This window comes from Siniperca chuatsi, linkage group LG21 (genome assembly GCF_020085105.1).
Source record: "Siniperca chuatsi isolate FFG_IHB_CAS linkage group LG21, ASM2008510v1, whole genome shotgun sequence".
Taxonomy (NCBI): domain Eukaryota; kingdom Metazoa; phylum Chordata; class Actinopteri; order Centrarchiformes; family Sinipercidae; genus Siniperca; species Siniperca chuatsi.
The window spans coordinates 8,707,737-8,851,915 of NC_058062.1; the positions used below are offsets into that span (position 1 = coordinate 8,707,737).

At 38.8% G+C, this 144,179-nt stretch overlaps 1 protein-coding gene across 1 annotated transcript; it reads right to left on the reverse strand.

Moving 5' to 3' along the window:
* Positions 1-32,529: 32,529 nt before the first annotated feature.
* Positions 32,530-109,588, reverse strand: hs3st4 (heparan sulfate (glucosamine) 3-O-sulfotransferase 4). The gene is made up of 2 exons (XM_044182248.1): positions 108,191-109,588; positions 32,530-33,436 (listed from the first exon to the last, which is right to left on the reverse strand). Exons 1-2 carry the CDS (start codon positions 108,784-108,786, stop codon positions 32,782-32,784), a joined length of 1,251 nt encoding a protein of 416 aa, XP_044038183.1. The 5' UTR covers positions 108,787-109,588; the 3' UTR covers positions 32,530-32,781.
* Between the last annotated feature and the right edge of the window lie 34,591 nt (positions 109,589-144,179).

Here is a 144,179-nt window from a genome sequence, read left to right on the forward strand (position 1 = left end):
AAAGATCGTGGTTTGGGTTAAAATAAGTTACATAAGTCATGTAAGTCAATTATGTAACGTTATTTAACCTAAAACTTTAAATAAGTCAACGTTGTCTTGGTTTCACACGGTACACGAACCCCGGTCTCCTGGATGAAGGTCCTGTGTTTGTTTGATTTTATTTGCTTTGGTCTACAAGCACAATCGGCACACATGCCATTTACTCAGTAACATCATTAATTAATCTGTGACGTGATGAAGTGTTTGATGGCCATCTTCTTTTACTGTCCTTTGCTCTTTTGGGGAAAAAATAAATTGTAAACTGATTTTTGTTTTGTTTTGTTTGACGTGCAAAATGCGACACAGCAGCTTTTAGGCATGGTGCCACTAGTTTTTTCAATTTGGCGCTGGCACTTTAACAGTGCTTGTTTTCACCAAAAAGGGGGTGTGGTCGTTCTGAAGACAGGAAAGTGACGTATGCCTCTTCTCATCTATAGGATTGTAAAATTCCTGGGTTGCAGTCGAATAGTCTATTTTGCTTAAGAAGGTTCCTAACTGAGTGAAATGACCCTGAAGTATCTAAGTGGCAGCCATGATAAGAGCTGTTCCAGTTCTCTAAATGCTAAGGAAAGGTGCTTCAGTGCTTCCTTTCATATCTCCTTTAGCATAGGATACACTGGACCATCATTTTACGAAAGGACAGGAGATAATGCCGTCCCACAACTCCTTGCAGCGGCAACATTTAAAGCGATGCATCATTCGGCCGTTCACGAGAAGCAGATTCGCAGCAGAGACAGAGGGAGCGCGTGAATATGGACAGAACTTTCTTTGATCATGAAGCCTGATGTTACTCTTCTGTGGTTTATCAGTGAAGTTAATGAATTACACTGTAGACTGGAGTCTCTGTTAACAGTAAACTGAGAGATAGATCCGCGTTATATCCGCTTGTCTCCTCTTTGAGATGTCTATATCCTCGCTGCGCTGTATTATTAAACTACGATGAACTGGTCGTGGGTCACTTCTCTCGCCCCGTCCAGGCACTGTCTCTCCCTCTTCATCTCCTTGCAATTCTCATGAAATAGTTCTGTGTTGTTGACTGTGTAGTTGCAGTGGCTGCTTTGACATACAGGTGTTCAGGTTTGCTGTCTGCTGTAGAGTAAAATGTTCTCAAACTAATGTAAATTGTTGTTAAAAACTATTAGATACAAGTTATCCTGGCCATTCAAATGAATAAAAAAAAAACATGAATTTCACGCGCCATTTAGTATGATGTCATTATATAGACTGACCTTCTCTCAGCACCCCCAACTGTGACTGACTTCCAGCATCCCTTTTTTTTATTTCCATTACAACCTTGTTAATGAAGTAATATTTTTCCCCGGGTTAAAGTAAAAAGTAACATTCAAGAAAGTCAGTGAAAGGTGATCTTTAAAATCTAAAAGAATTGACTAAATAACCCGCCTGCGTGTCACTGAGGATTGAGCACAATAATTAACCAATCTTCACAATTAAATTGTTATGGAAATTAAATCTGAGAGATCATTGGATCTCCATACAGCAGCTGTATTTTACTTATCAGAAAGATGTCAGGTAAACGTTTGTGATCTACAAACCCCCCCAAAAAACAATGATACAAATAAGACATTTTTAACAATGGATCCATAATGAGAATCTAGAGAACATTATTTAGTCTGTTTCATGTCAGTCATCAGAAAAGGTGCTAAGATATGTCATATTTACTGTATATATTTAATTTCTCCAGATCTAAGTTTTTATCAAGTGGGAGTGAGGCCTCCATGACAACATCACCATGAATAGTAAAACAGTTTTCACACCCTTGAATTATGTAAAACCTACAGTTTTAAGTTCCCCAGAATTCTATGAATAAGCTGTGGAGAAAAAAAAAGTAACTCATACTACAGCTTCAGATTTCCCCATCCCTCTAAAAGGGAATCTGCTGCCCTTAGGCAATTACAGTAGCTGTCAATGCAACAAACGGAACGGCTGATACCATTTATTTGGAGAGAAAGAATTGTAACTGAGAAGGATACAGAACCTCCCCAACATGTCTTCTTGCATACTGATAATTTATTGTTTATTGCCAATAATGCCTTAATTATTTGTTAAGCATTTGGCTACCTGACAGAAGCATAACACAGTGGTTGGTTACTGGCATTAAATCAACACGGTTGCCAGCAAACTTTTTACATTCACAAAAATCCTAATTAAAAAATATTACTGTTTACTTGGCTGTTTTGATATATGAATGTTTCCATGGTCATCAAGTAACTTGTTCAATCCTGCCTCTTTCACTTAAGATATAATGCTAAAATCAAATGTGCCGTTCCAGATGTTAAGCTGGTGGTTTATGATGAAAACTAAATGCAGGGATGAGTTTAAATGCAAGGACGAATATGGCGAAGCTGCTGCATGCATTTCTGAATTTCTGTCCTTTTAAAAATATGAAATCTCCGAGGTCCACTCGCCAGGGTCTGGTTGTCCTGAGGACAAGGTTATAACTCAAAGGGGATTGTGCATTTGCCATCTGTGCTCTAAAACTTTAGAACAACCTCTCCCTTGATATTAACCTGATTAAACATGTACATATGTTTGTCTTTTACTTTTACTGTTTTTGGTGAAGCACTTAGTATCCTTAACTTCGAAAAGTACTGAGATTTATTCACGTAAACAGGAGGTTCCATAAAGGTTATCGTTTGTTAAAAAAGGGCCAAGAAATGTGAGACACTACAGTACATATGGAGGCAGAAGATGTGATGAACTTTAAGTGTTTCCCATAGCAACTGTAGCAAGGACACAGAGTTGTTTAAGACAACAGAAATCTATCCAAGAATCCAAGGTTGTACTTCAGACAACCTCCTTTTGTACAGCTAAATGGTAAAAGAAAGAATAGACATTAACATATATGCACTGTATTGCATACTTAAAAACAGCTTTGCAATAGGGTAACAACTTAGAATGTCATGGAAAGTCCACTCATTTAACTCAAGAGCAGTACAGGTGTAGTGCTTAACAAGTAAACATCCCATATGTGTAAAAGTTCTTTCACAGAAGCGATATTTTTGCTCTGCTTCCTTTTCGATTGGGCATGAGTTTAATCTGTAGGCTAGCTCCTTGGTGTTGTTACACACGCCAGAATCATTGCAGTTCTTTTGTTGGAAAGAACATGGAGTTGTCATGGCCATGCAGCTTTGTGTCAGTAATGGGAAGTTGGTTCAGTTTGTATAAAAGGAAATCAGATGGAAGCCATTGCCACAGCTCCTGACTCAACCACGAGGTAAGTAGTTGAATGATGTTCTGATCATTCAAGGTGCATAGCAACACAAGTTTGAATGCGCTACTAAAGTGAAAGACTTACAGGCTTCAACCATTGTTTCATTGTTCTTCAACACTCTTAGTTATATACTGTAAATATAATGCATTTTATGCTGTCATTGACATGGAAAATAATATTCCACCTTCTGATTTTTCTTGAAAAAGTGAAACTAACGTGGAAATGATGGCTGGCTTCTTGCCAGTGTATCTGGCAGAGTTGACATGTTTTGCTGTCACTGTCAAAGATTGAGCAGCATTTGATTTGCCTGGTGGCTAGTGTTAATTTGCCACCCCATGCACTAACATGAAATACCGCTCTTCAAGTCAGGCAAAGTGACTAATTGCAAAGGACTTTGTCTTTTGCAATCAGCAACCAGGGTCAGCCTAATTTGTTTTGTTTCATAGACAACCACGCACATGAAAAGTGTCATAATGAAATAGAAATGAGGAAGACACGTCATTTAAAGAAATGTTGCAGAAAATACAAAGATTTTTTTTTTATCTTAGTTATTGGGTAATTATAATTCTTTGTGGTTATTTCTAAACCTATATTTCTTATTTTATTGTATTTTTTGCACAACATATCAGAAGTTTTGAAATTAGATAGTTCTTCTCAAACATAAAGAGCGACAGTAAATATGTTTCCCATAAAAAATTTTTACGGAACAGAACAACCCTGTCTTATAACTTCTAATTCATTTTAAACAAATGAGATTGATTTTAGCTCACATGCATCTGATACTGAGGCACTTAAAAAAAAGTTAAGTTTAAAGTTTTTTTCTTTTACCAACGTATACAATTAATAATTTCATTATATAGTAAAGACAGGAAGGTTACTCATTGTAACCCTAATTCTATGAGAAGAGGTGAATGCCTCAAATGGGTTTTTATTGCACTTTATTTAGCATAATACTGTTATAGACCAAATCAAGATAGTGACTCAGTGAGCAGCGTGGTGAAATGCTCCAACATGAGAACTAAAGTTACAATGCATAACCTTAAAGGTGGAATATACGATTCTGATCCAATACACATCTTTTTTGTCAAATTCAGCGAATATCTCCTCGCGATCCGCTAGCTGTCCGTTCAGTGTGCGCGCTGGAAAAAAAACATTCCGGTGTCTGGACACAGCCCTGCCTCTGTAAATGGGAAACAAACAAAGTGACTCGGACTGAGCCACACAGCACTATTCTAGCCATGATTTGTGTGTCAGGCAACGTTAAATGACTTGCCCATGGACATTCAGCTTACTTTCTGGTTTGCCAAGACATGCTCTTGCTGTGATGTTAGCTATAGTAGCAGGAGAGTTGTGAGTATCGCTGTCTGGAGCTGGTGTGCTGGCTCTGGGAAACTGTCGTCCTCTCTGGCTGTTAGCTTCGCAGCAGCAACTGTAGCGACAGTTTGCTAACCCACAACCTAGCTAATGTTAGTTATATTACTTGCTGTGTCGTTCACTCTATATCATGGTATTTGTCATGGTATTGGATTTCTCCAGAATCCCATACCCCACCTTTTAATTTTATTTCTTACAGTCTCTGCTGTAACACCAACATACCACGGGGCCATGACCTTGAGTCAGGCCAATGGTGTAGGCCTCTGCTGTAGCACCCCTCATCCTTTGTACTGAGACGTGTTCAGGTTTTGCAGAGTTTTCCCTTGTTATAAACCTACCTTTTTGGACAGAGATTTACTTACTGTTTTCTCATGTAAGTAAAATAAATACATAAGCCTGTAATTTATTTTGGACAGATGTCTCAAAATGGGTTCAACAATAGCAACTCAGATTTATCTTTAGATTAGCAGTCAGAGTTTTGCTCAGTATTTCCTTTTTAAATTCTGTCTTATCACAAACAAATCCTGGCAAGAGGTCTCTTTGGTGCATCATAATTGGACTTTTGGATTTACTGTGAATTTTGCATTACGGCCTCTGCAGAACAAGCTTTAGGCTCAGTATCGATACAAGCAGCTCAGCATATTCTCAGTCCTGAATTTAAAGCAAAAACCATTGCAGTGTATATGGGAAAAGATTAGGTCAGCACCTACAGTAGACACCATCTGGGTGTACTGTATGCCTGATGTTTTATTGACTTGACTTGCTATTAAGTGATTTGAGTGACATTTGAATCTTTTAAGAACCTCACTATATTTAGGATGAGAGGAACATATATTTTCTCCATCTCCATCCTCCTCACTGTCCTTTTCATTATTTGTTCACCTTAGGCATCACTCTACATTTTTTTTCTTTTCTGTACTACTGTTTTTGAAAAGTACTTTGTTTATTTACATTTTTGCAGAGCATGCAGTGTTTTAGACATACCTATCTATGACCAAATATCAAGTGAAAACCAAAGCTAAATTAATGCTACCTTAGTCATTACATGTCAGTGATTTTAAAAAATCTCCTATTCTATCATAGCTCATGTGCTCAATACGTAATTGTTATATACAGATGTAGCTTCACAGTTCATTTAAAAGTTGCTTGATATCCAAAACCCAGTGCAAAACTTGCCAAACTCATGCAACTCCAAATGGTTTGTTCACCAGTATCAGTGATTGCCAAAAACAGATCCATCTTTTTGCACACACCAACCTGGCCTGAAAAGGCCTAAAGAATGCCGGTAACAATTTACAGACAGGTGACAAAGAAAAAACTTGAGTGGAGACACATAATGATTGCAGATGCTTCAAGGCATGATGGGTCACTGCATGGTTTAATGAGTAAATTTTGTGAAATTATGTGAATCATGTATGATAATTCACTTTATGTAATGTGATTACTAGCATAAGGTTAGTATACTGTACTTTTTGCTGTTCCTTGAAAAACAGCATTATTACCTAATAGAAAAACACTGGTCAACAGTGTTTAACATCCTGGGCTAGCTGAGATAGCTGATCTCGAGCAGCTCCAGCTACAGAAATCACAATAACAAGTCAGCTGTGATAACAATAGGAAACTGCTAAATATAAATGAAAGATAGAATGAGAAAGGTTGGCCTTTTTTAACAAAGTGAGAACCTTCTTTGTTCATAATTTCTCTTAATTAGAGGGTAATGGAAGACATATATGCACCCATGTCACTTGAGAATTAAACTCAATGTCCACAGAAAAAAAGACATGCCAAAACACTAAACCATTTATCCTCATTATGAATTACCTCAAGCTATAAACTGCACAATTTATGTAGGAAAACAATAATCCTAGAGATAAAAACTGCCCATCAAATATTTTGTTTTGCTTTTTTTTTGTCGCTTTTGTAGAAACTATTTTGGCAAAGCCCTTTTCATTCAACCTACAGTTTTTTTTTTTTTTTTGGTTGTTGTTGTTTTTTTGCATATTCCAGTTTAAATAAGTAAAATCAATCAATCAATCTTCTTTATCCTCTCTGGAAGGAATAGCTTTTATCTCTGGCTACTGTGCTTCTATCCAATGTCTTCAAGTTTTATTTAATAAAGATCAGTAGTGCGAAGCTATGTGGAGAAACAACATCCCAGCTGTACTGACAGAAAGTCTTCTCCCACTCCCGTCAGCAGGGCAGTGGAGCAAACCCACAGGGCACGAGAAGAAGGAAAACTGGCCTCAGTAATACTAAATTAGTGATCAAAAGAGTAGAATATTCAACATAAAGCACAGGAGCAAGAAGCTCTCCCTTTGTCCCCTTTCTTTTGAAGCACAGTCTGGGCAGCAGGCAGACTGACTGTAGAACACAAACAATTCTGTTCTGTATTTGGTATATCTTTTTGTGTTGAACATATTTCTTCCACAATCATAGGTACATACTAATTAAGCATCCAAATAATACTGAAAAAATTAGTCGGAAAACACATTATTTGTGTTTTGTCAAATACTGTATATTTTTGCACTCATTTTCTTATGGAACATAAAATTAGTGGCAAGAATCAAAGAAAAGATCCGCACACTGTTCTAATAGCTCCCGTCAGTGTTTACTGAGCAACCATTTGACACAGATCTTTGTCAGGCATTGTCACATCACCAGACAATATATAGGCACAAACACATTCATCACACAGGTGATTGTGATTGGCATGATTGAGAGTCAATTTACTCATAAAATTTGTCACCAAAATATAACAGACAGAACCAGTTATACCAACATCACCTACTTCACCATTTAATCTTTACTTGTGTAGCTGTCATGCTTTATATCACAGCTGAATAGATTTTTTTTTTGTTTTATTCCATAAAAGGTTGAAGAATAAAAAAAACGAATGTACATCAACGTGATATTCATTTTGATTACACTTAACATTTAACAAAATTAGCAAACCTGATTAGTGAAGAATTTGTCTCTGTAAATGACAACATTTTAAGTTGAAAGATATGCATATGTCGTGATATCACACATACATGTTGACAACAGTATAGATTTAGTTAGGTCCAAATAGCATAAAAAACAATGAATGTGAGGGCAAACCTAATAATAACGTAAGCAACTGCTAACTGCTTCTCCAACTAATGTATCAGAGCATGTAAACACCAGACCGTATTAGATCACATCCATGTAAACAGTTGACCCGACATCTTCAGTCAGAACGACAAAACACTCGACTGCAGGCCTGTGCATGGATGTAACGCCATCATCAAGTTTGCAGACAATACTACGGTGATTGGTCTCATCAGCAACAACGATGAGACTGCCTACAGGGATGAGGTCCAGCACCACAGCCACATGGTGCTCAGGCAATAACTTGCTCCTTAACACCTCCAAGACAAAGGAGCTCATTGTGGACTTCAGGAAGGAGAGAGGAGGCACACGTGACCCCATCCACATTAACAAGATGGCTGTTGAGCGTGTCTCCAGCTTCAAGGTCTTGGGGACCCATATTTCGGAGAACCTGTCCTGGACAACCAACACCTCCTGCCTGGTCAAGAAGGCTCACCAGCACCTCTTCTTCCTGAGGACACTGAAGAAGAACCAACTGTCATTAGCTATCCTGGTGAACTCCTATCACTGCACAGTAGAGAGCATCCTGAACAAATGTGTCACAGTCTGGTATGGGAACTGCTCTGCTGCAGAGCGCAAGGCGCTGGAGTGGCTGGTGAAAACTGCCGGGCGCATCGCAGGGACTCCACTTCCAGCCATTGAGGACATCCAGAGGAAACGCTGTCTGCGTCGAGCCTGCAGCATTCTTAAGGACTCCTCTCACCCCACCCAGAGACTGTTTTCTCCCCTGCCTTCCGGCAGGCGCCTCAGGTGCCTCCAGACAAGGACCAGCAGACGAAACAGCTTTTTCCCCAGAGCAGTCTTCCTACTGAACTCTGCCCTCCGCTGATTCCACTGTCCCCTGTATACCTTAACTTAAATGCTGCTATATTGTTTTTGCTGCTGCTTTATTGTTTTTGCTACACGTACCACATGCTAATTTGCACTACCAGACTATTTTTATATATACTGCATCATTTGCACTCCGGTACTATGTACTGAATACTGCAATAACTCATCTACCGCACTGTTAACTAGTTCCATAAATTGCACTACTTAATATTCATTGCACTACTGTTCTGCCCAGTCCAATTCATTATTGTACATATCCATCAATATACTTCTGTTTATAGTAATGCCATCTGTACATAATGTCCATAGTACCACTTGTAAAATATTTTCAGAATATTGCTCTATCCTTTATGCACACACTGTATATCCTGCACTTGCTTATTGCACTTCTGGTTAGACCTAAACTGCATTTGGTTGCATATATTTGCATGTATTTGTGCATGTGTAATGACAATAAAGTTGAATCTAATCTAAAAAAAAAGTGTGCATGTAACTGCAGCTAATGACTATGATGTGTAAATTATCTGCTCTAGTCTTCAGGAAGTGCCAAGTTTAACATTTATTTTTATGTATTTATTTGTTTATTTAGTTTTTTTTTGTGTGTGTGACATGCGCAAAAGTGATGAATACTCATGCATCCTTCTTCCTCAAAGGCTACCTGGCATTTGTTTGATCAGCTCCCTGAAGATTGATATCTATCCTTTGATCAGCGCAGTATTTGCTGTTATCGTGTGTTGCTCTTAATCAAGCAACAGCATGGTAACAATGCATGCTTTTTTGGAGGTGGAGAAGCGTACGTCCACACGCATTTACGTCACGACGGAGGGCATGCGCAGAAAGAACACAGCCAGACAGTCATCAGGTTAATCGTTTACATGGTAAAAGAGAGAGAGAGAGAATTAATTAATTTCTTATAGTTCCTCACATAGCATCAAAGCCTGTCTCTTCCTCAGTGTGACTGGTTGGCTCCACATCACATAGGATTTTGCTACTTGAATCCAGGTACACAAGTCCAAGTGTCCTCCCTCCGTCTCACTCTTGATTACTTTTCATTGCTGTAAAAACAATTGCTGACGGGTGGTGAAGGTGCGAATACAGGTATTCTTGCAGTACATTCACAAACTGCATTTATTTTTTATCAGATATACTAGATAGATCATTATTGTAAACAGTGTTGATGATGTGAGGGTGCTATAACTTGAGAAAACAGCACAGGTTTCACATCTTGACTTCACCCACTTGCAAATAAATGCCAGCTTTCAAAAAGGGACATCATCTCAGTGCTAAAAACAATGAGCTTCCAAGGCCAACACACTGCCAACCTGTATGTCCTTGTGTAAACTCTGCAATCACCAATAAGGCCAGGGACAACACTTCAGGACTTTGGTTGAGATCCATTTTTCTGACGACTTAAACAAACCACATTCACTGTGAACGTAACTATTCCTTCAATACAGTGCAATAATTAGAAGCTACTTGGTCGCCTGTTTTATGGCTTGAATACAACATTTCTATCTGATGTCGATAAAAGGCTTGATGAAATTGTGTGACGTATTAAGGTTCTATGTTGATAGGATGACTCAAAAACCACAACTCCAAATATTACATATATTGCATACTGCAACACACACACACACACACACACACCAGCTTTTACTGGGTGCTCTCGTGTCCCTCCCCAGTTCTCGGATCTCCGTCCTGGCCACTGCGAGAATGAGTTCATTCTTTTCATGGAGGTCAATATTAAGACAATTTTAGCCAATGATATATCCTCAGTGGTGTAGCCCAGCATTTCTCAACTGTCATCACCATCCCGGCTCAATAACTTTGAAAGATTGTTCTGGACAAGGTCAGTCCTCAGTCACTGTGTCCCAGTAGTTTCCAGCCGATCTTACTGCAATCACAGGGAGCCGGAAGGAGCTAAGGAGGCTAAAATGCTCTAACACTTGGCATATTGTTATAGCAAGCAAACTAGATTTGGATAAACAGAGCAGTTCCCTGCAGCGTGTGGGGCAACAAAGACAATACACTCAGAGGGGGAAGAATAAGCAGAATACAATGTAAGACTTCTGATATATGACTCTGATTACAGCTTTTAATGGTTAACTATACAAATGTCCTCATTTTAAAAACCTACATTATTTATATTCAAGGTACATTAATGTGCTATAGTGTATGGTATTTTGATGTGACAAATGATCTTTGTGGAAAAATATGAAACTAATGATGTGCAGATACCTCTCCATAAAAACATTATTATCTTTTGAAAGCTCTGTTTGTATGGCCTGACAGGAAACTGTCAGCAAAGCTCCTGAAAAGGGATATGGGCTTGAATAAATGTCCTGATAAAATCCAACTGAAAAGAGTGATTCCTGCTGTGTGTACATGTACGTGTAGGACGTGGCAACTGCTAGTGATGGTATCAAACAGACAGACACATGGATAGAAACCACTGACGTGATTTTATATGTTTACATGTAGAAACAAGACTAAGAGTCTACAACCATGCTATGCTAACTTTAGCACAGCAGTGCTTTGAGCTAAATGCTAACATTAGCATGTTAACATGCTCACAGTGACGGCATACTGATGTTTTGCATGTATAACCATGTTCACCATCGAAGTTTAGTGTGTTAGTATTCTAACATTTTCTAATTAGCGCTAAACACAAAGTACAGTTGAGGCTGATGGGAATGCCATTAGTTGTGCAGGAATTTCATTAAAAAGCAAAGCATGGGACAAATTCAAATTTTGACCTGTTGATGGTGCTAGATGAAAAGTCAGGATCACCAAAATTCATCCTGAGAGGGATATAAATGTGTGTAACGTATTTCTGGGCAAACCACAGAGTAGCTGCTGACTTCACTCAAAAACACATGTGGTGGTGCTAGAGGAAAAGCCAGGGAATCTCCAAATACAAAGGATGTATTACCTGGGGACCTTGAATGTCTGTACAAAATTTCATGGCAATCAATTCAATAGTTGTTGAGATATTTTGGTCTGGACCAAAGTGACATTGACATTGCCATCCCTCGAGCCACGCTGCTAGCATGGCTAAAAGGGGCAGTAATTTATTTTTGTCATCTCATTTTGTTTTTTGTATTTTCAGAAAACATGTTCTAAAAGATCAGCTGATACATTTTCGATTTTGGTTTGCATTGCCACAATAACAGATGGTGAAAATGCCCTTCACACTACAGAAAAACAATTTCCACCACTGAGCTACAAACACCTCATGTACGTGCCCCTCAGCAACACAGGTTTGGACGATCTCTACCTTTTTTTTTTTGAAGACCAACCACAGTAACATAATTTACATTTTAAAAGATCATTGTGACATGTGACAGTGATTTTCTTCTGTACTGTAGGTAGTAATTCTGAGGATCTGGAGTTTGTGCTGTTGTATAACACTAGAAATCAAATTAAGTGTTTTCTGTTCTAAAATAAAATTAACCAGAAAAATATAAACAAACACACAAGCACACACATATACACATCTCTATATCTTTGTCTATAAACTGTCACTGAACCTCATTCTTGTGATAAGGAATGGTGGGCCTGTGATATTGGACACAGCTGTTTGATATATTATTGGAAAAGACTTGTAAAGAGACCGTAGCACAGACTAAAAAAGGACTGTGTTCTTATAAATCTTTAATATTCATCCTGGGTTTATGGTGTTGTCTTCTTTTTCTTGAAGTGATTTGAAGTTTACTTTTCAAATCTATATTACAGTGTGTGTTTCCCTTTATTTCTAATACTAATGTATTTATGTCAGATGGTTGTTAAAGATCGAGAAATGATTCACAAGAGTTGGATTTAATATAGTTTTTAGAAAAATTATTATTAATAAAACCTGGGAGTATATTTATGTTAGACACGAGAGCAGTGAGGATTTAGGATGTCTAATAAGTCCAGTGACCTGGACACTCAGATGACACGGCACTTAAAACTAAATATATTTGTCAATATACTTTTACTGTATTGTTCCTGCGTATATTGCTCTGGGTCCCTGCTGTACGAGTTCTGGCCACCCTTTAGCAATCTATTCATCCATACTTAATTGCTGCAATACAAAAATGGATTTTTTAAGATGAAAAATGTTTACTAGACCAATGCGTCATTACAATAGTGGTGTAGCAGCGCACTGTAAAATGCTGTTTTGACAGACAACTGCCCGGCTAAACGTATGAAAACACAAGCCTATCCAGCATATTGCAAGTCGTTTTTTTCCTGACATTGTGGGCAAAATGCAGGTGCATTCATTATCCTGTAATTACCCTGCTGTTAGTCTTCTGGTATATTATTCATTACATGCATTCTCCACACAGTGCTGTGACAGGAAAGGTAAAATGAATGAGCCTCATAGATAGGATCAAATTCACCAACCTGCACTCCCATCATTAATACTGTGCTACAGCCAGGAACTAACCTGCTCTCAAGGCCACTGCTAAGTGACCCTCTCTCTCTCTCTCTCTCTCTCTCTCTCTCTCTCTCTCTCTCTCTCTCTCTCTCTCTCTCACACTCACTCACACACACTCACACACACTCTCACTCACTCACTCACACTCACTCACACACACTCTCACTCACTCACTCACTCACTCACTCACACACACACACACACTAAACCTTGGCAATCTAATACTGAAAGCACATGAGGGCTTGTCCAATATTGTTCTGTGATAAAAACAAATCTCTAAAATCTTTTGTTCACCTCACGTTGAGAATACAAAATTCCAGTCCATTATTGTGGGTACAGGTGGCACTTCATTCTTGGAAGTTTTTCATTTCGGTGCAGGAAAGCGCCAACAGCTGGAAAATGTAATGTTTCCGTAAATGATGCTTCGCACTTGATGGTGAACACGATGCTTGCTGACTGATAATGTTTCAGGGGGTTGAAAGCAGGCCAACTTAGAAGGATTTGGGAGGATGTAGGAGCGAGACGGGACAGTGAATCACTCTGTAGGGATCACTGCACAAGAGGAGCAGCTCACATAAATGCAAGCAAGGCTGGGGGAGCTAGATCCCTGTGAATAAGGCAAGAATACATCCACATTTTATTGATCCACTAGTGATCCCTGTTGTGAAGAAAGTACACAACACCAAGAGAGGTCTCATGGAGATGTGACACATTATTATATAGAAAAAAGAAAGAAGAGATTCATTTCTTTATTTTAATTATTTTTTCTTTTTTCCACTTTCCAAACTTCACTAGCAATATTTTTCCTTAATACAGCGGGTAAAATAAGTATTGAACACATCACCATTTTTCACAGTAAATATATTTCTAAATGTGCTATTGAAATGAAATTTTCACCAAATGTTGATAACAACTCATGGAATTCACACATGCAAAGAAATCAAACCATAGATGTCCATAAATTAAGTTATGTGTTATAATGTTAAATGACACAGGGAAAAAGTATTGAACACATGAAGAAATGGAGGCGTAAAAAGGCATGGAAAGCCAAGACAATTAGTAATTAGAAAGCAATCCTGCCCCTTGTCAGTGCAAATTAATATTGGTTCAGTCCCAACTGATGGCCTATAAAAAGGTGTCTCATTACCAAGGTGTCACAGAAGAAACATCTCATGATGGATAAAAGCAAAGAGCGCTGTCAACCTTTCGCAACTTTCGCAACCTTATTGTTGCAAAACATACTGATGGCATTGGTTACAGAAAGATTTCAAAACTTCTGAATGTTCCAGGGAGCACTGTTGGGGCCATAATCCGGAAGTGGAAAGAATTTCACCATAAACCGGCCACGACCAGGTGCTCCTCGCAAGATTTCTGACAGAGGAGTGAAAAGAATTATCAGAAGAGTTGTTCAAGAGCCAAGGACCACTTGTGTACAGCTTCAGAAGGACCTGGAATTAGCAGGTACAATTGTTTCAAAGAAAACGATAAGTAATGCACTCAACCGCCATGGCCCTAATGCACACTCACCACGCAAGACTCCATTACTGAAGAAAAAGCATGTTGAAGGTTGTTTAAAGTTTGCTGCACAACATTTGGACAAGCCTGGTTCATACTGGGAAGACATAGTGGGGTCAGATGCCATAATACACAGAAATGGCACTGCACATCACCCCCAAAACACCACACCAACAGTAAAGTTTGGAGGTGGAAACATCATGGTGTGCGGCTGTTTTTCAGCATACAGTACTGGCAAACTTCATATAATTGAAGGAAGGATGAATGGAAAAATTTACAGAGACATTCTTGATAAAAATCTGCTGCCATCTACCAGGATGATGAAGATGAAACGAGGGTGGACATTTCAGCAAGACAATGATCCCAAACACACAGCCAAGTAAACTTAGTTTCAGAGAAAGACAATAAAGCTGCAAGAATGGCCCAGCCAATCACCAGACTTGACTCCAATTGAAAATCTATGGAAAGAACTAAAGATCAGAGTTCATAGAAGAGGCCCACGGAACCGTCAAGATTTGAAGACTGTGTGGAAGAATGGGCCAAAATCACACTTCAGCAATGCATGCAACTCCTTTCTCCATACAGGAGGCGTCTTGAAGCAGTCATTACCAACAAAGGCTTTTGTACGAAGTATTAAATTAATTTCAGTAAGTGTGTTCAATACTTTTTCCCTGTGTCATTTAACATTATTATACATAATTTATGGACATCTATGGTTAGATTTCTTTGCATGTGTGGATTGCATGGGTTGTTACCAACATCTGGTGAAAATTTCATGTCAATAGCACTTTAGAAATATATTTACTGAGAAAAATTGTGACGTGTTCGATACTGATTTTACCTGCTGTATATGAGATTGTTATAATTAAATAAATCAAAGTTTTGGTGTAAAAGCCTGTAGAAAGCAGACACAGAGCCTGTTTGTCCAGACAACATGTGCTCAGACTTCAGCACATCCCAGCAATGAAAAAAATATTACAACACATTTTACTTTTCTGCTGTAAATTTAATAGTGGTGCATGGTGTTATCACTTATAGTACTTGAAATCTGTCGCAAAGCATGATCTGAATGAGAAAATGTTTCACATAACGACCAATTAAATGGCTATTTTTGTATATCTAGTCCTCAGTGTGTCGATAACATTCAAAACTGATTTTGCTGCAGGTGATCCAGAACTGTCCAAAGGAGTCCTCACCTGTACGTTTTTCCTTCAACCTGAAGTCCCACTTGGGATTTGATTCTGGCCCTCATCTTGTGCCTGAGTCTAGCAGAGTTTCTGCAACACAGCAACATTCATATTTCAACGGCTGAATATGAATTATGCACAATAAGCAGTGAGAAGGAATTTAATGATGCCTCGCTGGTACAGTCTGCCTCAACAAACGAAGAGTGATTCGCCCTGTCTTAGCTGCGGGGATGGAGGTGCTGATTTGAACAAATCTTTGACCTCATCCTTCTTGTTGCTTAAGGTTTGTAGTCAATGCACAGGTTTGGAGAGGGAGATGGGAATGAGGGTACCTCACCCTGTCAGAATATTGATCCACTCTGACATCTAATGTAATGATTCTTTGTCAGTAAAGAAATGACTGGACAGGCTGAATTTGGGACGTATCACCAGTGACTTTTAATTAAGACTCCTCTGCCACCTCCTTTTGACCTCATCATCTATATATCACACTGCAGCCAATGAGAGTTTATTTTTTTGTCATCCAAAGAGTGAACACAGGAATTAAATGAGTTATCCTCTGTTGCTCAGTATAACCTTAATTTGCTAGGCAGATACATCATCTGCGTAGAAATTTAATATTTTGTAACAGCAACAGTATAAACAAATTCTTGTATGCACAGAACGGTTCTCTGAATCTTGAAAAGCTCTGCACTTGCATCTCTAAGCCTCATAAACAACAGACGGACTGTTTGGGCTTTAAGCTCTGGGACAGATTTAAACATTTAAACATCCATGTATGCTGATACACACTTCCACTGGTAACATCTGTGCTTTCAGAGACACAGGAATGTTGTGCTTAAACAAGAAATAATATCAAAGATACAAAAAAAAAGAATTTTATAGAAATCAAACTCCATTGTAATTTGAAGTAGCGGGCAAATAATTTAGCATTTTGTGTCATAGCTGTGAAACCAGATGGGATTTTGGGTGTTTAATTCAAATTTAAATCTACTTAACATTGTCATAGAAGCACATTATGTTTGTTTTTTTTCCATAGAATGTAATGACTGCTCATAAAAAGAAAAGTATCATCCTTATCACTCATCAATTCTATATACTCAGAGGATGATTAGAGGGTGTCTGTAGAATGAACAGTTGGTACATGCTAAGAGGTTAGGATAAGGTCATTTCTGTATGAGCATTTGTTGACAGAATATTAACTATGATGACTCGGACAAAAATATGTAGGACCAACCTGTGGGAAGTAAATGTCTGAAGGAGGATTCGTGGGGTTTGATTCTCAGCCAAATCAAACACTTTTAAAATTAGAAGCTGCTGCCTGAGAGTCAGTGTTAAAATAGAAAGGTGAAAGGCTGCATGTTGGCTAGGTGTCGTGTTTGGGGAAGTGTGTTTGTTTACCTATGGTGCCACATAGATACTAGCTACTAATTTCTGTATCATGACACACAGATCTATAATTCAAATTATTACTCATGCCCTATAGGGTAAATAAATGCATAAAATGTCATATTAATGTGTTTTCTTATTGATGTTTTTGTGCATGCACACATGACGTGACATACAGAATACCATTGTCCTTGTGCCCAGGTAGCCGCAGCCATCAAGTTTTTTTTGTTTTGCTATTTTCAAAAAATAGGTCTGAAAATAAAACACATTTGAAGGTGTGATTTTGAAGGGTTCTTTATTTTTTAGGAGCTGAAATGGTTTTCAAAATATTTTAGTTTGTCTGTGCATGGCCTCAGGCTTCCATTTGGTTCAAGTCACAATGCTGTAAATGCCTTTGGACATTCGCTCATAGTGGTGAGCTATATTCAGTTCTTTGCAGACTGGCTTTCTCACAATGAATTTTGTCTCAATTTAGGGACAGATTCTCCTTGCTGTATGTCTGGTTTGCATATCACTGAAACAACAAGGAGTGTTTATGCTCATGATGAGGAGTTTTAGCCTGCTAGCCTACACATAGCAAATCTCATCCCCTTGAAACAGATCATTGACTCAGACACTGAAAGCTATTCATCTAAATTATAATTGGGAGGTTCAGATACTGTAGTACTACTGTGAAAACACTCTGGCCAGTCGTCCACACATTTCTGTAACAAAGTAATCTGCCTCAGTGGTGTTTCTAGCTGAATCACAAAAACTCAACTTCATTCCTCCACAATGAATCCCCATCTGCTCTATCTTTTTATTAGACCTTCTTGGGTGCAGTTATTTTGTGTCTTCTGCAGTGTTCCTCATCTTAGTATCTGCTTTGATTTCATATGCTGTCAGTTTCCTATTCAATTAAATGATAAGCCTTTTTTCACTATTCAAATGAAGGTAGAGTGTCCAAACTATTTTCAGGAACAGAGGTTATTCTACCATAATTTATTTTATTTTGTTCAAAAAGATTTTCCTTTTAAACCCCCACAGTTTCTTAGTTGCTCTTACGGTAGCTATCTGTAAAAGGCTTTGTGCCATTTCTGTATAATCAATATGTTTGCAGAATGTGTGTGCACCTCTGGTAATATATGAATCCCCTTCTTCTTTCTTGATTATAAACTGGATCTTTGAGAGCTGGTTTCTGTTGTAAAATACACAAATTGCTGTTTCCAGCAGACAGGAGATGGTCTTGGTGAAGACATTAACATATCGCTTGTTGTTTGACAGCATGGACAGTAGGCTGGGAATACCTGCATATAGCAGTGTAATCCCAAGAAGGTTCATTACACTAAACCTGCTCAAACCTTATTCCCAAGAGGACACGTCTAAGAAACACACACACACACACACACACACACACACACACACACACACACACACACACACACACACAACCGCTCGATATTTGAGGTTGTATTTCCTTTGTTTATAGGATATTTTTTCTTTTTTTACTGTGTTTTCTGTTGTCTTTCTCTCATTGTCATTCAGTTCAACATGTTCTGTACTGCAACATATGATGCTCAATACTGAAAACAATACTCAGGAGTCTGTAAGAGACCAATGACGTTTTCATGCACTAACCATATTTTTCAGCATTGGTCTGCACTGTTTTGCTTAGGAGTTGGATTGCTTGAGGCGAAAACCTGACATGACTTTGAGTCCTAAATCATTTATGCATTGTCAGCATCAGGATGCAGTGGTTGCAACAGACTCAGTCCAGTGAACAAACATATTGACATGTTGCCGCCCACTAAAAGATTAAATCTAAGCAATTGTTTGCTACATGTCGTTCCAATGAAAACAAATCAAATTTTTATTTAAAGTGTATTTCACACTGAAGTCTGTCAACATCAGCAGATACTGAAAACAAAGAAATTAAGTAAAGGGGGAAAGTACAGTTATTTAAAGAAATGGTAGAGGTAGAATAAAGAACAAAAAAACAGGCAAATGCCAACAGCAAGAATATCCTTCAGACACAAAAATAACAGTGTGTTTGGGAACATTACGTACTGTGCGTGTGCACATGAATGCATCTCTGCACGTTAAGTGAACATGTGTTAGTGGCGACGGTTTTTCAGTGTGCGTTCCTGTACTTTTATGTTTGGGAAAGCCAATTTGAGCTGCAGACTTTAAGAATCGAACCTTTTTTTTTTGTAAAGTGAGGTCACTCTTACTACTTCGAGAGGCTTTTCTAGGGTTAGGGCATCGGTAAAAGGTTGAGGTTAGAATTGGAGTTTGGGCTGTGGCTTAGTGGTAAGGGGGTCGTCCACCCAGGTAGGCGGTTTGGTCCTGGCTTCCCCCAGCATAAATGTCGAAGTGACAAGACAATGAACCCCAAATTGCCCCAGAGGGCTGTGCCTTCGGTGTGTGTGTGTGTGAATGATTAGTTTATTTGGACTGATGAGCAGTTAGCATCTGCCATCAGTGGGTGAATGTGATACGTAGTGTGTGAAGTGCTTTGAGTGGTTGGAAGACTAGAAAGACCTGAAGCAGCATGAAAGTTTGGTAAAACATTTCTTCTGTCACATTATGTTCTGTGTATTTGGTTTGTCCAGTGCTTTAGCAGTTTATGCAGAATGAAACTAAGTCAAAATGAGTGAAATATTTGAGCCCATCTAGTCTTGTCTTGTCTTGTCTTGTTATGGTTGCACCATTATGTCAAATAGAAAACTGTTAAAATGTTGCACATCATTTTATACAAATTGATTTATACTGTATTTGGTCACTGGTCAATTTGCACAATACTTGTCAATTACTATAGCTCACATGTACAGTACAGTACAGTAGCAATAAGACTTTTCAAGATGGGAAAGAAAAACCGTGGGGCTCCACTGGAGGAAGTCCTGGTGCCAGGTAAGATGTCTAAACCTTAGACCAACAGACTGGTACTCTACTGCAGTCTTTAAACATGTCGTTCATGTAAAGCAACAGGGCCTGTATACAATACATAGGTTTAGGAGAAACACCCTTGGTCCTTTTGATCTTGAAGCTAGTGCAGAGATGATCAGGGTGGCAAATTGTGGTAAAAATGATTAAGTTCAAGTTAACAGTTTAAATTATAGAAGATGTAACAAAGGCACCAACTGTTTAAACTAATGTAACAAGGTCATCACTGCAACCGTCTGGTCTGAAAAATACTGCATGCCAGATTTTGAGTTTCTGCATCTCTTGTAGCCTAAAATCATGATTCTGGTCTTATTTGCATTCAGGCCTGCAATGCTTTTCATCATCCTAAGATTTATGCCTGTCACATGTAGGGTCAAGTGTACTCCTTCAAACTTTATCTCCAGGCTGACAGAGGTATTGCTGGTGCAGGAATGGATAGTATATCATTTAGTAACATTTAGGGAAAAATTTATGTTGATAAGAAATGTAAACCGTTGTCATGACCAGTGGGAAGAGTGAGCAATCAAACATGATAAAAAGATGCAGCTGTCAGCATTCCTGACCAGCTTTGACCGAGTTTAGATTTAATACGAGGGAAATAATACTAATAACAACGCATATTTCATCTATTCTTATACAGTTATTTTTACCAGTATTATCCTCTATTTATATTTTAAGTGCCTTATCTCTTATCAATCTCCATTTTAGTCCACTATACTTTACTTCCCCTTGTCCCCTGTGTTATGTTTTTCATGTAACATAATAATTAAAAATGTATTAAATAATTTCAATATTATACACTAAAATAACTGTCAAGATTCAAACATACATTTGCAGAAATTTTAAGACTTTTGACACTCTTACCCCACATGAAATAACCTCATTAGTGCCAGACAATGGGCCACTGGGTGTTGATTCCCTGAAGTGTGAAAGTTTCTGCCTCCCTATAGTCTTGCTGTAAAGCAACACGCTCACTTCTTTCTTCTACCTACGCAAAGTATTATTCTTCCGTCCGAACACTGTCATCTGATTCCTTTAGCTATAAACTCCATTTTGATTTGCATACAATATTTTTCATCTCCTCAGAACTTTGCACAGTTTTAAGCATGTTGTGCTCTACACTAACTTGAATGATGATACTTCTACACTTATTTGGTGTACCCTTTGTTGTTCATTAAACATTTTCAATGAAAAACGTCTCTCTTCCACAGTTACATTCACCAAAACTTACTAAACTTGACTGCACCATATCAGGCCTTGTCATTCTGAGCACATGCACTTTATGCACTTTTTCTTCCAGTTGTCTTGTTTCTGTAAAACTCCCTGTTTGGTGGAGGATTTACTGGACTCCTGTTGTAGGTGCCTTTCAGAGCAGTCAGTAAAAATGAATGAGTGTGATATTCTGGTGTGCCCATAAACTGAAGTGAGGCTCATGTGAGGAGTACCTAAAGCAAAAACAGTAAATGTAATTCGCAGCATTATGTAGTATATTATCCAATATACCAATGCAAGTTGGGTTACGAGTAAAGATGCACAGTACGAGTTTGTATTTGCTTGGCCACAAACATTTATAGTAACCTGAATTGTCAGGGAGAGACACGAGGACAGGATGAGATGAGAATTCTGGAAAGTTACTTTAGTGTCTCTGGCAGCTGTTATTACTGTCACTTTAAAAATCACTTGCAGTGTACTTGCAGATGTAGTGACCATGTCAGTAATGGTGCAGTTCGACAGAACTTGAATTCAGTTTTAAGAGTAAAGCCTTCTTTATTGGATTACTGCTGGTGGCAACTTCTTAGAGAAACACAAACTTTGTTGTGGAACTTTTGTTTAAATGTCCAAACAGGGAGCTTTGTTAGAGATCGATAGGTTAGGCCTCTAAAAATCCTGATCCCCCTTTAAAACTTCTTCTACGATAGTTTCAGCAAACAGAAGACAACAGATGTTTTCTCAGGAGGTAAATAACTGTTTTGAAGGATTGGTCCTATATTAATTCAGTAATAATTAATTAGAAATAAGGAATTTAATGTGGGAAAATAACAGGAAATCACCAGTAAAACAGAGACCGGTCTGTAAAAGTATGTACATATACTATATACAGACCATATTGTCACAGTCTGTCATGTTCTCTCCAGCCACTCCCCTTCACTCTGCACTCCCTCACCTGAGTATTAATTCCCAGCACCTGTCACCCATCACACACCTGAATGTAATCAGCCACTCTACTCCTCCATAAACTGACCTCAGTCAGTGTCCGGTCTCGTTAGTATGAAGGACAGAGCTTCTACTCCTGCCTCCCATACTCCACGGACTCACCCACGACACTTCGTCAAAACTACCGCTACTCTGAACCCCGATCCCGACTCCAGAAATCTCCAGTTCCCCGAGTGTGTTACTCCAGCTCCGGCTCCTGTGTGTCTCCGGTCTCCCGAGCGTGTCGCTCCAGCTCTGGCTCCAGTATGTCTCCAGTCTCCTGTGTGTGTCGCTCCAGTTCCCATTCCCATGTTCCTCTGTTCAACCCCAGAACTCTTCTGCCATCAGCGAAATAAGGGACGGTATCATTAACCCCTCTCATCCATTCATATTACCTTTGTGTATTAATAAACTCACTCAGTCTCTTCACCGTTGTCTCCGGTTGTTCTGTCCGTAACACATATACACATAAGAGACAATTTTCAGATCAATAAAACAATCAATTAAAAGTTTTAACTTTTAAATGATCAATAATAGTGCCCTTAGTGTTAGAGCATTTAGTCTGAGGCAAACTGGGAGGCAGTGACCAGGTGCTGTGTGGTAATCCCTGATTGCCTCTTCCAAAGTCATGAGTATTCAGAGCATGATAATTGTCCTCAAAATACATGCATGACTACACAAAACAACACAAATAATCCCCCTTGTCACTTCTGGGCAAAACATACCCTGTGTGAGGTGAGAGATTAGAGCAGTTCTGGTGGTGGAGGTGGTTAATAAATCGATTGTTTGAGTGTAAGAAGTAAGCTGGACATCATGAAGGACCTCTAATGTTGGGAGCCTATTAATTGTTTTGTTTATGTAGCTTCAATCACAACATACCACACCTCTCCCGCTGAAAATTAATGATTACTGGCAAAAGGTTAATATCCACTCAGCTTGAAAATGAATCAACAGCGAATTAATGAGATCATTACCTGCATGGATTGATAATAAAATTAGTCTTCTTTCAAAGCAGGACTTTGTGGATGTGGAGATATTGATTTGAAAAATAATGTATCTGGTGGTGAAGCCCTTGACCATAAGGCCTGTGCTGACTGTTGGAGGTCACAGCCAATGAAAGAACTGTTAGAGTTTGGAATGGAATGTCCTATCCTATGTAAATCTTGATCTAGTTTAATATACTTAATAAGAAGAAATGCTGTAGTTTTCTACTTAAGTGTTTAACTGACTTCAATAAACAGTGTGTTATTTAGGTCTAAATTTCACAAATTTAAAAGAAATGGCTCTTTCTTCCAACAGTGTAAAGGTTATACCATCAGTCTTGCTGAAGAGGCCGGCCTGTTTTTGCAGTGTTGAGGAGCTAAACTATCAGCAGGTCCCCACAGTAATTTCAGGAGTGATTCATACACATGAAATATGTCTCTGCAGAAAATTGTACTTGGTTATTAATTGGTAGGGAGTCAGTACTTGGAGAAGACTCTAGAGACGGGCTGATTCATGTATCAATTCTTCATTTGAACAGCACTTCAAAGTTAAACAGTCAAACTGAATCTGCAACAGAACTTAAATTTTCATATTAGTACCAGCCTGTAGCTGGAGTGTGCTTTACAGTTTCCACAAGATTAGAAACATAAACCAAATGTTTGCAAAAGAAACAGCTGCTTACCTTCCTCACAAATGTCCAACATTTCAACTTCACCACAGGGCTGTCCTTTTTGTAGGAATAATACAATAAAATAAATAAAAGATTTAAGTATTTCTCCACCAGAATTGTATTCCTGGCAGCACAATGGATGCCTAGAGACGACGTTTAAACCTTCATGTTGGTATAGTAAGTTTCCGGGAAAGAACTGTGTAATTTGGTGCTTATTAGTGCATTTAACAGTTTTAAAATGTATTAAAAAAACACAAAGACTTTTGACAACCACATTTGGTGAACTGTATTTTTCAGCAGTAGTGTACAGATTAAAAGATGACCAGTGCATCAAACCCCAAAATGATTGGTATTGATGTATGCAAGCAGAGATCGACACTGTAGTCAAGAGATGATGGTTCCTCTGCCTGCTGCTTCGCATCCTATTATGTGCATTTATGTAAATGATGTATCGGTGCAGACGCTATGGCAGAGCAGCAGGCGATGCTTTCTTTGATATGGGGAGCAGACAGAGGAGTAAAAAGTAGTGTGATCATAATAAAAAATGCTTTTTTTAAAGAAAGAAAAGCTAATGTGACTCAATTTTCACAACGTTCAAAACAAGGTTCTGTTTTCAGAAGGCCAAAACAGGAAAAAAAGGTTCTTCTGCTTATCCGGGGCTGATTCGCAGTGGCAGCAGGCTAAGCAAGTTACTCCAGACGTTCCTCACCCCAGCAATATTTTCCATCTTCTCCTGGGGGATCCCGAGGCATTCCCAAGCCAGATGAGATATATAATCTCTCCAGCATGTTCTGGGTCTACCCCGGGGTCTCCTACCAGTTGGACGTGTCCGGAAAACCTCCCAAAGGAAGGCGCCCAGGTGGCATCCTGATCAAATACCCGAACCACCTTAACTGGCTACTCGATGCGAAGGAGCAGCGGATCTAGTCCAAGCTCCCGCCAGATGTCTGAGCTCCTTACCCTACGGGTGAGCCCAGCTACCCTACAGAGGAAACTCCTTTTGGCCTCTTGTATTATTCTTTGGGTCACTACCCAAAGCTCATGACCATAGGTGAGGGTTGGAACATAGATTGACTGACTGGTAAATCGAAAGCTATGCCTTCCGGCTCAGCTCCTTCTTCACCACAATGGCCCAGTACAACACCCACATTGAACACATACAGTACATCCCATGTTAATGTGGTATTTGGGCTCTTTTTAACACAAGTACAGTAGCTTCAAAATGTACTATTCTATGACACTGATGTTTGCTTGTTTGTCCTCTGGCTTGGATGTTCCAACACAAAAGCTTATAAATATATTGCTGTCCTTCAGCCAACTCTGAAGTCTGACTATGTTTATTAACACACAGGCTTGGCTTCTGGATGAGAAGCCAACTGAAGCTATGACTTGGTTGCCTTCTGGCCTCCTCATCCTGCCTGCTCAGGGCTCATCATTATCAGAATTAAAATAAATACATAGAAAATCATTTTAAAAAGGTCAGTTCTGCAATTTTCTACTCCCACTTCTCAAACAGTCTGCAGAAATCACAACAATTTTACACCCATTCTTACATGCGTAATGATTTCTTAGATACATTTGGGGAACTAATCCTGTCCAAAAAGAGCTCAAAGGTTCCCAAAGAACATGAAATAAACAGAGACAGCACACACTAAATACTCCACAGCGATCTAGTACCAAGCCTTCAAGTTCACCAGAGTTTCAGTTTCTGCAGTGCGCTTGTCTTTTCTCAAGACCTTGAAAAACTAGACACTACTGTCTGTGCTTCTATTCTGCTGTATGGAGGCTCTCAAGTCAAGGTGACAGAGGACCACCTTAGAAGAGCTTTTCTGCCAGTGGAGTGCTGGGATTCATGACAAGCCCCTGTTTTGGCCTGCAGCCTAGACACTCAATTCTGCCCCTCAAGGGCTGGTGTCCTTCAGGTTTTTGATCCTCGTTCTGAGCCTCCTTGATAGTTAATGTGGCACACTTGCCAAGTAGATACAGACCAGGTGTGGCTTGTTAACTGTCAGGGAGGATCAAACAACTGCAGGACACTGATTTAAGTCTAAGGGCTAAAGCAGTAGACATGTTAAATTTCTCCATATGGGGGAAGAAAAGTCTTTTGCCAGTTTTACCAGTCTAGTTGCCTGTTGTTTGCATGTCTTGATGAGTATAGAGTCTGAACTGTCATCTTCCTCCCAGAGAGACATTGAGCATTTCATTTCATTACAATCTTAATCCATTGAATTGTATAAATGTATTCAGAAGTTTACATATGACATTTTTTGGGCCATGACACCACTGACTTGCTCAACAAGTCCTCCAACCCATACAGCAAAGATGAATTTGGTGCTGGAAACAGTGGTTTAGAATCTCAAATGTTCCCTTTCCTTTCTTTAAATTTCCTTTTTACTATGATGATTAAGTCAGGATATCAAGATGTACCCTTGATTGCAGTTTCATTATTTACTATTATCATTTTCCAATATAACTGTTTTCCTATGAATGTAGACCAAAAATGGCATTGGTTCTTATCTAGAAGTTTTTAGTTGTAAATAAGGTACCAAATTGTTTTCAATAGTTATTTTTTTAGGGCAGACTGCAACACATTGGATTTAAAAGGAATGTGATCACCTGCCCCAACACCTTACTGGGCAGCTGATAACCTGGATTGTGCTTACTCAGTTGTTTTTAACAGAATAAGTGAAACTAAATGCATATGTTTTACTGGGTTAGAGCAGTTTTGCATGTTTTACTGTGTCACAGTCAGCTGTACAATAAACAAACAAACCAAAAACTGGACTGATTTGTATTCTTGAGTTTCCACTGCTCAACCAAGAGACCTTCATATTTCAACATGCTTCTTTAGAAACATCGTGGCAACATTTTTTTAGACTTAAAGTTGTCATATTATGCTTTTTGGCTTTTTCCCTTTCCTCTGTAATATATATCTTTTTTTTGTGCATGTAATAGGTTTGCAAAGTGAAAAAGCCCAAAGTCCACCCTGGAGGGAGTTACCTTCTCCCACAGAAAACACTGCTCGTGAACTGCCTGAAAACAGTGTCATAATGCACACCTAGTGGCTAGTGTGGCACGCCCTCAAACCAAACTACTTAGAGCAGAGGCCGGAAGAGTTCAGTTTGTGGTATCGCCATGTCTAGGAGACGGTGTATTCGTCAGTGCGAGGGGAAATTTATTTTTGTTAACACTATTTCTCAGGACTACAACCTCAACCTTTTTTTGTGCTCACTTCATTTTACCGAGGACTGCTTCAGTTCAATTCATGATTTTCTTACTCCTGAAAGATGGTGCAGTTCCGACTCTGTTGTGGATTCTATTTAAAATTAACAAGGCAACGTAAGTTTACCAAGTGTTCAAGTGCAGAGAGTTGTGGATTGTAGCTAACCCAGCTAAAGCCGTAATGTTGTACCTGGTGTTAAAGTTAGTTTGCTAACGTTGAAATGGTTTTGATAATCACCTGCTTTCAAGACACAGGGTGAAAAGAGGTGCTGCCATGTAAACCTATTTTGTTACAACCCCAAAATAAAATTATGAATCTGAAAATGGGCATAATATGATCACTTTAAACCAAGCGACAACATGGGTAATTTTGAACAACCTTTCAGCATGTGCTCTACATGATGTGCTTGCAGCAGTTTCTGCAAGCTTTTTTCAAGAAGTATATCGTAATTTTTATAGACTGGACCTTAATGTTTACTCAAAAGAATGTTTACCTTGGCAGAAAGGAACAAAATGGACGTGTATCACACTGACTGTACTTTTCTGAACATGAAGAAAATGTATGCACTGATACTTATATGATAACATTTTCTGCAATAAGTTAAAAAAGCTAAATATGTATTATGTGTTTCTCCTTCACAAGTTGGGCTCCTTAGAGCTGAATGGAAGTAATTAGTGTAAATAATTGCTTTTTTGTGCAGATGTAGGCTGAGGAATTCCAAATTTCGGTCTGAAAACATTAATCTGATATGTGTCAGATCTCACACTGCTTTGGAGAAAAGAATGTGCAAATATGCCAAAACCTGAGGCTAGAATTGCACAACATTTTTTACACAATAAACTGATGCTGTCCAGTAAAAATCCAATATGTTCAAAATGTTAAAACAACTAGAAAAAGCCCTAACATTTAATTTGAAAATCACCAAAATGTGAGGTTCAAGGATTGGGCGACACTGAAAGATCCCTGTATCTCTGAGAAGTCCTTATGTTGAGACACACTGTGTAAAGTTAAATAAAAAGGGATGCATAACACAGAAGAGTGTCATTTAACAGTAGAAGAACACCCCTGAACCAGTCATGCATGAGAATTGTCTTAAAGACTGATTCCTGTGTGCGAGAGAGAGTTGTTGTTGTTGTTGTTGTTGTTGTTCTTCTTATTGAGAGTATTAATATCGGAGGAGTGGGGGGAGACTACTGGGTTAATACTATTCAGTTGCAACTGGATTACTGCATATTATCATAGCACAGTTTGAGCAGCCAATGTGATTTTATGCCGATTTCATTAAACATATATTAATTATGTATGCCTAATTTATTGGTCTACATTATCAACAGGTTTATCTTTCAGTGACTGCTGTTTAATTTGTGATTAGATGATAACTGTGAGCACTGACGCTGAGTGGCATTTTTTGCTTTTTAAATCATCTTTGCTCAAGCGGCTCTTTAAACATCCTACAATACCTGCACTGTACACACAGCATCTCATTAATTAACAACACAGTAAACCAAATTAATGGTAAACAACACAAGAAGAATAGCTTAGTAGCAAACTAAGTGTTCTGGACTTTTCTGTATTTCAGTCAATAATGAGTTGACCTGTATTTCTGCAAAATTACTGGCAATCAAATAAACGTTTTAGTAATTTTTTTTTTAACACTTTCTCTTTATTTTTTACATCACCATCTGCAATTGTAATGATTCTGATCAGAGAGCTCAAAGACGTTTTTTTTTTTTTTTTAGAGCATTTAAGCCATGGCTAGGCATTTGCAAAAACACACAAGATGACTAAAATTTTAGTCCTGGTAAAGACTTCACGCAGGCCTGTGTGTGTGAGACGAGGCAGGAATCAGAGAGTGTAGTCGGGAAATGGGGATGGAACATCACAGCACAGAGGAGAGAATAGATTTTGAGTCAAGATTTATGAGAGCATGCTTTTCCTCTCCTGAGGTGGTTGAAGAGGAAGTTCCTGATTCAGGAAGCTGCAGCAGATGAAATGATTACTCCTGGTTCCGACTCTGGTCTGTGGAAAAGAAACTGTTGATAGGAACCATGTGTGATTGAAGACATTTAAAAAAAATAATTCCTGTCCTGTTGTTATGGACGTTGTAACGGTTATTACAGCAACTTCAGAGCTAGTTTCAACATCAGTTTCAGCTCTGAAATAAGTTGGAATATAATTTATACTCCACAAAGCAGAGCAACACTTAAATACATTTAAGATTCATGGAAAATTTAGCGAATGTGGAAATTAGGAGTCTTGCCGAAGAAACGGAAGAGATAGACGTTTATGTTTGGGTTATGAATCTCAATATGTTCAGTCACCAATGTACAGGTTGTCCTTGGCAACCAGTGGATGCATTGTCCTCATTTTCTGATCCCCCTTCACCCCTCCATACACCTGAAGACAAAGATATTGAAAAACAGAGAAAAAAGTGTAGAGAGTGAGGCAGGGATTGTGCTTAATCCTTAATTTGGTGATCAATAAGATTCTGGTGCATGGGTAGCAGCTAAATTCAGTGTGTGACTAAGCCACCTTGGGAACATTTCCATGCAGATACAATTGCATAAATGAATGATTTCATTATGGATGAAAACGATGAGCACATTGGGAGAGTGTACAGTTGCATCTCATTTTCAGCTTATTTCATTTTGTGGATATTTGTTTTGCAATTATTCACTGCTGTTGAAAAACTTTTACTGTATGTAAACAATAAACAAATACACTTTTTTAAAGCTTTTTTTAAAGAATTTAAACCTTTGCTAAAACTGCGCAACATGTATCAGTTTTTTTTTTTTATTAATTTGGATGTCAGTGGATATTAAAAATAGGACATTTAGAAACTACATTAGAGACTAATTCAGAGTGGGTTAGTAGAAAGTTAATTATAGAAGTTGCCACAATTGCACCTCTTTACATAGCTGGTGATCATTCACTTAAATGAAGTGAAAAACCAATTAGTTGGTAGTAATGGAGGCTTCACAACTTCTAAAGGTTTTCACGGTCTCACACTGGTTTGATTCAAACTAAGCTTATTTTTGCTGTACCCTTTCATTATGGCCCTCAGCTGTATAAAATTATACATAATATAACAGAAAACTGAATTGAACACTTTAAAGCACCTCTCATACACAGATTATAGCCCTTCAGCAAAAAAGAAACACACAAGCTGCAACTGCTTTTTCACGCCACGAATTACTGTTGAAGCTCTTCAGCCAAATTGTCAGTATTGACTGACAAATATGAATTCGTACTTCATTTTGAAATGATGGCACTTAAGCAGTGACAGTTTGATGAGCAGGCAATGCTCATTTATCACCACAGTCTTCTTTACGTGATGCAGGAAATACAGATGAACCACCAAACGCGGCAGGACCCCCACCGGGAGGAACACATGAAGGACAGCTTAGCATGTCTTTCATGCGTTGTAACTCTCGCAGGATGTTATCACAGCACCCTGCCTGCACCTAAAACAAGCAAGCGGTACAAAAGAAAGAGGTGTGTGTTTCTTTTAATGAGAGGTTGGATCCAAGTTTTAACTTTGGAGCGGGATTCCCTCATGCGTAACCCTTGAAATGCAAATGACAAGCAAGAGTGCATATTCATAGATGGAAAATGGAGTCCTCATCTGTCCTAATAACACTGTAGATTTCTGTGGATTTCTTTGAACGTCTCTACACTGAGTAGGAGGGACTGTCTGGTTTGGAAGGTGGATTATACATGTTCTAAAGCTTGGGGAATTAATAAATAATGATAAAGGCTTTTCTAAAATGTATGATTATCTCTATACAGAGCGCTGTGCCTTGTGAAACAGCTTCCCACCACACCATGTCGGCTCAGAGGATGATGTGTGCGGAGAGAGAGAGTGGAAGGGGGGAGGTAAAAGTGCAGAGACACAGAGATTGTCAAGAAAACACCAAGGGATGGCTGCACAGAAAAGCCTCAAAGTGGAAGTTAGGACTCTGGGATAGTGAGACTCAGAGGTAAGTGTTCAGGCTTGGCGCTACAAAGGGCAGTATAGTGCTTACTTTGATTGAATCAATTGCTCTGTGTAAGTAGCTGCTGGTGCCGGCCTCCCCAGGGTGACAGAGGGGTCTGCGGAGAGTGAACCAATCCAGCCATCCATGGCCAGAGAACGGGGAGGATTAACAGAGCAATGCATCATAGCTGTAGCAGCCAGTGATGTGTAGCAGACTGTATTTATTGACTCATTGACTGTATTGATTGTCTCAATTGATGAAAAGTTCAGAGACAACAGACAGACGCACAGCGAGTTATGCAAAATATAAAAATAATAAAGAAAAGACGATGGGTCATGTTGGTATTTCATTGCATGAGTAAAGAAGCATTTCACAGCAAAACCCTGTTATTTTCGACACACAAGCATCCGCTCAGTTAGTCCTGCAGATCACGTGTTTGGTAGTAAACTTCTGGTTACAGCACATTTCCCTGGCAGACATCATGTCATTCAAGTTAAGTACATACAGTAATGGCTTGGTAATTTACCTGGGCATGTATGTAGCTTTTCCTTGACAGCAAATTCTCTCTGACATTGACATTGTTCCAGCAGCAGCGGTTTATTTAACACGCCGTTAATCTCTAACGACAGAAGACTGCGTCGAAGCAGATGTTTGTTAACAAACTTGTGCTTGGTCCTCCGGTGTTGTTCTTCACCCTCATTGACATGTATTACTGTGACAAGAGGAGGGTCACGAGGCAAACGGTCAAGGACCGCAAGAGTTAACTGATATATTTGGCAACAGGAAAATTGTTTTTGTCAAGATGCAGAATTGTTTGATCCACAGCTAACCCTTGATATTTGTAGTACATGGATTCATTTGTCAAATTCTGCCAAAACCACTGATACTGCACCACATCTGAGTGCATGGTCATCAGTATGCTAATGTTCAACTATGCAGTGAAACAATCCGATTATTGAATGATGGCCACTTTACATCAGCTCTCTTATTGAATATGTGTGCAATTAATGAGTGCAGAGCAATCAGAACACTGACACTGAGTAAATTAACACTTTGGTAAACTTAGACTGACAAAAAAAAAAAGGATTGTCTCCACTCAGAATATGGACAACTGAAAAGATGAGCACATGTCAAAGGATTATTGTATTATTGTATGTCTATCATTTTTCTCTTTTCTCTCTCTTCCAAAGCAGCAGGATAGTGTGAGAAGACATAATACAGAGCACTTCATGGCCTTAGCCATTGAAATAGAATATATTTTTGTACTGAATGCTGGTGAGTGGGTGTGAGGGCAACAAACTTCAGGAAAGTAAAGGGAGAAGAAACAGGCAGAGTTTGCCCTTAGGGCTCATGAGGTAAGGACACTTAACTCATCGCATGCATTGCCTTCAACATGATTTTTATATCAGCTCTATGCTTTGAAAACAAAATGAATAAATCATCTCCTTTTCACAAATATAAATATATTTTATGTTTAGTATATACAGTAATGATTTGCCATCATCAACAACATTAGTATTGAAGGGAGAGAAAAAGCATGTCAGTAAACTCTTGCTAATGGATACAGACACTGCAAAGACAGCCATGATTGATTGGCGTGCTCAAGCACTCTCTCTGAAGACGAAGCGAGACAATAGTAGTTTTATTGAGAAGGCTGGTGGTGTGGCTGCGTGCCGTGCCGTGCCGCAGTCTACTAGTCCTGAGAGCTACGAGACTCACTGTCCTCCTCCAGCTCCCATTCAAAGTTCTGGCCGGTCATTTGGTAGAACATCATGTTAAAGGGTTTGTAGAACTTGTGCAGCCGCCGAATCACGTCCGGGTCAATTTTAGGGTGAGTTCTCCCTTTAGACTTGCCGAGGCATCTGGGAGTGCTACTGTCCTCAGGCTTCTTCAGACAAGGAAATCCTTTAGTTTTATTAAAGTAAAAGTGTTTGTCTGTGACGATCCGTTTGAGTCCCAAGAAGTCCTGCACTTTGGCCATCTCACCCGCGGGATCCACAATGAGCCTCTCCCCGCTGACAAAGTGCATTTGGGAAAGAGGGAAATACTGCATCCAGCTCTCCAAGTGGAGCGCATATATTCCTATACGCAACGCACTCCATGAGGCATCTATAAGACCCAGCGTCCGGTTCTTAAAAGCCAGAACCTCAAAGGTGGGGATCTCTGGTTTCTTGGACAAAGTCTGCGTGTAGTCTGAAATGGCTCTAGTGACAGGATTACGCACCACAATAATAAGCTTGATGTCCCTGGCCATGGAGTGGATGCGCTTTGGGGCATGGTTAGTCACAAAGTAGCTGGGTGTCTTCTCCATGGTGATCTGCCCCTCCAGCGTTGAAGGCATCAGGTCTCTGGGAACACAGGAGAAAAGAAAAAAGCAGTTTAGCACAGTTTTATCCTCAACACCTCTTGCAGTGCAAATGAAATACCCAAGGACACAGTGCAAGCAAATTTGGTACATTTATTAAGCAGTACATTATTTGAAATTACAAGTGAAAATAACTGTTATTATCACTGGACAATATGTTGCGAGAAGAAACATACAGCTAATTACATCCATGGAGTAATATGCAGGAGATAAAAGAAAGAAGATGAAACGGCAGGCAAGCAAGTATGCTCATTGCTTAATTGACTCCATCTGTGTTACTCCAGGAGCTGTTTTGGAACTTTAATAATGAGTTCGTTGCATATCATTAATACTGGGGTGCCTGGGGTATTGTTTTGTCATACATTTATTATGCATGCAAGGCTCACACTCTGTACAGGCAATTTTATTTCTTGTGCACATGCACTTCCAATCCAATGGGTGCAGGCAGCTCTTTTCTTCTCCTCTCTGTACTACGTTTAAGGTTAGGGGCTGTTCATTGAAGGCAGCAGTGATTAATTATCAGATTCAAGGTGATAATTTGTAGTACAATAGAAATGTCCCCGACGTGAGAAAATTTATCCCAGGAATAAGGGGAAGCCATTTGCCACTGCCACAAATATTATGTTCAACTTGGTCTGTGAGAATGAGTTGTAGGATACGACAGTGCAGAGGCAAGTATATCATACGCACACAAGCAGGTCTTGTTTCCACAGTTTCTATTTTTGTATCAATAATAAAGCATAGCATTCGCCTCAAGCGAATCCTTATCAAATGTTTACACTGATGTTCATTCCAATCCGTGCTGTTTTCTTTGTTTGTAGGCTATGTGATTCAGTGCTAAATTGGTACATTAAATCCTCCTGTGAGACATGCTGTTTATTTAACTACTAACAAATACGAGCACAGGAGCTCCACAATACAATGCAAAGTGAAACAGAATCTAAGCATGCACGCCGTTTTTTCCTCCCCAAATTAAGTAATGTTTGCTTGGAAATTAATGCATAAACAGCCAACCAAAAATCCAAATTATTCCATCTGGTGACTCTCAAAAAAAAGAAATTCTCCATAATTCTGGGATAAAAACTATTTCCTTCTCCCTGCAATATTTTTTCTATTAGGCTGCCCTGCACCCCAAACCTACAGTTGTAACGATATAGTCACATCAATCATTTGCATCTTGGACATATTCTAAATTAACTGTTTTCCAGCAAAGAATCCAATTTACTCTGCAAAACATAAGAGCTGTTGTGCACATATCGACCACCCTCACACACATGCACCCATAGTGGGCTGAAAGTCTCACAAGTGGCCTGGTAATTGCATCTCAGTTCTCACTGCAACAGTATTGCTTTCCTGATGGGTAATTTCCCTCCAGATTATGTTTGTCTCTGACAGTATAGAACTGTGGTTACTTCTGGGCCTGTAATGGGATATTAAACATATCTACAGATAGCATAGTGACTAGAAACAGTATCAGTTTTCATTATATTCCATCACTTTCCACACTTCCTGCCTTAGAGTAATGAATAGCTAAAGATTTTTGTAACCTTTCAAGGACTTCAGCTCCGTCTGCCATTTAACTTAACTTCATAGTACAGTAGGTGGTCTGAGGGTACAGCATCACCATGTATGGTAATAAAAAAAAGCTCAAATATACCACGGCAAATCACCTTGAAACAACTGGTATCCTACTGTATGAACATGAGCTGCAGCGTCTCCCTGGTAATGTGCTGTGCATCTTTGGAGCATATCCAATTGTCAGGACAGACGTACAATGTTCAAGGTTACCTTTTTGAAGGCGTGCACATAACAAGCTATTGTCCTTATTGGGCTTGACGCTAATCATCATACATTTAATTATAAAACAATGGAAACTGCACAATCCAACTACTTTGTTATGTTACTGAGCCTCCATTTTGATTGGGAATCAGTCATGGATCATGTACGTCTGAAATGTCAGTGGGACGGCGAGGAGGGATGGAAATCAAAATGCTGATAAACAAGCTAATTTCTCTCATGGCAAATGACTCCTCTGGCCTTGCAGTCTAGTGGAACTGGAGTAAACAAGAGCAAACTGTTAACTTGCTTCTTTTTTTTTTTTCTCTCCGCATCAGCTGCACAGCTCAACGCAGGTCATTCAGGTGGGTAGGTAAATAAAATCCATAGCCCTTAAAGAGGCCCTGCGAACCCACTGCTGTTTACTGCCTCAGACCAAGAACATACCACATAACGTTTACTTTCTTGCATTTCAATACGTCCAAAGCTTTATTTACATAGAAAACAGAAGTGTGAAGATAAAGGTGCCTCATACTTGGAGCATGGAGTAACTTTAATGATCTGTTTTCTTGCATTGAGAGATTTTTGTGGATGCAAGTAGATAATACAGACAGACTAATAGAAGATCATGGAGAATGTGACTCTGTGATACTTCACTGAACAGAAAATGGTTGGGAGCCATTAAATTTCCTTGGAAAACATCTGAAGGCTGTCTCATTACTGTTCTATAATTTGTAAAAATGCTGCCCTTGCAACCAGATCCATTAAATGTAGCTAAAACATGATCCAAGTCAGACAAATAAATATTAAAGGAGAAAATCAACCTTTAATACTACATTTTCCCCAGTTGTATTGAGGTTTTGTACAATAACTTAGGAAGGATATCCATTTCACACCCACTCCACATGAAATTCAGATTGGGAGCATGTCCAGTCTTCTCTAAAGGTTGATTCATCATTCAGAACATGCAGTATACCAAATCACAGCAAATCTTTGTGTTTGTTAAGACAGAAACTAATCTTCGTAGATAATCACAACTCTTCATGCCTTAACGCCCACCGCAAAAGTGCTCTGGAACATGCCCAGGCATTTAACTCAATGTTTTATTATGTTCTGTCAAACTAGTGTACAGGGAATATTTTGAGGCATGATGAGGTGAAGGATCATGCTAATTTACATTCACAGATACTAATAGGTCCAATCTGTTTCTGAAGGAATAGCATTTCTCCAGAGAAGCTAAGTTCTTTCTAATAAACTCTGGCAGAGAAATAAAAGCTTCCCCAGTCTCTCATTTGGATTGATCACGGCTCTGCTGCAGAGTATCAATCTGCCGAGCTTCCTCCATGTCATGTCAAATACAATCAATTATTCTAAAGGAGTCCACTCATAATAAGCTCCTGAGTCCTCAGAGAACACATTTTGGAGACGGTGCCAGTGATGTGGGCAGACTACTGTGATCCTCTAAATAATTCCAAAAAAAAAACTATGATATTGAGATGTGAATTATATAAATGTCTCTTTTTTTTTTTGAATTTTCTGTCAATACTGACCCAGTGACAGAGAGTAAGTCCTCTGTTAGGGAGGTGTAGCAATCTTTTTCCTTTGCAAAAGAAACATATTTCATTTAAGTTTCATTAAAGAGATGATGAAAGATGAAAGCTGCATTCAATTTTATGTACAAGTTTTTTTTTTTTTTTTTAAAAAAAAAAAAGCTGTTTGGACATGAAATTTTAAGTATCAGGCATTTTCTTGGTAAACCAGCGCCTTTACTGTCAGTTCAGGCAGACAATAGAAAGTATCACGAAAGGTAATTATATTGAGGTGTTACTTTGAGTCTGTCTGCAAATATCGAGGCTGTAAGCAGCTATTTGAAGTGAGAGATACTGTGGTCAGTTTGCAATGAATAATCCCATTATTACACCCTGAGTGACATGTTTGTGATTACAGCAGCACAAAGAACAAAGACACTGGTTTACTGGCAAGTGGAGAGAAAAAAAGGTTGGTCAAATGAATCATTCTTCACTCGGCTCTCAACAAGTGGATGCGTACATGTTTGACACACATAAAAACAAGCCTACAGGCCACAGCAAAGGGTCTTGGTGGGTCTGTTTTGGAGTGGGAGGCATTGTTTTGTCACGGTTAAGGTGCAACTTTTAGGAGGAAAACAAATACAGAGTGCGCTGCCATTCTCAGTGATCAGATCAGGCGCAAGCAATGGTGGAGAGTTTGGTTTGTTTTTGTTTTTCTCAACCTGAATCTGACCTTCCCCTTTGAGTGTAGTGAAAGGATCTTTTAGGTGAGCTTGCCTTGATGCTATCCACTGGATCTAATTACGTAATATACAATAGACCAATGGGAAGGTAAACTGACTTTTTTTACATGAATATTTTCTTCTCTTAGGACCATGCAAGTTGTCAGTCAGAGAAATGTGAAAAACTGACCTCCTGCTACTCCATGCATTTGCAAAAAACATTTAACTATGACTATAATAGTGTATAATAGTAGTAATAGTAGAGTCTTAAAGGGTCATGAAGCAGCAACACGTTTCATCATATCTTTAAGATCCATTTTTTGGCTTCACATTCTTTAATTCATATATTGGACCTGTAATGAAGCCCTGGTGGAAATTCAACTACAAAGGCCACCTCACCCTGACACTCCTCACTCACACCTATTACGTCTCCAAAGCCTTTTATCCAATTAGTATACTATATATTCTTCACACTTTTATTCCAAAACCAGTCAATCCATTTCTTAGCTTTTTTATGGTTCCTGCTGAATCATTTATCCAGTAATTCTTTCTCACTTCCAAATCAAAAAGACCTCCAAACTAAATGAAAAAAACCTCACTGTGTTGTCAATGTATTAGGTACACATATAGCTAAAACTACTGCAGCTGAATACAACATCCTACAATATTCAGTTTTGGTTGAAAGTGTTTCAGAGAGGTGTTGCTTCAATGTTATGGTCATTGTGGAGGTTGTAGTTTGTGGTGCTGTTGAATTGTATTGCATAATAATGAGAGTGGTTTAGATTTTTTTGTCCACCCCATTCAAATCAAAGAGCTATAACATCCTCGTGCTACTTCTACCTTTGCTTCTGAGAGACAACAGTCACAATTTGCATTTCCACAAGAGGTTCCAGTCAGGTAAATGTAAACACAGGTTGACTTAAAGGCCCTGAAAACTAATTTTCTCAATCACCTTCTTACAATGAGTACAACTTTTCTGTCAAAGCTAGAACTGTTTCGGTTATTATATGATGTGAGGGATTTCTGTATTTCTTCTTTTCTCTTGGTTCTTCTCACTGGTTTGAAGTGAAGCTCAGTTGGACAAAGGTGATGTCACTGACGTCTGTGCACCAATCAGGATTTAACAATATATAAATCTGAATCTGATGACACGTAGTGGGTTGTTTGGCCAGTGTCAATCAAATCAGATAAAACCACATCAACACAGAGTTTTTTGAAAGTTAAATACAGATGTTTTTTATTTCTTTTACTTTGTTGCTTATTTAGTCAAGAATATTTATTGTTTTAAAGAAATACTTCAGATTTGAAACCAAGTTTTTTTTGGGACTTTAATTTGAACAGACGACCAACACAGTTCTTTATCTGCTGAGGACAGTCTCTTCAAATTTTTTAACCAATCTAACTATTTAATATATATGTTTTAGGGTGCTTTCACGCCTGTAGTTCGGTTCTTTTGGTCCGGACCAAGGGAAAAAAATTATACTATCTTGATTTGCATAAATATATACATGGCTTATATCCTACAAATCAATTATAAGATCACTTCCTGAACAGATGGTTGGTTCGTTTGCTTTCATATCACAAGCGAACCCCACCAGAGACCACCCTTTTCAAGCAGCTTCGATCTGGTTGTTTGGTCGGCACCAGACTTCGATTGACAGCTTTCACACCAGCCCAAAAGAAAGGCACTAACCGGGCAAACACACCAGGGTCCGTTTTAACAGAACCAAACAGGTTAGATAAAGCACTCTTACATCCAATGCAGTACCACGGCAGTTTGTGAAATAATCACAAAATGTAATCTATAGGATTTGTGTACACGGACACAGGACCTTCACACAGGAGACCGGAGCTTGACCCTTCTATCCACCCCGGCCTCCTCCCTACTCAGACTTTGACACTCTTCATACTACGTTCATTCCTTATTAGTTTGAAAGTTGTGCTGAGTGTCATGAAAAAAGGGAAAATTTGTGTCCATGTACACAAATCTATAAATCAAATTCCGTGCCTATTTCACAAACTGCCGTGATACTGGGTTTTTACATCCTATATGCTTATCACTGTTGTCCTTCAGTGTGCCACAGTACTCTGCCTTCTACCACCGCCAGTGGCCAGGACCTTGATGGATCACAGACTGCACATCTTTGAGTCCATCATCTCATCTACACAAACTCACCTTCAGATTTCTCAGTAATTAAATACAACATTACTGAGCCTGGTGGTGGGATTTAAGCTGATTATCCTGTCATAAATAAATGAAGTTATTAATCAACATTATTATTGTTGGTCTCTCCTGAGTACATTTAGTTTTAGTGACAAGTAAACCATGTCTGTTGAATGGCAAGAAGAATAAAACGGTGAGACTAATTAAAACACAACACAGCCTCCTCACTCTAAATAAGCCCATTATACTTCTGCAGGACTGTCTACTTCAACAGAATAGTTGAGGACAGAAGTGACAGCTGGTCCTGATCAAAACCTTATTCCCCGCTCTCTTCCTGAGATCCCCTAAAGACCGTCCCATTTCTATCAGTGGGCAAGCCAGGTACTTCTCCCCCCACATCACCAGACTGCAGCGCTGAGATCTGAAGCTGTGTTCAGATACCCTTTGGACATTTAACATCTTGAAATAAAGTGATGAGGGAAACTATGAGGATGTTTGGGATGCTGTACCACCCTGCATCATTAGTCCATAACAGTACATATGAGATGGAAAATGAGTCTATTTTTAACTGTATTAAAGTCTGCGGAGAAAATGGGATGCAATCTTATCTCAAATCAGAGACTCAAAGGAGAATATTACTTTTTTCAACTTCAGTGTCTAGTTTTAACATTACTGTCTATAAAAAGGCACTGATTTCTCCTGACAAACCTAGAAAGAAATATACAGTATAAACCCTAAACCAAAAATAAAAATCTTACATAATGGCTCATCTCTGCTCTAATAAAACAGCAGTCTGCCACTCCTCTGAAAGATGATTTACCTATTTTATTGTTCTTTGCTTGTTTGTTTATTTGCCTTTGGATAAGCTGATGGGAGCACTTCAGGCTACATTCATTCAATTTGATCACAATTGCCCTCAATATTCTGTTATTGATGTTGCCACTACAAAAACAAGCAGTCGTGATGTTCTGGTCCCCAATCTACGGCAGCAGTAAACACACATAGAAAAAACAAGTGCTCGACGAAGTTGAAACACAGAGAGAATTACCTGAAACAGAACATACCATCTACATGGTGTTTAGTATGTTAGTTATACAGTATGCACAGGATAACAATATTAACAGGCGAGCCAATAGAAATGGCATCTAATCTTCTGTGCTTTTTTTGTTCACATTTTTTTAATTACAGTTAACCTAAATATCCTGTCAGTGGTGTTTCAGTTAAAACTATAGAAGTTACAGGTTTGACTTTGATCTATATTAAACAACAAATGATTTTTCAGTCTGTGTCTTCCAACAGTATTCTCTAAAACCCTCTCAAAATGTGTATTAGCTCAAACAAAAGCACAAAATGGCCAACTGTAATTGGAAGTCACACCTGAATACGTCAAAGTCAAAGGCTAAAATTTACATCCTAGAATTGTTGCAGATTCGGCTCAGTTAAGCAGAACCAATTAATATGACAGTTTGAACATGATAGATTTCCTTGCCTGAGAAAAATGGCCGGCACTTCAGGATCCAATCATTTCACTGAAGTTGACCGCAGATAAAACTCTGCACTATCTGACCGCAGCATATGAAGCTATATTTTACATTAATTCTTTGTTATTGTTCATTCACGCTCATTTGTCACGTGACATATTCATGAGATTTGATAAGGCATACTTGTAGTAAGTGGGTTCATCTAAGGTAATTAAAGTTCAACAGTATGTGTAAAATTATCAGATGTAATTTTCAAAATGAGAGCATTGCTGGCATTTGGCTTTTTTTATTTCCAATTACGCACTGTGCACCAAGCCTGCAGTGATACAGCATCTGACAAGATGATAAGATTGAAGGGCATCAATTACTGTGTGGATAAACAAGTGGCTTCAGAAGATATAAACTGCTTTCCATCAGAGCAAAGCCATATGGCTGAAGCCATCATCAGAAACAAATGGAATAAAACTGGTCATTTAACAGCATCTGTGTCTGATTTCATTCTCTGCAACATTTTCGTTTCATTTGAATATGAATATATATACTCATATAATAGACTGTTGATGCAATACCTGATTTTTCCTGTATGTTGCCCTGAGGTATGTTGAACTTAGTGTAGAGAAAGCTTACATGAAAGAGAGGTTGTCTGTCTTTCGCCTCTTTTTTTATATCCAAGAAGTTTTTTTTTTTTGGCAGCACTATCAGTTAAACACCTGGACATGAACCTTTCCAGGAAATTACCTATCACAGGCACTCTTTTCTCCATTTTTTCCAATTCATTACGGAGCTGTAGGTCAATGCGACACCACAAAGGAGGAGGCTGCACAAACTCTTTCCATTCTCTGTGGGAGACATTAGTGCATATATCCAATAATACAGACAGAACTTGATACAGAGAATTTGGCAGTTTTCTCCTTTTACAGAAATTTAAAGTAACTCACAAAATGTCAGGATGAATATAAGGGAAGAATTACGGCAGGCAAACTTGTTACTTTTGCCATTTCCCGTATCACAAAAATTGGTAATATGTGCCATAAAAGTGTTGGGAAATGTCAAGTTGGTCTCTGTCTGCCCAGAGAACAGCAGTAGCACTGCTGTGTCTACATAATTCATCAACCTTTAGGTAGACATATTTCCACTTTCGACTAAGGAAGGCTAGATTTTGAGTTGACTTGTTACTGCTCATTGGCTTTATTTGTTCCTTAAATGCATTTGTTTGGCTACCAACGTTCTTTAAAACTGCAGTAAGAGGAATATGTCGAAATCAACAACGCAAAATGTAGCTGGTAAGCGGCTGTAAATGCACAAAAAAAAAAACCCCAATGAACACAAAATGCAACAATGTCACAAATATAAAACTATACGAAATGGACTATAAATATTCCAGTGGCAATTTTGAATAATACATGATGCTTTTCGGAGTTTATTAGCAAAATGATAGGAGTGAGTTCGAGTCTGATCATGGCAGCATTCCAACCTCAGTTTTCTCTGTCTTCTAAAGTTTGTCTCAGTGCTGCCTTCAAAAGCTAAATAGTTCTTTTGAGTGCACGTTTGTGTGATGATTCTCTAGCACAACTCCCGTCCTACAAGCTACACTTTGATTGATTTGTTGTGGACCAATCGTATTTAAGAAAAGTGAGGAAAAGTATGTACCTCATTCATCTGTGTGTAAAAAAAAAAAAAAAAGATCCACACAAAGCAAACCACTTGAACTGCTAAACTGCATATTAAACTTAAAAAATGACTCCAGACTTGATTATTAATAAGCTGTGTAAACATTGTCTTGATATTTTAAATCAAAAGCTCCCCTTTTCAAAACAAGAATATTTTCCAAGAAGATGTAACATTTTTAACAAATTAACAAGTTAGGTAAGATAGAAATGAATAATTTTGCTGCATTTTGCTCTCTATTACAGACAATTTTCAAGCTCAGCGGGAATTTCACAGGGATAAATGGTGTGGGAGTCTCATACTTTGTCATGAATTAAAATGAGCAAGGAAATTAAGATAACAAAAGACAAATTTTCTCCACAGCCCTAAAATATTTATATAATGTTCAGCAGAAAGGGGTTAGCTAGCTTAGTTTACTTGCCAGTCCAACTTTGAATTCCAACTAATAATGGAATACATTAATTTTCAAGAGTCTCTGTCTATATACAGTCTCCAGCCTTCAGTTTTATGTTTGAATTCCTCTCGACTAGTCGTAGCGGTGTTAAATGTTCAACCTCAAGAACTGCCTCTAGCATGTAACCCTCTTTCTTCCTGAGCCAGTGAAGACGAGGTCAGGTCTTCATCAGATGCACCAGATTGTGTAACATGCTAGTATGGCAGAAATCCTTGGAAGATTCTGTAATGTGTGTTACCTCATTGTTATGCATCCATTAAGATCATTCACAGTATAGGCCTATAGCTAGAGCATCCCTTCCTGCTCTTTTTCTTTTTGCTCCATTCTAAAATGTTCCACATTTTCTATTATGATTTATTTCCTTCTAAATTGAATCATTGAGGTGATTTAATGAAGAACAGTAGTGGAATAATAACTGAATAAAAATGTCATTTAATTGTAATTCTTCTGTATGTCCACTGCAGTAGCGCCTCCAACACCAGAAGTGCTACCAATGCCTTGTGACTCCTGTTTGACTCCTGGTTATAATGGCCACATGTGCAGCAGCACATTGACATGGAATAGCAGTGGACTGATCCTGCTATTTAAATAGTGGCACAACTTGAAGGGCTTTAAAATGAGTCTTAAAAAGCAAAATGTATGTGAAATGTTTGGTCAGACTGTTCTTCCTGGTAATGGCATCCTCCAGGTATTGTATATGTAGTTACATAAGTTACATGAGGATTATCTCCCACATATGTATGCTTGGGAATGTGTTGAACTTTGGTCTTTGCATTTGGAAAGCATTCCTCGATTTTGGCTACCAACAGACAAAAAGAGAAAGGAGGCATGAAATAAATCTATTACCTCTGTATGGGAGATTTACTAGCTCCCTATCTCTATTTCTTTGCCCAAAGATCTCTCACATATGTTTAATACACACAAAAGGAACAATGGTGTGTAGTGTGCTGCAAAGGCACCTTAAATACCAATCAAACACTGTGGCACAAATTAAATTCTTTTCAGATGTTGTGGCAGGTCATCTGGGAAGGATGGCCCACCCCAGTATTCACTGTAAAATATTGATGTTTGCTGTAGTGATAGAAAGCGAAAAGGGATAGAAATGGGTCCTCAGTCAGTATACAGTATGGGGAAAGGCTAAAACGTGGTGAAACTGACATTGGTTATCAGTCCCATGTTATAATCCCTAGGAGCTTCTTGAATTCAGAATCCATTATTGTTACACCAGGACAAATCAACATCAACTGATCATTCAGTACATTTATTTTGCTTGTTTTGTTAAATTATTCCCTTAATTCCCCTTATTCCCTATTCTTCGTTATGCCGTAAGTATCTCACCCTTATAAAAAGGAACTGCTACTTTAATCAGGTACTCTGTTAAACTGTATTCCTTAAACTGTAAGGTCTACTAGTAATAACACTTATTGTATAGTGGTAACATGACTGAAAACACCACCAATCAGGCAGTTAGCATATCACCCACCTTTTTCAAAACAACAAAAATGGATGTTTTTAGTTTCAAAAACAGCAAAGAAATGACCACAGATTAACCTGATTACCTTTGTGCAGTATAACCACAGTGTTCTGATGCCAAACAATTACACACTGCATCCAAAATCACAATATTTATTTCATTGCCTCTTAGATGTTCTGCATTCATAAAGCTGTGGGCTGCCCTGCAACAATCTGCTGGAAAAGTGTTGCTGCCTGCATGTGCAGATCATAAGCTTTCATTTTAATGTTTGAAGCTTGTAAAGAAAACTCATACTTTTTTAGTAAGAAATTAACCCATAAACAAAAAGTTTGTTGATTTGTTGACTAATGTGAGGTGGTGGGGGGTCCTTGATGAAAATACTATATAGTACATGTATTCATTTTTGTGAGAACTTCTTCTTTAATAGTAATAGTGCAAATGAAAAGATAAAAGTCCTCAGAGTGAAACATGTGATCAGAAGAGCCTGGGAGACTTTTTAAGCCAGACTGCAATTTGAAAATGACTAAACCACGCAGCTGTTCATTTGCAAGGAAAAACAATCATTTTTTCTGGTAATCTCCTTTTCAACTAATTTCCATCACTGACACATCAACACCACTTATGAACCGTTAAAACTTTAAACCTTGCCTTGGCCTGTTGTACCTGTTTATTGATTGTGCTGAGAGCGCCGCTGAGAATCACTATTATTAACACTTCACCCTTGAATCCTTTGTATAGGTGAGTGCTCTGAAGTTTACACACACACACACTAGTATACGTGACATGACGGACTATTCACTTTATCATCAGTGTGTTTCATTACAACAGCTGGAACAGTCGAGAGGGAGCTCTAATTTAAAGCACAGCCACAAACTGAACTGTTGAAAATATATTACTACTGAAAGTTTTGAGAAATATAGTTTTTGAACAAGAATTTACAGTAATTTAAAAGCAAAATGTGAACAAAATGACTGAGAGGCTAAATATCAATTAACTAAAGCCATTCTTCAAATGCCAGCATTTCTCAACAAAGTGTCACAGCTGAAATGTCTGGTGTGTCTAAAGTAGTTAAAAATGTTGTTAACGTTGACATTATGATGCTTTGATTCAGCAAACAGATGAAACAGCAAAATCATGTCAAAGATAATTACTTTTCTAATAAATGAAATGTTGCAAATAAATGAGAAATGAGTATTGCTTGAAGTCTTTTGTAGCTATAAATGATTATTTAGACATTTATTAGAAACAGCAGTACAGTCACAATTAGGTGTCTTGTCAAAATGCATCATAATGCAGAGATATTTTAAAAGTGCATCATTTTAAGTCCCTGTGATTTAAATTTGTGTTGATCTTAAAAGGAGGCAGAGATGTTTGTACTGTAACATCTGGATGCAAGGAAATAGGCTGCTAAGAATGTTATAATCATGCAGACAAGGCCTAAGCTGCTCCATTACAGGCTAAGCTGACCTATCAGTGGGGCTTTTGCTAATCCAAACTGTGCTTTAGCTGGCAGAGATTGCTCAATTCAGACAGTCTGCTGGGAGAAAATAAAAAACTGAAATAGTTCACCTGCCATGTGAGCTGCTATCATTTATAAGATATTTATCTCCCACTATCATGTGTGCACAAAAGCTGAGCTATTTTTTTTTTCATTTAGAAAAGCTAATTTCCATGGTGGGTATTCTATTTGCTTACCATATAAATGCCAGCTATGACCAGTTCGGAGTGCCTTAAGCATGCTTTCATTTGACACAACCTTAATAGCCCCACTTATACCATACTTAGATATGATGAGTGACAGTTATATTGATGACTGCAGACAGCGAAAAGCACAGAAAAGGTTATTTTATGTATGATTTACTGTTTACTTGTACAGTAGAAGCACATTAATGTTTTCTCTTATGTCTGACAAAAAGCCCTTTTAGGGTGCTTCTGTTTTTAGGGTGTCATTTTTGGGAATGCAAATGCAGAGTTTGGCATCCTTAAATTCTTGTTTGTCTTCAGGGAGTTTTTATTTTTACTGTGACTTTTGTAGAGAGGCCAGCCACTAGGTTGGCTGTTGTATTCCAAAGCTGGTATGACTACAGCTAATATCAGCAGCTCACAGTTGGCTCCACAGATACACTGTGTTAGCCAGGCTGACATGACACTGGGGAAATTAATTTGCTACAGTCATATAATGGTTGGTTATTTAATCACTGTTAGATTTAATCTAACACCTTAATCTCAGTGGGTTGCTTCTCCTCCCAGAGTTTCATACCTGCAAAAGACTGAAGGGATTAGTGTCCACTATGAAAAGGACTCGGCAGTATGAGTGGGTTCACTGTGCTGTCAGAAAGAAAACATGAAAATGGCGACTAAACAACCACTCCATCAAATGTCTCTCTTTCTATATTTAATAATTCTCAGGATCAAAGCATGGCAAGTGCCCTCCCACTTTCACTGACTCAAAGACTTGCAACCATAATACTGGGCCAACACCAACCAAAGCCTCTGCAGGACCTCTAACCTGTTTATTATAGCTGTTCCGCATTACATCTGCTGGTTACAGCCCCAAACCAACAGAAAAATATTCTTTATTGATGAGAAAATGGACAGACAACACCTCAGCTGTGAAATGGCTGTTGCAAGTCATTGAACATCTCGCTGGTTTTCAATACTCAAGATGGGAGAAGATATGAGGATGTAATCCTTGAATGGATCTTGGTATAGCCCTCAGCCCTTTGAGCAGCTTGTTTGAGCACTTCCAGTAAACCCCGTGCAAACCCTTAATCTCCCTAGCAGAGGTAGTTTGACACAGCAAGTGAATTTGCCATAAACACACATCACAAATGCAGGATAATGTTTTAGAGATAACTTGTGTAATCCAGGCTGCCAAAGGAAGAGCTTAAAGAGAAATGTGTCAAATGTTTATAGATAGAATAAAACCAAATATTAAACCTTAATCTCCAAAGCTTTTTTTTTTATTGTTGTCCTCACATGCTCTGCTCTATTCTGGGAGTATAGGGAAGATCAATTACAATTCAATTAAATAACAATGATGTAAGTAACCTAAATAAAACACATTTTACTAAATTATGGGATAAAATACTTTAATCAAATATGTAATTTGACTTAAGCTACTTTTCAATTATATTAAAGTGCAGAACAACATGTTGCATAAATTCTAATTGTTACGCAAATGTTTTTTGAGTATATTCCAGTTTAAATCAGCACATACTTCCAACATACTTCTTTAAATAAGTGTCAATGATAAAAGAAAATCCAGGGACTAAAACAAAATTCAGTGACTTAAGTTAAGTGATCTTCATCCAAATGGTTTTTCCAAGTAATTTCATGAAATGACTGAGTGCTTCAGTGTCAGACAGCAATTTGCAATTAATTTAGAAGACAAGGGTGTGGAACACAAAAAGATGTCCGCTGCCCTAAACACATAAACAGAAGTTATTCTGTTGGGAGATGTGCAGCCACTTCACTGCTGTGTCGTCTGGACAAGTGCAAAGTGATAAAAATTGCAGTTATCAGTTTGAATTTTCGTGTAGTTGGAGCACAGAATAACATAACCTTGATAAATTGTGACCTGTTGTTACAGTAATTTTGACATTTTAAATATCCTCTGATGTTGGTTTCATTTTCTGTGCTATTTTGATGGAAAACAATGTACATTATTTAAATGTTTAATGTGCGTTACTGGGATTTAACATACATAATAACATGGTTTTGTGAGTGTGAGCGTTGATGTTTTGATATTCTGCATAGACCATTTGGGAGAGGGCATGTGGGGAAAAAGAATGAATTTCAAAATATAGCCAGTGATTAACTCCTTAGCCGGAGCAGTCACACTTGATTGCTCCCACAAACTGCTTTGAGCATCGTGAGGTCACATTTTCTCTGACAGCAAGTCAGAAAAATAAAACGAAAACAACCACTGTGTTTCTTGTGATGTTTTGTCTGAAAGATAGTGGACACCAGACACAATTCTGGTCGAAATGATAGCATGTACTTTGTGCCACACGAGGCAATTTATTGGCACAGTTGGCTTAGAAATGGCATAGCTTAACATGTTTGGGCTCTCACCATGTATGTTTCAGCATACCTTCACCATCAGAGGCATTGTACATCATTAAAGTAAACAGCTCAGATAACAACTAACAGCTGAGGGCCATACAGTATATGGTGTAACTATAGCACCATGGAAACCATTTGCTTTTGGGTAACATATGGTTAGTGCTTAAGAAACCACGTGGCCTGTTTAACCTGCTGTTAAACACTACCATTGGATGCCTCTATGTGCATAAATCTAAACAGTATCTCCTACCAGTTTGCTCTGATTGAAGGATGAAATTTAATTCTGAAGGAAGCCCAGGTGTAAGCCACATCAGTTATTCAGTTATTATCAGCAGGTTTACCTTTGGTAATGGTATGTCAGTGCTATGGTTGAACTTGGCTGCAATTTTGACATTCCTCCAAATCTGTGCCACTGCTTGGCTGTTTATTTGGTCCACATCTCTGTCAAAGAAAACTTGCTGACTGGATAATGCAGTGAGAGACATGCTGTGTACCAAACTATCCCCATGCACATACTTATTAACCGATAAATGCATATTTGCAAAGGAATGTGTTGACTCTATGGTCTGTTGAATCTAAGTTCCTGTTGTCCTTGTGTCATGTTTGTGTTAAAATGTAGATTAACAGTTTATTTCTGCACTTCTGCTACCAAACAAATCCTTGTACAGTGATTGTATTTGAATATTCGCTGTAGCCAGAGAGGCGTGGCTCTGATTCCATTTTATGATGGAATATATTTCAGAAGTCTGCCTGATTAAAACCTGCTAAATTATAAAGCTGAATGATAACTTCATTGCATATGTTGACAGGTGTGCATTTAGTTTCTGAGATGCAAACATATTGTTGACCATGAAAATCCCTTATCAATAACCAACACTTAAAGCAGGTACACTTCCAGCAGAGGATAAGTGAGTTAAAGCAAATTATCCATATGGTCTGAGTAGCATGTTTTAATTACTTGTGAAACCTGCTCTGCTATCTCTAGCTGTCTGCATTTCACATCAGTATTCAATTAAGCACTGTGATCAGATGATTTGGCAGAGCAAACTGCATTGCGGCTTTGTGGTGCTTCTCCCGCTGCAACGCAAGAGAGTCTTACACTGAAGTTATATTACATAGATGGCTTTTTTTCCTAATGAATGTGGTTATATGTGGATATGTGTACCCACATGTAAATTCATCATACATGCCATTTTCAATAACATGTGGCACATTCAGTGTTTGCTGTTATCTTGACTTTAATTCCCTTTCTATCTTTCAAACAGAGGAAAACTGGGCTTTAAACTCTTTATCTCTGTCAGTGCCCAGGTTTCCTTCTGTGAGGCAGTGAGTTCTGTGTGACTATACAGTACATCATTAACCACTGTGAGCACGTTACTGATTTATCATCCAACAAAAACAGTCTTTGGTGTGTACACCATTGAAGCTGACCGATCCTTGAACTCTCCATGTTACGCTGCAGTAGATGTGGACCCTCCCCTTGTATGAAAGAAATGCTCTGGTCATTTGAAGAATATAATTTTACTATCAATCCACTCTCATAAATCAAACTGGACACCGGGGTGTGTCAAGTTATACAATAAATTAATTGCCTAATGACTCTTGCACATACAAGCAATATATTCTCATGATAGTAGTGATAGTACAGAGGGGTTCTGAAAGGCTTATGCTTTAGTCGAGAGGCAGTGAACAAGAGCCTGTTGTAGCTCGCTGTTAGTAGACATGTCTTGTAATCTTGTAATGGCAGATATCATTCACAACACAATGTGACTTTATAGTTTCTTCAATAAGGATCTCTTTAGGCAAATAAATGTGCAAAGTAAGGTCAAAACTACTTTACCAAAAGCCCTCTCTAGTGACCTCATCAGCTCATTCAAATGCCATAAATGCGTTAAAGGAAAACAGTTTGTTTCTTCAAGTGATGTATGATGATCTCCACCAGAAATGTAGTGTAAACGAGGCTCCGGAGTGAAGTAAAAGAATGAGAGCAGGAATCTCCAGCTGCTATTTCATTTAACAGTAAAGTGTTACACCTATTTTCTCCCGAGGAACTTGCCAGGAAGGCAGTTATTTGTATAATTTTCATAATTTCCAAAATAGTGGTACTTCATATTGTATGCATCTATTTCCTGAACTGGACTTTACTCTCTGTCCACTTATAAAATCCTTCTAAAAGCCTATGGCAAATAGATGTACACTGTATGGTTTGATGTACTTTTGGTCTGGGGTGTTTGTTCATGGTTTGGGCTAGGCTACTTAGTTCCAATTAAGAGAAATGCTACAATAATGCTAAAGCACAATATTTCATTATTTTTAATATTAATATTCCCTTTATTTTTATAGCACCTTTCATGCAAATTTCATGCAAATATGCAGCCCAAAGTGCTTTACAAAACAGGATTAAAAACAATGTTAGGCCAAAAACATAAATGAAAATATAAAATAAAACAAAAACAATACAAATAATAATAAAACAATACAATAAAACATCAAAAGCAATAACAACAAAACCAACAGTAAAAATGATACAAATAGTAAAGATAAAAAAATAAGATTAAGAGCTGACAAGGTTGGATTACCCTAATTTAAAAACCAGATTAAAAAGATCTTAATTTTTATAAAATACAAGGGGAGGTTATTCCACAGTTACAAACAGAAAGCAGCCTCACCAGGTGTCTTGTGGGAAACATTAGTAACATCTAGAAGAAAGGCAGTGGAAGATCAGAGCGTTCTAATTGGAACACAAAATGAAAAGTAGTCTCTGATATAGTAAGTAAGGTGCTAGGTTATATAGGGCTTTATAAACATTTAAAAGACTTTTAAAAATACTTTTTTAATAGTGTGCTTCCAGTTTTGTGTCAACAGTTTGGGGGAAGGCCCTTTCCTGTTTCAATGACAATGCCCCCGTGCACAAAGCCAGGTCCATAAAGAAATGGTTTTCCCAGTTTTGCTGTGGAAGAACTTGGCTGGCTAGCACAGAGCCCTGACCTCAACCTCAGCTAACACCTTTTGGATGAACTTCCAGACTTTATCACCCAGCATATGTGGTCAACCTCACTGATGCTCTTGTGGCTTATTGGGAGCAAATCCCTGTGGCCAGGTTCTTGTGGAAGGCCTTCCCAAAAGAGTAGAGGCTGTTATAGCAGCAGATTAGTGCCCATGGTTTTGGAATGAGATGTTCAACAATCAATCAATGGGTGTAACAATCAATCAATGGGTGTAATATTTAAGTGTCATTGTATCCTTAAAAAAAGAGCAACAGGCAATGTTTTTGATTATATTCCACTATGTTCTTCACACCGTCATTATGCAGAACATAATATGGTTGTTTTTATACCGTTTTAGTAGAATTAGATTCACAGTGCATTCATTTTTGTCAGTTCCTGCAGCTTCTCTGAGCAAATGTTGTTGTAATTAATATTACACACCACAGTCATCTTTCAAATAACAAGGATTTACGCTTCATGGTTTGAACTGGAAATTTCAAACTGTTGGCCTCTCCCACCGCTTGTATCTTGAAGAAATTACGAAACTGAGAGTGGTTTCAACAGGGATGATCTCAGATGAACTGAAATGGGTATGGAGTTATTAATGCTTTTAATGGACAGTTTTTATATCTGAGCATAGCAGTTAAAAGCCTGTCAGAAAGAATTTTCTCCTCAATTAATCCTCCGCTTAGTTTTTAACATGATCACATTTCAAATGTACGTTTTCAAGTCAACAGGCACTACTAATCTTTACAAGCTGAATGTCGTATGGAAAACCTTTGGCAGTTTGCGTGATTCATGTTAATATTCACACACTGCAGAAGCATGTAATGTGTTGCGGTTTTTCCAGTTGTAACAAGCTCAGGCAGAATTCTGCTGCTTGTCTGGGGGAAGGTTTGTGAGCCAGGAGAATTTCAGGGCATATTATGAGAAACAATATTATCACGAGGTCCACCTGATGATTGCCTCATTATAAATGGTCTCCACATTGACTTTTACCTCAGCAAGACAGAAGGCTATTAAAAGATGCTTTATTCTCCTTCTGGATTTTCATTATTTCTCACAGCTAAGGATGCTGACATCTCAAACAAAAACCCTGAAGTGACCAGCCTCAGGCCTGTCAGAGGGAGTTGAGATAAGCCACATATGCATTCAGTTATTTCTCCCTGTTTACATTTTGTTTAAATGACCAAGAATGATGAGGTGCCATCGTGATAATGTCATTTTTGCAAATAAGCATCCTTCTTTTACTCATTGCATTTCTTAAACTGATCATTGTCTAACCTGGTAGCAAAGAAGAGGAAACAAAGGTTTCTACACAGCTGCTTCAGACATTTCTGGGACAGAATGATGACATCTGAGAGAAAGACTTATATTATTGATAAAGATATGGTACAAGTCCCATTTGGACAGCTCTGTAGTCATGATGACTTAATGTGCAGCTTTGTGACAAGCACAAACCAATCCCATGACCACAATGTCAGACATTTCCAATAAAGCCTGTAATTATTCATGTTGCTTAAGTGCTCCAAAGCAGAAAAAGTGGTCGGTTTGACTTACTTTACTAAGAGAAGCAGTGAAGAGTGCTAGAAAGAAATTGGGTTTCCTTCTCAACACAGTTGGAATCCTTATAAATTTCAAAGCTACTTCTTGAGACAAAACTCAAGGCGCTGGAAAACCCAAGACGTCTTTAAAGGGATGAGATGCTGACGTGGGGCAACTTCACAGTTTATGACACTCTCTTCTTGTTTCTAGGTAATTAAAATGTCGAACTAAACTTTGTTTGTATACCTTCAAGGTTCATTTTGTTATCCTAGACTGTGTTTTTGATGTCCTTGACATACTAGTAATCAAATCAGACACTTATTATGTTGATTTGATTAGTATTTAGCAACATTGTGTGCCCATGGTATTTCCCTGTTATTCTCAGAACAGATGTTCAGTGCAATCTGATGGAGCACCACAGGCATGTAAAAGAAGCTGTTAAAACAAATATTAACGAGCTATTCTATACACGCTGCATAATTACAGATTGAATATTTAGATTCATTGGGTATGATTAAAATGAATTAGTTTGTGTTTCAAAAGAAAGAAGTAATTGTCATAATAGCCATTTTCTACATGCACTGTGGGGAAGGCAACATAACATTTAGTATACCCCTGAAAAATTAAAGCTGTCTGGTCTGATACAAACACAACTTTTGTCAAGCTTTCCATTCACGCACAACACATATGCTGTTTACAATGATAACTGATTGACGACTGTCACTAACAGATGAGTTATTTGCTAGCATAAGCTAATGCTAATGCTAAAACTCCATGAATTGGGTGAAAACTCCTTCTCCAGCTGACCTTTTAATGTTATTGGTTTTAAAATGAGAACCCTGTAAAAGGCTTTTTAATATGCACTGGATGGCTACATACATGATGTCATGCTAAAAGACTAATCTAAAGCCACTTGTACCAGGCATGAGGGCAGCATCTTCACCAGCTGATGATCCATGTAGAAGACATGGAAATAAAGGAGCAACAATGTTCATGTAAGCAGGTGAGAGGTAGTTAGTCCTAGTATTATAGTACTATAGTACTAATTTAATTAAAATATTTCTTCTAACATACTCTTAACTCTTGGGTGGTTTGGATGCTTACTATAGTCAGTCAGTCCTGAACAGGTCTTTTTTCTAATGTAACCTGTAACTTCACAAAATAATAACCTGTAACTTCACAAAATAATATAGTTAGCTAATAACATGCTCCTTGCCTTTGTAAATAACACTAGGTAACTGCTGTGGGCAGTAAGCTAGTTAGTTTGACATGTTAACCTTTGCAGGTTAATTTAGAGCAGATAAACACATTGTTTAATCTATTCCTTGCACTTTTGCTCTTGTATTTTTGGTTTTGGAAAGGCTAAAAAAAATCCAAATCCTAACAATCCAAAGTTTAACAGGCCTGGTTGCTAAACTGTGATTGGATCTTTACTGTTTGGGGGCGGGGTTTAGCAAATGATCAATTTGTTCTTAACTCTAATAACCTTTATCCATTATTTAACACAAAGCTCCTTTCCTCCGTCATAGTTAGATGTTTCGGGTTCTCCACAAGGCTTCTTATGCTTTAAAAACATCCCTTTCACTTGCAGTGAGAGTGTTTTGTGATGTTTTGATGATATGACACTCTCTCTTGCCGTGTTTTTAAGTGCGTGTTTCTTGGCCCCAGACAATCCTCCACCTCTGCCACGGGCTGAGTGACAGAGTGTCCCGTCTGGCTGTCATCTAGCCTGACCATGACAGGAAAGCACATGGCTGCATACACATTTCTCTGCGTCAAATCTGCCTATGGCATTGACACTATCTCAGCTGGAATGTGTTCAGACCCTGAAAGCCAATGCTACTGTCTGTAATAGAAGCAGTTTTGAGGTTGCTCTGAAAACCTGTCAAGACACATCATTGTTGTTCCTTTTGGCAATTTTAACTAAAGCAGCAACACAAGAAACACAATGGAAACTCATAGACCCCTGCCCCACAGCTGACAGGCTCATCAGCTGGTAGTTTGGTGTATTTTTTCATAAAGGAACAGCAATCACGCTCATACAAACATATCCACATCCCTGATCATGCCAATCTAGGTAGAATAGTACAGTCCCAAACATCCTAAAATGTAGTAATCTGGAAAACCTTCTAAGCACAATCTCTGATTCTCTATTTTCTTATTAAATAACTTGTATCATTTTACAATATTAAACTTTTGGTCTTTCAGTGGACTTCATTGTAGTCAAGTACAATAAACTTTTTGCTTTAGTGTAACCAAACCAGACTTTGCCAAGTGTATGTTAACATTAATAAAGTCATTCTAGAGACCTCTAAATTTGATTTAAATTCAATACATCATTTGCCAAAACACTCACCATTGTTGGCAAGAAAATAGCACTGAGCTTTGTGTCTTTTTTTTCAATTAAGCTGTCCTAAATATGCTGAACACTAGTCTTCTTCAATACCACCCCAGGGGCAATGCCTTAGAGAACAAAATAATTAACAGCTGTGCTGACACTTAAATCTGTGGCATTTTACTGTTTTCATTATCTGTGTCAAAATCATTTAGCTGTGTCATCTCCGCCGAGAACAAACAGGAAATTGTAAACATTTAACCATTTTGAAATGCCATATGTCATTTGAAGATAAATAAATTGACTTCATAGAGTTTATCCTTGTTATCAATGAACTGGACAATGACGTCACAGCAGGAATATATAGTTGGATGTGGGGGTTTTTGTTAGAAAAAACACCCCATTACACCCATGGAGACACATGAACTGACTTGATGCACTTTTTAGATGAAAAGATTGATACCACTCCCATGTCTGTATGGTAAATATGAAGCTACAGCCAGCAGCCGCTTAGCTTAGCAGAAACAGTGGGAACAGGGGGAAGTTTCTGTACGGATTTAATTAAACACGTTGTAACATGTTAATTAGTGAGCTTTAGATGTGCTGGTAGGTGGATTTTGCTACCTTTAGACAGAGCCAAGCTAGTCTTTATGCTAAACTAAGCTAACCGGATGCAAAGCTGTAGTTTCACATTTACTGACATGAGATTCATTTTCTCATCTAACTCTCAGCAAGAAAGCAAATAAGCGTATTTCCAAAATCCCCTTTAAATATTATATTTTATTTATGTCTAAAATTGAATTGAAAGAAATGATGGCTCACAATACAAAAACTGATTAAACCTCTAGAACCTTACAATCACTCTACTGGTGACACATATTTTACTTTCAAAGCAACTGGCTGTGGCCTTCATCCTTTGTCATATGTGCATCTTTTGTCCATTTCGCCACTTACACCACTTCCCACATCAAGGTCATTGCTGTTGTACTAATCCACCAACTGCCTCTCACAGAGTTTAAGAGTTGTATCTTCTCTCGTTAGTAGCATGGGTGAATTTTGCTCTGCCGAAGCTAAGTGTTGTGCACATTGCTTTCAACCCTACACTTAGTTATTTCAGCAGATTGACTACACATGTCACAGAGTTTCATTGTCATTAGAACAAGAGTCAGCAGACTCTGATCGCATACATCACATGCATGTTTTTAGCATATTGTCATTCTGCCTCTCTTGTATATCAGAGGGCCACAGAGGAAATAAGTCTGACTTTTCTGTGTTTATTTTGTAGAAGGTTATCCTGCGTTCCTGTTCTTCCCTGCACTTGCATGCACTTGTTGTACTTTAACATTAGAATAAATCTTGTCTAAATGGCTGTCATTCCTCCAGTGCAGAGCTATTTCAAAGGTTGCACAAAGGAGATTGTGAGGCTATTACCAGCATAGGCAGAAGCGTTTCGATAGCTGTTTTGATACAGTGGTTTGTGAAATCTTGTGAATAAGAATGTGAAGGAAATGTCAGTCAAAGCTGTTAAATGTCATTTAAAATACAGCAAGGATCAGGGCCTGAAACTTCATTGCAGTCAATTAAAGATAAATATGCCATGAACTGATATGAGAGATGTTAGGTTATCAGGTCACTTCCATTTCATAGCAATTAGTCTGCTGTAGCGTCAAAGTTCTTGTGAAGGCTGAGCTGCTCAGCACAGTGCGAGCAGCTCTAGAGACCTGGCACATGACATCAGTTAGCTCGGCTCAAACTCTCTGACCTTTGCTGCCTCAAAGATTGTCGAGTTTTCTTTACAGTGCTTCCTACGATTGTAGCGTGTACCTATCACAGTGAGGGCAGATCCTGTGACCTCTAGGCCAATGTGCAGGCTGCATTTTACCCCGCGCTTGTTGATGCCCTTCATGTTGTACAACACATGGCCTTTATAAGGCAGCAAAATAAAGAAATACCTTGAATGACCTTTTTAATGTTCTACCATTGCCATTAAAATTCACCTGTGGTTCCAGTTATTTGCCTCCCTTGTCTTCTAGCACAGAAACAACTGCTTGGCATAAACATACAAGTGGGGGGGATATTGCCATAACCTAACATAACCATACTTGAAGTAGCGCGAGAACCCCTGATAGTTCAGATGACATGGGGAAGGGACAAACATGTAAAAGCTTGCACAGCCACCTTCTAAACCATTTCTCTTGGTGCTCTCTCTTTATGCATTCTCTCAATTGGAAATTACCTCTCAGCAAAGGTTTTCTGCCAATGAGGTTTTGTCACAGCTCTTTGACAGTGAAAGTGACATAGAGGAGAATGTGTCTGAGACTGAGGATAATGTTGAGGAGGGCCCTGATTATGAGGCATCCTCTTCTGATGAGAATGAGACCCTTGGGGTTGACCCTCCTGTTGTCTCTCAACCACCAGCAGATTCTGTTCTCCCTCAGCCTCCAAGAGTGGAAACATGGCCGACGAGAGTGTGACAAACTCACAGCAATACGATATATATGGGACAAGTGGGTCCAGCGATTACACTTTCTTTAAGACATATGGTATCAAAATATGGGCAGCATGTAATGCACAGTCCAGCTAAAGATGTTCCTAAATTTTAATTTAACAGGAGGGTTAAACAAATTACCTCACATCTTTTTCAATATAACTGCTATTTCTTTGACTTTAGCAGAAATATGATGTGTTATGAATCTTGTTATCAGAGATCAACATGCAAGCCGAGCAACACATTCAGTTTCACCGTCTTCTTGTTCTATCCTCTGCACTCGATTAACCTTTGCTCAGGTTTAAAATGTACTGCTAACATTGCTAATATAGACACAGCAACAGTGAATGAAATTCGTACAATTTGTACAGAGGAGCAAGGCCAATGTAACCAACCCTCTGTTCCTGTTCTGCGCAGTTCTGAAATAATGAATGTTATAGACGTGATCACATATTTACACTTCTGTGACATTATTAATAGTGGAAAAGAGTCTTTGCTAATTTCATCAGGAAAGACTAACTGAAAAAGCTTTATTGAATCAAACAATTTAAAACTTTGGCAAAGACTGCACTTAAAGTGATTGCTTTTGGGGAGAAGAACAAAAAGCAACCATTGGGGTGACAGAGACAAACAGCTGATGGAAATGAAATAAAAATTGGTTTGTTATTAATTTCCTTAGTGTTCGTGAAAGAAGCTAAGCTGACTGGATGGTTTAAACTGAGAGGATACTGCCTTTTTGAGATTGACTGATTCTATAATAAGTAGCAAATGCATGGTTAGAAGAACAATGTGAATAAAAGAAGTAAACTTTGGTTGATTACGTAGGGAGTGATATTTAAAGGAATTGTTCTTATTGAGTGAACCAATGCTAAGATTCATTTGACAGTTCTGCTGAAATGCACTGACCTACACACATTGGATGTCTCACTGTTACTGTGCCTGATTGCTTTATTTTCTTAGTTTCTACTCTGTGAGTACTAAAATCTAATCATTATTGTTAAAAATTCTATATGTTATGTAGGCTTGAATATTTTATACATGAATGTGTTGGTCTAGATATTTTATTCATGATTGTCTTTGCATTAGCTCCTGCCAAAATCTTACTTTTGGGGACCCTGATGCTCCAGAGGCTATTTTGTTATTAAACCTGATGTTCCTTGTGCAATATCAGAGTTTATGTACTGTAGTAGCTACAACTGAACAAAGAATGCAACATTAAGAATGCAGCCTGTAGCATTCAGCACACCAGATACTGAATTATTGATGCCTTTTGTCAGTTTTGTGAGGCAGTCATCCCACTTTGCCTGGAGTTTAACAGGTTAATCACTCAGCCACATTAAAGCCAGATTTCCACAAGTTGACGCATAAAAAAATACACTTGAATTCAGATGATTTGATGCTATACATACAGTGCACCAGCCGGGATGGCACTCTGGAGAAAAAGAGTCGGAAACAAACAATATCATTAAATATGGATGTTTGTCTTCTCTTCTAAAACAGCGTATTTGACCAAGTAATGGATTGTTCACATAGCGATTGAGACACAAAGACATAGACTATTCAAGCAAAACAATATGGCCCTTTGAGAGGATATGATCGCAGTGAAAAAGATCTTAAATATTACAGTTACTACTCAGCAATGGGAAGATACTGTAGTGGAAGTGCTTAGGAAAACTGCACACACACTCGCAAGGTTTTGGTAGTCTGACAAAGTTTGTCTACAGCTGTTAAATTTTAACTTGTGATGAACTGATTTCTTTGATGTTTTATTCTGACGTCCAATGTTCATCAAGTCTGCTACTTAAAATCGTCTTTTACAGTCCTTGAGCTGCACTCTGTTAGACATGTGCTTTTGTCTGAAGGGCCTCTTCCATATTCCTCTCAGTCTGCTAATTGACATAAGTGAATAATCCACTGCACCAGTGACACTAATAGATGTGAATGTATTGATTTTTCAGTTACTGTGATGACAGTAAAATGTTAGAATATCTGTGGGAGATCTGCTCACTTGATTGAAAAATAAAAAAGACAGCGTATTTCAGCTGTAAAATAAATCAAAACATATTGAATATGTGCCTCATATATGTAACTAATAAGGTATCCTCAGCATCATGCTGTGTCACAACTGAGCATCTCTGCAGTCAACTTAAGGTGAGCTAGTCGAAGAGTGAGACCACTGGGGTCAAAGGTCAGTGACATCAATGTGGATTTATCTGCTATTAGTTATTACCACCATCTTTCTTGTTTATAAGGTGTGATATTTGTGCATATATGTTGCAATTTAATATACAATAACAACTCAACCATCCAAGATAACCAAGATAATCTACAGATATGCTTCTTCTTATTTAATCTCTTCACATGAGAGGTAGAAAACAATGTTGTTCCTTTTTTTGCATTTCTTAATTCCATGATCAACAAAAGAGTTTTGTGCAATATTTATTTATATTTAAGTATATAACCTGTTTCATCTTTGGGGAAGACGTGACCTCTGTTCAGTTTTACTTTGTCTGAAGTCTGTATTTACTCCTCTCGTCCATCATCTCTATGCCAAAAGCACTTTTAAACTCTTATCACTTCATCTGGGGAAGGAGAAATTAAATGATACGGCAAAATGAAAAATGCGCATGATAATGACTGACAGCCATGGCAGCCACGATAAAAGGCATATGAAGGCACAGCACTGACTACTGACAAGTGTGGCCATGTTTAAAAACAAAGAGCAATATATGTACAGATCCTGTTTATATAAACCTGTTTCAGCCCCATATCCACCAAGACCTGGATGAGGGATAAGTTTGCACGGGCACTGTGTGGTTACCATGGTAACAATACGAAAGGATCATACCAGGGCCATCTGTTTATTGGAGAAAGAGACATGAAGAGAAGAAAGAAAACAAAAACAGATTCAAATATACCTGTATTTTATGGCCATGCAAAATTCAGCAAATTTAAGATTCAAATGTGAGCCACAGTTCCTTTCAAAATAAAATAAGCTAAAAATAAAGTATGTGTTTAAAAGATAATCAATAACTAAATGTAAGTATTAACCATTCTTAAAAAAATTTGCATTTATAATAATAGGGAATTAATCCTTCATTAGTAGTGGTATACTCATTATACAGTGTAGAGTTAACAGAAACCTTATACATTACATACATTTTAGAAAAACACTCATTACACATGTCCACATATTTACAAGTAAACAAAAAACCTTTTGTCAAGGATTTTTCCTCACTATTCTAAGATCATGAGACTCTCAGCTGAGGCCAACATTCATATGGAGGTACAGTATAAAAAATAACTTCCACTGGGACCATATGATGGTGAAAAAACATGACCATAAACAGTAAAAAGTACATTCCTTTGGGTTTTATATCACTGGAACTTTCTGTCATGAATTACAACTGCAGTTTTACTGAAGCATGTGTCACGGAGCAAGAGCTACGTTCTCAGTTTAGTGTCTTGCTGCTTATACTCAAAACATAACATATGCAAATCAGAAAGAAAACAAAGATTTAATTACTTATACAAATATACAACAAATTAGCTCAGTGAAATTAGAGAATATTACAGCTGTTTTGGGAAAAGAACCACTTTTTTATACATTGTAATAAAGATGGCAGTAATGACCCACTGGACCTGAGCAACAGCAGACATTAATAATTGTCAAACTATAAAATTCAGAAAGAAACAATGCCTCTTCTGGCAATAAATTGCTTTGTTTAAGCATTTTGGTATAAAGTCAACAGACCTTTTGAACTAGTTTGATACATGTTATGTACTTAAATGTTCTTTAAAAACACAATATAGTACCCAGTTATTTCTGTTAATAAGAAGCCCTGGTCAATATGGGGAATTGTTTGTTTATTTTGTAGAAACATAAACAGAATATTCATCGATTAGACTGAAGCCACATATCATAGGATTCATTGCCTCAAGCTAATTTGCAGCGCCCTTCCCTACATTGTCCTTAATTGCTAACTGCTGCTTAAATGCTAACACTATGAATTTTTCAGCAACCATTAATGAGCAATAGCTTAGAGAAGGCATTTAATGGATCACTGTTGAATTCTAAACCTTCATGAGTTTATTTATGAGAGTGGCTGTGAAGGATAATGTATATTAAGTAGTATATGAAATTTATTTACATTTTCTCAGGGAATGGTTTCATTTCAATGGCCAAAAGGTAAACGCCAGCTCTAATTTTCTCCAAAGTTGAATTATTAAGGAAATAATCATGTCATATCTCTGTGAAAGAAATGAGTGTGTCATGCAGCTGAGTCATGAAATGATGGCTTACCCTTTTCAGCCAAAATCACCAGTTACTGTGAGTGTTTTATTAATCTTAGATATTATTTTTGTCTAGACAGATAGCAAATGACATATTATAAACGTTGGCTTTCCTTTCCCCTTTAAAACAAGGTTTGTTTGACAATCACATGTTTTATTTTCAGGGCACTGCTAAACATTTTTTGGGATTGGGGGTTTGCCACTGATACATAACCTGAATAGATTAACAGACATTAAAAAGCAGCCACAGATTTAAAAAGGGCTGTAAATATCAATCATTCCAAATCTGCAAATTTTAGTGCAGCACTGAGCTGTGTACTCCCTGGTAATCCTTTAAACCCAACAAATTCAGGGAATTTGGGAAACTAATGCCATGCTTGACCACTCTAAAATGCCTATGCTGCTTTAACACAGCAGTGTAGTGAACAGAGCTGGTTTTGACATCTAAATCAATGTTTGTCAGCACATGTGTGAGGAGACAGTCACTTGTAAGTGTTGTAGTGCAGCTATAACAGTCTACTGGAAAATATTCTGCGGGGGAGATCACACGTGATCATCGGTTTGCAGAAAGGTTGTGTAAGCCATAATTATTTTATTTGGGAATGAAATAGACAATAATCATTATTAAAATGAATGACAGCAAAAAAAGACCAACTAATTGGGCATGTTAAGTGTCTTCAAACCAAATGAGGTATGACTAAATGCATCCTTGGAAATATGAAGCTACATTAGGTTTTGGAAAACAAAGAGTCATTGCATTCTTTACCAAATATTACAGCATACAGATGTTTATGGTTTTGTGCCAGATACATAAAATCAGCAATCAGCAGAAAACTGCGTGCCAAGGTACAACCCCATGATTTCTAAATGTGCTGTGACTATGATGGAAATCCTAAATAAGCTGTTTGCTGTGTCTTTTTCATTGCACTGTGATGTGCTGTCTGTTGAGCTTCAAACAAGCGCTGAAGACAGTCAGGCACAGGAAATACAGATGAAAATACTATCACTAATTTACAGGGCTGATGTCAAACATCCGAGATAAGCCTGAGATACACTTTTCCTCCAGATTTCCATACTGCAAAATACTGGTCTCTTTATGTGTTCTATTAGTTTTACTTCTTGGTGACAATGAAAGACTGTAAAAATAGACACAGTGATCAAAGGCACATGTGGGACTGGTGAAAAGAAAAAGAATTCATCAGCAGTCGGAGAAAGTGGGTCTGCTGCTCACGTCTGTCTAAAAGCAAAGTCAAATCTATGGAGCCGCTCCTCATGCATCTCCTCTGAGAGCCAGGTGCTTAAAATCACCTGAAGTCACCAACTCTCCTCCCACGTGGGCATCCATGCCCTCTGCAGGCACTATCAATGTTTAAAAGCTTTATAAGCAGAAGCAGACTGAGAGGCAGAAGAGGGCTTTGTCATATAAGACTAAAAGCAAGAGAAAAAAAACTATTAAAGAGAGGGTTGGGGGAAGAAAAAGCAGGGATTGGGGAGTAGAAACTGGATAGCGAAGAGGTGGTCATTTTTGTTCACTTTACTTATATCTAGGTCATTCATTTTGGGCAGTTTGTGTCAGGCTGATCTAACAAATCGGCTAATTCCCACTCTGGTTAAAAGCAGACTAAGGCACAAGTATGAAAAACTGATGGGACACAAAGGATAGAAAAATAACCTAAAGTGTATGCTAAACACTGGACAATAATTTTATTTAAACATCTATTCAGCCAGAAGGAGCAGTGCCTTGCAGTGTACAACTGATACAATTAAATACTAATAGTAGTTGCTTCATATGCAGTGGGTTTAATTACTCCCCAAAGCTGTTGATGAAAAGAGCACGACTTTTTTTTTGGTGATGTAGCACTTTTGAGGATGACGCTCAGCATTGGTACTGGGCCCAGTCACCATGTAACACAGTACCGTGTTATGTGTATACTTCATACAGAGAGTCACTTTTAGCATAACTGAGATCCAGAAACCTGCGGCGTATATTACAACAACCTCAGTCGTCATCTAGAAGTTGGTCGGGTGAGAAAGCCATTACTGGAGATGTTACAAGTCATTACTAAGTGCCAGGATATTCTTGGTAGTGAGCAGCATGTGTGTAAATAAGTGCTTCTGATTTGGGAAAGCAATACAAGGACGTGCGCTGAGAGGGTTGAAGCTCGCGGCGTGTTTTCTTTGACAGAGTCTGAATCATAGTTTTGCTGTCACAAATAGTTTGATATGCTGGGAAGACCTTTTTACATCCAGTGTCTATCCTTCAGATGAAAGTGTCAAGGAAATACTTGACAATATTTTGATCCAGCATAAAGTTCAAATATCAAACAGTTACTGAGATTTGGAGCTGATGAACTTTTGTGCCTGCCATGTGACAATAAATATTCTCCCCCGCACACTTGACACAGCATCCAAATCATTGAACACTGTGACAAGTGTGCATTTGAAATACCTCAAGGATGTCCTCCTCAAACCTCTGTTTGACTTAAAGGGTTGATTCACCCAAAATTCACATTGAAGTACCTCAATGTGAACACCTTTCATAGAAGTCTTTCTTCAGAAGTAAGTAGTTCCAATAAAGAACTGTTGACAGTGAGGTCTGTGCATTATCCACAGTGACAGGGACATTGTTTCTGGAAAGACTCATTGCTGTTGAATGTCATTTGTTTCAATGCTCTGAGCACCATGGATTAAATTCCATTCACTTCCATTGTATTGTGTTGACTATCTGCAACAATGTGCATGACTAGATACCACAAGAGGTAAGAAGAAAAAATTATGTTTTGGGGAATTTTTTTAATTTTATTTGGGAAATGAACTTGCCTGAGCTTTATATAACAGTCACATTCAATAAGACTGATTTAATTTTTATTAAGCAAAATCTGATAATCATTAATTAGACATCTCAAACTGAAACACATGCGCTAGGTTTAGCTATGAACCGGCATGTTGAGGAGCTTTTCATCACCCGTTTCCATACCAGCTCTCTTCATATATTGTACGAAATAAGTGAGTAGCGTGCGCATGTTCATTGGACGTTAAATAGTGTGTCATCAAACTCCGCCTCATCAGTGGCAGCATCATTAGCCTGAAAGCTTTGGGAGCAGTACTGACAACACTGTCAGGACTGTGAGGTGCGACTGCACTTAACGAAAAATTTGCATCTCAAGACAAATCTTTTCTACTGGGTAGGACAGAACGCAGACTCTCGCTGCGTTTTATGTACTTTTCAAGTTGTCAGCAATAACCATGTCACATTCCTGGGCATAGCACTGTGAAAGCAACACACTGTGCTGTAAACGAGATGAGATGAGTCCTGTTGAGAGGTGGCTGTACAATCTGTCTCTTTTTGTGTGCCTCTGACCTTCTAATGATCGAGTCATGGGCCCAGGATGGCAACCTCTGCTAAAACTGCAACTCAAGCCAGAGTCTGAGGAGGGAGATATGAACGGTTAAGACTATGGCGCACAGAGACTTATTTCATAGCACCTTGAAAAGCTGATAACGAAATCCCTCTGACATTAGGGAAGTAGCTGCCCTCCCATTTTAATTACCTGGGAAACTGCAAGCCAGTATTACTATAGCCTCCAGATTCTTTGATGGCATTTGTCATTTTAGAGAGATTGGAAAAACTGTCAAGTAGGGCTAACTCCTCTCTAAACTAGCACAGATTTCCAGCTAATCTGGGTGGAAGAGGGACTGAATGGATAAACACTGAATACAACTGAGCAAGCAAACAATTTTAGCTGCCGCTCAAAGCATGTCTTAAAGTAAACACCCCCGTCAAAGAGATGTTCCTAAATTGTCATACCTCAAAACAGAGGATGTACTACAGTGGTTTTACTTCAGACTGGGGGGTAAACTGCAAACCAGTATGTGGTTTTATTTATTTATTGCGCTATTTTAGTTGTTATAAGATGGGGAACATTTTTACAGAGGACTCTTCTTCACAGAATGGCTGAAAATATCATATCCCTTGAATAAGACAGGGAATAAGAATACTGTGTTCTGCCATTGTAAGCAATGTGCCTGGGGTGAAAAGGCGCTAAAAGCTAAGGTCTGCTCAAAGCTCCTGTCTGACTCACAGTATGCTTAATGGCATGGAAACACTTATGGTCAGGACTAGTGTTTCTTTATGTTTGTGTTGGTAATGGTAGAGCATCTCTACTGATATGTGCTTGAGTAATTAATGAGGTCACAGGATCAAAGTGCTTTTTTTCTTGTCTGAAGAGTTACGTTTTTTGAGATTGCGAAATAAAGGAAAATTTTTGTACATCATATCATATGTTTTGTATGTCTTATATGGTTTACGGGTACAAAAATTTTCAATAACTGTCAAATTCATTTTTTGTAATCCTTAATATATAACATTTATAAGAACATGACTGCACAAAAATACCTCCATAAAACTAAAGAAGTTTTGCATTTTCTTTAAGCTTGACAACATTGCCTCAAAATCCATGAAGAAAGAATTCATAATCAAATATATTACGAGCTTAAAGTGAAGTTTTGATATAATTGTCTATATTCTCCATATAAAGTTTCCTCATCTTCTTCCTCATTTGGGATTTAAAGAAAGAAACGGCTTGTGGTTAGCTTTTTTAATGTACAATAAGCCACTTCCTGTGGACAGTAGATATTTAGTCACACATTTTGAGCTTTCATTTTAGGTTCAGACACAGTGCAGGGGGTGTAAGACACGCAACAAAAGGTCCAAGGCTAGAATCGAACTTAACACATTGTGTTTATATGGTAAGCATCTTAGCCACTAGGCTATTAGGACACCCTGCATTTTGATACTGCATTCTGCAAATGTGTGTTTCCATTAGTCGCTCTGCTGTAATGGAGAAATTAAAGAGATTTTGAGATAGACGGATACAATCATTTAATTATTCTGGTTTAATAGAGAAAGCAGGTTTCAAACACTATTATTCTAAACAGTAATCAGTGTTACGTATCCTTTAGTTGTCTGGACTTTAAGTAGCACAGTGAGGTGATGATGAACGACTCTGAACGAGGATCCTATTTTTCTCCTTGATCAATGTTATCTCTCCTTTTTCTACAGTGTTTTCTGCACTCTGTTCTTGTCCACTTGCAGTAAGTCTCACTTGAGATAGTGTCAGTGGAAGGGTATGCTGAGCACTTTAACATCCCCTCTGTTCTTGAGACACTCTTTGTCTCCCATCAAGTATCCAACCAGACATAGACAAGCACGCTAGGTTATCTGTGATCATCACATACCACCATTAACGATAACACCCTAAGCACACTGCACAATTCAAACATCAGTATCTGGGTGACACGGTGGTGTTTTTACAAAATACAAAGCGAAATATAAACCCATTTAGTTTCAAAATTCAGTTTAAAAAGTGTATATTTGTTTCATAACAGATTTCCTCCCAAGCAGTGTTTCTGCTGCAGTAAACAACACCCTCAAACCCTGACTAAACTGTGTGATTTTCAGAAAACTGAAACAAAATATGTCTCAGGAGAGGGGAAAAAGAGAAGTGTGCTCATTTGATTTACTGCAGAGACTGCAAAGAAGAAAAACTTGAAAGACACAGGTTTACTAGAGTGAAGCAAGGCTTCCCCCGGCACACGGTAAATTATCTTTTTCACTTTGAAAGTTAGAAACAGAACTAGAACTAGGAAAGCAGCCTTTAGGGGAAAGATGGACATCCATTAAGAGTGATATATTTCTGGTAGAAAAATATTGTATACGTTTACATGTGAAATGTTACTCAGTCAGGTTTTTGTATGTACTGTAACAATTCTTCAAATTGTTACTCAATGAAACTCATTAAAATATAGTTTCATTTGGTAAACATTTTTCAGACCTACAGACCTAAATTTCTTCAGCACACCATCATGAACATCATGATCATTGATTATCTCACCGTTCTTGTCGTTGACCTTGCTATGTTTTATTCATCCAGTTGCTTTTCATCAATACGACACTGCACCACCTTGTGCTGTAACTCAAGTATCTTTTAAAAATATCTGTAACTATATTTTACAAGGACTGCTCCTTTTTTTGCCATGACATTTAGTGAGTTTAAAAGCTCAATGATACATTCCACAGGTCTGTCATTAGATGCAGGGAGAAACCCTTGAGTAAAGGGTCTGTGTCTAAATTGTGCACTGAGCGGTGCCATTTGTGTGCAAATGCTAATACTTACAATTTTATTGTAAGTACTAGTATTTAAACTGCCTGGTTACTAACTAGGCCTGAACAGCACAAATGTAGGAGGCAGGGAGCGACTTTGAAGACTTTATCTTGTCCAAGAAATATCTGAACATAAAAGTAACATTTACCGTGAATGAAAAGATTTATATTCTCCTTAAATTTCATGTTATAAATTACCAGTTCTGTAATATCCCTTCAGTGGCTGATAAGGAGGTGAAAAGGACTTTCCTGTGATAAATTCCTCTCTCTGCTCCTGACATGTGGTGATGTGGCAAGCGTTCTCTACATTTAACACTTCACACGGGCTGTGGTTTCCAATAGGTTCACCAGGAGCAAGAGGCATTTAAAAAAGAGAGAGAGAGAAGGAAAACCAGCTGAGCATTTACTACGCAGAGCAAATGTCTTTATCCCTTACAACAGGAGTGAATGTATGTATATAGAGAGTAGCAGGCTAAATATGTGAATGCTACTGTTTTGTTCCATTTGAGACTAATTCGAACTGAATCAATCTAGTCACCTATTTAATATCAGGTACATCTTTCTGAAAACTTTGACTTTGAACTCATAAATATGGTAAGTTTTAACCCTTTATTTTCTACTTAATTATATTCTACTTTTAGACCAATAGCTACCATTTGCTTTGTTCAGTTAAGTCTAAGAAAGACAAACATTGTGCGGCATGTGCATATAATCACTCTAATTGATCAGATATTTTGACAAGATTTAATAGGATGCCATTCAATATAAATATTCAATAAATGTAAATGTGCCTGTCACAAACTAATTAAATGACCACAGTGGGTTATACAGGGTTTACAAATTGGGGTTCACTGCCCAGATTGTGAAAATACAGCACACACAGATGATGAACAAGGGTCCTGAATAAAAAATGAATACTTATAGGGTCTACTTTTATAGAGAAGAAAGTGGTTTACTTTCGACCAGAAAAGAAAGTGTCACCAGCTGATGTACATTACGGTTGGCTAAGAGCAAGTGAGGCTCAAATAAACAATAATAATCCTGAGCAGCCTACTTCACCTATCGAAAGCTTTAGTGTTTGTTTAAAGGCACTTGGTCATTTGGAGAAAAAGCAGAGATAGTTAATTTTTAACACATCTCTTCATTTATTTATTTTCTGCATGCGTGGTCCCTTTGTGTTGTCGATCCCCGCTTGAGAGGAGCTCTCTTGTGCACTGCTACAGGGAGCCAGTCATGCAGCATAATGTTAGTGCATGTAACAAGTGCAGGCTCGTGTGACACACAATAACATGTTCAGGCATAAGAAACTACACAGTAACCACGCTGAGCCATAGGATTTCTGGTTTTACAAATTTAAATAATCTCCTCTTTCATTTTTTCACCACACAACAGATGCTCACAGCTATTAAATTAAGCCCAAGTTTAGCTCTATTCTCTCCATATCGTATATGTAAAATGTACCTTGTTAGTAAATCAGAATCCATTTAAATGACTGAAAATGCATCTGAAGGCAAACTGACAGGGATGGAAAAGAGTGGTAATTGTGATCTTGGAACATAATAATGAAAAGATAATACCGATACACACTAGCCACCAGGATAATTGTGAGGTACAGAAATAACCAGTCTCACCTACACTGTCATTACAACCTAAATCACTTTCATTAATCACCTCTACATTTGGCATTTTTTCCAAGTTGTTCAAATGTGACAGCTGAAAGAATCATGCCATTCTACATCACAGAAATTGCAGCATCGGTATGGCCATTCAGAGAGAGCATGTGCAAACAGCATAAATATGTATCAAAAGCAGCTCATCTATGAGGCAATATATTAGACTGCATGTTGTGTAAGGCTGTAATGAATTGTCACAGAATACCAACTTGTGTGCCTTCTACACGGGATGAGAACAAAAGACAAAGGGATAACAGAGCTGGTTGCCTCCGATATTGGATATTAGACACTGTGCCCGCAGAATCGCTAATGAACTTCATCCAGTTTCATGCTAATGGTTATCAGGGTGATTTCATTCCCCTGGTCTTTGTGTGTAATTATTGATTGTCCCAAGAAAGGTGGGGTGTACAAAGCCCAGTAAACAGCAGGTAATTAGTATTTTGGACCTTTGGCAGGATAATGTCCTGTGTTGCTTTTATTTGTATGCATGAAAGCAGAGAATGTAAGAATTCTTTCCACACACCAAGATAACTGGGACTAGACTCCCAAGCTGCTGCATGGAGCTTCATTTTATCTTCCCTCTTAAACATGTTAGCAATTAGAAGTTACAATTGGAAAATACTTAAGTTTTCAATTAAAGCCAGTAAGATAAATAATCTGCTAAGAATCTGAGTTTTCCATGATAATGGGAGTGGTGCATGGAATAAATCTTTCTTCAAGCCTTATTGTGCCTGAATGCCTGAAAAGGAATATTATTACATGTTATTCCAATATGCCGACATTATTCTCATTTTCATGATTTATCTGAAGCTCTTTAAGAAAATACAATGTGTGAATCTTTCTTTTCCCAGAGGATAAATGGCACAAATTAAGTACAATCTAGAAGGTAGGCTTTCATATTCATGTGGTATCTCAGCTTGAGGACCCAGTGGTGGTTCGTGGTATAAGATGCAGGCAATTGACTGGTGCACCAGTGCGTGGGAGGCATATGCCAATTGCCTGGCGCTCCCTTCGCACTCCCTCTTCTCAGTCATAACTCTGTCAAATCTAAATACACAGACATGATACACATACTCCTGGAATCATATACACTTTACAGAGATTGTGATATCTCCGGTGTCCATTGTGGATAAACATCCATTAATCCACTTAGAAATAGAAGTAAAAAGAAATGTCTCCTTACCTCATAATCATCCTGATTAGAGTTTTTTTTCAGTCTGTTAATTTATTAAAATTCACCACTGTGAGAGAACCCTGGCTAAAAAGCAGGACACATCTGAAAGACTCCTATGCATTGTGTTATGTATGTTATGTAACAGCAACCTTGCACATTTATTGTATGTCACATCTCATTTTGAAAATCATAACTTGCATGTGACAAATTTGGAGTAATGGGCCCCAGGACCACTGTTTTTGTTATAGTTTGAGGTTTTGTTATTTCTTCTTTTATTTTGTAATGTGTTCCACTCCTTGTGTGTCTTGTGGTTATACTTCCTGTCTTTGTTTGGTTTCCCTCCAGTTTTGATTGTTGGCCCCTCCGTGATTGTTTGCACCTGTGTCTTGTTGTCTCACCTCCCTTAGGGTATTTAGTTGTGTGTGTCGGCATTAAATGCGTTTTTTTTTTTGTTGTTCCCGGCATTTCTTCCCGTGAGTTTGTTTGTAAGGTTTCTTTCTCTCCCTTGGCCCGGGTCTGGATTTTGGACTTTACACTTTGCAAGCTCCCAGCTGGTAACCCATATCCTATTCCTGGACCTGTATCTGCCTACCTGCTTGTTACCTGTTTGTTGCCTGTCTGCTTATACCTACCTGTAAGCTACTTCACCCCAATAAACACTGTAGCCATCTGGCTACTTCATTCTCATACTGCTTCCTGGTCGTTTGCATTTGGGTCCACATACTGCACACCATACAACAGTTTTTGACTGACGACCAAACATTTCACCATGATTCTCATGTTGTCTACTTTTGCAGAGATTTTGCAATCTTAAAGCAATTAAGGTGTTTCGGTAGAACTTTCTGTAAGCAGAGGGACTTGGCCAGTCATTGCTAAAAAACTAATTCTTAAGGTTATATCCACATTAACTGTCCTTTTCTTGAAGGGCAGAGGAAGCAGAATGACATCTTGTTTCATATCTATTAAACTCCATTTAATAGCTCCCATTCCTCCAGTTCTAAGCACTGATCACCAAACACTCTGCAGGTGAGATGCACAGTGGACACTCTGCACCAGCAGAGCATTAATTCACCATCATGGCAATGTGAGACTATAACCATGGTAGCTGTTTCTCAATGAAGTACCACTTGCATTTCCATCATGGGAAGCAGCTACTTATCAACTGGAAACCAGTCTTTTTTTTTTTTTTTTTTTTTTTTTTTTTTTTTTTTAAAACAGTGTCTTTCATGCAGAGTGAAATGGAAAGCTGATTTGTGAAGCTTCACCTCTGCTGGCATGGTGGGGATGACCTGTGTTGGGCTAGAAGAATAAGGCAGACTTGCATGAAACACAACACACCATTAATGGACATTTGTTGTGGATCACTTACTCCAAAATGTCAACACTGTTACGGGCTGCCACTTTTTTCCCCTATTCCAGTCCTGGGAGCGAGGCGACGCAGTGTCACTATTAAAAAGCCCTGCAGCTCTACATGTGCATGCATCATTCATGGGCTGGCAACAACATACACACATCAAAAATGTTTCCAGGAAAACAGGAACATTGTAGCAGTTTGTGACAAGATGACTGCTTAAAATCAAAAGAACGCTATAGACTTATGTTTTTAGAGTTTTCTGAAAAGATTAATTCCAGTATTATTTTGATCCCTCAGCCTTGCGTTACAGTTTATCCTGGACCTTCAATGTAGGCGCAGTTCCGAAATCCAAGCAAACTTTGGCTGTCTAAAGTTTTGGTAACCGAGTGCCAGGTTTCAGAAGAAATATGCATAAACACCCACACGAGTCAAACCTCTTTTTGTCTACACAGGTGGTAGAAATTCATACAGACTAAGTTTTAAAGGAATTTTTGACATTCTTCATTAAAGGTCTAAACCCTAACTGCATGATGACAAGCACAGCTGAATTGCTGGTCTATTTATTTAGTAATTGTCACATGTCACATTCTACTTTAATGACTCATTTATAGCTAAACAAATGCATTTTACATGCATTTTGGACTGTAAAATGTTTTTAAAACGCTGTCTGTCTATTAACAGATTTTAAAAGTTCAGTTGTCGGTGTATGTGAATAAACAGACATGAGAATATATCCAAAATCTAGCGTGTCCTTTAAGGTTTGGAAAAATTATACTTTGAATGTGTTCCAACGTTCAGGGATACAGAATCCGAAGCTTAAAAAAACAAATATTTTTATTGCCAGTGTTAATTTCAGCTACAACTACAAGATGTTTGTATGTGTGTTTATTCAATACAGATAAAATGAAGAGGAAATTTTAATGGATTTAGTTTTATAGACTTGCTGTTGGGTAGATTCATAACAAACACCACCTGCAATGGCATATGTTGTCTCCATCCTCCTGCTAGAATAAATCAAGTGCAATGATCTCAAAATAAATCCAAAATGAGTATACAACTTTCATTGCACATTCTCTGCACTGTAAAAGTGTCTATAACAAAAATAAGTCATCCAAAAACTGCTAGATGATTGTATTTATGTGGAACTTCAGATGACTGGACATTTTATGTAGGCTTATCTTTTGATTTTTTTATTTAAATTTTGAACTAGATCTCGCCCTATTAATACTCTTTAATAGCACCCCACCAAACAGAAAACCCTTCATAAACTGTTAACTACTATATCTGATGTCTGCATGAGTTTTCTATGAAGTAGGCTGAAACTGTTCTGATGTAAAAGCATCAGAGCAAACTGTTCAGTCTTTCAGAGATTTTTGCAAATCCTCTGAGTGGGAGCACAAAAACCTACTCTTCTCTGTGTACCTGTTGCATTATTTAACCACTTTCTAATGACACTAAGCGGTCTGAAAATTGAATAAACTTCAAGAAAGCACCAACTAATTAAAACAACCTTTTCATTTATGCACATGTATGGCAGTAGTGCAGGTACAGTGCCGTGCCCTGGGATGGCTGCCATGCTCCCTGATGGACGGACAGCCTCTTGGCTTGGCTGTCTCCGCCTGACACTGGATGACCTGATTGATTTCGACTACTGCCAGTCTTCCTGAGAACTGCCAATATCCAATGTCTTGCCAAAATAAAGGCATCAAGTGTGTATCTACAACTACAAAGTTAGGACCCTCTGCAAGTGGACTGCAGACTCATCCCCACCTGATGCCTGTATTTTCATATGCTCCAGGTGCCATCTTTGTCTTGAATTTGGGCCTCATTTTAGGAAGATTAAAGTCATCAACAGCTTGATTCTGCTTTTGGTGAAGTTAAAAGAGAGCAAGATAGGCTGAAAACATGATGATGAGGAGCTATCCATAGAACGCAACAAGAAAAAATCTTTTCAGCTCTATGAGGTGTAGGATAATTACTCCAGTTTTTTTCCCCCTCCTTTTATCCTGTGCAGTGTTAGATGTTGCCTCTGACAGAATATGGAGTCCAATACATCATAAAAGGAAAGCTAGAAGTCATACCTGTGCCCCTTAAGAACTTTCTGAGTATTATATAAAGGTGAAAAACACACTTCATAAAAGAAGACAAATGTGAGGAGTGGTGAAATGTGAACAAAGAACAGGGATGTGTGTCAAGACAATAAACCTCTTTCTTTAATTAATTCTGCCACACAAATCTCACTATAGCATCTCAGATTACAGAAAGCAAATTGCTATGTAATTACATGCTAAAATTTAGACAATTACAGCTATGCTCTCTTTTCTACAGTAACAGCTGCATTACATGTAAATTAGTTTTGGGGGCTGTTATCACTTACCTATGTGAATAGCATGCTGAAATTACTGAGGGGAAATTTAACTCTCAAATCACTCATTCCGCCATTAGGAATAAAAAAGACTCAGAGAAAGATAAAGAGTTAGTTTTACTGCACCAAACACTTCTTAAGGTTAAAAAACATCTGGGGTGTGATTACACTGATGGTAACATCCTGTTCTCTAAATAATAAAAATGTAGCCTAATAGTAGCAGTGATCTGGTTATTTGCTTAGTTTAGTTTAGTCTCACTGTGGAGAATCTGGAGGCCGAGGTGGGCAATCGTTTTGACCATCTTTCTTTAAGGGAGGGGAAACAGAGAGTTAGCCTGGCAAATGCAGGGAAGACTTCTTTTCAGCTTCTCCACTGTGGTACCTCCTGGCGATCACTTATCAGCAGGCAAATCAGCGTAGTCATTGACCCCGTGCCCTCTGGCACTCATTAGTGCAGCGTGTGACAGTGATGGAAGGGTGGGCTTGTCCTGGAGTACGCTGCTCACTCAGGGAATACATGGGTCACAACCAGTGGGTGGCCAGCTTAGTGTGTACCAGAGAGAGCGCTCTAGTGTGCTCTGCCCCCGGGCGAGCTTTTGCCCCCCCCCCCAGCCAAAACCCTTATTCTACCTTTTTCTCTTCCAGTTATTCTGTTCTTGTTACCCTGGATATTGGAGGAGAAACTAGAATTGGAGAGTGGCTGAGCTGAGTGATGTCATGTAGCTCAGGCAAGCACCCAAGGCATTATGGACCCAACGTGCTGAGTGTACTGAAATGAGAAAGGATCAGCTGCTGCTTTCTAGCTCTTTCTATAGCATCACGGGCCATGCACAGTGTGGCATCTTTGGAGAACCCCTGCGGTCACGGTGGCAGTGCATATATGGTGTGGTTGTTATTGACTTAAGCCAGGCAAATAGGACAGTGCACCTCTACAAGTATACTGGGGTGCAGCAGCAGCATCTTTAAATATTTTGTAATCCAATTCAGCAGCCCATTTCTGAAGCCTATAATGTCACACATTTGTGTCAAATTTATATATATGTGACTAAAAAAAGAAATACGGTTCGTGATGTTGCACACTATTGTAAAGTATTGCTGTGTTTTGCACTTGCAACCCCTCATATAAGAATAGTAGTTATGCTTTATTATACGGAATCCAGAACTCCTCCCCAAATAAATAACATTAAATAAATAAAAAAGGAGTATTTACTGCAGGGCTATTGTATTGTATTGCAAACAATTATGTAATAGTAAGCAAAAAAGGTGCTTTCTTATTGCTATGAGGCAATTCATTTTACATATCAAATGATCACTAACTTCAGTGCTGAAACACAGCTAGACAAATAAAAATCATCTGTCACATTCTCACAATATAAGTTACATATGCTGACTGAGCCCTTCACATTCGTTCAGTATGTCTTTTTACTCATCAGGAGATTTATTTTCAGATCCACATATCCCCTCCCACTTTCTCACAGTTCCACCTGGGGATTGGATTTTCAGCACTGATACTACTGTAGTTGCAGGCGCTAAAGCATTTGGAGGATTCTTCCTGTAGCTTGAGGTATCTATTGGCTGCGCTTCCCTAAATAACACAAAGCGCGATGTTACCACATACAGCTTTCTGCAATTGATATAATATACAGAAAATACGTAAAGAAAATTGCAGAGAAAGAAAACACTTAAGTGTGTGGGATGTGTGGCTAATTTCATTCTTTAGTATAGGCGGGTGTGAACATTATGGAATAGTGTTCACCCACATACTGTATTGTCCAGATTAAGCTGGTTGGACAGAAGCGCCCATGGTATTTAATCAGCTTCCCCAGGCCATTACCCCAGTATGGGGGAGTGCAAACACCCAGTATTGTCTTTTCTCAAATTCTGTGCTATCTCTTATTAAACCAGCATGACAAGAGCAGACGTGGTGGTAGTGGTGGTGTGTGTGTGTGCACAGAGGGGTGTACTCTTGCAAAGCTTTAAGGAATGACAAGAGCAAAGAAAGTCCACAGAGAGAAGGTAAATAAAGGGATATCTCAACCTCTAACAAGGATTTTAATTGGCTATTCAACGATATAATTACACAGACTTTGAGTAACAATTACTCCAAATATATGACCTTTAATGCTGTTAACAGTAACCAAATTGGAATTGCAACTCTATAGCTGTTGTGTCCTTAGAAAGAAATTATTCAATAATGAAATTATACTCCATTTAAAATGATAAAGGACAGAGTGTGAAGGTTTTTTTCTTCAATTTGCACCTCTTTACTTTGCTTCTGTTTGCTGGTCAAACACCACTGGCCTAACCTTGGTGGACTGGTTTCCTCAAATACAGTTTTTTTAGTTTTCTTTATTGTATCTTTAAATTAGGTAGAAATCATAGATTGCTTTTACAAACTAAAAAAAGAGAAAGGAATATGCTGTGTTTGTGAAGTTTTAGTACAGAGTGAGCCGGCCTCTCTGAAATGTAGATGACTAACCACAATATTTGGCACAGTCTCTTATTGGAAATGCATTAACATCATTATGAGCCACTTTAGGAACAGATGTAAATTGAGGTGCACAATTGCGTACAAAAGTTAAAGTGTTAAAAATGTAATTTTAAGTACATTTGAAAATGACAACATGGCTAGGATGAAGTGTGCACCACCAAAGATTTAACACTATCAGTGACTTAAATCATGATCTGACTGAGCTAACAAATATTTGTTTTTCACCTTCACTAATGAATGCAATAGCGGATATTAATCTAGGTATTAATAAAGTATTTCTGATGATTAAATGACTGAATTAATTAAATGACTGAATTTACTTAAATTAAAATAGTGATAGCAGTGGCAGTCAAATGTATTTTTTAGCCCAAATATTTTATCTCTTCTTTTGTTCCCTTCAAAACAAGCACACATCTGAGCTGCAGAGCAGACTGAGGAGAAAAGTCAGAGGCAGTTAAGACATTCTGGCAGAAGTCACTCAACAGATCAAAGTGTGAGGCTTTGTCCGGTGTAAGATCAGCCAGTGAAAATGGGACCAGGGACTGGCAAACTCAGCTCTTTCTCTCAGTATTGGGTTAATGCAGTTGTGCTACTAAACCTGTCAGAGCCTGTAACAGCAGGGCAGATGTACAGCTGCAAGCTCTAAAATGCTATTACTGGTGCTACAGTCAACAGCCATACAGAGATAGCGACAAAAGCAGAGTCATAAACCTGAACCAAAAGAATTCAATTAACATTAAATTATTTTTCATTGTGGACCATTTTACCAGTTGTCAGAAGTATTTTATATTATGGCCTGTTAACAGAAAATGTTGAATTCTGAATTATGTTTACTTTATAAATTCCAATCAATTATGCAATTTTGCTTCGTTGTAATGATTTTAAACCTGGTAGAGTTTCAGAATAATGATGTGATCATCGTGTGTGTAATGTTTGGACAGAATGAGCTGCTGTTACATATAAAGACTGTCAGATTTACCAAAGACTGTAGACTTCTGTGCAGTATGATGTGTCTTTGTTCTAAAGATGAGAAGATTTGAAAGCTATGTCACGCTTTCATCTCAGACTGACTGACTTCACAGGCTGGTCTCCACGAATACAGCTACAATTTAAATGAAATGTTTTAGTGTATAGATCCATCCCCATGTCCAAAAAAAGGACACACTAAGATATCATTATAATGCAGACAGAAGCTACAGCAGGAGGACAACATACCCAAGAGCATTTTTTTTCCTCCAAAGCCATTCCTTTTTGTATCCATTATGTTTCTGATTCAGAGACCCTCAGAGGGGAAGACAAAGAAGATTTACTTTGTTCAATACAATGTAGGCCATAAGCCTTAAAGCAAGGGTCAAGCCCCACAGAGTATTCTCTGACCAACTCTGGAAGCAAATCAGAGAAAACCACAAACCCAGACTCGTCTGGTGGGGTTTTTCACGCTCTACTAAGTTATTACATACAGTAGTAAAACAAACAAAACCATGACTTAACACAAATAATTACATTGTGCTGTTATGTAAGAAATTATTTGCCTTTTTGGTGTCCCTCTCTTCTATGATCTGGAGTTAGTAGTCTATTTTTTTTGCCTGAATAAAATTAATTTTCTTGACAGTAGCCCTGGGCTATAATGGATGTGGAGTTTGCAACTTGATTAAACCATCTAAACCACCAGTACATTTTATAATACATTATTAGACGCTAATTATGCTTAGAAAACCAGGATGGAGGTTATACAAGGTCTCAAGGCCTTTAAACACATAAAGAATAATTTTAAATACAGATATCAAAAACTAATAATTACTTACAACTAAACAAAGTCATACAATCACACAAGGTCATAAGTTTGGGTGTTGCTTCACATTTGAAAGTAACAGGCTACAGGTTCATGAAATAATTGAAAATCACATGCTTAAAATCAGTTGCTGTTTCTAAAAACCTTCAAACATGTTGACATGTTGCAATGTCTTAATAAATACTGTATATCCTCTAATCTATGATAACATGTTCATCTCAAGGATTAATGTTTAATGACTTATTTATGAGTCTTACATATTATTAAAAATATTGTTTAAAACTGGCTCTTAATTATTTGAAATGCCTCATTAAATAATTTGAGCATGACCCGGCAATGAACCCAAGCACCAGTCAGTTACTGTAGAAAGATAAGTGTTGCAGTCTTGTTTTTATTCCATGTTGGGAATGAGAAGCAGTCTTATGTTGCTGTAAAGCTAAAAAGTTAATGCAGTGTAAGCCATTTAAATACTGGTATGTCTCCGATATACATGATTAGACAAAAGTCACTTTATTGCTAATATTATCTCCAGGAAAAGTTGACTTTCACAATAAGCCTGCTATACATCTGTAAACTAACATCTTGTCTACACATTTAGCAACGCTCAAAGCCTAAAACAAAGATGTAGCTACACGTGGAAGACCGAGGAAACGAGTGTGAAACAACAAATGAAAATGTGGCTGAAACGCGTCTTGTGCAGATGGCCTGTAAGATTACATTAGACTAGCAATGTCAAGTTGATATAAGATCATTTTTTGAAGCTATTTTTAGTCCCAGTGTCATTATGAAACAGATACTTTTCATATGAATTATTTCAAAATGTCATCACTGAGCAGTTTGATGTCACCATAGTGATAGTATGTAGTTATGCATCAATCTTACGATCTTGGTTTTCATCTGTACCCACAAAGACTTCAAATCTTAAAACATCTGTTTAGTTTCTAGTTTATTGTGAGATACATTTTAAGGTATTAGTATTAAGTACATTCACAATCGAGTACTCTCCATGCTGATTCCCAAATGCTGATAAATGTCATCCCTCATCTTTCACACTATTATGTGCCTCAACTACACAGCAATTTAAACTTGGCATCTAGTTGTATCTACTTAGAGTATAATACAAGAGATTCCTGGGATTTTCAGCACATTTTGCATTCATATGAACCCATATTTACTCACCATCACAGAGTGGCAAATTACATGAACATTCTTCAGCTGAATAATGTGGCAAACAGCGAGACTCATTACTTTCCTTGATTCAAGAGTAGTTCTTTGGCTAATCTGTTGTGCAGTGTCAAGAGCTGATTTTGATTAGCTGGCTAGCAGAGTGAGAAAGTTGGTTTACTGTTGCCATGGAAAACTGTGTTTCACACATTGATCATCTCACCATTTAAAAAGAGGATTTTGCTCCAGTAAAGTTCTAACGATACTGAATCAAAGCAATCACAATGTGGCTTAGAGGTAGAGCGGATCGTCCACTAATCTGAAGATTGGCGGTTTGATCCCGGCTTCCCTCAGCCCACTTGTCGAAGTGTCCTTGGGCAAGATACTGAACCACAAATTGCTCCCAAAGACTGTTCCTTCGGTGTGTGGATGATTAGTTTCTTTGTTCTGATGAGCAGTTGACAGCTGCCATCAGTGTATTAAAGTGTGTGAACGGGGTGAATGACATGTAGTGTAAAGAGCTTTGATTGGTCGGAAGACTAGACAGACACTATATGAGTACAGTCCATTTACCATTATAAACCTAAACTAAACATATAACACTTGCCTTTGTTATGAGTGTCGTTACTGTGTTCATTAAGATTTAACAGTCAAACAATACATAATATTTCAGAATCGCCTCATGAAGCGTTGTGATCTAAGTGCTCTTCACGCTGTAGGGTAATCTTTTTAAAAATTCATCAGCGATCCATAATTCCTCTTCATTTAGCCATACAACTAACTGTAATCAGGAGCACAAGGTTTGCTCTTTGCATTGCACGTTACAGATAAAAGGGTTTAAATGAACAATAGAAAGAACACAATGTACCTGTAATGCACTTTTTTATTTGCAAGTGAAGATGCACTTCACCATTTACACTAGTATCAATGATAAACACTGCCACTTATTTATTGTTTATATCAACAACCATTTAAGGGTAGTTTTTAGTTTGTGCTGGGTGTAGGGTAACTGACTTATCGACTAGATATTTGCTGGTCCCCCAAGGAATTAATGAATGATTGCGCACTGATATGTGGTATTGCACTGCTCTAAATTTAACAGGAAAGTAGAAGCCAGTTAGGTCTTTGAAAGGGTTAAGTGCGCACCTCTGGCTCTGCCCTGACAGCGTTACTCTTAACAGTGACCGGGCAGGCCGGCCTCTATTAGGGGGAATGCAGCAAGCATTACCACAGACAGGTATCACTACAGCCAGGATGAATGAGGACAAGAATGAAGGTGGATATTAACATATCCTCTCATTACCATATTAACAGTGTGCATGAAAATGTGGCCCAAGCACTTACCTCAATTAAACTACAGTTGAATTCCAAGGTCACTGCTACATTAATCCTGATCCTTCAAAAAGTCTAAATAAATCAGTTTTTCAAAGCACAATATGGGATATACATTCACTCTGAAAAAAGAGGGTCAACAATGTGAGGGCGTTATTTTATCAGCTAAATAAGTAAGTGTTTTTGTATGAGTGTGAGGGTGTTTGTTGTATTTTATAACTATTTTCCCGTGCTTGTGCTGAGGTGTGACTAAATGCTACATGTTGTCAGCAGAGCCAGAGGGTGTCATATTATTAGGGATGCAACAATTAAAATAAAACAGTTGAAGTTTCAACTTTGTCTGTTTTGCTCCACAGTCAGTGTCACAGACAGACAGTGTCCCCTTCACTGTTTTGAACAGTTTGACAGATGGGGAGGACTGAGTTGAGCGTAGGTTAACATATGCTAAGACAGGATGGTAATTCCCATATCTGTGAAGAGGCACACTGTTTACATAATATTCTAAGGGGAGTTGTGAACTGCATACTGCATGCTATTTAATATCATTCACTCCACAATTTCCACATTACTGGGCATGCAAACAGCTCACTTTAATCAGTGAGTCATACGGTATATAAATAAAGCATGAGTGTAAAGCATATAGGCAGGGTTAAAAGGTTCAGCTGTTCATCGAAACGCTAGAACAGGCATGTGTGATTGCAACTTTTAACGTGTCATGGGTATTCAGAAACAGCTGATCTTCAGGGATTTTGGCATACTGTAGTGTCTATATTTAACTGAGAATGGTGTAATAAAATAAAACAAACATGCAGTCGGTGCAGCGCAGTGTGATGAATGAGCTCGTGCAGGGAATGTTTTCTTACACAGTTTGGGCTCCCTAGTATCAATCAACCACGTGAACACTTACCTGACTTAGCATTGTCGCTATGTGCATCCCTTCAAGTCCAAAGTGCACCAGTTTTAAATGGTACTTAAAGAAGAAGGTGCAGAAGTCACCATTTCACAGGTAAGCTCATTAATCAAAAGAAAAGGCTGAAATCTAAAATCAGTATATATATATTTTCTTGGTGTGTCACATACAACACAATAAAACATTGAATGAATTATAAAAGCTAAAATTGCAAGGTTATGTGTTACTAAGAACGAGGGGAAGAATGCAGTTGTAGACTCCTATTCTAATTGTTGTATACAGTCTGCAAAAACCCTTTGCAACGCATTTTATTTGTTTCAAATATTCAGTGAAATTGCACATTTATCGATGTGTTGCACCGACAGGCTGTCAGTTTGAGGAATGCTTCGTCATAGTCATGCCCATGGGCAGTGTAAAATGAGTTGCACAGCTGGAGTTATGTTAAACGTAAGGCGAAGTGACAGAAATGCTAATCAAGTATCAAAACTGACACTGCATTCCCATCGATGCACATCAGACCTTCAATGATTTATTAGTCAAAGTGAAAGCATGTGTCACTGTGTTGAGTGCTCATGGGTAAACACGGCTCTCGCCAAGGTGCACCACTTAGCAGCTCCCCCCTCCGCTTCCCATCGAGCATGAACAGCACTCTCCACAAGGGCCGCTGATAGCGCAGTTGAAGAGTAACTTTCAAAACAGGTAGGCCACACGCAATATATCTAAGCAAGTCACTTAAGAGTGTACTAAAGGGCTATTATAAGAGCAGAAGGTAGAAGGGTGATGTGTGTCCCTACTTCAAATGGGTTCTGCTGCTGAGTAAGCCCTGCCGCCCTCCCCCTTCCCGACTCCCATTCCCTTCCTGTCCCTAGATCAGAGAGAGAGGACGGAGAGCTGCAGCAGACCCCAATTATCAGACCGTCATTCACAATCCTTCATTCACCTCCTCAATCGCTGCTCACTACTGCATTAATTTTAGTCAGGATATTCCTGCCAGAGCCTTGGGGAACCGAGGGTGGAGAGGTTAAAGACTCCAGAGAGAAACTGAGGTTTAGCATAAGAACCAAGGGGAAGAGACATAAAAGACATACTGGATATTATTTGCATCATGGACAGAGGAAGACAGTTGTCTGTTTGCTGTCTCCACTTTGGTGTTGCCAATTAATTCTGAATTTCTTTGTAAGTGGATTGCTGGAACAGGGCCTGGTTTGATGGATAAACAATGCTCCAGTGCATAATTTAGTTGAGCATAGAAGTGAAAACATAAGATCCATTCACTCTCACTCTCTCAGTTGTATTCTTAGCATCTACTTAAGCTGACTGCAGGGTTGTAGTGAGAGCATTGTGATTGAACAACTGAAAAACTGATAATTGGACACTTTTTTTGTCACTCAAGTGTTTGCAACATCAGCTACCAGCAAATGTGAAATCTAAATATATGATGTGTAATCACGCCTGCTTCCCCCTATGCAATAAAGAATATCACATATAGTGATAAATACTGGAATAGCTGCTTTCTGCATAATTTATACATCTTAACATCTGAGAGAATGCCCGCCCCCGCCAAGACATTTCATTGGCTGCCTTGCAAATCAAGACGAAGTCCCTGCTGCCAAGTTTTGCAGCTATAGTGGGTTTGTTCATTTTTAATAGCAAGGGGAGAAAAAATAGAATGGCTAATGATGTTGATTATTATTATTACTGGGCAGACCAACATGTTTAGTTTTCCTTGAGAGAATCATGAATCATCACAGAATCATGGACTTCCCATAGAGAGGATACTGTCCTCATTCCAGCACACACACACAAACACACATGCACAGTTATTGTCCAAGGATCCTATTTGCATTAAGTTCCTTCATTATCATTGATGGTGTTTATTACCATTAACATGATTCATTTGTTTGTGTATTTAATTAATGCAGAATCTTTGATTACTTCAGCATGAAAGATGTAGAAATTAATATTCTACTCTAGGCAAAATTTATTTCCACTAAATCATAATTGTGTACCATGAATAGTGGTGTCCTATGTATTTTTTTTTCTTCTAGACTTTTTTTTTTCTTTTACTCTTGGGGAGCAGTTATATGAATAACTTTAACTTTATATGAATTTTTCTGTTACACTATGGACAGTATGAGCTGTTGTTGCATGAGAGTAGCCTGGAGCAATTTATGCTTTCATGTGAAAAGTGAAGGGGAGAATGCTGTGGGAGATTAATGGTACATTAACAATATAAATGAGTTGTAAGCACAGAACCATTGTCCTGCGTATGTTTTTTTATCTTTATGCATTTATTTTTTTTAGTAGAGAAGATATTTGGCATAATTCAAAGTTTGATCTCAAAAGACACATGAGGGTTTTGATGGCACATTTGCACTTGAATAAAACGAAAGGTGCTTGCTGTGTAAGGTTGATTATACATGGCCAAATCAAGATAAACACATGCTGACAACAATAATAATTCTTCTGTCTGACCACTTCGTTAGATGATGAAACAAAATCTGATATGTATGTGCAGAAATCAGAATCAGAATGATTCTGAAACCAGTCTGCTGCAAAGGCGAATCATCTGGCACCGTACTGCTCGCTGAGAATGATTAATTTTACCACCTATTTCATTTGAAATAGGTTAGTTACAAACCTGAATTGCACACACTGGGCTGCATATAAACAAATGGTAACACTTTATTTGAAGGTGGGTGCATAAGACTGACATGACACCTGTCATGAACATGAAGGCGTCTTTATGAAGGTTTATGACTGGTGTCATTAAGTGTCATTCGGTCAGTTATGTCACTTTTGATGAAAAGCTGACATTGTTTGAGATGTCTTTGTTATGACAACTTGACATTAACCAAGACAAAAATGTCTTTGACCGACGGTGGCCAGTTTGACAGGGAATACAGTACCGAAGTGGTTGAGCCGGAGCTGAGTCAGCTAGTTAAAAGCATGGCTGGCTGCACGGATCTAACCAAGCTAACTAGCTTACAGCAGCTAACAGTTACAATTACCAGCAGTTAGCAGTTATGTTAATAATGATAATAATAATAATAATAATAATAATAATAGATTACATTTATATAACATTAGCTTTTTATGTTGACACCCAAAGTGCTTCACAGTGAAGGGGGAAACTCACCTCAACTAGATTAGCTAATGTTACTTTAGAAACAAGTAAAGCTATCTGTCCATCAAGAAACTCCATAAATCACCTTGGTACTGTACTCTGTCGTCAAACTGGCCTTATAACATTCCATCTTTATGAAAAGTTCAAATGGTTCCACTTTACTTGAGATCAAGGGAAATCATGACACAACAGTCATTGACAAAACCAACCACATATGATTGTATAATGTAATGTTAACACATAAAGCTAAATAGTTTCTTTAAGTTTGATAATTAGGCCTGCTATGGCATGTTTATGACAGGTGATGTTTTCTTGGTTAATGTCAAGTTGTCATAGCAAAGACATTTTTGTCTTGGTTAATGTCAAGTTATCATCTCAAACACTGTCAACTTTGCATTAAAAGTGACATAATTGATTGAATTACACTTAATGACAACAGTCATAAACCTTCATAAAGACGCCTTCATGTTCATGACAGGTGTCCTGTCATGGTTATGACAGTGCCATGTCAGTCTTATGCACCCACCTTCAAATACAGTGTTACCGAACAAATTTACTAGCATGTTACAAACTGTACATCACAGCCTTGATAGTGTGTGTACGTTTGTCTGCATTCTTTCATGAAATCACCTTGAAAAAATGAAAAGCAGTTTTTTTGAGGAAAGAATCATTTGTTGAAGAGTTTGCAGAGTGAATGAACATTACATGGACTTATGAATCTTCCACAAATCAATTTGAGGCCCTCTGAGGATTTCTAATGGAATGCAAATGTAAGTATCCCACAGGGAATAGCACCTTTAATTAATTTGGACATGGACCACACGTTTTGGACTTTGGATTGAGATGTAAACAGATGTTTGGCAATATACCTCCTCCATGTAATAAAGATGTCCCCATAGCACTCTCAAATAGCTCCAATATGCAAGTGAGGAAATTCACAGTGTGCCTTGATTTATTTGCTGTTATTAATGGGGCGGTGTTGAAGGAAGTGGTCTGTGGCTGCCAGCACAATATCTGACCTCTGAGAGTGCATTAAATCAAGGCATTAGGGAATGCAGTAATAAAGAGGCCGGCTAAGGCACTGAACCTGCTCCAATATAAACAAACCACAACACTAGCATAGAGGAAGCAGAAATCACACCCAGATGCTTCTTTCATATAGAGCAAGCCAATATCTAAGTCTACTTTCATGTGTCCGTACAACTGTTCATCCTCAAATGTTTTAAGGTTAGGCATCATGTGACACAAAACCTCTTTTTTCTTCTGGTGGTCAATATAAAAATAAAACTGCCTCAATAAGAAAACTTGTTCCCTTTATTGTAGCAATGTAAGTTCTTTCGTCAACCTGGGCACAAGCGCAAACTCAAGTTATTGCTCTCAGTATATCACTAGTAGTATTTGTTTTAACCAGACTATGAGTGTACAGCCATTCTAGTGGCTCTGTGAGATTATTCTTAGACAAAGCAGTGCTTTGAGCAAAACATCATCATCAGTATTGCCTACATTGACAATGCTAACATGCTGATGTTTAGCAGGTATAATTGTTTACCATGTGCACCATCTTAATTTAGCGTGTTAACATGCTAACATTTGCAGCTAAACACAAAGTACAACTGAGGCCGATGGGTATTTGGTCATGAATCGAAATATTGGACAAATTTGAAAAATTACCCGATGACGGTGCTATGAAAAGTTAGGGGATCATCAAGGTTATTTCAATTCATAATGTGGAGAACATGAATGTCTGTACCAAATGTTATGGTTGTCAAAAATTTCACTCAACTACAATGTCAGCCTCATGGTGCTGCTGGAGGAAAAGTTACAGGATCACCAAAGTCATCATGATTGATCCTCTGGAAACCATTAATGTCTGTAAAAAATGTTGTGCCAATCCATAAAGTAGATGTTGAGACATTTCTCATATTTGTGTCACAGTAACATAAAGTTGTTGCTGTTACTTATTCAAACATTGAATATGGAACTGTGCCAGTGTAGAGCATCTAATCCGTCCGAAACTCTGAAACATTGTGCTTGTTAAGCCTGTTGAACAAGTTTTATACTGGTAGCAGTTTCTCAGAGGTACAATCACAACAAATACAGTTAACTATAACAAGGCAGAAAAGTCTTCAGAGCATCGTAAAAATGTTTAAAATATCATGATAACAAAGATGCACACAATTGATAAAAACCTGGCAACCCTATTAAGTCAACATATTTCTAACTTCTAAATAAAGATCCCCAAGGATCACAAAAATGCCTCAAAATTACTTTTTAAATTGTCAAGACTTTACAGTGATGTATTAATTTTGTCAAATGCCAACAGTGGTGCGCACACACCCGGCAACCATCTGCTCCACAACTTTTCCTCTCACAGATTTAACAGTCATTATGGCCAAGATTGTCCGTCACCTTACTTACTGTATTTCCCCAGAGCTGTCGCAATATGCAAACAACAGTCTTTAGATGCAGCCCCCACATAGCCAAATGGTCTCTTGACACCTACTCACATCTACTTGATCTGTCTGTCAACTCACAATGTTGGTACAAGCCTTCACACTTTTATTGACTCACACACTCTCTATAAAGCTCATGTATAGTATATGTTTATTTGAGTTTATATGTTTCAGCAATTATTGTCTAAAAAATTGCCAAGGTCCTTGCCTTGCAGTGACACAAATTGGCTGTTTTATTTTCCTTGGGTGAACGGTGGAATTATGTTGCTCTCCCGTTTGCCCATCAACTCTTTGTGCATCAAGAATTTACATGTGTGTGAGGCACGTTGTAGGAAATTCAGATGTATTGACGTATACATACGTATTGTATGTACTTTTTAGGAGAAAAATTAAATGCAACTTTTGCCTGATGGAGGAACTGTGGAACATGACTAAATGTGGTCTTAACTACTTCACCGCCTTTGCTAAATATACACATGTAATTTTTTTTATCATTTAAGTATTCAGAAATTATATCCTACATGTTTTAAGGATGTCTTGGCCCACAACTTTCATGGTGCAAACACTGCCTTTCCAAAATTCTATTTAGCAAGGTGTGTGCTGTGTACAACATTTCATAGAGATTCAATCAACTTGATTGGAAAAAAAAATGGTGAGAAACTAGTTTTGCACTTGAGTTTTGGAATTTCACAGACAATATCATGATGTCAAGTCAAATGTTTTCATTGTAAACAGTCTTAAAAGGCTCTTGGCTCCCTTGTGCCCACAGCAGAAGAGGTAATTTAACTGTGTAGTATACAGGACAGTGAGGTTGCCTACTACCATGAAATGCATACATGCTAGATTTAATTCCCCTTCATCACATTTCCATATTTACCACACTTGGGTTCATAAAGATAAGAAAACAGCAAACTCTTCACTTCTGTTAAAACAATGCTTCCTGTTCCCTAAACTTCCTCCAGTCACAGATATTCTAGAAGTAGTTGGTGGTGAGATATCTTTCCCTGTTTTACATACTCATAGCTCCAAGACCTGACATTCTTTTTTTTGTAATTGCGTCTAAACAACGGGAGTCTGGATGATTACATTAATTTTCACTCCACGATTTCTCTGGCAACTTTCAAAAATTGACAGAACGTGCGGTAGACATTGTTTTGCTTTTCAGATTTTAAGCTTTCAGAAGTCGAAAAAAATGACTCAGGAAACAAAAAGCAATGAAGTCATGGAGAAAAAGAGCCATGTCTGACTCTGTGGGTTAGCACTTATCCAGGGCAGGGGGCATAGCCTCTCTGATGTCAAAGTCTGTGCAACCCACTGCCTCATTATAAGTCAGAATAATTTGCCATTGCACCTCTGCAGACATTCCTCTGTGAACTAAAGAATGGCAAACCTCTGAAAATGTAAAACAAAAAATGTATTTCATGTTGACATTGTTCTGGCTGCATTTATGAAGAAATACAGAAATTATGTTTTTAAAAGAAAACATTGGCTGAACTGCTGGAGAGCAATTAGAGTAGATTGGTTAGGAAGTAGATACATGTTTAAGGCAGTAGTTCTAAATCCAAGCCCTCTGGACCAAAAGGCCTGCTGGTGTTCACTCTGAACATGTAATCAGGAAATGGTTTACACCTGGGATGCCAGGTGAAGGCAATTACCTGCAATCAACTACCTGGCAGGATAGAGGCATACAGTGCTCTGGGTCCTCAAGAGCAGAGTAAAATGGTTTTACAATGAAAATAGTGGTGCATTGAACATCCTGTAACAATGTATTTGCTGTAATGCTTTCATCTTTTGAGTTGTTTTTGAGCAATTCTCAGAAGGCATTAAGGCATTCTGTTATTCTGATGCCTGTTTGAAAATGTATAAACCAAGACATTCCTCCAATAGTTAACAAAATAGGGGTGTAATCACCTCTTTAACATTTTCAAGAATGTTTTAGAAACTTGACAGCTAAACTGACCATTTTAAAGCAAATGTCTACAAGAAACAAACAAAAATTCTAGATGATTTAAGTAATGTTACACAAAAGGTTAAGCTGTTATGATCATAGACTTAAAATGATAAATGTTAATAAATCAAACTATTCTCATTCATCTCCTAATGCACTGTTGCATGCTGTTCATATTTGTTTATATTTGAACAGCTACACTCTACAAACCACAGACAAGAAAGGTATGAACGCACAATCTGTGACAATTGCATACATTTTTAAAGCACTTAAGTTGACATTCTCTAACAATCATGGCCGCACTATACATGATAAATTCATACAAATGTCTTACATGTAAATAAAGATGATTTGAAAGAAGTAGCTGCCATTCTGCCAGTATGTGGTGATCCATCTGTTCAGATGTGACAATACAGCACAGGGACCGTGAAATAACATATGCACATTACAACCAAGGCAAATTATGCTATATATTATTAAACTCAAGGTGTGAAATTCCTTCCTCTGGCATTGCTCCGTTGCTTAACTAATTATCATGGCACATTCATTTTCTAAACCCTGAAGCCTTTGTTAAGTTTACCCAATGTGCAGAGCGTATGTGTTTATTCCTGTAAAAATGAGGTGTATTACAAAACAAATTTAAAAGAAAGTAATTCGCTCTGAGCTGAGACAACACAGAGCCAGCAGCTGCTGGGCTTCATTTGTATTCTACAGATTGTATCAGAAATTTGGAAAATGTTAATTGGAGACAATGTGTTAAGAGGCAGATACGGTCTTCCTCAGTCCATAGAAATACATAATAGATGAAAAAGATAACAGTGAATGCTAAACATTTGCTTGGACAAATATGCTGGAGTGCCTTTTGGCTGACACATTAAAATCAAAAGACACTGCCTCCCTGCATTCAACAGTGGACATGTTGACAAAGCCCTCATTTATTACAGATTCCCAGCCTGGCGAGCATTGCCCCAGCGTGACGCTGATTAGAAGGCTTGTACGAAATAAGCTTGAGAGCCCCATTTCACTACAAACCTATATTAATTTAGTTCTGCAGATTTATACATCCAGCTATCTAGGCACGAAAAACCAGCATGACATGAGAGTGTATTCTGCCCTTTTGAAAGGGGGTTAATCTCTCTTTCTTTCATGAAGAAACCTCAATCTTACAGTGGCCAGCATGTCTCATATGATGCAGCGGCTGAAGCAATAAACTGAATTAAATAAACCCATTAGTTACAGCAGATACCTTCTCACCTCGGCCTAGATACACACTTTCATGGTAAGTTGGTCCTTTATAAAGACCAGAGGACACAGTTTAAGATTGTGATGGCAAAGTGACCTTGAGTCAAAAGACAGAGAGCAGCCTTGTTCATTACTCAAATCAATTAAGGCAGCCTGTTTGCCCCAGTGTGTTCTGCAGGTGTTTAAAAGCAAATGTATGCTCATTTAAAAATCAATTCATACTTAGGATTCTGCCTCCTCCTGTCTTGTAGACATGAAACAAACTAGAGGTCGATTAGAGTAGAGAGCGACTATTGGGAGATTCACCATGGGCGTACTTAAAATGCATGGAATGACTAACCAAGCGCAGTTCACATGAACTTCCTTGTGAAAAAAAGACACTGAAAGAAGTCAAGGATCCTAATCCTGCAACAGCCTCAAAGCAGACTGGCATGTTTTTACAGTTTTGTCCCTGACAGACTCCTCAAATAAATCACACACTGAATTTTTGCCCATGTTTTTATATCTATAGTGATGAAGTTGTTGCTTACAGACAAATGTTATAGGCTAGCTAAGGTTAGAAGTTTAAAGACATTTTCAATATTACACTTTATTGAGAGAATAGAGAAGCAGTTATAGGCAGTAATCAATACAGTCTTGCTGATTTTGGTAATGTATGTAAATCACTTTCCTCAAAATAGGTTGTTCATCAGTGGCATTCCAACACAACCCAAAGGAAAGTTTTCCAATCTGACACTCTGGTTAAAGACCCTGTGTAGTACCAAAAAGACACAGTGAAAGAAGGGGCTGAAGCAACACATTGTACACACAAAAATTGTACACATAGGTGCTTTAGAATATGGAAGTGCGCTGATTTTACACATGAAAGTCTGTTTACAGGTCTCAGGGAGTACTATTGCATGTGCTGAAATAGATGTATGAAGAATTTTGTGGCTCCAGAGGGAGCTGTGTGAAGTCTGATAAATTGCCTCAAGTGATGTCACTTGAGTCAGCGTCGGTTAGGGCTGAAGACTACAAGTTTGAAAATGACAAAAAAGCTGACTCCTCATCTCTGCTTGAGGCTAGAGACTACTAGCTAACCAATCCAAATTACTTGCAAATTGCTGCATTTTGGGTGTGATGAGTTGCATTTTGGGTAATGTGTGTGCCAGGTCTTAACAAGGAGGAAGAATGTGTGGAATAAAAAAAGATGATATATCTGGTTCTGCTGCATTGATTTTGATCATTTTGATTTAACTTTTTAATTGTGAGTCCAACAACATTATTGAAGTGCAATGCTAAACCGGTGCAGTACTCCTTTTTTAAGGTATGGTGAAGTTTTAGAAACTAAAACTACTTGGTTAAGATCACCCTAATGGTTAGGGTTAGGGTTAGGGTTACAAGTATGATCCACACTGACCTTGGTCCTTTGTCCACAAAACGTACACATTTCAAGCATTTGAACAAACAACCAATGCTGTTGTTTCTCTGGTGAGTCCCTTATGTCCATGACCCTCTGGATCCCTTAATTCTTTGTTATTCAGTTTTCCTTGTGCTACCTAGGCATGCCACATATTGTTATCAACAGAATAAGTTAGGCTACTCAGAGGCAAAATGCAGTATAGTCAGTCAGTAAGCTGTGGGCTTTACCTGTGCCCTGTTTTTTTATCTTCTAATAATCTTCTGTTTACATTTTGGTGAATCTACACCATGAAAAATTCATGCTGCATTAGCAGTTCCTAGTTTCTAGCAGTTATGCACCATTGATGTACAGACAACTACCAGTCAATTCTGATACTGAAGAAAAAGTCTGAATTTCATTGTTATATTTCTAAACAGATTTCTAGACATTTATCCCACATGAATATTGAAGAAACAGGTATTACTGGAAATAAAACATACCTCTGATTCTAGCAGTATGTTAACACACACACACACACAAGAAGGGGTCTGATTTCTGAAGCAAAATGCATCTATTGGGTGCTAGGGTTTAAGAAGGCCCTTTGCTGGTAGCAAATAAAGCTGTTTGCGTTATATGAAAAATTACTATCAATATTTAATATGATATGATTGTAATTGTGTGATTTTATTTGTGAAAACATTTGTTCACACAGTAAGTCCCTTACTTTAGTGGTGTAGGTTATATAATTTGGTGTATGTAAATGTGGTTTGTGAATGTTGGCTTTACAACAACAGAATGAAAAGATGCCGTGAAGGCCCAAACTAAATTCTCCGCATTAGCCCTGGGGCAGCACTAACGCTGTATTATGAGCACTATTTCAACTAAAAGTGTCACCAATTTTTCTCTTTGTCTGAATCACAATTCATGGCTGATTTTATTGTGTGGTTGTGTGGTGCATTGTGCATGGGAGACAATATATCACACATATCAAAAGCCCCACAAGGGAAGAGGTGGCTTCATGGTTGAGAGCAGGTAACAACAACCTTATTAGAAAGGCAGAACACGTCAACTGTCTCCTAAATCTCTAATGCCAATAAGCCAAACTATGCAGGGAAAACAATCACCTCCTGATACAGCCATTAGCAATTAGCATAATCCCTAAAAGTGTCCTTTTGCATTTCATTGGCTTAATCCAAATCTCAGTGGAGTTTGGCAAATGCCACAGTTTGTGTTAATGACTTTGAACATACCAAACACACTGAGAGTGCTGGTGGTAGAGATGTTTCAGCACTGAATTATGAAATCAGGATTTAACTGATTGAAGATTTCCTCTTCAAAGTGCCAGTCAATTCAGCTCGGGCGGCGTCTCTACTGTATGTAAGAAATGTGTTGAGTGCAGTTTACACATCTAATACTCAGCTCATACATTGTTTCACACTGTGCTAAAATTATTCTAACGGAATACCCCATGGTGATTTGAGGGAAAGAAAGAGCATGAATAAGTAAACAACATAAAGCGATGAGAAACTTCAAAGGCGATGGGACAATCACAGCAAACAAGATCCTGGAAGCCAATGAATGTCTTTGTCTTTGTTTGTGACAGTGACTCAGGGGTGTAAACAGAGGAATTAGCTCGCACCTCCGGAGTCTCAACACATCACACAGCCATAATTGAATTAAGTATGTCAGGTTGTTGCTGAACTGCAGATGCTATGAAGAGCACAGGATGCATTTGGCTCCAAAGATCACCTCTATATATGGTCCTAACCTTTAATTTCCATCAAATCCTTGAAAAATAAAAATAAAAAAGGTAATTGGTAATCCTGAAAAATGGCTGAAATTGCATCTATGTTTAGCAGCCAGCATTGGATGCTAAATTTTGTGCTTTCACAAAATGGCCGGGGTTTTCTTGATGGAAAAAAGCCATATGCTGCATATTGCTGCATATGTCTACTGCATAATGGTCATATGATAATGCTGCCTATACTAGTGGGAGAAGCCAACATTTTCATTTCCCCCATCCCTCAGCATAAATACTACATTAACACCTATCAGCTCATGGACACAGGTTTGAAACATACTCCCAGCAGTCCCTGTATCTTGGCTTCATGACCATTCCTGTCAGGGTTTTTCCTTTGACTGAACAAATGCATCAGCTTGTGTCATGAGACCACATCCCTCGCAGCCAATAAGGAGCGTAAGTGCTCCAGGAGATGTGGAAGGAAAATTGGAATCTTGACAAGTATGATTGACATGTGTATTTGTCCCAAGGTAGTCTTATTTGCAGAGATTTAAAGACGTCTGTAGACCAGCATTCTGCCGAACAGAATCATTGTTCCTCCAGACTAGAATCATATCACGGTAATTCTGTTGCATGCAAATAATCTTTTGGGAGAGATGAATCCCTTTGAGCATAAATTAATTCAGCTTATACTTTATTTTGGGTCCAAAATAAATTATTTAACAGATGAAGCTATGGCTTTCATTTTCAGACAATCTGTCCATGTCGCGGAACAATAACACAAGCCTAAGTTCTCCCTTCTATCCCAGCAGCAACAACGGAGGAGAAGGCTGCTCTGAATTTTATCGGGCTCTTTTGATGGACACAAAAATAAAGTGGATATGAGCCTTGATGGTAAACCATAACCCAGGGCCACTTCATAGCAATGGAACAGAAAAAAAAAAAAAAACGGTGAATTAAATTCTAACCATAAGTAAAATAGACTTCCACTTGAAAGCATCAGAGTATAGCTACAGCAGGGCAAGGGAAGTAGATGAATGTGTGTGTGAGAGAGGAGGAATTCACATGAAATCTGAACAGGACTAAAGGCAGGATGAAATTGGCTATACCCATTAACTGCTCAAGAGGGTTTTTTTTCTCCATATGCAAAAAGGATGGAGTGGTATTACTTCTTCCATAATTCCCATGTTACAATACCAATCGCTAGAATAAGATCAAACCAATCTGTAATCCTGGAATGAAATGAAAAAAGGAGCCTCTATTCAGCCAAAACAAAACACCACTGAAAGGAAAAACCTCCTGAAAGCACTGTGCTCTGTACAGCATGTGTTGATCCACTGTATTAGGATATTTGCGGCAGAAAAAATGAAACCTGGAGAACAGTGCTGTAGTGGTTGTACTAATTAGCTGTGCTGATAGTTGCAGCTTTGTGTCTGTACTTGTTGAAATTCAAATCTACGGTGTATTACAAAAGGTAAATTTCACCTGAGATTTCAATAATTCAAAACCTGATGATGTTGATACCTTCTAACAAATCTGTGATGGTCCATCTGCAGAAATAGGTATTCAACTGGTAAAGTGCTTCTAGTGCAACCCTGTCTCCTACAAATTCCATTTATACTACTAATTTGCAACAGCATTTAGCAAGAAATGTATTTTACCACCTGAATAACGTATTTAGGTGCATAATGAAGAAACATTTTTAATGAACATATAAGATAATCTTTTATTGATCCCCCAGAGGGGAAATTTGGGTGTTACAGCAGCACGACATATATAAGTACAGATAAATAGAGAAACTTAAAATAAAGTAGATACATTATAAGTATATAAGATAAAAATAAGAATAGATTAAAATAGAAACTAGCAATTAAATCAAACTTCAAACTTACAGGCAATAACAGTACACATATGGTACCCACAACTGGTGTTGTACATGACCCGATGCAATGCAATACCATCTCAAGCAAAGTGGCACAGTGGTGTGATTACTAGCAGCAAAGTCAGCAGATTATAGTATATATCTATGTCATTTGTTTTCCTCCACTCTATGCAACAGCTGATTTGAATGATTGATGTTTGTTAGATATTGGAAAAGGCAACACTGAATTAAATTCCCCTAACAAACTCTTTGTTTACAGTGATCGTTTTTGACACTTGCTTTACAGGACTGCTGTACCCAACCATCAGGTAAGATAGCGCTAAATACCTACAAATAAATAAAATGACTTACCAAACAACCAGTAAAGAAATTCAGTTTCCACAGAAGTTTCCAAGTTTCCCCCCTCTCTCTTCAGTCTCCATCTGCAAAAGTTATTCTTCTGTATACTCTGGTTCATAAATGTATCCTCTTGTCACCACAGTGAACAGCATTTTTCATAGTAAATGGATTGTACTTGTAGAGCACCCTTTCTAGTCTTCTGACTACTCAAAGCACTTACATATCACATTCACCCACTGATTGCAGATGTTAACTGCTCAAAGAAACTAACTAATTGACACACACACACAAAAACACAGTAGTGTGGGGTTCAGTGTCTTACACATGGGCTGGGGAAGCTGGGATTGAACTGCCGACCTATCGATTGGTGGACGACCCGCTCTACCACTAAGCCACAGCTGCCCTGTCATAAATGCTTATTTTTATTTTCTATTATTTGTTGTCTCGTCCATAAACCACTGAAATGCTGACTCAAACAGCTGATCTGCTGCTTTTTAGGTGGCTAAAATATGTTTTGCTGCTGACCCCGTCCACAACAGTAGGTTAATTTGCTTCTGTGCCACCCTGTTCGTCAAATAACAACATTTTGTCTCAGCACCCAAGGTACCCTTGTGCGTCTGTCACGAACCAGGCTTTCAATGAACTCCAATGTAAAACCATCTGCGGCAATATTAGACGCTCAGAGGAACTGCTCCGGCCGTCCATTCACTCCAATATTACCCTGACCGCGGCGCTATAAGACCACTGGAGAACCGAGGACCCGCTGCCCAGAAGTATTTTCCTCACTGTTAATTCCATGTTAAGGTTTTCTTTCAATGATATCCTCAACATCAAAACTAAAACACAAAAGTGTCCTTGATAATTCAACAATACGATAGGTTAATGCTACAGTTTTTTTGTCCTATTCTTTTCTATTGGCCTGCGTCCACATTACGTGACTGCCAAGTTTTTTGTGAAAACCAAAATGGTGGACATTTCTTTTATTCTCAGTGGAATAATTATATTTTCATAATCTTCGTTCAGTGAATGTATATGATCCTATGAGTTTTGTTAGTTATTACAAAGATTCTCTCAGGTCTCAGATTGTTGCTATGGTGGTCGCTATGGACGCTGCTACGCCTACTTAGGGAATTGTGGGTGGACTTGGCGTGTTCGACTCCTGTTTTGGGCTGTCTGCCGTCAGTGGGCTTCATTCCATTTAAAATTTCTGCCGGTCGGCCATAACCTGAATCCAAACGGCACTATCTCTGTTAAAAAAGACGTTTTATAGCCAGTGATTATAAAATGTGAAGTTGCTCATTTAATTGTATATTTCCAAGAATATGTGGCTGAGGATATTTAATAATAATTATTCATATAATTATTAATTATGAAATCACCTTTCTTAAGAAGGGGTTATCAAACTGGAATTTATATTGTGCATTGCATTCAACCTCCACTGTTTTTTAATTATTTAAAAAAATAATTATTATTTCTGCACATGTCACACTTAATTTTTGCTCTTGCCACCTTCATATATTAGCAAATTGGTCTTTTTAGCCATAACCCAACACTTCAGGGCTTCCTCCAAGCCTGTAGTAATGACCTAGATTGTCGGCAAAATTGTACAATAATCTATGAAGACTCATTTTGGTCAAAAAATCCACTAAAAAAACAAACAAACAAAAAGCTTCATTTTATATACTGGAGCTAAACCAGATACATCGTTGAAAAGGCCGTGACCTGGAGAGTAAGATATGTAAGATTCTTCATGCCTCCTGCTTTGAGATACTGACATTTGAACCTTGACCTTGGTGCATGTTTGAAGGCCTATAATCCAGCAACAAAAGAGGCTACAGACATGGGACCATGTTATAGAGAGCTCTTGACTTAAGAGCTCATGTGAGCATAGTCAACAACTGGGGCTGCAGTCAAAGAAGATACAGCAGCTCAAGATTCAACATGTACAGGAAAAAGGTCGATAGATAAAAAATTCACGTAAAATGAAATAGAGAATAGAAAATAAGAGCTATAAACACCTGTTATTTATACAGATATGCGATGGATAATTGCACAGAATACTTGCACAGACATATACACACATGGTATGTAGCATTATACTACTATACATATATATATATAAATATATATACACACATACAGTACTATATATATAATATAATTTCACAGTGTAAGAATATTTAAATGATATATATGTATAGAGACTGACAATTAATCAGTGAAAGAAAACCATAACATGGAATTAACAGTGAGGAAAATGCGTCTTATAGCGCCGCGGTCAGGGTAATATTGGAGTGAATGGATGGCAGTTCCTCTGAGCGTCTAATGTTGTCACGGATGGTTTTACATTGGAGTTCATTGATAACCCGGTGTGTCTCATACGGACGCTAAAGGGTACCTTCGGGGCGTGACAAAACGTCAGTATTTGACAACCTCGGAATGAGAACGGGTTGTCGGTGGCGGTACTCCTGTCTGCTTCTCCAAACTGGGAGCGTGCCCATCACCATCTACTGTAGGTAATACACTGACTATGGATAATACAACCCCACTTCAAAAAATCTGTACGATCCCTTTAAAGGAATAGTTTGACATTACTCGATACAATCATGTATACATTTCTCCATACAAGAGACCTTTAACAATGTAACTAAAATTATGTGGCTTGAAGTGTAAAATATGCAGATGTGCAGTTTTACCTTTGAGATTGCACAGGCACTCACTGGCACTCCACCATTACACTTAACAATGCATGTTTGATAATCACAGAGGAGGGCCTTTTTACAATGAGAAATCACTTCTCACTCACGGACAAGATGGCTTCATCATATTGATGATTCAACAGGGTGGACAGGAATATCATGGAAGTATAGTAGGCTTACTGTTACCTTGATTTATATGCTATTGTGTGTGAGGTAGAGGCTGCCTGTTCTTGCTGTAGGATATAATGAGTAATATTCTTGTGCTATGCTGCATCTAAAGAGCTGCTCAAACAAGAAATAAACATGATTGCTCCTGTGGTAACTGGAACCTCACAGCTCCATGATGCTTGGGAGTTTAATCAAGTGGAAAGAGGGTGGGCAATGAGAAAGACTGTACTGAAGCAGTCCACTCTCTAGACGGTACAGGGGTATGCTGCTAATTAAAAAGTTTAATTCCACAACTGCAGCACTGGCAGCAGAGCACTCAGAGGTGCGTCCTTGTGAGTCTTGGCGCCGTCTTATCAGGCGTAAGCAGATTCTGCCATGTTGGGAAGGAGCGGGACAGGGAGGCACTGCAGCAGCACACAGGCCCAGCTGGAAGGGATGGCATCCTGCCTGCTTGGGGATCAGGCCCACCTTGCTCTTTCCCATCTCCCCACTGAGTGGAGTCACAGGCTCCCAGTCAGGTGGCAAGAGTCAGGGGCTAAGCTGCCCATGGAGCAGCTGAGAGAGGGAAAGCAGGGCTAAACAAGGGATAAATGCTGGATTTAGACCTTCTGCTGCTGGGCTCGGCAGTGGATCCATGTCGCCATTACACATCTCCTGTCACCAGGTCCTGTCTTACGACCGGAGGTTGCAGGTACACTACAGCCTGTGCTGCAGTACACACTGTTCCTTCAAAGTCCCACGGCAGATGAATCAGATGTGATACACTGACACTGCCTCAATGAATAGACTTTAATATTTAAACAAAAAAGAGATGTGAATTTTCCACAATGCCGTACAAAGAAATGGATCCATTTCTCTGATAAGGTGAGAAGTGAACACACTCTATTGTATGACCTTGGTCAAGGTAAAAGTTTTGTAGCTGTGTAGTAGGATCTATCGATTACAGCACATTACAACTCACACAAAGAGAAAAGTCCTTGGAAATGGCAAGACTCATTCTGTGACATCCTTTTAAAAGGCCACATCTTATGAAGCATTAAGAAAAGATGATTGAAAAAAAGTCAGCAACAAAAATAAAAGAGTTTCAGAGTGTGCTGGAATAAAAACAATGTCTACTGGGACTAATCACCACGGAGCTGGAAGCTATCGCTGACTCATTTCTCAGCACAGGGACGCAGCATGGAAGGATAAGAACACTTGCTCTAAAGATTTATAAGCACATCCCCTCTACTTTTATTGCATAAGGGGTAAAGTGCCATTTTAATAACACAGAGATATTATAGCTTGCAAACCTCAGTAAAACTTTGGTTCTGGTTGACAGTTAGCTGATTAATCGTATGTATAACTTTCAAGAGGAGACACAGGATACAAAGGAAATGTTGAACGCTGAACCACTGATTTTCCCACATGTTGACCACAGATATCTAAATTCCAGGTGACTTCATAATCGTCTTGTTTTTGTTTTTTACTGCAGTTTTCAAATCTCTTTTTATTCATTAATGCAGGTAAATCAGATTTTGTGCAGTGCAATGAAAGTCACGAAACTACTTCAAACTAAAGTTGTTTAGATTATGACCTGCTGTTGCTTTGTCTTCTTCTCCTTAATATATGCTTTGAATTTAGTGCTACCAAGTGCCGACTTCGGGGCAGTGATTTTGATAAATGATGCATTCGCCTCATAAACAGGTGAGTTTGGCAATAAATCCTTTAACACTGGGTCAAATCCATGGTGTCTGTGGTCAAACTGTGGTGTTACAGAAGGTGGCAGTTGTAGCATGTTAGCAGTAGGCTGACAGAGCACTGAGTTATTCAGGAGATCTACACTCCTGTTACAGAGAGGGGCATTGTCTTTACCATGGAGTGTATACTCTTCGGGCAGTTTTTTGATGAAGGACAGTAGGCCTATATAAATCAATTTTATATCCTGTTAAGTCTTATACTAGAAACTTTATGAGAAAAGTATAATTTATGGCTTTTGGCCAATTATTGTGGGACTGGACGTGAGTGTAAGACTATAAACAGGCTTGTTCATATATTAAATGGATGGACAACTCATTTTAGTGGATTGTATTTTAACTCAGTTTAGTAGATTTGAAAAGCAGTAGGGTTTCTTTTATTTGAAGCACACCCAAATGTGTTTTTCTGTGTTTTTTTTTATGTGGAGTAGATGTTAAGGGTGTGTATCTAGCCCTCTCAGATGATTTAATATGTATTTAGCTTATAGTCCACAATCTGATACTTTTTACATTTGATTGTGATTCAAAGCTGATTCAATGGGATTCTATCAGGTTATTTTCCCATCATCTCTATTACTCTGTATTATGCCACCTTCTTAAATCGGTGACAAAATTAATGGTGCCCCCTGTATATTTTACATTATTGTTGCACGTTTTGGACAGCACAGTTCTTTAGTTGGGATTTCTGCCAGTGTTGTACATGATGGAGTCTGATTTTCTTCCTTATAGGATCCTTTTCAGGAAGTGGGTGTCTTAAAGTAGGTACTGTGTGTCATGGTCACGAGGTTGCACACACACACACACACACACACACACATAAATAAACATGCACCAGAAGCACAAGGACACAGAGGCAGAGTTACTTGAAATTTTAAGATCAGTGTTTCTCAGCCATATCGATTTTTGAAGAACTTCACACAGAATTTGGTTCGGATCTGTGGTTATGTGTCGTTGTAGCTGTATCTCTCACTCTTTTATCAATTTTTCGATAAGTATTAGTTCAACTTTGTACATATAGATATTGATTGTACCAAAGTCAGAACACCAACACATATAGTATGAAATGCTCTTTTCATTACCATGGATATTAGCGTTTGCTCATAAATTACAGAGATGTCTGAGGACACATTCATGCTTCAACATTTAGAATTACTTAATTACATATTAATTACATATACATATTTCTCAGCACAATTGCTCCATACAAGGTTCTTTCAGTATGAAGAAAGCCATTCTTACTCCTTGTGAAAAGACTGATATAACTGCTCCCACTTTGCTGACTGTCCAGTTCACACATCAGTACAGAGCAGAATTCCATTGAGCCTCAATAGATGAGAAACCTCATGCCTCCTGCTGTATTATTTGACCAGGTCACACATGCTTTTCAATTGGAATTAATCTAAAACGAACAATCTGACACTTTTCAAAATTGTGTTATTGTTAACAATGTGGAAGACTGATACTGCCACTGTTAATCTACAAGTTAACTCAAATGTTAAAGTGCTTACAAAATGTATATTTTCCTATTTTGTAATGTAATATCTTAACCATTTTTAAATCAGAAAAATAGCTGCTCTGTTAACAAGATTCCATTATAAGTGACCATACCACATTTTTCCACCTGTCTCAAATAATTATTAATATATGGCAAAGTTTTTCAGACAGCAGTTCAACATTTTTAGGATTGTTTTTTGTTCTTTTTCGGTTCATGCTCTGGCAGTTACTACTTTCAAACCCTATTTGTTAACATTAATGTAAATGCTATTTGTTTGACATTTTGCAAAAATAACGAAAATACCAAGCAGTCAATCACACTAATAAGCCCTCATTAGTCCAGTCCCTAACTAGTGTGAATTCCTGCTGAGAATGCTCACCCACAGCAGGCATATATCTTCACGTATGATCGATAATCAATGACAATCTTTAGCAGAATTTATGAGGCACATTATCTTTCCACTAAAGTATATGAACACTGGCACAGAGCTGGAGTAACATTTGCTGCATTGGTCATCATGCATCAAACCCTCCTTTCCTATTCCAGGATGGGCGTTTGCACCAGGTTGAGGCATGCTCAAGAGAACAGATAAGTTAAATCCTTGCTGCGGTGGCTCATCCTCTTTACTCAGAAATAGAGGCAACATTAGAAGCGCCAATTGGCTGTTGAAAGTCCTCTGTGTACGGTAATGATGGCACTACATTGCTAATTGCTTGTTCAAGTAAGCCCAAAACACACTGGAGAAACTGTCCAAGAGTGCTAAAAACAGGATAGCAGCACCAATCACCAATCTGGGCTATGGAGGCTCATACCAGACTCACAATAAACTTGGAATCCTGATGTGAATATTAGATGTGTGCTGGATTTATGCAGAATGTTTTATGGACATGGAGGCTAAAACCTTCTTCATGCCACATCCAGAAGTTATCACTGTAAGAAATACTTTACATACTGAATTTAAACTTATCCAATCAACTCCAACAACCAAGTAGGTGAAATACAACAAAAAAATACAAAAGTTCTTAAAGCATTGTTTTCCTTCCGCATCCTCTTTAGGAATGGGGAAAGTTTCAAAGTGTACTCTGATATATATGATTGATTTCCTGCTTAGTATCTTAATTTTAAAAGTTCTTGCAGTTTCTTTTGCTCATTTAGCTAAATTCACCCAGTTGCTAACAGTGTCAGTAATGGGCCAGTTTTCTCGTATGAAGTATAACAGAACAACATAACAGTAAAAACAACATTGTGCTATTTTGAAGCACAATTGTATGCAAATTAAGTCATGTAAAAGTAGGTCTTCAGTGTATGTTCAATTTTTCAAAACCTATACTGTACAGCATTTGGAAAAGGGTTTCAGAGAGCATTTGTATGAAAAAATGGATCAGAAAACCTTCTCTAACTACTGATAAAAGTGCAAATTAAACACATTACATGATTTTAAAGAAGGTATCTGTCCATGTTAACAGATGTAAGGAAACATTAGCAAGTGGTACAGCAGAATCACACAAGCACGATCAAGAGCTAAACACAACTCATGTTCATTTTTTAAAAAATGTAATTTTAGATCTTTACCCATACCTGTATATCATGTTTATTTGATCTTATTTTATCAATATCAGATTGTGGTTTTGTCTACAATTTACTGTGCATCCTCTCACACAACAACAACACAGAATTCAAGCCTCCCAGAAAAATGTTTCAGCTGCAGTTTAATGGCCAAATACCATTTTTTCTATTCATGTTTTTTTCAGAATAACTTCAAACTTGATACATTTATTAGGAAAAGTCCTCTATATTCAAACTTACAGCCTTTACACATTACAAACTGACAAGTAGCTGCCTCTATTTTCTTCAGCATGAGCCTGGCAATTGCTTTACCTCCCCAACACAGTGGTTGTAGAATAGGAGGGGGTGCGCACTGCTGCCTACATAAAAGAGCACATATTTCCTTTTTTTCTTCCACAGTCACTGACATTTGACCATGTCAGACATTTTCCAGTATAATAACAACATCCTGGAACTGATTCTCTGGGCTGATATGCCTACGCCATAGAAAAGTGACAACAAAAAGCATTTACTGTACAACTCCTGGACAAAGGTGCATTTTTCTAAATGAGGTATCTCAAGCAGAAAGGTGCAAACTAAATGTTTCAACTGAAGAGAGGCAAAAAAACCCATATTTACAGTGTGTTCACAATTCTTCATTTAAAATCAAATCTGTTAACATCACATCTGTTTACTGTTTTACAGTGTTATTCAAGCAGACTAACCCTACTACCCATGACCTTTAGTGAACCATACAGTACTGCAGTGGCTCCAGGCGAGCCTGAATGATTCCACACTGTATATTCTCATTTCATGGCAGGCTCTTTAATTCACAGTACAAAACTCAATGGAACTTTCCTTCATCCTGTTTTCTTTCCTCCAGAGCATCACACAAAGTATCAGAAAAGTTACCCCCTAAACACGCACAATCAACAACACAAAAACACAATCCCAATTATTTCTAAAACTCACAAAACCTGAATATCTGTAGGATAAACTGTAATGGACAAACCAGTCAGTACAAGCTTCTAGTGCAGTTAACACACATACATAATTTAATTCACTGTGTTGAGAACAGACTAAACAAGCATTTGAGTACATGTAAGTGCTTACAAGTTGCCTTTGGGTTATATTCCCCATAGTTTGTGTATCATATCCATCACAATGTGGAGCAGGTGTTACTAATACAGGCCCAAATTTATGAATCACATTTTATGAGATTACTGGTCTCACTAAAATACACCAATGTCAAATGGTTGCAAACACCCGTAACTGATCATAATTTCACTTCCATTAAGTGCACATTAGCCAGAGCATCACAGACAGAGAAGAGAGATGCAGTATAATGCATCATTTAGAAACAAACAAACAAACGTGGTCTGAATGAATTTTTATATCAGTGTCTGGTATCTATATCGATATAGTGGCTCAACTCATGATTATTTTTAACCATTTAACCACTCACTTTAAATGGTTTCATCCATTGGTGCAAATTGTAGCCTGTATTTTTCTTTCCCTCCTGAACGCACCATTCTGAGGTGAACGTTCTACACAAGACAATGGCAGATACAAAATTAAGGCTCCTTTAGGGATTTGTTTGGCTCAGGGGCCCTAAAACACATGAGCACACTTATTATTATTTATGTACGCATGTCATCCTCCTGTCTAATGAGCCTTTCACCAGTAGCGTAATGAAACAGCTTGCATTAACACAGCCTAAATGAACAGCCGAGAGCTCCCATGTCTATGCAGCAAGATGAAAGCAGATGCTCCGCAAACCCAAACACCAGTGTAACAGATCCGGTTCTACGGAGAAACAGAAGGGACCTTGAGTCAGCGTCATTCTCAGCTCATTGACTCCATTAGAAAATCCTGAATTCCCCTGGTCAAAGATCATTATGTGAGAACCCCTAACTGAGCCATGACCAACTGACCAAGAATGAATCCTCAAATTGATTTTTTTCTCCAGTAAACATGGCAATGATAAACAGGTTCTTCTCTGGCTAATAAACCTGGACTCAAAGTGAATGTCAACCATCACACACACGAGAGATGATCTAAACAGTTCATGCTCCTATAAGAACAAACAGCAAAGCATTGACAAAGGGTGTTTCAGAAAATACAGAACTTATGCACTATTACATGTTAGATTATATGCAATTTAAGTAAAGGAGGTACTCTGGTAATTGATAGGTTGAATGTTCCGTAGAGAGGAAGGAGAGAATACCGGCTGACTTGTGAAAGCAACATTGAGTAAACGGCAGGAAAAAAACTGGTTCTTCTTTAAATACTTAACATCTACAACATATTATATGTGATATGCAGAACAATAGGTATCAAATAGAAATGTACTCTATAAAAGAACTCCTTCCCACTGTTGTTATCTGTGAGCATGATTCTGTATGTGTCTATGTGTGAGTGTGTGTAAGAGTGTAAGGGAAACTAAAACTGAGGGATAAGGAACTGAATAATAAGCCAGTTTCTCTTGGTCAATTTCAAACATCTAGAAATTACCAATGTTGCATTAAATATTTAATATGAGCATCATATGATTATTATCTTACTTTGTGTTGTGTATTTCATTTTCACTATTGGATAAAGGAACCAGCCTGAAGCACACAATGGCTTTGTCAAAATAATTAAACATGTAAAATAAAATGTGATTTTGGTTTAGAGACTAAACAACTTAGAATAAGATGTTTAAAAAGCTAAAACTATACAGTGACATTCCTCTTTGTGTGTTTGCGTGCAACTATGTCTGTGCAAATATTGTGTAACCCTGTTAAAGACCTTAACTTCAACTACCTTTGTGACAGAACATCACTTAATATTTGACAGACAGACCTGCTGTTGAAGACCACTGTGGATCTTCACATGGGGTTCAATACTGTGTATAATAATAGACAACTTATGATTCAAAAAGAAAGTGAAAACTGTTCAACTAATAGGTCCATACCTAGTTTTAGGTGCCAATGCGACTCTCAACGCAAGATTATCGAACTCACTTTACAGCCATTACAGAGTTTTACCAATTTTCTATCATATGTGCATTACTAACCACTTTCCAAAGCTGCTGTTCAAGATTTTTGAATTAAATTTCTGACAATTCTAGGGAGCCAATGCTTTTAATTCGTGTCACTAAAGGTAAAATAAAAATCAACTTGAAGAGACTCGAAACTTGCCTGAGTGAGATAATCCATCACACATAATCCCATCCACAGTGAACAAAAAAGGGTTGAGTTTATTTTTATCTGAACCAAAAATTAGCTTGTAATAATGTAATGTAGCTGAAATGCAGAGACTGAAAAGTTTGCATTACCACGCAACTCTACAGTCTGACAAACAAGTAGGCAGAAATGCTATTCACTGTGATTGATTACCTATCCCAGGCAGGTTTACGGTCTCTTGCAAATTGATTTTCTTAACTCCCACAAATGAATGAAGACCAGTGACTATACGTGGATGAGCAATAAACACGCAATCTGAAATATAATACACAGTGCCATTCTTTGGAAAACAGTAAACAGCAGCCTAAAGTATGCATTACTTGTAATGGATAAGACTAAAATGGTAACTCACCGGTACCAGTCCAGCCCCTTCTCGTAGTTCCTGTCAAAGAAATGTGGCTCATTTCCAACGGCTCTGACGTCCGGGTGCACCCTGAGAGCCTCCAGCAGGGCTCTGGTCCCCCCTTTCTTCACCCCGATGATGATGGCTTGGGGAAGTTTCTTCTCCCCATAATCCATGGTGCAGTTCACCCTGAGTTCGCTGTCCGTGGTGCTGAATTCCTGGTGCTCCCTCTCCAGCGCGGTGGTGTGAAATCGCGCCGCCGATTTAGTTGGAGACGCCTGAGTCCTAATCCACTCCACTGTCCTCTGTTCGGCCTCAGCATGATCCTTTACGGTGGAAACCGTGGTGGTTCTCTCGGCCTCGGTGAATTCGGTAAAGCCCTGGGAGGTGGAATAAAGTTTGTCCCTCAATGTCACAAAAGTTGTCTCCTCTGTCACCAGCCTCCCTTGATACACGTAGTTCTCTTGCAGGGGGAACTGCAGCGAGTTGTAGCAGCTCATCAAGCTATAAAACAAGTAGGTGACAGACAGGGAGAGGGTAAACATGAATAAGATTTTCCGGGGCACTTTAGAGGTGAAAACCGAAGTGCTGGACCAAAATGCCATCTCTGATAGCAGTGATCCTCTCAAAGAAGTGGCCAGACATGTTTCCACCCCGAGTCTTGCATGGACAAAATCAACAGCAATATTCAGCGCTGCTCCAGCTAAAAAAGCATGAAGCTGGACCAAACCATCCTAATCCAACCAAATCGCATATTTATAAGGATAGCGGGGAAATAGATCGTTAGAAATTCCGGAAGAATATCGCGTCCTTTTTCTTGAGTATCGATTTCTTATTCCAAGACTGACAGACAATGTCACAATTTATTGGAGTGAACTTGCAGATTTGAGAGGCTGGAGGTCTGGCGTCCTTCCAAATGAGCAGCCTGGTTTGAATTGGACAGAGTATGATGAACGAAATTCTGGCATCTTATGAAGAGGGGGACAACGAAAAACAGAAAATGAACAGCAGAGTGTTTAAAGTAGGTTTCTTCACATCAGCAGCTCAGCCCGGAGTCCAGTCCAGTCTGCCATACAAGAGTGGATTCACGTCCATCCAGGCAGTCTACAAATCCATTGAATCTTTCCAACCAGAGACGAATGAGCGCGCAATCCTCCACACTTCTCTCTGTTTACTCTGTGTAGTAGAAAGTCGGCAGCCTTTGCACAAAAGCATCTACTCTTCCCACAGGCTGCTGCTCGCCGTCCTTGCGCCTTCTCAGATTGGTAGGATCCTACAATGTGCGCATCGGCTGGGTGAGATCATCTGAACTGAAGCACCGTAGAGCCACACAGCATAACTAGTGTGTACACCCACTTTTTCCTCTATCTGTGCACAAGTAGGGCTATAAACGTCAGACTTCCTTGAAATAGTCGTGTGGAAAGCTACTTCTCCTCATTCATGCACTCACTTCACTTGCAGAGATGGGGTTTACATATACTGGCATATTGGAGGTTTTTACATTGCGAATTGGTTCTACTGTATAAAGTTCACTATAAAACTCCATCTCAGAAAGATTATTTTGATAGAGATTATATTTTACAGGAAGCTCGTGTCTGCACCCTGCTGGTTTGCTGTGGAGCATTGCATAAATTAATTTACAAAAAAAGCCACAAAAAGAAGTGTATCCTGATTAATATAAAAGCAGGTTGCATGAATCAAACTGGATAATGAGCAACACTAAGTTTTGAATTAAAATAATGAGTCATGGAAGATGTAGTTCTCCTCTACATACTTCTAAATGCAAGAGAGCACATGCAGAAAACAATCCTGTGTTCTGCATTATGCTGAGGATGGGGATGCTGCTTAGGCATATTATACACTGAATTTATTATACATGGCTGCAGACTATAATTACTGATGAGAATATTCACTAGACCTTAACTTGTACACTTTGTTGCAGCAATATGAGGATTTAAAATTGCATGCCACTGAAATGTCTCCCTGCATTAGAGAATCTCATTCATCACACACCTCCAACACACCAGGAGAGCCAGTGTCACACCAAGTACTGGGTCCCAAATAATTTGCAATGCCTGGCTCTCCGAAGAGCAAGCCACTGTTATAAGTTTCTGTGTTTGAAATCTAGAAAATATTTATATGTATTTGTTGCTTGACCAAATTTTCATCTTCATTTTATTATGTGTTGCAGTCTTACCAGGACAACAATATAGCAAGAGAGCTCTTTTGCATTCAGCCAGTGCATTTCCACCGAATCAGAAAATCTGTCATCCAATGAGAGCTACTAGTACAGAGAGAAAATACATCTTCACATTGCTGTCTTTCCTAACACATAGTCAAGGTTTTTTAACCCAATGGAAATATAGCAACTGCAGGTGCTGTCTAAAAACTTAAAGCGGCTATCAATATTTTTTATAATATCAATGTATCAAATGACAATGTGACTTACTCACTTAGTAATGAACCTACAGAGAATTATCACCAGACTCTTCAGCTCCCCTCGGCTTCACTGAGCTGCATAGCGAGTTTCAGCTCAGCTCAGCTGTCCGGCCCGCAACTGTTGTTAGTGTTGTTTGTGGATGCAGGAGGCAGCTGTTTTCAACGAAAAAGCTCTAAAACCCCACTTTACACTACCAGCTCAGCACCAAATAGCAAATGGACATAGCAACTAACTGGTGAACATAGTGGAGCATTTTGCAGCTAAAGAGCCAGATATTTCCATCAGGAGTTGGTAGAGACCAAAAACAGAGCTAAAAAAGAGTGAATATTACATTTACATTTCCCAGGTGCACAGAAACACAACTCCAAATGAATGATGATGTTGCTCCATAACTGCTGGATATGTAAATAAGCAAATGTTTGCTAACAAGTTTGCCATGTCAGCTTAAAAGGTGATGATGTGTCAATGTTGTGTTCACAACTTGTTTTTTGCTGCCCTCAAGTGGCCAAAAATCAGATATTGCAGGTCAAAAGAAATACTGAAATTATTATTTTTTTTAATAACCCTGCATGTTGTTCTTATGTTATGTTATTTTATGTAGGGGTGCTCTTTCTTAGTCACAAAAGTAACAAACCAAGTCAGTAATTTATATTTGTATGGCCAAATACGAGTTATCTCAAATTTGTGTGAGATGCAGATTGATCCAAAACACTACTGCATGACTGAACTGATCATATTTTGTAAGAATTTTATGTCCTAACCAATATTAAATATCAAGTTATTGGCAAACTAGACCTGTATATAAGCAATGCAGGTGATTGGGTGAGGGGGAGGAAAGCGTGGACAAGTGTTTGGAGCACAATGGTTACTGGGTATTTGGCAGTCAAGAGAGCGTAGGAGAGCTCAATGGGTTTGTTGAAATTCTTGTATTCGTAAATTGCCACTCATAAAAGCAGAAAGCTCTCTACCACAAACTGCCCTGTTTGTAAATTCCCACTGTTATCAGACTTCCTACCTGTCTAAGAGTCACCCAGTCAGAGATTTCTGAGCATGCTCAGATACTCTGGCTGTAGAGCAGTTGCAGCAGAACGTTTCAGTGTTAACAACACATGTGAAGTGGTATTAGGATGGCTGCTGCCACTCAATGCTAATGATAAATTATTATCAGAGCACAAGAGAAAATATAGTTTTATCTTCCCTTTGTTGTGTCTGTTATCTGAGCCATTCATAAATAGCTCAGACATTGTCTGTCCCCGTGGAAGCTGAGTGCTCAGATTGTGTCTATTTGCATGTACAAACAAGCAGTCACTCAGGAAGAATGGAGTTTAATGACGTTTAGTTTAAGTCCAGGCAGCTGCTTTGTTAAGAAGAGAATTTACTGGTTGTGTCAAAAGGCCAGTATCAAATGAACATGTTCTGCCTTCACTACGGGCAACAGGTCTTAACAGGATTGATGCTAGAGGTTTTAAAACATCACTGTTTGCCGCTCTAAGTCAACCAACAGTCATTACTCACTCTGGGAGGCTAAACATTACTCTAGTAGATCTGGTAGACCTGGTTCACCTGGTAGAGCACTCGCACCATTTACTAAGGCTGAGTCCTTACCGCAGCGGCTTGGGTTTCGATTCCAGGCCGGGGCCCTTTGCTGTCATTCCCTCTCTTTCTCCCCCCTTCCCTGTCTCTCTTCAGCTGTTCCTATCCAATAACGGCAAAAAAGCCTGACAAAATAATTCTAAAAAAAAACAGAAACAGTTCCATATCCTTGTTTAATGTAAATATGACACAAGCTAACCACTCTAGTCACAATCTACTAGCACACACTCACATGAGACTGTGCGCCACACAAAGCATAATGGCCCTCTTTGCAGCTCGCATTAACATTCACCTCATAGCTAGATTGTATTCAGATATGAATTATCCATTACATTTATACCTGGAATTAAAAAATGTGTCTCAGCTATCCAATGTGTCTGCAGTTCCACTGCGATTATGATTTTCAATCCTGACAATATCCACTCACAGTTAATGCAAAATTATTCATCTAATTCGTTATAAATATCATCTCACAGGTTTTAGAGGAGGCTGCAGTGCTGAGTCTAGTGCAGCACATGTGTATGTCTTTTATACACATATGACACATCTGGTCCACCATGTTTTAATGCACTCTGTGCTGTTGTGTTTTCCCTGTTTAAATATCTCTATATTACAAAGAGCAGACACATTCACTCCACAGTAATCAGTGGAACTACAGCTGAATAGACAATATAAAAACAACTTATTCTTAATATCAATAAAAGAGGTATCTTACATAACTTCAGGTACAGATAATGAGAGTTTTTCAGGGGTTTTAGCTTTTAAAATCTAAAGCAGACAGCTCTTCACCAGTTATTGGTGGTCAGTGCATTATTCTTTGTGGTGGTGCACTGGGGATGCAGTCTGGATAGCCTAGAGGCAGTTAGCACAGACGAGGTTAGGGACTAAACTGCATCTTACACAACACCTGCCATCGCTTCTATGGTGAACTAATGTGGCGACAGAGCTCCTTCAGTGTCTGATTCATCATCACAAGGTGCAACACAAAGGACTCTAGAGACTGTTTTATGCTAAAAACCCAAAAGACTGTCTATCTAACTGTCTTCCTAAGACGCAGTACACATGAAGATCCTGCGTTGTCAATGCAAAATACATCAGGCCCCTGGCACTTTCTCAATATAGTTACAGTTCAGGAGTTGCTGCACCACCTTGAGATTTGGGTCTTCTAATATGAAATGACCTGATTCTGAGCTCTGCCACAGTCTGAGCCTGTCTGGTGGAGCTGAGATGAACGGCCATTGTGGGGAGGTTTTGGCAGGTATAGCCGTCTGGACTGTTACAGTGCTCAGTGTAATTTAAGTCAGAGTACTGTGGCCAATACCACACACTCTTGTTCCACTGGGGCTGAGAGCAGAGATGGTTTAACAGGCTGCAATTAGACAGAAGATGACAGGATGGATACAAGTGACCATCCCTCCATCAGTTCAAATCGACTATTGAGGGACCCCAAACAATAACAAAAGGGGCTGTATAAAATACCATGAAGGGAACACAAATGCAAATGCCGTAAAATCTACACACTAAGTAATCGTAAATCACTATTTATGTGACCTGCTAATTCTTTGCACAAATTTCAATATTGCAACCCCTGAATGAGTCATAGACTACAAAGTCCCAATTAAGTAACCTAGACATGTTACATTCTAATAAAGAAATATATAAAGTAAAAAAACTATTTGGATACATAAACCTGGGCAACACTGCTGGCTTAGGTTCACTAGAGTCTACAGTCTTGTTGTCTGCATGTAATGAAGATAACAAAATTCATGAGGAAAATGCCTTCGAGTGATACTTGAAGGCATTTTCTTCATGAATTTTTTTTGAAGAACTTCTCTGCATGAAGACTGGAAAATTGGGCCATTAGTAAAAGGATTGTTAAAAGTGATATGATTTTTGGACATTTTATTGCATACTACTGAATAAAGAATGAATTTCTATAGAAACACCAAGCAGGAATGCCACATTCATTTATTGCCACAAACCACCTTCACATTCAGCTGCCCAGTGAGGGATGCAAAACTCCATGCTTTACTTCTGGGCCTGGCAAATGCATTTGGATCAGTATCTCACAAACCTCTGTGGAAGGTATTTGGTTTTCGTTAGCATAGCAAATATAATCAGAAATCTGGTTAATGTATATGTGAAGGCAAGTTGAGCTAAAAAATGGGCCAAGCAAAGACAAGAATTCCACGCATCCAGAGACCTGAAGCCTGGGTCCATGGATATAATCAAAACCTGGGATGTATAAACACAAACACAACGTGCAAATATGTGTCCCACTCTGCAGCGTCACATCCTGGGTATGTACTACTAAAGAGATAGTTTGGCTAATGAAAGCAATTTAAAACTGTCCATATACCTTAAAATGGGCATGCTAACATGCTAAAATTTAGTTTTTGGTTTTACAGTTTTACGGTTTTTAACCCTTTATCTTGAGATATACAGTAGTGAGGTAAAAAGTGATAGTGACTATTGTCCCAGCTAAAATGGCTTTTATGTTCCAGAAATGTACATTTATAAATACAGTATTTTATCCTTATTTTTCATCACTCTGGACAAACTGGAACAAATTATATAATTCATGTAACCTTTTCCTATGCAGACTCCTACGGATGGTTCTTATCTAAATAGATTTTTGACAGATTTCTGGTTAAAGTTTAGTTATGATGGTCAAGTCAGCTATTGTGCAGTTATTGATTATTTAACAAATGTGCAGGGGTGTTTGAATTGTTAACATATTATTATTAACAATACTTATGTTTATTGTTACCCAGCGACCTCTAGTGGCTGTAGTAATTAGGACGAGAGCAGAGGAGGAACTCAGGTGAGGTAGTATAAAGAGCCACAAAGTCTGCGTAGGTAGGACGCTGGGGTGGATGGATGGGCCAAACACAGGACTTTCACCCAGGAGATCGCTGTCACAGTTTGGTTAGGTTTAGGCACACAAACTACTTGGTTAGGTTTAGGAAAAGATCATGGTTTGGTTTAAAATAAGTAAGTTAAGTTAGGTCACATGACGTACTAACGTAACTTACTTATTTTAACCATGGATGTATAATAAGACCTGGATACGGCGCCGCAGCGCAGCCTTGATTCCATGGCCACTCACGGTATTGCAGCGAAAATTTCCCTGCGGCCCAAAAAGCACCATTATAAAAGAGACATCTGTAAAACTGTTGAAAGGACACCTCGAACTGCCTACAAGGTCAATTATGACTCTTTCTATTATGATTTTTTGATCCATGGAGGTTTTATATTTGTAAAACTTTTCTTGAGCGGAGAAAAGTGATTTAAAAATCCGTGTCGTCATCATAATGTAAATTCTATGGGCGGGGCCAGCTGGAGGAACACTACTGCGCATATTTAGTGGGCCGCATACCCCCGGAAGTAAACCTGGAAGCTATCAACTTTTTTGGCATATACGCCAGGCAAGCAATTCTTATTGGACTGAATAGGAGCCATCTTTGGGTCCGGTATCCAGGTCTTATTATACATCCATGATTTTAAACCAAACCATGATCTTTTCCTAAACCTAAACCAAGTAGTTTTGGTGCCTAAACCTAACCAAACTGTGACCGTTTCACAAAGTTAACCACATGTTTATTATTGTTGTCATGACAACCAAGGTTTGCTGGTCCAAAAGCTTGGTGACTGTCCAACAGTCATATATGTCGTTTTGGTATGAGGACATTTCGGTTACACTCAGTGTTCTGAGCCCATAATTCAAAGCTACAACCCTTGATTTAGCAGTACGCTTAGGCCATCACCCTGTTGGAACAAAAAAAAAGTGATGACCTGATCTAAATGTTTCTGATACTATGAAGAGGCCTTCCCCTTTTTTCCATTTGGCATGTCCCATAGGACCTTAAGGAATTTGGATTTTAATTCTATTAAGCGAGTCATGTGCAAAAATCCTACTGATTGATCTTTAAGTCACCAAAAAAAGTCAAGGGAGATGACTGACTTTTCAACAACATGTCTTGGCTTACATCGATCACATCCAGATGTACAAGATTAAATTTCAAACAGAGAATATATTGTAGAAGCAAATGGGATAAAATTTAATAAGAAAATAATGTACGTGATTCGTTAGACATCCTGACTGTCACTGTTTGTGTCTGTGTTTGAAAAAGTTTAATGCAGATGAATGCCTGGACATGTATTAACCAAGCTGCAATAAATTGCCACAATAATAAAGTTGTAACTGAAATAACTTGAATAATTTGACAAAAAAATATTTGCTTTGACAAATCTGAAACATATTTTAGAAAATTAATATGTCAAAAAATGTATGTTCTCTTTTGTGAGGACCAAAATATAACCCACGTGATCCGCTTCACAGTCAGCAATGTTTAGGATTGCTGTTCTGAGTTATGCAGTTTTTGTTAACAGAACGGAATGAGGTGACTAAACAGTGAGAAAATGGGGCATTTAAAGTAATACCAAATTATGGCTAATTATAGGCACTGACAGCTATTGATTTAGTTTGCTATTAAGCTTGTTCCTGTGCAATGTACAATTTCACGATTGTGATTCATAACAATAATCATTTGCACTGATGAGATCATTTGTAAATTAAGAAAAAGTGTGTGTAGATGTCCCCCCCTGATGTGTGCACTGGTCTTCATCGGCCATTCTTCACAAACATTCATACCCTGACAAATTCTCTGATCTGCATTAAATACAAACTGTTTTGGAGTTTTTTGCAGAACATGCACATATTCCAGCATTCACACTAGATAGTTACACTGCCCACTGTCCTCTTGTTGTAATTCCTGCATAGCTGCACAAACTAAGAATTCCTGAGTGGGCTGTTTGAAACCAGATACATTTTCTGTCACTTTAACCTATTATTGTTGCTAGAAAGCTGTTTTTGAATTGCTGAACTTGCTGGCACAACTCAGCAGGGTCAACTGTCAGAATGACTAATTGATGCTGGGATTGACAGCATTGATTTGTTTGTCCTAACTTTACAGATCTCAGCGGAGATGATCGTGGCTGTGTCCCAGTTCAGGAGCTGCCTCCTTCAAAATTCGCAATTCCAAAACCAAAAACATCATAATGCATCAACAAGACCTGTCCCATTTCAAAGGCTACTCCAAATGTGGCCAAGAAAGGCAGTCTTGTTCAGCTGAATTTGGAGGACACATCATTTGAGGCCCTCAGTATTCAGCAAAATAGGAAATAGCATATGGACATGTCATATTTACCAGGTATTTGTGTTGACATATAAGACACATAAGATACACCATTTGTTGGCCTACAAATTGGGACACAGCTTGTATGTCTTATCATGTCATGTCCTCTATAGAAATGGCAGTTATGGAATTTGCTGTTGATTCTAACGGAGGAATCACTGGCCTTATCTTCAGGAAAATATTTATGATAATGTGCCTACTCATCCATTTCCTGTTTCATCTCGCCTTTTGTTTTCTGAGCATTAACCCCTAGGTTATGGCAAAATGCACACTTACCATAGATCCTATTTATAAATGAATTTCCCACTAGTGATGAATTAGGCAAAAATATTACCAATATCAAATTATATGTCTTCATTTGAGCAGAGAAATGGCTTCAGATGTACTTCACCTGTTTGTTGTTAATAATCATTACACTCAATAATTTTACTTATATACTCTCAAAACAATAATCATCAATCCAAACTAAACACCATATCATCATTTGTATCTCATCGGGCTGCTACTGTAAATATTGTCAGTCTGTGTAATGTAGAATAATGAAAAGTCTAATTAATTTTATTTAATAATAAAAAATCAATTTCCTCTATTTCTGTATAAACAATAGTTATAAACATCAACGAGACTTCATGTTTAACTATGATCCATACGAATTATGAGTTAGTCCATACAGGCCTTCATAAAGTGATATTAATATTTCTATGCAGTTACCTACAGTGCATTTCAACTGTTAGACATCCTGTAATTATCAAAAACTACAGTATAATATTTCACATTACGATTCTAAATGCAGATTTCTATTTTTCTCTAGTTGTGGTGTTTATTATAGTAGTTGTTGCACTGCAAAGTCAGAACAACAAGTCTATCAGTCGATGGCCTAACCGAGGAGAACAAACAAATGGCCTCTGTTTTGAATGGCTTTCATGATTCTCATCGCACTTTCCTGCAGTTATATTGTCTTCCGTGTTTTCAAATGGCTGGAGTGTCGATGTTGAGGTGAAATGATAGATACTATCCTTTACTTGATCAATAATTCTGCTTTCCTCCAATGTTGTCCAGGCTGCCACACTGTGGACTAATTAGATGATAAAAAGTGATGGATGTATATTAAATTCAGTTGGCCCTTAAAAGAACTCCTTTGGGCTTTGTCCCATTTCCAGCTGACCTTTAGGATCCTAACTTTATTGTACGTGGATGCAGTTATATCAATTTATTGGATGGTTGTGATGCAGCAATTGGCCTGTGTTGCATTGATTCACTATGTGTGTGTGTGTGTGTGTATATATATATATGTGTGTATATATATATATATATATATATATATATATATATATATATATACACATACATGTATGAAGCATAAATGCCTATTGATTGATCCTCATTTCAAAACAAGAGATAATGAGATTTCACAAATTTTCTCCCAGATAAGTCACAGTGGCTTTGCTGCAAGAAAAGGGACAAATTATCCCTAGTGGTGTTTGTTGTGCCAGAGAATCCAATAACCTCTATGAATGGGTCATATGTTCAATAGTATCCTATGAAGACGTGAGGACCAGTCGACCATTACTGGAAGAAAAATGAAGAAGGTATATATCAAGGCAGATCAGAGTTCACATGGATCGAGTATTCCCATCACGATCACTGAGAGGCCACTAGAACACCCTTCTACAGTAACTGCAGAATATTTTAATATGGCCTATTTTACCATCAAGATTCAGTAAATTCTGAAACTTTTAAGCACATTTAGTGTTTTTAAAGACAGATGTCTTCAAGCAAAATTGTTTATATCTCACTAAAGCAAAAAGCAAGATTTCTTTTTCCAACAGCACAAAATGACCAATACTCTGTTCTGGAGCAAAAACTCATTTCAAGACTCTTCCAATCTCCTCATCTACTCCCCACACATTCTCAGCTGCTCAGTGGCCACGACCAAAACACCTTGCTCTCAGGCCAAAAAGGCAAACCCAAAACAATTTTGTTATTACTTTACAGCATTTTGCATTCTGAATATCTAAAGGGTAATAAGCTCTGTCAGTGGTTTTTGCTTCTTAAATCTGAAGATACCAACTATTTTAATATGACCTTGGATGTTCCCTAAGAGATAAGGAATCTGTCACTGTTTTGGAGGATAGTGTCCATGTCTTTCATTGTAATGTCTAATCAAACAGTTTGCAGAGGATTTGGTGTTTTTCTCCTTTTTCCTCATATTGTTTACTTGTGTGTTTTGATCACATTTTCTTTTTTACTCATCCTCCCATTGTGCCAGTGTGCTATCTTTAGGGTGTTGATGTTAGACTGATGTAACACTTGGCCTGCTGTGCTTTTTTCTTTAAACATGTCAGAGTACAGCCAAATAATGGGGTACAATTAGAGCAGTGGTGAAAATGTTCTGTTGGAAGCATCATCGCAGAAAAAGCAACATCTTGAATGAGTTTCTTTTGGAGCTGGTCTAAAAATCACTTTCCTCTAATGACCTATCAATGGAAAGTGTCTTGAATTGATGACATCCATTTGCCCTTTCCACAACTCGTGCTTTGGAAGTCAGTCCCAGCTATAATGTCCTCTGTGGATGTCCATCTTGAAACTTGCTGTGAAGGCTCACTTTCCCAAGGTTTTATAGTGACGCCTGGACTGGAGCTGCATGGAGCGAGCTGCCTGTGGACCGCAGGCCTTCTCCTGAGTCCTTGTTCCTGAGTTAGCAAGATGTCCCCTGGTGCCTCCCAGGTGTGGCTCCCTCAGCATAATTAAGGTGGGATCTGCCAGGGCTTCTGGGCCAGGGTCATTCATCAACTGGATCACCTGCAAGATTAATGTGCACTTGCTGCAGCGCTCCAATGGATTGCTGCCACTTGCTGAGATCATTAGCGTTGGCCTTCGTATGACTGCAGAGGGCTCCGCTCAGTGGATGGGGAGATTTGTAGCTTTGCATACTAAATGAATAGTCCATCATTGCCTAATTAAGGGATTATTGGAGACACTTGTGTCCAGTCCCCTGGACAGTAAACCATAACTGAAGGGCAAACTAGATAGATTAGCTCCACCTGCTTAGTAGCAAAGTGCAAAGTAATGAAACTGCTGACAAAAGTAAGCTCAAAGGAGAACGAGGAGGGAGTGCATCATTACACAGCATGTAAATCCCAAAGGGACTCAGATACACTGTTTAATAACTCACAGTTTTTACAGCGTAAGGAGTCGAGATTGCAACATTTCACCATTCAAACACAGTATAGCTAACTTTGATCCTGCTGATAATCATGTGCCGCCACTTTAAAAAGACGCAAAGTTTGAAATGAGTGTTACCTTCCATCACAGTAGTCTCTGTAGAGCATTAATATTATACTAATCCGATGATTGCAAAGCAAAAACATTATTAAAACTTTATTAACTGACAGACCATTCAGCATCTAAATTTCAATTTTCTAATGAAATGCTAACAAAAAGAAGGATGTCCACTAACATGGTCCTACTATCTCCTGTTTCCAAATTGATCAGCAATCTTGTACAAATAATCAATATTTTTACCTTTTTAGTTACAAGAATTAATGGCTTTTGAAGTTTTAAGCCACTGTTTAAGCCACTGGCAAATTTAAGTCCAATATTCACTCTGTTTTAGGTCTGTTTTTGGTCTCTACCAATTCCTGGAAGAAATAACTTCTGGCTATGTAGCTGTTAAATGCTCCACTATGTTCACCAGCTAGTTGCTAATTTTGTCTGTGTGCCATTTGGTGCTGAGCAAGTAGTGTACAGTGGGTTTTAAGACCTTTTACTCTGAAAACAGCTGCCTGCTGTGGCCAAAAAAAGGCTATGTGTGTGAGAGTGAACCAAAACCGTTGAGTTGTGGGCTGGACAGCTAAACAATGAGCTGAAACTCACTATACAGCTCTGTAAAACTGAGGGGAGCTGCAGTTTTGAGTGATAATTCTATGAAGCTTCATCACTAAGTGCGACCCCTTTCAAATTGTCATTTGAAACATTATTAGTATAAAAATATCAATAATAGCCACTTAAATAACTTTAAAAAAACATTGAATTATCCTCCTATGTTCAGTAGATTGCATCCTCATTTGACAGCTTTAATTTCATAATATTTAAAATTGCATCAAGCCATCTCTGAGGGTAACAAAACAAACACTGATACCATTGGTTTATCAACCACTTGTGGCTAAAGCGTTAACAAACAGTATTGCTTACACAGCAAACAGAGCAACATGAACATCTTACTGGAGTCATATTTCTAGCCAACAAATGAAGACATTAGCTCGGAATTGGTCTCTTTCAGCTCCTAAGGAAAATGTGGATATTTAGCTTGCTAAATGTTCACATTTCTTCACCAGACATTTGTTTACCTCATGTCTCTGTGGTATGATGCTTTGCAACACTGATTTGGAGGAAATATCTGTCAATGGCTTTATATCAGGGTGTCAATGAGAGCTTGGAGACTCAACCATTCTGCCTATGTGCAACCTGGGAAACCAAAACATAAAAGCAGCTAAAACCTGCATAGTGCTGCAGAGGTTTATATTGCTTAAAGGTTTAAATTACTTTTATATTACATTTATTTGACAGATGCTTTTATCCAACGAGACATGCAATAAGTGCATTCAACCTCCACAGGAACAGCTAGATGTCATCAAAAAAAATGTGATTTCTATGTTCTGCAACAACATACTTGCGTACAAATTCCCACACAAATTTGAATATGTCAAAATGACCAAAAACGAGAGAAGCCTCCACTTGTGTAAACCATTATACAGTTTCACATTGAGAGGCGAGGGGAGGGCTGAGCATGGCTTTTCTGGCTGTAAGCCTCCCTGTATATGAGGCTTGTTTTTCATTGACTGTGTCAGGAATCAAGAGGGCTAATCCCTCAGAGACTTCAGATGAAAGTTTCAAAAGAAATAATGAAAGGCATACTGCCTGAGGGTGCATATCGGGGTGAACGTACAGCAAGCTGGAGAGAACAGCAGCGGCGCACGACAAGCAGCAAAGGAAGAACATAACAGCTTCCCTTGCTGCCACCCCCACCAGTCTAACTATAAATCACATATTCTGTCTCCAAGACATAAACAAATACGCAGCAGAGCACATCAGAAACTTGGCACAGCATGAATACTTCTAAAACGTAACATTTTGCAACTTTTAAAATATCTGAATGATCTGTAAAAATGACTAGAGACTTTATAAAAGGGAACAAGAGAACACTGTTTTTTTATTGGCTTTGTATCAAACTGTCTTCTACCAGAAATCTTCCAATATGAAGCATCTGCATATTTTGTGACTAAGATATATGTAATTACAAGGATGTGCTCTATATGATACAGAGCCATTGAATCAGATTTGGCAGCAATGTTTGGAAAAGGCCCTCTCTGTGTGGTTGTGTGTTTGTGTGTGGTTTTGTGTGTGTGTGTTTGCATTTATTTTCCTGCGCCTGTGTGGGTGCATGGGTGAGTGCCATGTGGAATCTGTCCACATTGTTAGGTAGGTAGATATGAAATTTACTCTTGGCTTCGTACTTAGGGCAAAATAAAACAGTGTACAGAAATTTAACATGATTATACCGGATATATAATCTTGCTATTAAAAAAACAACAACGAATCTTTCTATTAAATTAATAAATAAGAGTGATAGAAAAAGCTGGGTAAATATGTGGATCTGGTGGACAGATCTCCCTCTCCTCTACTCACACCTCACCACAGGGTGGCTGTGTCACCGTTACACCTGTTAGCTGACTCTCTGATACTGAACCACATCTATAGACTTGCAACATGCCACAGAGTGGTTTGGGCTGCAGGGTGACTGCATGTATTTCTTTACTAAACTGACCCTTGTTTCATTTTTAGGTTGGAATTCCAGCAATTGGAAATGACACCATATGTTTCTATCATTCCATTGAGTTGAAACAGCTCACCAAGAGATGAGTCTGTGTCAGGCGTTACCATTTTCACCTCGCCATTACTTCCAGTTGGTTTTTATGATGTTTTTCACAAACAAATCATTCCCATGCCCTCAACTCCTACAGCAGATGAGACATGTAGACTCTGACCCAGGGGGCTTGAGCTGCATAGAGTGTGCACCGTACCTCTGAAGTGATGAAATTAGAATGCCATACTGTTCACGAACCATGTGCAGTGAATGGAGAACACTCCTAATAGTGCAGGCAGAGAAATGCATCTGCATTCTGCTGGTCATGCACATGTAAATCTCTTTTTCCCCCTCCACATAGTGATGATATGTAGGTAGGGCCAGGCAACTTGGCCAATAACCCTGTTAAGTCAAATTTTTTTATACAGTGAGTGGCTGTTCATAATGATTTGTATCACTGCTGCCAGCCACAGGCAGAGCAGGCAAACCATAGTTTCATAGAGGCTTATTAAGACATCCATTCAGCTTGGTTTACATTACTGTCCACAATAATTTAAAAAAATTAAATGAGGGGTAAAACATCTGCCTAGTTATACAGTTGCTCCCAGTTGCAACCAATTTCGACTTATATTTCTGTTTTTATGGCAACAGAGATGAACTATGTGCATTCTGCTTACTCCATATAATTTACCTTCTAGCCCAGTATTCAGCACACAGCTAGCTTGTAAAATACAATTTATTGTAATTTTTGCGAGGAACAGGTGCAGTGTGAGTGGTCAAATCAGCTGCTTCCAGTCAAATGCTTCTATAACAGCATACTGTATAACTTTATGAACACTCATTTCCTAAAATGGTATTTATTTTGGAATGGAATTATGGTATAAGTACTCTTAACCTTAGGATAATCATTTTCTAAACGACCTAGCACCCTACTGTTATCATGGTTTAGCACCCAGCAGGTTAGAATACACATTCGATATAAGGTGTTTTACATAGTGTACATGTTTTTCTGGCACCTAATGAAACAAGCCATAAATGGTCCAAAGATATTTTGAGCCACGCTATATTGTGGCTTGGCTCTAGGAATGGCAATGTCAGTCTGCTGCTCTGTCTGTCTGTTGGTCCAGACAGAAATATCTCAACAGCTATTAGATAGATTTAAATTAAATTCACTACAAATATTCTTGGTGTCCAGAGGATGAATCCCAATGACTATGGTGATCCCCGGACTTTTCCATTAACGCCATCAGCAGGTCAATGTTTTTACTTATTCAGTGAAATATCTCTACTTGAAGGATTAGCACAACATTTAGTACATACATTTGTGGTTGCCAGACAACAGATCCTAATGACTTTGGTGATCTACTTTTGCTCTAGTGCAACCATGAGGTTGACATATGGCAGTGCATCTAACTATTGGATTCAACAATTAGATGGAGTGACAAAAAAAATTGTATATGTGTTCCCCACAGAATGAATTTTAATTACTTTGGTCATCCCATGACTTTTCATCTAATGCCTTGATTTTGTCAAAATTTCAATTATTCCAATTATTATTGGTTTATGGCTAAAAATCAGCAAAACTAATGACATTCCCATCTTCAGCTGTAGTTTGTTTAGTGCTAAATAACAGCATGTTAGCATGCTGATGTTAGCATTTAGCTCAAAGCAATGCTGTGTCTAAATACAGTCTCACAGAGTTGCTAGCATGACCATAGACTCTTTACGCGGCCAGTGTAGACAGTTGGACTGATTAAAATAGGAGCGTATCTGTTCCATCAGCCACGCGTGAGATGGACGACTGAAAAACATGGCTGAAATGCTTTTTGTGTAGACATGCCACTTTTTCATAAAAGTATTGGTAAACAATAAACAAGCATAATAATAATAATAATAATAATAATAATAATAATAATAATATACTGATAATCCACAGTTTAAAGTTTGTTTACATAGTTGAATGGAAAATGTCACAGAAATTACACATCTCCTGGGTGAATCTGTGTCGGCATGACATGCTTTCTGAACGACAGAGCCCCAGATCAGCTGCGAGGAGCGCTGCACATTTTCATGCACAGAAAGAATAGTGGAGGCAGCTGTCTCTGATTCTCCACCTGATTTACCAATAACTGACATGCAGAGCGGGTTCCCACAATTGTTCTGCTCTACTGGGCTGGGATTTAGTTTCACACATTGCATCAGTTGTAAAAAAAAAAACAAGAGGGTCAGTGTTTATTGTAGGCATCAGTAGAAATTCAGATTCAAGTTTGGGTGCCTTCATCCTCAACCTGAATCTCATCTTCCTCAACACCTCCTCCTCCTTTCCACAGCCATTCCTCCATAAAATACAGTGTTGTTGAGCATGAAATACACAATGTTAAGAACAACTTTCTCTGCGATGACTCTATGTTCACATCTGGCCCACCTCAAACTACATGTTAATTAGGGTTGGGAGTGCAAACCTCTGTGCTCTGTTTTCTTTCACCGCACTGGTTGAGACTGATGGGTGATGAAGCTTTAACTGTGGCAGGCCTGAGACTGTGTAATAGGAAAGCCTTCCCCAAAGTATCAACTCAGCCAATAGTTAAACTGTTCCTAAACCCTATTCTAATTCATTAGCTTTATACTGTGTCTGCCATGTTCTTTTTTTTCCTGACATACCTTTTTAAGCTTTTAACCACATGAGTTTTAACCCTTATGTCTTAAATACGCTGTTGTCATTTGAAATCCTGGCTCATTAGAAGATCTAAATTGAAAATGTTCCTGAGTGAACCTTTCTGTGAATGTTTTTTGAAGGCACATGGCTGTTTTGGAGGCATGTTTGCACTGCAGTTTGTTCCATATAAATCATATTTCTTTACTCTGTGTTGGGAGAACTGTGAGAAAAGAATGTTATGTTTCTTCCTGTGAACAAGCATGGAGTAATTTAAAGGATTTATTATAGGCAAGACATGCTGGGCGCAAAGGGAACATTTGTCCAGACATGAGATTCAGGATATACAGTACCTCTCTATTCAGAGAAGACCAGAGGGTAAATGTTCACATGGACAAGAAATATGGTCCTGCTCACTGGAGTTTGATAACACCCAGACAGAGGTTAGGTTTATCCACTATGTCGAGAGATAAAGATTCTGGTTTGGTTTTTCCATTTCTTCCAGGATATACCGAGTTCTTATCACTAAAGTGTGACATGGTGGAAAAACAGAAAGCCTAAAGTTGTCAGAACAGCACTCTAAAGGCAGATCAGTTGTGATTACATATTCTATTGGATATTATTAGACTACAGTCACATTAAGTTAGTGTTTTGAAGCATAGAAAATGCAGATGTATCATATGACATTTTTTGCCAAAATCTAAGCGCTATTTTCCATGATCATTTTGGGCAACACAGAAATTATAGTTTTTTTCATTATCCCTTTTATTGCAATATCACCATGTGTCTCCTTTCGATCAGAACAGTACTATAATTGTGGTAGATACAAGCATCTCGAAAACACTACTTTATTTTTACCTCTACTGACTCATACTTACTAAACTTTGCAATCTCTCCAAGTGTCTGCACTCACTGAAGGTAATGAGCACAAATTACTTCAATTTAAATGTAAAGAAACATGTAAGATATATTAGCGTAACATTTTCAAACATGTCTGCTCATGCATTTTTTTCTCTGGCAGGTTGGGTCTTAAAAGCTTCTCTGCAAGATGCCATCTATCACATGGTTTTAGAAATGCACAGGGAGGTAAGAACTCTAAATAATCTAGTATTTGGTTCATCTAAACGAAAATAAAACTAACCAAAAATGAATAAACACTCTTACGCAGCTTCATATTTTTAGGCCTAATTTTGATGTTGGTCCCGATGTTGAAAACCCCTATAGTAAAAGCCAAGCAAACACTACTGAATCCCTCTCTATAAAAACACCTACAATCACCGCCTTGAGTCAGTAACAGTATATACTATATGATCACTTGATTGATAACATTGTCATAGCAAATGAAATATTCTAACTGTAGCTCCATATTTCCACCTTGCATATGTGAATGAAGTGTACTGAACAGTTTCTGCATGGCTCACAAATTAAAAGGAACTAGAAGACGCAAAACAAAAACATTAGTCTGGAGCTCAGTGAAGGTCACAGGGAACTCGCACAAGCTGCAGAGGGACCTTTATCAATTCATGCCACGTTTTGAATGAAAAGCAACTCAAGCTATACCATCAATTCGTGAGTCTCTCAACTGTCCAATTAGTCTTATCTGTGCTTTGCAAGAACAAAAATGTGTCATTTAATAGAAAAATGTGATAGAAATGTGTGAATGTAACTGTCCAAAGAATCAAGAACATAATATATCACCAATTTAATACCTAATTATATAATAATTTTCAAAGCTCTGCTTGTGTCAGTGCCTGTTTTATGGGGTGCCGCGGGTGATTGTACCCAAAATGACAAACAAAGATTTCAATTAAAGATGGCTTTCATGAAGGAAAATTATACTGGTCTGTCTTATAGACACAGTGTTACACAGCCAGTAGGCGTGTTATTTAATCCTTGATTGTGCATCAAACTGCAGGACAAAGTCATATGAGTAAAACGCTGAGATGAATCAACCTCCTGGGCAGCACAACAATTTAGAGAGGAGGATTTATAAGGAGTTTTATTTTTTTGTTTGACTGATTTTCTTTTAGTTTAACTACAGCAGAAACTTACAAGATTGTAACCATACATTCTACATGCCATCATAGCTTTATCAAGGTCCATCTGAGCTATTACAAATATTCAGTTTGCTGTCACGTAAAGGTAAATATTTTCACGAGAGTGATGGCACTGTAACTGTAATAAAAAGTCACTAGAGTGTACAGTCTGAATGAATGAACAGTTGTAAATAAGAGCCCTTCTTTATCAGATGATAGACATGTTTTATGTTTGAAATGCGTCCTCTGCAAATGTTGGCACAGTATTCCAGCTGTTGAATTTCAGACATCAAACACTGTCATTACGTCTGCTGGCATCAAGGACACCTCTCGCTTGAAACAATTCTACACTCCTCCGCAGGCAAGTTGTTACTTCTCGGCAGGTGCCTGTTGCGATTTGAAGTGTATAAATCATAGAGCGGGAAGGCTGTCAGCCGTGATGACACTCCTCATAAACACTGCTGACCGCTGGCCATGGCATTGTACTTCTTCATCAGCTCTCCCCATCACAGACGAGTGCTGAGGGCGCTGTCTCTTCACTAGAGGGGAGCACCAAACTCTCTGGCTGACAGAAAACAGCTCTATACTCTGGAGTGCAAAGCTTTGAATTGTAGTGATGTTTCCTTGGCAAATTTAGGCCCAAGTGCCCACGGCGTTGATGTAGAAAAACAAAATTTGATTGCAGCAAGTTTACATCACACTGTAATGCGGCACAGGCTTTTATCAACATAAGCAAGCTGGGCCACTGTGATTGGATGTTTGGTTCATATTAATATTTCTCTCAAGGCTATTATATTAATGAATATGGAAGAAAAACACAGACTATATGTAGTTCTACACAGCTAATGCAGTGTGATGATAATTCAGCAAGACAGCAGCAATTTGATTTAATGGTTTTCAGAGATGTTCTGCAACACTCCATGATGCAGTGAAGGTTTACTCACATGCTTTGGGTTATTTTTTCGTTACAATAAAAACATGTGTATCTAGATAAAGTGCAGTAATAACAGCAGCAGTAAAATTATTGAAAACAACACCAATTCTCAAGAGAGATTTTTTGAGCACCTGTAACATCAGAAGCAGATGAGGAGTATGAGGTTACCTGCTTCATCATTATATACTAATTTAAACCATTGCAACTTGGCCGCTACATTAATTAACAAAATGTCCTCATTATGTTGATAGGAAATGTAATCCGAGTGGCACTATTGCTGTAATTTCTTAGTTTTCAATAATCCAATGAAATATCTCTACATCTTCTAGATGGACTGGCACAAAATTTGGTACAGACATTCATGATTCCAAGATGATGTATCCTAATGACTCTGGGTTTCAGTTTGTCCAGTACCAGATTTATGACCACTTACATTCAAAACTAATGCCATTCCTGTGATCTGTGACAATAGATGACATATTCATATTTTCATGTTTTAACACAGAGGTTTTCCTCTGCTGCCTGTGGTGTATTAGGATGGACCAAAAGTCCTCATACGAACCTATTGTACGGATGAAACAATTTTCTGTTCCGAGTTCTCAGGAAAATAGGTGAACACATACTTTTTTAAAATTTTGGCCATAGGTTAGCAGTAAATCTGTTTTCTGATTGAAAGCCTCATACTCTGATACCGGGGCTATGACATTCATTATTTTTATGTTTTCCTCCTTGCACCAACAGTTTGATTTCAAGTATATACTTTAATAACTTTCCATAAAATAAATGAGATGTGGATTGTGTTAGCAGTAGCTGCTTTTTCCTCAGGGTATAAGGGACAAAATGCTCGTGATTAATAATTCATGTGATCTGTTTGATCCCCATCATCACAGAAATAGTTTCCTCCAGCTTAATGCCCATCAGTCCAAAATGAAATAATTTTATAAATCAAATAACTACTGTCTCTGGAGGACAGTACACCTCGCCTCTCCTCTAATGTCTCTATTGCTCTACTTTGATATGTGCTGCATTTCTAAGACCATGTGTTGTTAGGTGGAGGAGGAAATATCATTTCCGAGCAGACTTCAAGAAGCTGGATTAGATTTTAGCTGGCAGGGTTGTTAACAGAAGTACTCTTCTTGTGTTGGAGGCACAGAAGGGAAGTGACTGCAAAATGAACTCAGGCCTAACTAGGTTTCTGCACGACATTTATTCACTCTGGGGGGAATATGTCATCCAGTGCACCTCGAGGACCCGGGACATTGTAGAGGGGTAAAGATGAAATGGACTGTAGAATGAAAAGTAAAGTTTCATTATGAGGTGTGAGCATCATATTGCAGCCCAGCTTTATGCCAAACACTGTTGTGCCTTTGAAATATTAGATCATACTTCTATTCATATCTCTGTGCTATAGAATCATTCTCTTTATCTTGCTAGAAAGACAACTTCATTATTTTATGTTGATCAATTCAGTGCTATTTATTCATGGCCGTATGTGCTAAAGGCATGACACGTCTGTTCTTGCTTTTGAAATGCAGCACACTTGTCCATGTTTGTCAGGCTTAATGGAGGATTAAAACAAAGGGTGCATTTATGAAATAGTCCAAATAAGGTCTGCAGCATATTGGTCATCTGGCAATAATTTCAGGCCTAAATCTATAAACAACAGAGGAAATAATGCGTCAGATTGGGTGATGTCAATTTTTTTAAAAGCAAAGTATGACAATATTGATTGGTTTTCAATGTATGCACTTAATCAAAGCACGAAATAATTTAAACTGCCTGGCAACGTGTGTAATAGCGGTACATCCTTTATGTGCATCTTCAAGGAGGTCTGGTAAGTAGGGAGCTATGTGCTAATCAATGACTGTTTTATATTTTTGTGTTTATATATGACCGTGGCTTTAATGCAGCTCCAAAGCTATTTTTGTTTATCATAGTCAGTCACACATATCTTTCTGATTGCTACAAATTTTTGTTCGTACCATATCAAATAGAAGATAAAAAATATAAAAAGTCAAAGCAGAATTATATCTATCTATCTATCTATCTATCTATCTATCTATCTATCTATCTATCTATATCTATCTATCTATCTATCTATCTATCTATATATATATATCTCTATATATCTCTATATATCTCTATCTCTATATATCGATATATATATTGATATATCTATAGATAGATAGATCTTTCATTTCATTTCACAAATCTTTCATTTTGGACACAGAATTAAGGGGAATATTGTGAACATTTATGTGCAAGTGAGAAAAATGTCAAACAAAATTTAATCTTACAGTATAAAGAATAACATTGTGAGTTTTAGAAATTATTATTATAAGAAAACAACAACATATATGAAGGTTTGACACACTGAATAAAGATTTATGTTTTCTCAGTGTTATCATTCACTGCTAAACATTAAAAACACCCTGAACTTTCTGATTAATATTAAGACCTTTACAAATGAGAAAGCATGGAATTATAAAACAGTTGTATGCACAGTTATTGTACAGGGCGTTTATGCAGCCATCAGTACTGAACTCTCTGACTTACCTAACATTTGTTCAGTAACTAACCATCTGTAGAAGTTCTCCTCTCAGGAACGCCTGTACCAAACACCTGAGTAGTTTAATTGTTAGGAAACATAAGAGGATTTTTTGTTTTATCTTGAAACTTTGCAGATGTACATCTCCTTTGTTGCAAGTGCTCACACATGCTGCACATGGCGGAATCAAATTATGAATACATGCGATAAGGAATGAGCAGTTTAAACACAACTACAGCTTGTACTAAAGTGACTGATTTATTTAATGATTTGTAGTTTCTACAAGATTATGCACATTTGATGTGTCGTTAAAAGTGGTGACTCTGTCTTTTAAAGAAGTATCATCACGCTTCTGCGATTTCCCTTTGCTTAATATGTGTAAATGCAACTCATACTGAAACATGGTGTGATTGAAAAGCTCATCCTTCATAAAATGACTCAACTGAAAGCCACCTACACATCCAATTGAGAGCAAACATAAGCCTGTGTCACTAATGGGGGGAAAATATCCCCTGATGTTGTAATCTAGGTCAAACAGAAAAGACTTCCAAGTGGTTGTTAGCCTGAATGAAGTTATCGTTCTGGTTTTAATGCCATAAGAACACCACAGAGTAAGACAGGGTATGTCTATTTCAGGCAAGAAATGTTCTATACTTTAAACTCAGGCATATGTAATCTCTTATAATAAAATAAAGATTTCTGAGTTACAAAGTAGGAACAGTATAAAATAAGTCTGCAGATTTGCAAAAACTCCAAGGTATTTAAATAAGTAAAGTACTTTTGAGAGTTAAAACCCCATGTAGTTGAAGCAGTCCCGTTGCATATTTACATTACATTAGCAGGCAGGCAGAGATGTTGGTATGGCTACAGTGTCAAGCTGTGAAGGCGCCTGATCCTCTGAGTATGGATTCTGCAGGGACTGGATGCAGCTGAGCAGCAGAGAGGAGCTGACATGCACCTTTATCACATGGCTTAAGGAGACTGAGGCTGAGGAGAAGACAGGGCTGGTGATGAATGGGCTGCAGGCCTTGCCTCCCGTCTTCCTTTGACAGAGCTGCTGTAATCTGTTACAGAGCCACAGTTGCCTCCATTAACTTCTGACACATGCACACCTGCACACTCACTACCACTGACCTTCCACTCCTCTGCATTCAATCCAATTCAGTCTGACTCCGAAGTGAGGGAACTAGACAGAGCGAAGCTAAATATTTGAATGTGTTTACTATAGGTGCTCTTTTCATGCTACTGTTAGTCACAAATGCAGAACAAGATTTTTCTCTCAAAGTCGTTCCATTGTTTTTGTCAGAGCTGTTTAAAATGATGTTTACTCACAAATCTCAGAAACTTAAATAACAGTCAATACCCTGATTAAACCGCAGGATTAAAGACTTGATTCATCCAAACACTGCAAGATATCTATTTCTACAATCAAGGCTATACTGTACACTCAGGGGAGTGCTATTGTTTTCCTTGTTTTAATTGTTTATTTTTCCTTGTTTTTCTGTTTTTGGTGTCAAGGAAACACCAAATGATTGCTGTCTCGACATCTCCATCAGCAAATACATCACCATACTATACAATCTGGAGTAAAACCAAAGAATGACTGTAATGGTATGCACCCCAAGTATAGACAAATGAGAAATTAACAACTTTGATGCAACATTAAGAAATTTGAAAAAGAAATGTAATAAAGTAACAACACTGTTGAAGGTGGAGCACAGTGTGTATTTTCTCATTGTTTCTATTTTAGAGGTTTCACAGAGGAAAATAAACCTGCTGGCTCTTAAGCACTTTATCAATGCTTCCAACTTTTCTTTTGACTTCCATAATGAGATGAGACAAAGCAAAGTGGGGTTTTTTTCATCTCTATTTTGTATATAGCATCAGTAAGGTGTTTTCCTGACCTCTTACTGCACCTCTGACACTGAAGCCAAAACATTATCTCTTAGTGAATAATCTATTCCTCAATCTAAAATCTAAACTCCTATAATTATAGTTCAATGAACATATGAATATGTTTGGTTATAAATCTTTTGACATTTTACAATGTCTGCCATTTTTTTATTGTAAACAAATAAAATACATTTAATGATTGTAAAACAGAAAATACATTTGTTCAAACTTAATTATTTTGTGGTAAAAATACAATTTATAAGACAAAATACATTAGAGATTCAAAGCATGAAGTACCTACTGTCTATTTTGAGTCTTTTAATCTGTCCTCTCCTGTTAGTAAGCCAGGAGTGTAGCTACCTTACAATAAGTGGAGAAGAGGATTAAAATCTGATAACAGTCGACACTCAGTGGCCTTTAAGTACCTTATCTACTGTCTTAATGGGACTGAGAGCATATCCATTACTCATATAGAATTGTGAAAGGGTCAAGGAGACAACTATCAGAAAGATCGGTGTAATGAATCTATATAAACCACAAAACTATTTTGCACTTCATATTCATTCATAAATTCACCTTCACTGTTAGATACAAAGTAATACTGATTTATTATAAAGCATGTTTAGGTTATGCTGTATCTGTCTGTATCTACTTTGGTGTAAAGTGTAATTCTCTTTGTTTAAACCACTTTTTTTTTTAATTTAAAAAGATTACACTTCATTCATCAGGAAGGAAGCTGAACTCGCTCCCAAACTTGCCCCCCCGTCCCTCTTCTGCCCCAGGCACCACTGAACTATGAACCCCCCCCCCCAGATCCCACATCCCCAGGACCTTCCACTGACATACGATGTCATGCACCAGTCACTTTGTGTAGCATTGGTCTGCTCACTACCTCATTCACCATGGAACTGACGCCATTCTACAACCTCAGTCAGTTTAATTAAAATAAGCTCTTTGTCACCTTAATCAGACTGAATAAGCTATTTTTCTATCTTTTTATCTGCACTGTTTGTTCACTGGTTTGCACTTTATCTGCCATGTGCCTTGCGCTGCTTTTAGTCAACCTATTTTTATTTTATTTTATTTTTTATTATGTCTCTTTTTTGTATTCCCTTATTGTATAGTTTTAGCTTATATTTTATATTTGATCTAGATTTTAGGCTCTACTGTTAGTGTTATCTGTATGCACCGGGGGTCTGAGAGTAACGCAATTTCGATTCTCTGTATGTATGTAATGTACGTGTGGAAGAATTGACAATAAAGCTTGACTTGACTTGACTTGATAAGAGAAGAAATGACATGACGATTGTTGTGGTTGGTGAGCAGAAAATGGCGATGACATTTTGGTAATACAAAACCAGATTTGACTGTAATGCTGCTGGAGAGAAAAGAAGTCACGCCATTTAATTGCTGCATAAAATTATGACAACATTGAGGTATTCAATAAATTGAGCTGTGATGTTCCCCCCATAATTACACCTCTGAAGTACACAGTAACAGCTCGTCTACCAGGTCAACCTAATCCCCAAAGCCTACAGAGCGAAGTCAATCACGGCGAGTAGGTGCAACAGCTGCAGGTTACAAAGGCTACCTGCATTTATTTACAGACGCAGACATAATTAACCTGAATATGAATGAGGGTTATTGAACTCATTCAGTTTAAGACATTACGGAGACAAGCTCAGGCTTCTCAGTGAACTGACTTGCTGATTGAAATCTGTCACAAAATTTGATCTAAAAATCTGGAGGGAGATATTGACACACTAAGCCCTACGTTGACATTTCAGTAACTTCAAAATTGTTGACCATATGATAAAAGCCACGCATTACAAGCTTTTGCATCTGTCTTAGCTTAACATACAACAGATCAATGTATAAGCAGAATGTAGCCCGGTAGTTACAATCGAAATATTGAAGGTGAGTTCAGGGGACATCATAGGTTTGGCCATCATTTTTTTATCATTTATGATAATATAAGATGATACTTTTTTGGGGGGGGGGATTCATATTATATATTACAATATTTTACGGATGTTCACTGGGATCATTGACATAATTGAATAAATGCTTATTATATATATAATTAACATTAATTAAATTATGTCTGCAAAGTTCCTAGTTCACCCCTCCTTGAACCGCCACCTTAACGTGGTGGAGGGGTTTGAGTACCCGAATGACCCTGGGAGCTATGTTGCCTGGGGCTGTATGCCCCTGGTAGGGTCACCCATGGCAAACAGGTCCAGGGTGACGGGTCAGACCAAGAGCGGTTCAGAAGACCCTTATGGATTATTTAAAATCAAGGCCAGTTACGTCGCCCGGATTGGCGCTACCGGGCCCCACCCTGGAGCCAGGCCTGGGGTGGGTGCCCGACGGCGAGCGCCTGGTGGCGGGCCTTTCCCCACGGGGCCCGGCCGGGCACAGCCCGAAGGAGCGGCGTGGGGCCGTCCTCCCGTGGACCCACCACCCGCAGGAGGATCCGTGGGGGCGGTGCAGAGATCTGGGCGGCAGTCGAAGGCAGGGGCCGGCGACCAGATCTCGGACACAGAAACTGGCTCTAGGGACATGGAATGTCACTTCGGCTGGGGAAGGAGCCTGAGCTTGTGCGGGAGGTTGAGCGTTACCGGCTAGATATAGTCGGCCTCGCCTCCACGCACAGCCTGGGCTCTGGAACCCGTCTCCTCGAGAGGGGCTGGACGCTCCATTTCTCTGGCGTTGCCGGCGGGGAGAGGCGGCGGGCTGGTGTGGGCCTGCTCATAGCCCCACAGCTCAGCCGTCACGTGTTGGAGTTTACCCCAGTGAACGAGAGGGTCGCGTCCCTCCGCCTCCGGGTGGGGGACAGGTCTCTCACTGTTGTGGCGGCCTACGGGCCGAACAGCAGTGCAGAGTACCAGGCCTTCTTGGAGTCCCTGGGAGGGGTACTAGACAGTGCACCACCCGGGGACTCCGTTGTTCTACTGGGGGACTTCAACGCCCACGTGGGCAACGACAGTGACACCTGGAGAGGGGTAATCGGAAGGAGCGGCCCCTGATCTGAACCCGAGCGGTGTTCAGTTGTTGGACTTCTGTGCTAGTTACAGTTTGTCCATAACTAACACCATGTTCAAGCACAAGGGTGTCCATCAGTGCACGTGGCACCAGGACACCTAGGGCGGAGGTCGATGATCGACTTTGTTGTCGTATCATCTGACCTCCGCCGCGTGTCTTGGACACTCGGGTGAAGAGAGGGCGGAGCTGTCAACCGATCACCACCTGGTGGTGAGTTGGATCCGCTGGCGGGGAGGAAGCCAGACAGACTTGGCAGGCCCAAGCGTATCGTGAGGGTCTGCTGGGAACGCGTCTGGCGGAGCCCTCTGTCAGCAGGGTCTACAACTCACACCTCCGGGAGAGCTTCTCCCAGATCCCGGGGAGGTTGGGGACATTGAGTCCGAGTGGACCATGTTTTCCACCTCCATTGTCGATGCGGCGGCTCGTAGCTGTGGTCGCAAGGTTTCTGGTGCCTGTCGCGCGGCAATCCCCGAACACGGTGGTGGGCGCCGGAAGTAAGGGATGCCGTCAGGCTGAAGAGGAGTCCTATCGGGCCTTGTTGGCTCGTGGGACTCCCGAGGCAGCTGACAGGTACCGGCAGGCTAAGCGTGCTGCAGCCCGTGCGGTCACAGAGGCAAAAACTCAGGACTGGGAGAGGTTCGGAGAGGCCATGGAGGAGGACTATCGGTCGGCCTCAAAGAAATTCTGGCAAACCGTCCGGACGGCTCAGGAGGGGGAAGCAGTGCTTCACCAACACCTTGTGCGGTGCGGGTGGAGAGCTGTTGACCTCGACTGGGGATGTTGTCGGACGGTGGAAGGAATACTTTGAGGATCTCCTCAATCCCGCTGTCACGTCTTCCGAAGAGGAAGCGGAGGCTGGGGACCCGGAGGCGGACTCATCCATCACCCTGGCCGAAGTCACTGAGGTTGTTGGCAAGCTCCTTGGTGGCAAGGCTTCGGGGGTGGATGAGATCCGTCCTGAGTATCTTAAGTCTCTGGATGTTGTGGGACTGTCTTGGCTGACACGTCTCTGCAACATCGCGTGGCGGTCTGGGACAGTGCCTCTGGACTGGCAGACCGGGGTGGTGGTCCTCTGTATAAGAAGGGGACCGGAGGGTGTGTTCCAATCACAGAGAGGATCACACTTCTCAGCCTCCCGGTAAGGTCTATTCCAGGGTACTGGAGAGGAGAATTCGTCCGATAGTCGAACCTCGGATTCAGGAGGAGCAGAGTGGTTTTCGTCCCGGTCGTGGAACACTGGACCAGCTCTATACTCTCCATCGGGTGCTCGAGGGTTCATGGGAGTTTGCCCAACCAGTCCACATGTGCTTTGTGGATCTTGAGAAGGCATTCGACCGTGTGCCCCGGGGCGCTTTGGGGGAGTGCTCTGGGAGTATGGGGTCCGGGGCCCTTTGCTAAGGGCTGTCCGGTCCCTGTATAACCGGAGCAGGAGCTGTGTTCGCATTGCCGGCAGTAAGTCAGACCTGTTCCCGGTGCATGTTGGACTCCGCCAGGGCTGCCCTTTGTCACCGGTTCTGTTCATAATTTATATGGACAGAATTTCTAGGCGCAGTCAGGGGCGGAGGGTGTCGGTTTGGGAACCACAGGATCTCATCTCTGCTGTTTGCAGATGATGTCGTTCTGATGGCTTCTTCAAACCAGGACCTGCAGCATGCACTGGGACGGTTTGCAGCCGAGTGTGAAGCAGCTGGGATGAGAATCAGCTCTTCCAAATCTGAGGCCATGGTTCTTGACCGGAAAAAGGTGGTTTGCTCTCTTGGCGTGGGTGGGGAGTCCTTGCCCCAAGTGGAGGAGTTTAAGTATCTCGGGGTCTTGTTCACGAGTGAGGGACGGATGGAGCGTGAGATTGACAGGCGGATCGGTGCAGCGTCTGCAGTGATGCGGGCGCTGTATCGGACCGTTGTGGTAAAGAAGGAGCTGAGTCGAAAGACAAAGCTCTCGATTTACCGGTCAATCTACGCTCCTGCCCTCACCTATGGTCATGAGCTTTGGGTAGTGACCGAAAGGACAAGATCGCGGATACAAGCGGCCGAAATGGGCTTCCTCCGCCGAGTGGCTGGGCGCTCCCTTAGAGATAGGGTGAGGAGCTCAGTCACACGGGGGGAGCTCGGAGTAGAGCCGCTGCTCCTCCACGTCGAGAGGAGCCAGCTGAGGTGGCTAGGGCATCTGATCCGGATGCCTCCTGGGCGCCTCCTCGGGAGGTGTTCTGGGCATGTCCCACCGGGAGGCCCCGGGAAGACCCAGGACACGCTGGAGGGACTATGTCTCTCGGCTGGCCTGGGAACGCCTCGGGATCCCCCCGGAGGAGCTGGAGGAAGTGTCTGGGGCGAAGGAAGTCTGGGAGTCTCTGCTTAGACTGCTGCCCCCGCGACCCGGCCCCGGATAAGCGGAAGAAGATGGATGGATGGATGGATGGAAGTTCCTAGTTCAACACCTACCATACTTAACATAGTTGCATGTTCACAGTTGATGAAGGATTATTAGCAACATTACTAGTCCTCTCACTTCAGGCTTACCTGGTTCAGGTCATCTGGTGTCTTGTTTACAATCTGTATGATCGTGTGACCACTCGTGTTTCTTGCTTCACTGGATCTCTTTGTAGCGATTTCGTCAAGTCCCCAGATCTCAGCAATCACTTTATCACCAAGTGACAGGAACGATGACCACAGCTACGGTAAGACCCAAGTGGTAATAAACTGGAATTATCCTTTAAGCAGCAAAGGCTTTTGTAGCTTTACTCATGCTTTGTTCTCATGTACAGTATACTGGAAATTCATTTATAGCAATTCAACCACACTATATTGATTCCACTATAATGTACTGCTGGTGAACATGGAGAGAAAGCTCTTCTAAATCACTGTTGTAAATGAGGAAAACACAAACAAAAATGATCATTTTTACTTAGTTGACAGAAATAGATAGATGAGGAACACTCATTGTTTCTCTTGGGCGCTGTAAATGCAGACATAAAGATGAAAGACATGTCTATCCCACAGTGTTTCGGCCACTGGCCACATGGAAACAATGATAAAGACTGTGAAATCGATAGGCCACCCAGTGCTTTATGATCTTTGTGCAGCAGTAGTGCTTATGCAGCATCTGGCCTCTGACCCTCAAGTGAATTTCCAACACTTGCTTTCTGTTATTGTCTTTTATGTAGTCCACACATCACTGGACATCAGAGATCACTAAGTATCATTCACTTTTATTTTATTTTTTTCACCTCATCCAATTTTAGTGGATTCTAATCATAAGTGTACAGAAGTCGGGATCTGCCCCAAAGCGAGCGGTACTCAAGAACCCATAACAACCCCGGCATACTGCAATGAATTGTTGCCTGTAACAACGTTGCACTCTTCCTGGCTGTGGCAACAAAGGTGAGAGTTCATTTGTTTTCATGAGGTGGGTCCAGAGTAGGAGGAAGACAAATTGCAGCGCTGTGTGGCGTTGCTATTTGGCTGAATGCCTCGTCCTGCTGAAGCCTCCCCAGAGTGTCCTGCTGCTGGCGTCAGGTTCTACGAGGGGAGGGCAGAGGGGGTATCAGCTCCTGCCCACACAATCACAATATAACATGCAGCATGCCTTTCAGTGGCTGGCTCAAGTAACTTGGTAATCCAACACTCAATGTTGCACAGATCATAAAGGTCATACTCTGATCTTCGAGGCGCAACAAACAATTGGTCTTGGCAGTATGATATGGGCATGTTTCACTGTGACGGATTTAGCTGTGCATCATTTGACAGGATGGACAAACTTTGAGTCAAGACAGAACTGTAAATCTCTGGCTCGTTCCCTTGTATAAATCTTTCATGCTCTGGCTCCCCTGACGCTTTTAAGAACGTGTGTTTTTATTTAGGGTGACCCTTCATTTGTGGCCAGCATTGACTTGGCTGATTGGCTCCTCATTTCTTCTTTAGAAATACACACTTAATTGGTTTTGCCTTGCACTGCAGCCATACTGTGATTTACTGCATGTGGTTAAATGCTTTATGGAACTGTCCTTATGAAGCACATTAATGCGTGAATGGATATGTCATGTGTAACCACATAAGAGCAGGATAAGGGCATGATGCAATATTCTTCATGCTTTGTGTTCTCTTGAAGCAGCAGCAAGTGTTTTTTATTCTCTCTTGTCAGATGAAGGCCTAGACTTTTATGGAAATGAGGCACCCAGCCACAGGGTTTACATGTTGAATGAGGCCCTAGATAGAGTCAATCCATACTGACTGTTCATCATCTTTTTTTTCTGCTCTGTTTTAAGTTCCAATTTGAACTTTCTTCAGCTCTGCCTTTCATCTCTCTTGGAGTTGCTGCAATTTACACTTTGTCTTTCAATTCCTTCCTGTCTGATGTAGTGCTTGGTTATCAGTTCACCTCATGCCTTCCCTCAGTCAGACTTCTAAAAGGTTGTGGGATGAATCACATGGGGCATTCACTTCGGTGAATATGAGGCAAACCCTCTTTTTTTCTATCACCCACCAAAACACCCTCCTCTTTATTTAATGTCGGAGCACACATCATAAATCTGGACTAGATTAAAAGTACTACTGCACTGTTGGGGAAGCTCTATGTTCTCATCTGTCACCTGTGGAAGAGTTAACATTCGAGACAAAAAAGCAGAACACAGATCACCTGCATATGCCTGTTCAGCTACTGCCATCTGCAGTACGTTACAGTCACAGCCGTCTCTCTACTTCTCCCTTTCACTATTCAATTACAGCTCAAGGAAATGTGCAGTGGCTCAGTGATCAGCGTCTACTGTATGCAGAACCAACAAGCATGAAATATAGAACAGAGTAATTACAGCCCAAACTAAGCAGACCTCAGGCATAGTCTGCGGATAAATACCTTATAGCTACAACAAACATTTAGCAGCTGTGACTTTGTCTAGAAGAGGACGCTGAAAAACAAACAGCCCTTATTATGTCTATTTACTGTGTCAGGCTGGTGTAATTTGTTAGTGTGAACAGAATGAGAACAGACATGACCTGTAATGGTATAAGAAGGGCAACTCATTGGGAATTGACTTTGCTGCCTTACACCTGCTAAAATACTAGAACAAGTGCTGAGAAGTGGGGACTAAAGATGTTTATTCAGGGGGAAGAATTCAAAAGCTCGTACGACAAATGACACTAGCACATCCTCGTCTTTTTTTCCCCAAGAGTCACAAGAAATGTCTCTTTTCACAAATCAAGATCTAAAAGAGAAGACAATATAAATTTTCAATTTATATTCTGTCTATCACAGAAATGGGACCACATTGGCAATGCTGTGAGGACACATGAATCAGAATATCTGGCTGTATAAAAGTGTCTAAAAATATTGGTTGTATTTGTCTGTGCATATGTGTTTGTGTGTCTCTCTCTAAATGGAATACTAACTTGCGCAAATTCTCTGCTTGTTGCCAAATCTCCCACTTAAAATGCTGACTATTTAGTGACCTTGATGCCTCAGCTTGATGCTGTTAATACAATAGTAAAACCCTTAACCTTGTTGCACTTCACATATGAATGAGTTCAGAAAACAAATAGGACAGAAGCTTTTTCAGGAGGATTAAGGGTCATTAAAATATTTCATAGCAGTATGCCTTTGAGTATCACTTAAAATCAGTGGAATAACCCCCCTACTGTACAGTATGTAAGCCTTTTAATCTTTGTATGTGTACACATTCGGCCTGAGAGAGCAGGTCAGCATGACCACAATCCCATCTAATCTGTAGTGCAGCTTGCTGTCTGACTCCAACGCTGCATATCTGGCACCTCTTTTTGTTGAGATTTAAACCCTCTAGCCTGGATGTGCTCCCTTATCCCCCAATCCCACACTGCACACACAGTTTACTGACCTCTGACCTGCCATACATGCAGTACATGCACATTCTGACATCTTCACATTTTACACCTGTTTAAATCTGAAAATAAAAATGCCACTTGTATCTGCAAGGTGAACGGTCAGATGTGACTGGTGGATTGCAAAGATAAGATCTATGTTATTCATTGGCTGTGGAGGCCTGTCAACACAGAAATAACCTACACACATCTGGCTTCTGCAGGATTTGATAGGGAGAGGAAGTGCAAAAGGAATAAATAAAGAAAAAAGAGAAGATACAATGAAGCATTGTGAGTGTGTCTACACCTTTTACCACAAATTTCTACACATACAGTATAATTTATGCAGTGCATCAGAGAACCAAAACACTGATTACACAGTACTTGTGCAGATAGGCATCAGTTTCAACTTTGCTCCTTGCCAGGTTTTTCAGGCCTCTAGATATAATCAAATTCCCCGACTCATGCCAGCTCCTACAGATTGAATGAACAAGCACCTGCTGTGCCAGTCTGGGAAGGGGACGAAGCTGGCAGCTTGTAGATTAAATAAAGCTGTCTAGTCTGTGCCAAGGTAATGGCTTCTCAAACCAGAGTTAAATGTAATACTGATTCCGTGTCAGTGTTGCTTTGTTGGATCACTCTGTCCGGGGTATTGAAGAAGGGGACCGTTGCACACGTTGCATTTATGGCTCCAGCTGAGATCAGCTTCTATTCTGGGTACCCAGGGGCCCCCAAAATGATCCCTTAGTTTCAGTTGTGTGCCACACCAGCAACAGAAAGATGTATAGCATAACCTAACAAATCGGAAGAAAGAAGAAAAAATATTTCTACTGCAGGAATCTGAATTGTACTGTTATGGGCATGTTTTACCATTCTGTACATGTTTTTAATAAATGTATTTTTGCTTCACACAATCACAAAGTCACACAGCACTTTACATTACATAATTTCATGTATTTTGGTTTATTCCTACCCAATATACATATAGTCAGTGCTTTGGCTGGGCTCAAGTGTAGTCAAGCTAATGATTGCTTGATTTTTAGGGATTCTTAACCCTATAACTATCATTTGTATCATATTTTATACATGAGTTTCTGAGACCTCTACATCATAAACAAGATCAATAATTACCCGAAAAACCTATTGTATACAATCTTTCACATGCTAACTGCCCTCTAGTGGATTTCAATATACGGTTCAAGGTTCAATATACACCTCAACTTAAAAAAAATAAATAAATTCTGAGAATTATTTCACGTGTCAGACTTCACACTTTAGCGTTACTCAGTTCCAGTCACATTAAAAAGGAAAAGGAAAAAACTGTCAGAGGAAAGGTTGTTTATATTTAGACCTATGCTTTGCAGGGATTAGGTTTTGGCATCTTGTCAGAAATACAGTAACACCTATTCACCAGTATCCTGTCCTGATGGGTTGCACAGGTTTTGTCTTTGGACATGCTGGGGAAACGGGGTGTTCACTACATCCCACGCATCCCCTCTAAAAAAAGCACTCACCCTTCTTACTCAAATTTAACATGGATTTTGGCTCCTTGTAGTTGGTCTGTTCCAGTAAGATGGCAATTGGGCTGGGAACATCTGTTTTTGTCACAGCTTCCATGAAAACATCAAACACTATATGCATATTTATGTATTTATAGCTTCAGTAGGTTATATAAATGCATTCATGTATGAATATTGTGATATGATAGAGCTATTTTAATCTAACATCAAGATCTCTGTCTCATTGAAATGCGCTTATTTTCAGCAGAAATTTAGATTAATGTACATATTATGTTGTCTACAAAGTCAAGAACATCCAGTGTATTGTAACATCAGGAATCAGTTTCAATACCTTATTCTTATTATCAAATCACTAACATATTAAAAAAGATGCCTCTCACTAGGCCACTGTGGAAGACAATAAATAGTAAAATAGTATGGATTGATGAGTTTAATCTACCTTTACAG

Coding starts and splice junctions, on each gene's coding strand:
- hs3st4 (XM_044182248.1), bottom strand. CDS start 108,786: ATGGCATTTTGGTCCAGCACTTCGGTTTTCACCTCTAAAGTGCCCCGG. Junction 33,437..108,190: donor AAGGGGCTGGACTGGTACCG/GTGAGTTACCAT, acceptor CTGTGTTCCCAG/AGACCTGATGCCTTCAACGC.